The sequence below is a fragment of the Jaculus jaculus genome, chromosome 15 (assembly GCF_020740685.1).
Source record: "Jaculus jaculus isolate mJacJac1 chromosome 15, mJacJac1.mat.Y.cur, whole genome shotgun sequence".
Lineage (NCBI taxonomy): Eukaryota > Metazoa > Chordata > Mammalia > Rodentia > Dipodidae > Jaculus > Jaculus jaculus.
This window is the reverse complement of record NC_059116.1, coordinates 34,236,964-34,371,912: the sequence shown is the minus strand read 5'-3', so window position 1 is coordinate 34,371,912 and position 134,949 is coordinate 34,236,964. Positions and strand designations below refer to the sequence as shown.

Here is a 134,949-nt window from a genome sequence, read left to right as displayed (position 1 = left end):
CCAAGTGCTATCAGGTCAACCTGGGCGAGATGGATACCCTACCTTGAAAAAAAAAAAGCGAGGCGCGGTGGCACATGTCTTTAATCCCAGCACATGGGAGACAGAGGTAGGAGGGTTGCCATGAGATCAAGGCCACCCTGAGACTACATAGTGAATTCCAGGTCAGCCTGAGCTAGAGTGAGACCCCACCTTGAACCACCCCCCCCCCAAAAAAAATTACCCAGGCATGACAGCATATATCTTTTTTGTTTGTTTTTGTTTTCCAAGGTAAGGTCTCACTCTAACTCTGGCTGACCTGAAATTCACTGTGTAGTCTCAGGGTGGCCTCAAACTGACGGTGATCCTCCTATTTACTAAAAATAAAATTTTAGGTTGGGAATGGTGGCTTATGCCAGAGGATCGCCGTCAGTTCGAGGCCACCCTGAGACTACATAGTGATTTCCAGGTCAGCCTTGGCTAGAGTGAGACCCTACCTTGAAAATCCAAAAAAAAATTATACATACATACATACGTACATATATACATATGTATGCATGTGTGTGTGTGTGTATATGTATATATATATGTAGGGAGAGAGAGAAAGAGGGAGGGAGGGAGCAAGGGAGGGAAAAAAGAGAGAGAAAGATATTGGCATACTAGGGCCTCAGCCACTGCAATCCAACACCAGACACTTGCCCCATCTAGTGGGCATGTGAGACCTTCACTTGCCTCACCTTTGTGCAGCTGGCTTGGGTGGGATCTGGAGAGTTAAACATGGGTCCTTGGGCTTTGCAGGCAAGCACCTTAACTGCTAAGCCATCTCTCCAGCCCATGTTATATATATATATTTTTAATTTATCGATTTGAGAGTGACAGACAAAGAGAGAGAGAGAGAGAGAATGGGCACACCAGGGCGTCCAACCATGGCAAACGAACTCCAAACGCATGTGTCACCTTGTGCACCTGGCTTATGTGGGTTCTGGGGGATTGAGCCTTGAACCAGGGCCATCAGGCTTCACAGGTAAGCATTTACCCACTAAGGCATCTCTCCAGCCCTGTTTTTGTTTTTGAAGGTAGGGTCTCACTCTAGGCCAGGCTGACCTGGAATTCACTCTGTAGTCTCAGAGTGGCCTCGAACTCAGGCATGCACCACCACTCCTAGCTAAGAGAAGAGATTTAAGAAGTTGGTTTTTTGAGGGGCTTGAGAGATGGCTTAGCGGTTAAGGCACTTGCCTACAAAGCCAAAGTACCTAGGTTCAACTCCCCAGGCCCTATGTAAGCCAAATGCACAAGATGGCACATGTGTCTAGAATTTGTTTGCAGTGGCTGGGGGCCCTGGTACTCCATTCTCTTTCTCTCTCTCTCTCCTTTCTCCCTCTGTCTGACTCTGTTCCTCTCAAATAAATATATATATATATATATTTTATTTTGAGAGAGGGGAGGGGAAGAGGGAGAGAGGGAGAGAGAATGGGTGTGCCAGGACCTTCAGCTTGTTGTGACAAACTCCAGATACATTCGCCCCCTGTGGTATATGTGTGGCATTGTTCACTTGTGTCACTGTGTGCCTGGCCATGTGGGACCTGGAGATTTGAACATAAGTTCTTAGGCTTCACAGGCAAAAGCCTTAACTGCTAAGCCACCTCTCAAGCCCAAGAAAATAGATTTTTATTTGCAAAGAGAGAGAGCGAGAGAATGGGCATGCCAGGACCTCTAATCACTGCAAATAAACTCCAGGTGTACCACCTTGTGAATCTGGCTTTACATGGGTACTGGGGTTTTGAACCTGGTCCTTATGCATTGTAGAAAAGCATCTTAACTGCTTAGCTATCTCTCCAGTTCCCTGGGAGAAGAGATTTTTTTAAAAATATCTTTGTTTATTTATTTGAAAGTGACAGAGAGAGAAAGAGGCAGATAGAGACAGAGAGTGAATGGGCGTGCCAGGCTCAAGCCAGTGCAAATGAACTCCAGACATGTGCGCCCCCTTGTGCATCTGGCTAAAGTGGGTACTAGGGAATCGAGCCTCAAACTGGGTCCTTAGGCTTCACAGGGAAGAGCTTATCCGCTAAGCCATCTCTCCAGCCTGGAGAAGAGATTTTTGAGGTAGGTTTTCATACTATCCTAGTCTGGCCTTGAACTCATGGTTGTCCTCCTTCCTCCACCTCTGGAATGCTGGAATTATGAGCATGAGGTCCATCCCTGGCTTAGGTTTATTACTGCTCCTCTGTAGAGTTTGTTGGTTACAGAACTTTATCCAGCCGGTCCAATGGTGCACACCTGTGTCTTAGTATGTGCAAAGTTGAAGCAGGAGGATCTGGAGTTCAAGATAATCTCTATGGAGTTTAAGGCTTGACAAGCCTGTACTATATGAAACTTTGTTTCAAAACAGCAATAAAAAGGGCTGGAGATAGCCGGGTGTGGTGGTGCATGCCTTTAATCCCAGCACTCAGGAGGCAGAGATAGGAGGATCACCAGGAGTTAGAGGCCAGCCCAAGACTACATAGTGAATTCCAGGTCAACCTGGGCTAGTTTTTGAAACTCTACGTGAAAAACAAAAACAAACAAACAGGAAGAGGGGAGGGGAAGGGAGGGAGGGAAGGGAGAGAGAAAGAGAGAGAGAGAGAGTGTGTGTGTGTGTGTGTGTGAGGGAGTGTGTGTAGCGTGCCAGACACAGTAGTGCAAGATTGTCATATGCCAGCATTTGGGAGATAGAGAAAGGAGCAGGAAGAGCATAAGTTCAAGGCTAACCTCAGCCACATAGTGAGATTTTTTTTTTTTAGGTTTTTCGAGGTGGGGTCTCACTGTAGGTCAGGCTGATCTGGAATTCACTATATAGACTCAGGGTGGCCTCGAACTCTCGGAGATCCCCCTACCTCTGCCTCCCAAGTGCTGGCATTAAAGGCATACGCCACCACGCCCGGCTCTTTTTGTTTTTCTGGGGTAGGGTTTCACTCTACAGTGAGTTTTTTGAAGCCTGTCCTGGCTACAAGAGACAGTGTGTGAAAAACAAATGAAAAAAATAAATAAATATGACCCTCAATCACTCTCATCTAGTTGGAATGAGGGAAGAAATGAACGAACAAATGAATGAATGACTATTTGGAGCATAGCAGCCTCCAAAGGAGTAGGCCCCTTGCCCAGACAAGACCAGACCTGAGCCACTGACCAAAACTCAGCCTTGGCCCCGCCCCGCCCCGCCCCAGGCCCTTCCCTCTCCCTGACGCAGTCTCTGCTTCGGTTTGACCCTGCCGTTCCCAGGCCGGGTCTCCGCGCCACTTCTCCGTTCCAGCGATGGCCACGCCCCGCCCGGGCCCCGCCCACTGGCCGCCATCTTGGCTTCATTTGGCTCCTCCCTCGCCCCGTCTCCGAGCCCGCCCTCGAATCCTTGCAGCTTCTCAGCCCTCGCTCGCGCACAGCCTCGCGTCACTTCCGGGGCGTCGACAGGAGCGAGGCTCACTTCCGTCCGCGGGGGAGCTGCGGCGGCGGCAGCGGCGGTGTAGCGGGAGGACAGCCCGGGCTCCGAGGGACCGACGGACGCAGGCGCGGTTGTCGGGGAGCCATGGAGCGCGGCCCCGAGGCCGGGGTTCGCGGGCCGCGGCGGTGAGTGAGGCCGGACAGGCGCGGCTCTGAGTGAGTGAGGACCGCGGCCGTTTGCGGAGTTGGGCCGGGTCGGCCCGCGCGGCGTCGGCTCTGAGCCCAGTCCGACGCCGCCGGGGAACCTATGCTCTGCGACCCCCGCTCGGCCCGCGGCTGTCGTCCTCTGGGTCAGGGGCCCCGGCCCAGGAGATGTTGGTGTAGAGCCGCCGACGCTGTCTTGTCTCGAACCTGTCCCCTCCCAGCCCGACACCAGGCCTCCATCTCTTTTCCCCTGCGGACATCCTTCAGCCACCGCTGCCCCTGGTCTGGCGTTTTCCTGCTAGCTGGGACCCTGCAGCAGGCTTCCCAGCCCGTTCTCATGCAACCCTCGCTCAAGAATCCTCCGTGGCGCCCCTTCACCCTCTTGATGAAGTCCTCACTCTGCTCCAGGACTCAAGGCTGCAGCCTGACCTGGCCCTCGCTACCTTTGCGAATCCCTCTCGCTGCTTCCATCTGTCCCAGCCAGGAGTCTGTAGTTCTTGGGACTCCTGTCTCCAGGTTTAAGCCACGTTCTTCCAAGCCTACCTGGTTCTCTACCACGGGGTCGCTCTCTTTGCACCCCTTCAGGCATACAACCTCTCCCCACTCTTAAAACTCGTGTGAGGTGCCAGGGCTCTCAGGCTGAGATAGGTCGCGCCGGATCCCTTACAGCAGTCTAGTTGCCCTGTTTTAACAGCAGCACCTGTTCCACCCTCTGTATGCCTGGGATGGCAGTGGTCGTGCTTTGAGGTGCTGTGGTGGGTGCCCAGTGAGAGAGACATCATGGCACGCTTCACCCAGTCAAACCCATCACATAAGGTCTCATGTCTCTGTGGGTTCTTTCCCCATCCAAGGTTGGCAGACCTGGAGGCTTTTCCTTCTCTGGCCTCACCTTTCCCTCTGGTACCTCACCAAATGGTTATTGAGGGAAAGAACGTATTCCTTTTGACGTACCCTTACCCGCTTTGGGGCTTATAGATGAGTGGCAGGGGTCCAGTTAAGCCAGGAAAACGATGCTGCACAGAAGCTTCAAGAATCATGAGCGTGTGTGTGGAAGGCTTCTGAGCTATATGGAAGCCTGGATAGTGGGTGCCTGGAGATTGGCAAGGGCAAAGTCAGGAGGGGATCTGCGACACCTCTCCCCTCAAGGCAGGAGGAGCCAGGTGTGTGGTTCGTCTGGGAAGACATCTGCAAGATGAGACTCAGGAAGTTGATTGTGTGTGTCAAAGGATGTTATCTTCTGGGAGGCCAGAAGGTTACCCATAACTAACAGGAAGGTAGTGTCACAGGTGTGTCATAGTCACTAGGGGGACACCTGGTGTTAGGTGAGACTGGCTGTGTGCAGTGGGAGAAAGGTGAAGGCAGGGCTAGGTGGGGCTGGTGGGTGGAACCGGCAGTCTAGAGGTGCACAGGGTTGGATTGGAGGGTGGAAGCCTCCAGGTGGCTGTGGTGACATGTTTATGGCTTTGATGGTGGCCTTTTACTGTCCAGCACTGTGGTGGTAACTGATGGGCCAGAATGTCCTTGATTTTCTTAGCCCTGTAGACATTGGGGTCTGATTTTTCTCTGTTGTGGTCATTTTGGGCCCTGTAGGGTGCTGGGCAGCTCTCTGTCCCTGGCTTCACCTCTATCATGCCAGGAGACTGGCAGTTGTCACAGTCACCCCAGATATGACCCTGTGTCCCTTGGGGAAAGGATCACTTGTTTGAGAATGGAGACTCTTTGATACCATTCTGTGTTGGGTTTCCCAGCTCTTCTCCCTGTGTGCTCCTGGACTGCAATGACAATGATGTAGCTCTCCCCAGCTCCTGGCCTTACACCTCAAGTCTGCAGGGACCACTGGTGTTTGTGGCCCCTGAGCTGTCTTTAGGTCCATAGCCGCCTGTGAGCTGTGTGTGCCCCATCTGCCTGCAAATCGGGTCCCATCCCCCACTCCACCGCCACCAGTGGCTTTCACTTTTCTGTGACCTAGAACCTGAGTGTACAGATACCTGCCAAAGCCTGCTCTCTCCTGCCCTCCTTCCAGGTGGAGGGAAAGTGAGGCTAGGGAGGTTTTTCTGCATTGTCCTCTTTATCAGCTGGGCAGCTCTGCATGATGCAAGTGGCTTTGGCCACTTGGCTGTTATCAGCTGGACACAGTTCATAGTATCCTGCAGAAAGGAAAGTGGCAAAGTTCCCTGAAGGTTGGTCCCCTACTTCCCTCCCATCTCTCATTCTTGGTCCCTCTTTGGGCAAATGGTGTACACATGTAATTGTAGGGGACAGAACTAAGGCCCTGGGAGCCCAAGCTCAGAAGACCTAAGGTGGCAGCTGCAGGAGGTCCAGCTTCCTTGGCCCCATTGGACACCCCCCTAGCCAGGCACAGGGAAGAGCTATTGTCCCAGCCAGTGGGGCCCTGGGGTCTGCCAAGCATCCTGCCTTTGTGTGTTGTTTCCTCTGCTGGGTTCTGTCTGTGACTCCCCAACCCCCTGCTGGGAGCCTATGTGCACCTAGCTGATGCCATGACTCCTTGAAGGATGTGTGGATTCACCAGGCAGGGGCCTGGGAGTGCAGGCCGCATGCATTGTGCTGTTGGGGGTTGACGTGACTAGAGCTGGCATCTCAGGCTGAGGGTCCTGTGCAGGGAAGTTCTGGCACAGGGCTGTAATCCCCAAATTCCAGGATGGAAGCCACATCTTGGTGTCCCCTGCAGAGTTTCCCACTGCATGACATGGAGACCTGTGGCTGCAAGGCTCCTGGCTGCACGACTTGGACCGCGATGGGGCCGGGCTGCAGCCTCCTAACGGGGCCGTTCGGAGCATCCCCGGCCGGCCCTGTGTGGGTCCCACGCACGCCATGAACGGCCTGTCGGTGAGCGAACTCTGTTGTCTCTTCTGCTGCCCGCCCTGCCCCGGCCGCATCGCTGCCAAGCTCGCCTTCCTGCCACCTGAGCCCACCTACTCACTGGTCCCCGAGCCTGAGCTGGGGTCCTGTGGGGCTGGGGCTGCCCCCTCGGGTCCCCTGCGGACCTCGGCGGCTGCTACCACCCCAGGGCGCTGGAAGATCCACCTGACAGAGCGAGCTGATTTCCAGTATAGCCAGCGTGAGCTGGACACCATGGAAGTCTTCCCCATCAAGAGTGCGCGTGGCAACCGCATCTCCTGCATGCATGTGCGCTGTGTGCCTAGCGCCAGGTGAGACAAGGGCTCACCCTACTTGGCTTCCCTCTCACACTCCACCTTGCCCCTTCCGCATGCAGCTGTCTGGACTTAGGGCCAGCCAGGCTGTCGTGGTCCACCCTTAAGCAGCTGTATTACCACCTGCTCTGTGGTCCCAATAGTGGGTGAGGTGTAGACCAGTAACTTCCCTGTGGGGGCAGGAGTCCAGAGGGCATGTTAGGCTGGGTTGCTAGTGGGAGTCACCTGGGCAGGGCCAGCTTGCTGCATGCAGACTATGACTACAGTCTTCTTTAACACAGGCCTCCTCTGGTGTTAGACCCCCTGAACAGGATTCATTCCTTTGTTGAGGGCTTGGGTTGGGGTCTAGCCTCCACCTAGGAGTAAAGGGTTCACCTGTAGGGAGGGCCCCCTGGGCCTCCCAACTTGCTTTGGGGCTGTGTCCAGTGGCAAGATGACAGTGTGCCACTGCAAGGCTCACGTGGACAACTAGGGAGAGCTCCTGCTGTGGGGAGATGGTTGCTGGCCTCCTGGGTTGGACTTGGACAGACACCTCAGCCTACTGTGGGTCCACCTGGGTGGTCCAGATGTCCCTCCAGATGGGAAGACAGGAGGCATGTTCCCAGCCTGCACTCTTCCCCTCTATGAGAATCTTGCCTCTTCTCACTGCTGCTGTATAGCAATCAGCCCATGTTTGTGTCCCTGCCTGTGCCTACAGATACACGGTTCTCTTTTCCCATGGCAATGCGGTGGACCTGGGTCAGATGTGCAGTTTCTACGTGGGCCTGGGAACCCGCATAGGCTGCAACATCTTCTCCTATGACTACTCTGGCTATGGCATCAGCTCAGGCCGGCCCTCTGAAAAGAACCTCTATGCGGACATCGACGCTGCCTGGCAGGCCTTGCGCACCAGGTAAGGGTCCTGGCATTCCTCCCAGACAGCGTCGTAGGATCAGAGGACCTAGGTGACTGTGTTCAGTGTGACACCCATCTCCTTGTTTAGTACTCAGACTGGCACAGGATGAGGTGGAACAGCTGTTCTGGGTCTTCGTTGTCCACAGGGAGGTGGGGCCTCCTCCACTTGGCATGAGGGTGGGCAGAGAGCACTGGGCCCAGCAGGTGGCCATTATGGGCCCATAAGTAGATGATGAAGGAACCTTAGGGCCGGGCTCTCTGTGGGGTGGGGGTGAGGTGGCCGTGGGGCTCTGGGTAGCTAGTCATAGTTGCTTTGGGGCTGTGTGAGCAGAGAGGCTTGCAGCTGGGCCTGAGGGTTCTGTCCATAGCTTGATGCTAGAGGTGTGAGGTCAGTGAATCTGGGCCCCAGTTCACACCCAAGGTCTGGGCCAGCCTGGACTCCAAACCTCAACCTCAAGGTCCTCTGCTAGTGACCCTGCCTTTCTTGATGCCGGGGCCACCCAGCTCTAGTCCTCCTGCAGGCAGCCCTGCTGCTCCAGGAGAAGCAAGCAACTCTGGAGGCGGTCCTGGTTGCTCTGGAGATGCCCCAGGTGGCCACAGCCTGGAGCTAGGGCCAAGATACTTTGCTGCCACTAGGGATCAGGCTATCGTCTCCTTCCCTTGTTTCAGGGGCTTCTACCTCATCTGGCCTGCAGGGATCCTCCAGGGGACTGTGCCCTTCTCTGCAGCTGACAGGAAGTTTGGGGGAGGTGGGTGGCAGAGCCCAAGATGAGGCCAGAGACCTGGGAGCCAGGGGAGGAGAAGGGAAGAGCAGCTCTTTAGGCGCTACCATGGCTAGTGATAGTACTCAGCAGGGCTGAGCAGAATTGGCTAGTCAGGCCAGGGCACCCAAGTAGCAGTAATTGGCAGGTGTGGGGGGGGGGGAGGGGACTTGAACCTTGGCAGTGTTGAGTCAGGAGAACCTGCAGGCTCCCAGGACTCCTAGGACCTGTACACCACTACACAGGGTTGGAGCGCAGCTGTGATGTGTTGTTCTGAACTACTAATTGGGCACGAGGGACTCAGGGGGCCCCAAACTGGGCCAAGACTCATGGAGACACGCCTTACTGAATTCCAGACTCAGGGGAATGGGGAATCTGTGCCAAAGGAGGCAACCCTGACTCCCTGTAGGGACACCAGGAGGGCATTTTGATCCAGTCTGAAGCAGACCAGGGGGTGACAGGACAGGAAGGTGGGGTGCCCTGGTCACAGCCAGGCGTACAGGTGGGGGCCATGGGAGGACTCTGGGGATGTTCATAGCCTGCAGCCTCGGGCCTGCTTATTTGCCCTGGCCACTACCAGGTACGGGATCAGCCCGGACAGCATCATCCTGTATGGCCAGAGCATCGGCACAGTGCCCACGGTGGACCTGGCGTCGCGCTACGAGTGTGCCGCGGTGGTTCTGCACTCGCCACTCACCTCGGGCATGCGCGTAGCCTTCCCAGATACCCAGAAGACCTACTGCTTCGATGCCTTCCCCAAGTGAGAGGCGGCCTGGCTGGGGGCGGGGGTGGAATGGTTGGTCTGGGGTGGGCGGGGCGGCCCGGGAGGCCTGACCTTCCGCCACGCCCCCAGCATCGAGAAAGTGTCCAAGATCACGTCGCCCGTGCTCATCATCCACGGCACGGAGGACGAAGTGATCGACTTCTCACACGGGTTGGCGCTGTACGAGCGCTGTCCGAAGGCCGTGGAGCCGCTGTGGGTGGAGGGCGCCGGGCACAACGACATCGAGCTGTACAGCCAGTACCTGGAGCGCCTGCGCCGCTTCATCTCCCAGGAGCTACCCAACCAGCGCACCTAGGGCGCTTGCGCGGACCTCGGCCTCCGCTGCTGCCAGGGCTGCATGTGACCGGGCGCCGGGCCTGTCCGCCCGCTGCTGCCCGCAAGAGAGGGAATCCGAATTAAAGATTGAAGATTTTAGGTTGCTTGCGCTGTTTTCGTGGCTCAGTACACTCTCCAGGGCTTGAGTTCCAGGACCAACCATGGGGTGTCTGTGTGCAGACCTGGGCCAGCTGCGGAGGTTGTGGCCGGAGGGCAGTAGCAGCACCCTGGACTTCCCAGAGAGGGTACGACTTCCTGCTGGAGGCCTGGGTGTCACCCCTCCTGCTGGGGTGTCCTAGAACTGGCAGGGTAGCCTTCCAGCCAGTCCAAGGCAGCAGCGGCCCTTTTCTAAGATGCTGGGTTGGGATCCAGGGGCAGAATTAGTGCCCGTATCTTCCTGCTGTGCGGCTGGGAGCACGGAGCGGCGGGGGTCATCAGGGCCTGGGCTGGGAACCCTCCGTGTCTGGGTCCTCTACTTGCTGCCGATATGGGTCCACATGCCATCGCTGGCCTCTTCAGAGGTCCTGGCTTTCGTAACTGGAGACCATGACGGAAAAAAATGTTTTCAGGGGCATGGTAAGTGACGCGTCCTGGTGCAGGCCTGTCAATCCCAGGAGGATGGCCAGTTTGAGGTGGGCCTGGGCTACAGAATGAGACCCTGGTCCTAAAAATAAAAGTAACTTTAAGAAAATTAGGGAGACTGCGAATTTAGTTCAGACTTAGAGCGTTCTTCTCTCACAAGCTACAAAGTTTGTGGGATTGTCTAGAAGGACCTGTCCCTTCCTCCTTGGTTCCAGCTTGTATTCAAATGGCTTCTTTCTTCCTTTTTTTTTTTTTTTTTTTTTTTTTTGAGACTTCCTAGCCTTTTTGTAGCCCAGGTTGTCTTGGGACTCACCAATAGCCCAGGCAATGCCACCTCACCTCAGCCTCACTTAACCACTCAGCACACTTAACTAAGGCCAACTTATTTTCTCTCTCTTTCAAGGTAGTGTTTTACTGTAGTCCAGGCAAACCTAGAAAATCAGTCCTAGTCTAGTCTTGAACTCAGGAATCTGCCCAAGTACTGGGGTTAAGTTAGGAGTAACCATGGCAATTTTTTTTTTTTTCGAGGTAGCTCTTGCTCTGGCCCAGACTGACCTGGATGGAATTCATTATGTAGTCCTGGTGGCCTCAAACTCAAAGCGATCCTCCTAACTTTGCCTCCGCAGTGCTAGGATTAAAGGCGTGCACCACCATGCCGGGGTCTGGCTAAATTTGTTTTTCTTGCTGCTTTTTTTTTTTTTTTTTTTTTTTTTTAAGGTAGGGTCTCACTCTAGCTCAGGCTGACCTGGAATTCACTCTGTAGTCTCAGGGTGGCCTCTAACTCACAGCGATCCTCCTACCTCTGCTTCCCGAGTGCTGGGATTAAAGGTGTGTGCCACCATGCCCGGCTAAATTTGTTTTTAATAAGATTTTTTAAAGTATTTATTTAACAAAGAAAGGGAGAGAGAATGGGTACATCAGGGGCTCCAGGTACTTCAAAGGAACTCCAGATATGTGCACACTTTGTGCATCTGGCTAATATGGACCTTGGGGAATTGAACTTGGGTCCTTTGGCTTTTCAGGCAAATGCCTTAACTGCTAAGCCATCCCTCCAGCCCTACATTTTTTTTTTTTTTTCCTGAGGTAAGGTCTCTGGCCTAGGCTGACCTGGAGTTCACTGTGCAGTCTCAGGCTGGCCTCGAACTCATGGCAATCCTCCTATCTTTGCTATCGCTTCAGCTCTTCTCTTGTTTTATTTGTAATGAAAAATTTTTAAATTTTTCATGGTAGAGTCTCACTAGTCCAGGCTGACCTGGAATTCACTATGTAATCTTAGGGTGGCCTTGAACTCACAGTGATCTTCCTACTTCTGCCTCCTGAGTGCTGGGACTAAGAGCACCACGCTCTGCCCTTTTTTTTTTTTTTTTCCCAAGGTAGGGTTGCACTCTAGCCCAGGCTGACCTAGAATTCACCATGTAGTCTTAGCGTGGACTCAACCTCACAGCGAACCTCCTGTCTCTGCCTCCTGGGTTCTAGGATTAAAGGTTTACACCACCTTTAATATGGTTAGCAGCACATATATGGGAGCCCTCTTTGTTTCAAGGAGGTCAGAACTGTCCATGGCTCCTCCCAGACATGCTGAAGGAACTGGTGCTCTTAGTGTATATTAAAAAAAAAAAAAAGCGATTCTCTATCTGCCTATTTCTCCTCTCTCTCTCAAATAAATAAATGAAAAAATAATTTTTTATTTTTTAAAATTTTGTTTATTTATTTGAGAGTGACAGACAGAGGGAGAAAGAGGCAGAGAGAGACAGAGAGAGAATGGGTGTGCCAGGGCCTCCAGCCACTGCAAAAGAACTTCAGATGCGTCCACCCCCTTGTGCATCTTGTCCTGGGGAATCGAGCCTCGAACCAGGGTCCTTAGGCTTTACAGGCAAGTGCTTAACCGCTAAACCATCTCTCCAGCCCAAAAACAATTCTTTTTTTTTTTTTTTTTTTTGAGGTAGGGTCTCACTGTGGCCCAGGCTGACCTGGAATTCACTATGTAGTCTCAGGGTGGCCTCGAACTCATGGCGATCCTCCTACCATTGCCTCCCGAGTGCTGGGATTAAGGGCATGTGCCACCACGCCCGGCCCAAAAACAATTCTTGAAAGCCTGGCCTGGTGGCACAGGTTTGTCATCCCAGCACTTGGAAGACTGAGGCAGGAGGATCATGATTTTGATGCCAGTTGGCCAAAAATTATGAAACCCTGTCTCCAAAACAAAAAAACCCCACAAAACTATTATGATTTATTGTAAAATTTGATGAAGCACAGGGCATGGTGGTACGCGCCTTTAATCCCAGATGAGACAGGAGGATTGCTGTGAGTTCAAGGCCAGCCTGAGACTACATAGTGAATTCTAGGTCAGCCTGGGCTAGAGTGAGACCCTACTTTGAAAAACAAAACAAGAAAAAATTGATGAGCTATTTTCAAATTTTACATGGAAATTTTTAGCTTGAATCAAGACAGTCCTAAAAAAATAAAGAACAAGATTGAGGTCTGAAGAAAATAAATACATAATAAAGTTATAGTAATTAGCACAATGTGGGTATTATGTAGGAATAGATGAGATCATTTTAAAATTACTTAATTATTTTGGTTTTCTGAGGTAGGGTCTCACTGTAGCTCAGGCTGACCAGGAATTCACTATGTATTCTCAGGGTATCCTCAAATGCACAGCAATCCTACTTCTGCCTCTCCGAGTGCTGGGATTAAAGGTGTGCACCACCATCTCTGGCTTTTAAATTTTTTTCTCAATTTTTTTAACATTTTCCATGATTATAAAAAGTATCCCATGGTAATACCCTCCTCCCCACTTTCCCCTTTGAAATTCCATTCTCCATCATATCCCCTCCACATCTCAATCAGTCTCTCTTTTATTTTGATGTCATGATCTTTTCCTCTTATGATGGTCTTGTGTAGGTAGTGTCAGGCACTATGAGGTCATGGATATCCAGGCCATTTTATGTCTGGAGGGAGCACATTGTAAGGAGTCCTACTCTTCCTTTGGCTCTTACATTCTTTCCACCACCTCTTCCGCAGTAGACCTTGAGCCTTGGAAGGGGTGATCGAGATGATGCTCAGTACTCCAGTCACTTCTGTCCAGCACTATGATACCTTCTGAGTTATCCCAAAGTCACTGCCATTTGAAAAGAGAAGATTCTCTACTCAAAGTGAGAGTAGCATTAATATAAGGGTATAAATATTAAGAGAAGTGCTTACTGGGCAGTTTGATAAGCATAGTGTATACATTTTTCTAGACATCAGCAGATGTTACACCCCTAGTGCTCATGACTACCCCTGTTTTAAGTTTTCAGTATCAGGGGTGTGTTTCCCCCCATGGAGCAGGCCTCCAGTCCAATTAGAGGGCAGTTTGGTTTCCTCTGTGACAGACGTGCCATTGCACCTGTTGGCTCATTTGGGCTGGGTGGCCAAGTATAAGGCTTGCAGTGTCCACTGTTGGGTATCTTCACTGGTGGTATCTCTTTCTCCCATTGAACTACATGTAGAATGGCTTCTTCCAACTTTCTGTCAGCTGGTCTACATGGAGGAGGTTATCAGCTCAGTTCCAGCAGGATTTCTCAGTGTCCTTACAGCCCAAGTATGTGGAGTCTTCAGCAATAGGGTCTTGCCATCTATTCCTGGTGGGAAACCAAGGGCTTCGGCAATGGCCTGTAATGTTTTGGGGACATCAGGGACCTCCTTGGCCAACAACTCACTGGAGGTATCCCATCCCTGGTACTGAAAATTTTCTAACAGCGATCTATGGCTCCTGAGTGTTCCATTGTCCAAAACTGGAGGATTCCATATGATTTTTTAAAAAATTTTTTTTCGAGGTAGGGTCTCACTCTAGCCTAGGCTGACCTGGAATTCACTATGTAGTCTCAGGGTGGTCTCGAACTCACGATGATCCTCCTACCTCTGTCTCCCGAGTGCTGGGATTAAAGGCATGCACCACCACGCCCAGCGATTTAAAAGTTTTCAAAATTATTTGAGATGGGGGCAGGTATAGGTAGATAGATAGATATAGATAGATCTGCCTCTTCTCAAATAAATAAATGAAAAAAATATTTTTTTTAAAAAAGGGCTGGAGAGATGGCTTAGAGGTTGAGCGCTTGCCTGTGAAGCCTAAGGACCCTGGTTTGAGGTTCAATTCCCTAGGACCCACATTAGCCAGATGCACAAGGGGGCACACGCATCTGGAGTTTGTTTGCAGTGGCTGGAGGCCCTGGTGTGCCCATTCTTTCTCTCTCTCTCTCTGTTGCTCTCAAATAATTTTTTTTAAAAAAGGGCTGAAGAGATGGCTTAGTGGTTAAGGTGTTTGCTGAAAAGCCAAAGGACCCAGATTCAACTCACCAGGACCCGTGTAAGGCAGCTGCACAAGGGGGGTGCATGCGCCTGGAGTTCGTTTGCAATTGCAGTGGCTGGGGGCCCTCACGTGGTCATTTTTTATCTGCCTCTTTCTCTTCTCACTCAAATAAAGGAAAATAAATAGATAAATAAAAGGCGGGGCATGGTGGTGCATGCCTTTAATCCCTGGCACTGGAGAGGCAGAAGTAGGAGGATTGCCTTGAGGGGGGCTCACGTGTCTGGAGTTCAATTGGAGTAGTTGGAGACCCTAGTGCACTTGCACCAATTCTCTCATTTCTTTTTTTTTTTTAAAAAAAAACAGGCAGTCCGTTAGACTTGCCTCAAAAAAAAAGGGGGGGGGGGGCGTGGTGGCGCATGGCTTTAATCCCAGCATTCAGGAGGCAGAGGAAGAAGGATTGTCATAAATTTGAGGCCACCCTGAGACTATCATAAATTCCAGGTCAGTCTGGGCCAGAGTGAGATCCTACCTCAAAAACAACAAAAGAATTGGGTTTGGTGGTGCATATCTTTAATTCCAGAATTTGGGAGGCAAAGTTAGGAGTATCACTATGAATTTGAGGCCAGCCTGGGAGTACAGAGTGAGTTCTTGGTCAGCATGGGCTTGAGTGAGACCATGCCTTAAGACAACATAAAAATAACTTAAAAGTCAGGTGTGGTGGTGCATGCCTTTAATCCCAGCACTCAGGAGACTGAGATAGGAGATTTGCTGTGAGTTTTAGGCCAACCTGAGAGTAATTCCAGGTCAGCCCAGGCTATAGCAAGACCCCACCTCGGGGGGGAAAAAAAAATGGATCTGGGAAGTTAAAGGTACTTGCTTGTAAGGGCTGCAGGATCTGGTTCAATTCCCCAGTATCCATGTAAAGCCTGGTGTATACTTCTGGAGTTCATTTGCAGTGATAGGAGACCCTGTCACACCCATTCATTGTCAAATAAGATTTTTTTTTTTCTTTTTTAAGCACACCACCCATGAGCTGGAGAGAAGATGGCTCAGCCGATAAAGTGCTTGCTCTGCAAGTGTTAGGATTTGAGTTCTAATCCCCAGCACCCATATAACAGCCAAGTGGTGGAGGCCTGTAATTCTAGTGCCAGGGCTGCTGGCTAGAGTCTAGCCTAACTGGTGTGCTCTGGATTTATTGAGACCTTGAGACATCTGATTTTACCTTTGGCTTCCATAAGCACATGTACACCTACCCACACACACATGAGCATGCATACACACAGACATAATCGTGCACACAGATACACGTGACCATTCAGACACCTATGAACATGCATACACACACATGGGAGCACGTACACACAGACACAGGTCTTACCACCTAGGCCTAGGGCTCAGTGGGTACAGCACTTGCCTAGCATGCATGCAGCTCTGGGTTTGGTTCCCAGCACTTGACAAATTGGGGGTGGTGGTGTACATCTGTCATCACAGCACTCAATTGGGAGGTGGTGGCAAGAGGATGAGGAGTTCAAGATCATCATTGGCTAAGTAGCAAGTTCAAGGCCAGTCTGGAGTACGAGACCCTGTCTCACAAATGGGTCTGAAGAGGTGGCTCAGTGGTTGAATGCACTTGCAAAGCCTGCTGCCTCAGGTTCAAGTCCTCAGTATCCATGCAAAACCATGTTCAAAAAGTGGTGCATGTATTTGCTTGTACTGGTAAGAGATACTGGTGCATCCCCACATACATATGCACACATGCAAACATAAAATGTTATATAATTTTCAAGGCAAAGTCTTACTGTAGCCCAGGATGACCTGGAAATCATTCTGTTTGTTTGTTTTTGTTTTTCAAGGTAGGGTCTCACTGTAGCCCAGGCTGACTTGAAATTCACTACTTAGGGTGGCCTGGAACTCATAGTGATCCTCCTACTTCTGCCTCCAGAGTGCTGGGATTAAAGGCGTGCGCCACCATGCCCGGCTGGAAATCATGTAGTCCCAGACTGAACTTGCAGCAGTCCTCCTACCTCTGGAGTGCTGGTATTAAGGTGTTGTACCACCATGCCTGAATAAAATGTAAAAATAGTTTAAAGGGCTGGAGTGATTTAATGGTTAAGGCCCTTGCCTACGAAGCTTAAGAACCCAGGTTCATTTCCCCAGTACCTATGTAAGCCTAATGCACAAGGTGCTGCAGGCATCTGCAGTTTGTAGTTTCTGGAGGCCCTAATGTGTCCATTCTTGCTTTCTCAAATAAATAAAAAACTAAAATATTTAAAAGACCGTTTTTTAATATTTAATAAGAAAAGCAGAGAGAATAGGCATGCCAGAGCCTCTAGCCACTGCAAATGATCTCCAGAGGTATGTGCCACCGTGTGCATTTGGCTTACATGCATATGGGAATGGAACCTGTGTTCTCAGGCTTTGCAGGAAAGCAGCTTAACCACTAAGCCTCGCTCTAGCTCTAAAATATATGAGCCTGGCATGGTCATGCACGCCTTTAATCCCAGGACTTGGAATGCTGAGGTAGGAGAATCACCTTTGAGTTTGAGGCCACCCTGAGACTACATAGTGAATTCCAGGTCAGCCTGGACTAGAGTGAGACCCTACCTCAAAAACTATGAAAACAAAATCCAGCCAGGCATGGTGACTCAGCCTTTAAGATGTAGAAGCAAGAGGATTGAGAGTCTGAGGCCCACCTTGTTTATATGGTGTGACCTTTACGCGCACTGTCCATAGTGTACGCCCAGTGAACCAGTGTTTTTTATATGAAGCTGATGTCTTAGCTTCCGGACTATGGCAAATAATGTTGAAAAGTTCCACAAAAAAAAAAAAAAAAAAAGGCTGTGATTGTTTTCTTGAGTTTGGGCCTCTCTAGTTGGAATTACAGGCCTGGGCTGCCACGATGTCCTGCTGGGCTTTCATTTAAATAAGCACTTTTTACCGAAGGTATGTTCTCCTGAAGATCAAGGTTGAGGTCAAGAGAACTCAAAGGCTAGGATTGCTGGCAAGCCCAGAATTCTGCTTAGGTGCTCTCTGAGTAGACCACCTCTCCACCACCCACGGACCCAACTGCTCTGGGGACCATAGCCACAGAGGCCTGTCTGGAGATGTCCCTGTACAAGTTGGCCAGTCACATGTACACTACCCCAAGAAACAAGTGGAACTGGAGAGTAGCTGGGTACAGCTTGTCTCATGCTGCCCTTCCAAGCCCTGGGAAGACTGAAGTTGCAAGGTCACTGAAGTTCAAAGCCAACCCAAGCTACAGAGTGAGAACTTGTGTCAAAACAAAAGCACAAAGCCAGGTGTGGTAGTGCACACTTTTTTTTTTTTTTTTTTTTTTTTTTTTTTTTTTAAATCTCAGCACTCAGGAGGCAGAGGTAGGAGGATCGCCATAAATTTGAGGCCACCCTGAGACTCCATAGTGAATTCCAGGTCAGCATGGGCTAGAGTGAGACCCTACCTCGAGAAAAAGAAAAAAAAAAAAGCCCGACGTGGTGGCATGTGCCTTTAATCATAGCACTCAGGAGGCAGAGTTAGGAGGATCACCATGAGTTTGAGGCCACCCTGAGACTAGTGAATTCTAGGTCAGCCTGGGCCAGAGTGAGACCCTAACTTCAAATAAACAAACAAAGGTGGCTCAGTAAATAAAGACCTTGCCACACAAGTGTGAGTGACTGAGTTTGGATCTCCAGCACCCAAGTAACGAGCCCAACATGGAATGGAGAGATGGTTCAGTAGTTGAAGGCGCTTGCAAAGCATGACAACCTGAGTTCAATTCCGTGTACCCATGTAAAAGCCAGATGGATGCTCAAAGTGAGGCATGCATCTGGATTTTGTTTGCAGTGGCAAGAGGCCCTGATGCTGTATACTTACTCTCTGGCTGCCTCTTTCCCTCTCTGTCTGAAATAAATATTTAAAAAGAGTGGGAGCTGGGCATGGTAGCTCATGCCTTTAATCCCAGAGTGAGTCCCTACCTCAAAAAATCAAAAAATAAAAATAAAAAGGCCTAGTGCCTCAGCAGGTGTCTGTAACCTCAGCACACCAAGAGAGAGTCTGCAGGAAGCTTGGAGCCTATCCAGCCTGCTGGCAGACACAGTGGTGAATGAGACCCAACTATAAGTGATATAAACACTTGTCCTCTGACCTTTATTCATGCCATGGCACAGATGAGGCCACACTCACCCACATCTATTATAACAGGCATGGTGGCACAGACCTGTTATCCTAGCACTTCATTTGGGGAGTGGACGTCAGAAGATCTGGATTTTAAGGTCATGTTCATCTACAAAGGAGTTTGACGCCAGCCTGGGCTACAGGAGATCTTGATTCAAAAAATGAATAAGGGGCTGGAGAGATGGCTTAGCGGGTAAGGCGCTTGACTGTGAAGCCTAAGGACCCATATTTGACTCTCCAGATCCCATTAAAGCCATATGCACAAAAGGTGAGGCAAGTGTAAAGTCACACATGTCCATTAGGTGGCGCGTTTGGAGTTTGACTGCAGTGGCAGAGGCCCTGGTGCATCAATTTTCTGTCTCTTAAAAAAGGGGGGAGTGGAGCTGGAGAAATGGCTTCCTCGTTAAGCCACTTGCCTTTGAAGCCTAAGGACCCTGGTTTGAGACTTGATTCTCCAGGGCCCACGTTAGCCTCTGGAGTTCCTTTGCAGTGGCTGGAGGCCCTGGCACAAGCTGGGCAGGGCATATTGGTGCACGCCTTTAATCCCAGCACTTGGGAGGCAGAGGTAGGAGGGGATCGCTGTGAGTTCGAGGCCACCCTGAGACTATATAGTGAATTACAGGTCAGCCTGAGCTAAGAGTGAGACCCTACCTGGAAAAAAACAAAAATAAAATAATAATATGAAGAAAAGATAAACGCTAGGTACAGTGGCACACACGTTTATTCCCAGCACTTGGAGACTTGAGTTCAAATCCACCCTGTACTACAAAGTGAGTTCCAGGTTAGCTTAGGCTAGAGTGAGACCCTACCTTTAAAAAAATGTAGAAAAGAAAAACAAAAAAAGAAAGCACTTATATGTATGAATATGTCATAAATACTATCAGAGGTCATCCTTATTTCAGAATGTTTCAAAGGTCTTTTTTCTTTTTTTTTTTTCCTGAGGTACCGTCTTGCTGTAGTCCAGGCTGTCCTGGAATTGACTATGTAGTCTCAGGGTTGCCTCTAATTCACAGCGACCCACGTACCTCTGTTTCCCAAGTGCTGGGATTAAAGGCATGCGCCACCAACCCGGCCCCAGAATGTTTCGAAGTAGTAACTGTAATTGAAGTCCTAGTCTGGCATGCATTTCTTCCTTGAGAGACAATGTGAAAACAAACTGAAGGTTGAAGAGATGGCTAAGTTGGCAAAGTATTTGTCTTGCCAGCATGAGGACCTGAATTCAGATCCTCAAACTCCATGAATATTCTGGGTGTTATGATGCACTTTTTTTTTTTAATTTTTATTAACATTTTCCATGATGATGCACATTTCTTATCTCAGCATTGGGGAGGTAGAGACAGACATCCGTAGGGCTCCTGGGCTAGATGAATTGGTGAGCCCTGGGCTGGGGGTGGGCTGCAGAGATGGCTCAGAGGTTAAGGTGTTTGCCTGCAAAGCCTGGTGATCCGGGCTAATTTCCCCAGAACCCATGTAAGGCCAAATGCAATAGGGCTGGAGAGATGGTTTAGAGATTAAGTGCTTGCCTGTGAAGCCTAAGGACCTTGGTTCAAGGCTCGATTCCCCAGGACCCATGTAGGCCAGATGCACACAAAATGGTGCATGCATCTGGAGTTCATTTGCAGTGGGTGGAGTCCCGCGTGCTCATTCTCTCCCCCTGCCTCTCTCTGTCGCTTTCAAATAAATAAAAATAACAAAAAAGTGATGCATGTATCTGGAGTTCATTTGCAGTGGTTAGAGGCCCTGATGCACCCATCTCTCTCTCTTCTTGCAAATAAAATATTTTTAAAAAATGGTACTGGAGCTAGGCATGGTGACGCACGCCTTTAATCCCAGCACTTGGGAGGCAGAAGTAGGAAGATCTTCGTGAGTTTGAAGGCACTCTGAGAGACTACATAGTGAATTCCAGGTCAGCTGCCTAGGCTATAACAAGACCCTATCTCAAAAACAAAACAAAACAAAACAAAAACCAAAAAAACCCCAAAAACACAAGTGCTCGCTTCGGCAGCACATATACTAAAATTGGAACGATACAGAGAAGATTAGCATGGACCCTGCGCAAGGATGACACGCAAATTCGTGAAGCGTTCCATATTTTTAAAAAAGAAAAATAAACAAAACAACAACAACAAAAAATCTAAAAATAATTTAGTCTCGGGCATGGTGGAGCATGCCTTTCATCCCACCATTTAGGAGGCAGAGGTTCGAGGATCACTGTGATTTGGAGGCCAGCCTGGGACTACAGAGTGAATCAGGTCAGCTTGGGCTAGACTGAGACTTTGGCTTGAAAAAACAAAACAGTAATAATAATCCCCACCGAGCCCCGAGTAACTGGCCAGAGCTGTTCCTGAACCCCACAGGTGCTGACAGGGAAGGGAAAAGGGTCTCAGGCATCACTGAGCTGCTGAGGTTTTGTGGAGACAATCTGGTTATTCTCTGTCCCCTTCCAGTTTCCCAAGTCCCCTGGAAGTGGCTCTCAACCGGGTGCCACCTGCAGTTGTAAGCACCAGCTGAGGCCTTGTCACTGTGGGAACAGTGACAATGCACAGGCATCAGTGTGCTGGGGCGCCTGTAGCTATGGTTACAGAGTTTGCTTGCAGGCATCTGCGGGTGCACAGAGAACCTGGGAAGGTGGCATGGACCTTCTAGTGGGGTCTTTCAACTGCAGAGTGGCAGCCACAGATCTTAGATGGCTGTCACAGGCACGAGCCATCGACTACAAAAGGCCCAAGGATATGTTGGGGCACTCTGATTGGCACAGCTTGGCCACCATGGTTAAGACCCTCCACCACCCGCCGCTGCAGAAGCGCCTTAACTATCTCCCATTTCCCAGGTGGCTGTACCCACACCGCTGCTATGTGTGTGTGTGTGTGTGGGGGGGTTCCTCAAATTTCAAGAGCACTCCATCTACATACCCCAGGTGGGGTCATATGTGAGACCTGGAGAGTATGAAGTCCTCCAGGGCAGGATAGTGATCTCACACCAGATCCAAGCCCTGATGTTTATAATCCCAGCTCTCAGGAGGCTGATTTAGGAGGATCACAGTTCGAGGCCAGACTGGGCTAATGATACCCTGCCTCAAACAGAATTCAGGATTTGCAGGGTGTGGTGGTACACACCTTTAATCCCAGCACTTGGGAGGTTGAGGTAGCTGTACTACAGTGAGACCCAGCTTCAAAAACAAACGGGAGCGGGGCGTGGTGGTGCACACCTTTAATCCCAGCACTTGGGAGGCAGAGGTAGGACTGTCATGAGTTCGAGGCCACCCTGAGACTACATAGCTAATTCCTAGTCAGCCTGGGTCAGAGTGAGACCCTACCTCAAAAAAAAAAAAAAAAAAAAAACAAACGGGACATGTGTGTCCTCCTGCACACAGCTGATCGAGGCTCCTTCCGCAGGACTGGGCCTCATCCTCCTTTGGGTGCCAGGGTGGCACCACCAAGTACTGTGGGAACTAAGGACACGTGGCCATCCTGAGGGCAGAGCCTGGCCAAAACAGCTGGGAAGCCAAAGAAGACATCCATTGTGGAGCCCAGGCCATTATCCACTTTAGGGACAGTGATCATGTCCGCGGGCCCCTGGGCGGCGACCCCTGGATGCCACAAGTTCACCATTGCTGGGATGGGCGAGGAAACCTGGTCAGTCGTTCACTTTGGTGCACCCGAGGGACTGGGGGACCCCGAATGGCCACTATTCACGACTTTGAGTGTCTCATCCCCAGAAGCTAACAGAGGTCCCATTACCCTGGCTTTTTTTTTTTTGGTGTGGGGGGGGGTTCTTGTTCTAGCTCAGGCTGACCTGGAATTCATTATGTAGTTTCAAACTGGCCAGGGCGATCCTCCTACCTCTGCCTTCCCAGTGTTGGGATTAAAGGCGTGCGCCACCACGCTCGCACACCAGGCCTTTCTTTCTTTTCTTTTTTGGAGATGTCTCATTCTAGCTCAGGGTGACCTTAATCTGTAGCCCAGGCAGGCCTCGAACTCGGGACAATCCTGCCTCAGCCTCCCCCCAGTGTAAGGCGTGAGTCCGGGCTCACCGTCCCAGTCTTAAAAGTCTTCACCACAATGCCCTCTAGCAGGCCTGAGGTCCCCAAACCAGGCTTATCCTGCCTACTTCTACCACGGTGTTGCCAAGCCCTCGGCCTGGCTGCGTGGAGCTCCCCACCTTCGCCGGTTTCCCCCCAGGGATATCCTCTTCTAGGCTGGGTATAGCCATTGAGGATCCGAGACATTGGAGGCCGGAGCTCCAGGGCGCCGGGTCAAGGCCGAGGAACGGGAGGGGGGAGGGGAGGGGAGGGGGTGGAAGGGGGGCGGCGGGAGGGAGTGGAAGGCCGGGAAAGGGTCGCGCACGTGGCCTGGGGGCGGGGCCGGCCACTTCCGCACCCTCAACCCGGCCACGTGCGGACCCGAACCCTCCCCAACCCCCACCCTCACCACACATCGTTCTCGGGGACGCGCCCGAAGCCGGCCGAGGTGGAGGAGACCCGGTCGGGGGTGGGGTGGACAGGAAGGCGGGCGCCCGGCGGACGCGCGCCCAGCCGTGGAGTAGGCGCGCCCCAAAGGAGGCGGAGCGCACGCCGAAAGGACGAGGGGGCGTGGCAGCGCCGGGAAGAGGGCGGGGCCTCCGCAGAAGCCGGGGCGCGCGGAGTGCGGGGGCGGGGCCTCTCGGGCCCAGAAGGAGCACGCCGGGTGGGGCGAGGCGTGCTCAAGGAGGAAAGGGCGTGTCTTAGGGCGGTAGGCGGGGCTTCCCAACCTGGCGACTCAGCTTGCGGAGGGCGCGTGCAAGACGGAAAGGGGGCGTGCCCGTGATCGGTGGGCGGGGTTTCCCCAGCCTGGAGACCCAGCGTGGAAGGGGGGCGCGCCCGGACCAGAGCGAGCCATTTCCGCGGGGCGCACATCCTAGCGCGGAGAGTGGTAGCTGAGGAGGCATCGGGGTGCAGGAGTAGGCGCAGCCTGGGAGGAGGTGGAGGAGGCAGCAGCGGCCACGCGCGCCATTTAGAGGGCGCGACGATCCCAGGGGGCGTGGTCGCGGCGCCCCGAGGGGGCGTCCTCCGGGCGGGCGGGGCGGATCGCAGCGCATCGCGGCCACCCCCGCGGGCTCCGGTGCGTCAGGGCGCGTCAGGCGGGGCGGGGCGGACGAGCGCGGGCGGTGGCGGCGGTGGCGCGCGCCGAGCCTTCTCCTCCTCCTCCACCTCCGCGTCCCGCACTCGATCAGCCGCCGCCGGCCGGACAGCCGGTGCTCCCGCCACCTCCGTTCCTCCTGCTGCGCCCTCGCCGCGCGCGCACCGCACCCTCTGGCCCGGCATGTCGGCAGCCGTGGCGTGCGTGGATTACTTCGCCGCCGACGTCCTCATGGCCATTTCCTCCGGGGCCGTGGTGCATCGAGGGCGATCCGGCCCCGAAGGCACGGGCCCTACAGCCGGCATGCGTCGTGAAGCCACCCCACCCGGGACCCCAGGGGCGCCGCCGCCACCACCTCCCGCCGTCCCTGGCCCTGGTCCCGGTGGCGCCACCGCCGCGCCCCACCTGCTGGCCGCCAGCATCCTGGCCGACCTGCGTGGTGGGCCCGGATCCACCCCCACCGCCACGGGGGGCACTTCTCCTGTCTCGCCCTCCTCCGCCGCCTCGTCTCCGTCTTCGAGTCGCGGCCCTGGCGCCGCAGCCAAGAGCCACCGCTGTCCCTTCCCGGGCTGCGCCAAAGCCTATTACAAATCTTCGCACCTAAAGTCGCACCTTCGGACGCACACAGGTGAGTCCTCGCTCGCGACCACTGCGGAGCGTGTGGATGACCTCCGGAGTCCCTTCCCCCCCTTGCGCCGAGACCCCGAAACTGCGTGGCGTGTGGGGGGCGGGGAGGGGGGCGCGCCCGGGCCGCCGCCGCCGCGCCGGCCGGGTGGGCGGAGTCTCGGTGGGTGGGGCGCGCGCGGGGGGCGTGGCGGCCACGCGGTCCGGCGGCGCGCGGAGGGCGGTCGGGGGATTGGGACCTTGAGCCAGTCGAGGTCTCTGGGCTTCGTCAGGGAGCTATCACGCGCGGTCGTGGCTGTAAGGTTCCGCATCCCTTCTCCGAGCTCCCTGTTCCCATCTGTCTTTCTGAGTTTTCAGACTGCCTCTCACTATCCAATGCTGACCTGAAACTTTCTCTAGTACGGCACAGCCCGGCCTCGGCGCCCGAGTGCTGGGATTATTCAAGCAAAGGCCACCACACCTGGCTTCTATTTGCTACTGTCTGAACTGCGTGATGTGCCCTGTAGTCTGAGCTTCGTGTTGTGAGGAGAGTCTAAGGTCGGCCCTTCCTCCTCCCCCAGACTCAGTTTCCTAGTTTGCGAAACGGGCTGGGGTGGGTGAAGCCTCCAGGGTGGCGGCAGGGATTCTCTCCAAAACGCATCAAAGAGCTTGGCCTGAGCCTGGGAGTGAGGAAGGAATTGGGCGTCGCAGGGGGTTCGGGGTCGTGCCTGGCACAATTTTCGTGCCTTTCATTTATTGGAACGAGGTGGAAGACCGCGGACCTGGAACCTTGGTTTAGGGGTCTGAATTATGAATGCGGAGGGATGGGGGTAACATGGGTTCCCCACGACGTAGTCTTCTATGTTCACCCGTCCCACATACCTGTGAGGGGTCCAAGTGTAGAGTAGGCTACTTACATTGACGTTTTTGGCATACTGGCTCCCTGAGGGATTGCATAGGAGATTTCTTGTCACCTGATTAGGCTCTCCTTCCTTGGTTTCCCTTGAGGGCTCCTCCTTATGGTCCCCCAGGCCTGGGTCCACCATTGGGAGTTCAATCCTTAAGAGCATGCAGCCATGAGGCCTTCATGGGATAGGGCCACCCCTCTCAGATCTGTAGATGCAGGCTGCTCCCACTACCCTTAAGGGCATTATGGGGGTAGCTGTGAAGAGAACAGGGCACCCACGGTGTGCTCTGGTCATGGGCACACTGGGAGAGATCTTCCACTGATGGTGCACTGGGAGCCACCATCTCTGCAGCCTCAGGCATATTCAGGACATGGGTGTGTGTGTGTGGAGGGGGTGTGGAGGCTCCATTTGGGGTGGAGAACTAGAGGGTGGTCATGGGGAAGTGACCATTGTGGTTTCCACTTTTCCCACATTGTCCTTGTCCCCTGGGGTTCTAGGGTCCTGGATCCGAGCCACAGAGGGCTGGGGGTGGGTATTATACACTTTTACACACTTCTGCTGGTGGACATTTGGTTGGGCGGGTGTGTGAAGATAGCAAGGCAAGCCAGGCGTGGTGGTGCACGCCTTTAATCCCAGCCCTTGGGGTTGGGAGGCAGAGGTAGGAGGATCGTAAGGATCGTTGAGAGTTCTAGGCCACCCTGCGTCTAGTAGTGAATTCCAAGTCAGCCTGAGCTAGAGTGAGACCCTACCTTAAAACCAAAAAAAAAAAAAAAAAAAATATTAATAAATAATAGCAAGGTAGTTTGCAGGGGTGCTGTCTGCCACAAACAGGTCCAAGGAATGATCAGGCTTACTGTAGGGGTGTTAGCCAGTCCATCAAAATGAGAAAGGAACCCCGACTTTCTCATTCACAGTTGCTCCTCCCTCACCTGACCAGCCCATGCAATTACTAGATTACTGACAGCCTATGATCCCCCTCTCCATCCCAGTGCCCTACCTGTAACTGGCCAACAAGTTTGATTTTTCCCAGACTTTGATTTCCTTGGTTGGTTGAAAGGAGTCTAGCCTCTTCCAAACGTGTGCACCGCAAGGGTCACCTTTTTTTAAAAAAAATTTATTTATTTTGAGAGGGAGGGAGGCAGATAGGGAGAATGGGTTGCCAGGAACTCCAGACAAATGTGCCCCCTTGTGCATCTGGCTTATGTGGGTACTGGGGAATTGAACCTGGTCCTTAAGCCTGGCAAGCAGATGCCTTAACCACTATCCCATCTCTCCTAGGGTCACTTCTGTAACCCCTTGTTGAATGGTTGCAGCCCTAGTGAGACTTTGCTTCGAGCATTCTCCTCCCAAGTACTGAGGAGAAACTGAGCCCTAGAGGTGAAGTCTGATGACTCTCCCTGCACAGCAGTGTGCTGGAGTTTCCTGTCCCCAGACTGTCTGGATGTGGGCACCTTTGGTACTATTTCTGGAATGTTTAGGGACCAGCAGCCTCGAACTCACTGAGACCCTCCTACCTCTGCCTCCGGAGTGCTGGGATTAAACGCATGCACCATCACGCCCGGTTGGGTTAGGTTTTTTTTTTTTTAACTTTTTTTTAAAATTTATTTATTTATTTATTTGAGAGCGACAGACACAGAGAGAAAGACAGATAGAGGGAGAGAGAGAGAATGGGCGCGCCAGGGCTTCCAGCCTCTGCAAACGAACTCCAGAAGCGTGCGCCCCCTTGTGCATCTGGCTAACGTGGGACCTGGGGAACCAAGCCTCGAACCGGGGTCCTTAGGCTTCACAGGCAAGTGCTTAACCGCTAAGCTATCTCTCCAGCCCAGGGTTAGGTTTTTGATTTTGAGCTCAGGCTGAATTCACATCATTCTTGATTCCCCCTCCCCACCCAGTGGTGGGATTAAAGGTGTGATCCACCACATCCAGTTTTTCGGGCAGCTTTATTTATTTATTCTGAGACATGATGTCTAGTCCGGGATGGCCTTGAACTCCAGGCAGTCCTGCTTCATGAAGTCTGGTATTGGGGGGAGGGAGGTGGTAGGTGGCTCACATGCTAGCCTTGAAGACAATGCATGGTCACAGTTGTCCTAAGGGGTCCGCTTTGGGCACGTACAGGTGCCTGCAGATCCTGGCCCTAAGGCAATGAAGAGAGTCCTTTACCCACCCACTCATGCTCCATGCCTGGGGGACTCTCAGTGTTAAGGGAACAGTGATCACTGTTGCTGCCTTTGACTGATGAGAAACTGAGGCACAGAGCCAGAAACCAGGCCCCACTGGCTTTGAGCGTGTGTAGTGAGCCAGGAAGGATTTTGGGACCCCCCCCCCAAAATACTCACCCATAGCCCTGTGTACAGTGGGCAATACCTGGCTCCACTGAGTCTCTGTGTTGCTGGTGCACGGGGTGGGGGAGGGTGTGGGAGGGACTTTGGAGGGCTGTGGGGGATGTTGACGCCGTTACCATGGATACCGGGAAAGAGCCAGCCATGGGGCGGGGGCGGGAGAGGATGGCTGCTGGCTCTGCTCTCCCAACCTCCTCCATCCCCAGCAGTCTCTGGCAGCCTCTACTCTGGAGTGGGGGGGCTTAGTGTGTCACGCAGTCAGCGTGCCCTCCTGGGCGGGTCTCCTCTTTGGGCTGAGTGGGCATCCTCTGCCCTGGAGTGTTGAGTTGTGTCGCTAGACTCTACCGACTCCATGCTAGGAGCTCCCCCAGATGTGACTGTCACACATGTCCCCAGATAATGCCTGGTGCCCTCTTGAGATGGAGAAAAGCTTTCTGGGGCTGAGCTCTCTCAGCCAGACCTTGAGGGCGGGGCACGGGACTGCATGCTACCCCGGAGGCTTGGATTTTTAAGGTGGGGCAGGGCAGAACTGGCCTTGCAGGGCTAGGTTTTAATCCCAGGGTGGAGGAGACAGGTTCAGTTTTGCTTTGGGGGAAAAAAAAATCTCTTTATGGAGATGGGATTATGGTGTGGGAGGGAGGTGTTCCAGGCTAGCAAATTGAGTGCACTGGGATGCAGAGAAAGCTAGGACCACCCCAGTTTCAAATCGTAGAGGCTGAGGAGGTAGTTATGACTGCTGAAGAGGAAGAGAGAAATAGGGAAACTAAGCCCTGGGAGTACCCCAGACAGAGCCAACAGCTCCCTCTCCAAGAGTACAGCAGCAGGGGTGGGTTACAGACTCCCCGTCTGGTAGTAGGGCCCCCCAACATTGCCAGTGGTGATAAACCATCCCCCACCCACCCAGCCTCCCTGATAAAAGTGGCCCAGATGGGCTGGGAGTTGGTAGATGATACTAGTCAGGGAACTGGGTGCCCAGGGGAGGGTGGGATATGGGTGGCACCTGGCCTGGGAGGGTTGTTCAGTACTACAGGGGAGCCCCGTGGAGTGTCCTTCATCTCATCCTCAATAGCTCCTGAGAGGAGGAGTGGCCAGGCACTGGGATGGAGGAGGGATTGGGTCTTACTTGTTCCATTCCCTCCTATAAGTGGGGAGCTAGTGGCTCAGATTCAAAGATGCCAGCCAACTTTGAGTTACCCAGCCTTGTTCCTGGTGGAAGGACGGATTCTTCCCTCCAGGCTTGTGGATTTTTCTCCCTCTCAGGCAAACATTTAGTACCTACTGCATGCCAGACCCCTGCTGTGTTCTCTTGGGGTTTGGGGAGGGCCAGACATCACATCAGCAGATGGGAACCACCAGCATAGTTAGGCGAGACCACTGTCAGGATTGATAGTGAGCAGAGAAGGGTTGAACAGCCTACAGAAGACCAGTAAGAAGTTGCTACTTGGACCCCCCCCAGACAGCATCAGGAGGTCCTCTGGGGCAGAGTGAGGCCTGGGCTGTGGGAGCTTCTCCTTCCTTTGGTTCGCTGGGTTGAAGTAGGTTTGTGGGACTTTAGTAACCTCCATGTTTCTGAGCCTGCCAGGCACCTAAGCAGCTGTCCCCAACTCACCCGGCCCTGCCTGAGTCACAGGGTCAAGTCCACCGCAGCCACGCCCACAGTGCCCTTCCTGCTGGGGCACCGCCCCCTGCATCCTCCTCCTGCAGCGTGGGAGCTGGGAGCAATCTGGGTGGCTGCACCTGGGGGACCCCTAGGAACTTGAGCCTGGAGCTACCCCTTTTGCCGCACTCCCAAAGCTAACCCGCAGGTGGGTTGTGTGAGTGGCCAGGCAAGACCAGGCATTTGGCAGGTCTGTGCAGACCAAGCTGAAGGGGGCGGGAGGCTGCCACTCGCTCCTTGTTAGGCTCATGCATGTCGTAACCGCCAAGCATGGGGCGGGGGCTGGCAGGCTCCCAGGCCAGCCAGGCGACCCTGGCCCGGGCCCCTCTGCTCCCTGGTGGGAGCCGGCATCACGTGAGCAGAGGCGGCTGGGGCTGCGGATGTCTCTGCTGAGCTACGTGTGGCAGCTGTGTTCCCAGCGGCTGTGTCCTGCCCTGGCGGGTTGGCAAGCCTTCGCCTTCCCTAGCAACCTGCTTTTCCTTTGCAAAGTGGAATAGGAGAGAGGGAAGGCGGGGACCAGCACTGCGGCCCCCCAAAAGGGGAAGTGAGCTGACTGGTATGCAGTTGGATGTCCTCTCCTCCTTCCTGCAAGACAGTGACAGGACTGCTTGGGCTCAGGCCCACCCCCAGATTCAGGCTGTCTTTCCCCCCTCCCTAGACTGAGCCCCTTTGGAGTATTGGGGTGGGAGGTCCCTTTTGAACCTCTTGGTCTCATTGAGAAAATCACTCCTCGGACCCTTTTTTGTACTGAAGGTAGGATCTCCCTCTGTAGGCCCAGGCTGGCCTCAAACAACAATCCTATGTCTGCTGGGATTAAAAGGCTTGTGCCACCATGTGCAGCTCCTAGGACCCTTTCTGCAACTGCTACCTCTTCAGTTGTTTAGGGGACACCAGAAAAGTGGAGATCCAAGTGTTTTGGGGTGCTAGCAATCACAGCTTCGCGAGGCTCACCCCTGGTATGAAAGTGGCCCATAGGCACCTCACAAGCAACCTCCTGGGCCCTGCAGCCCCCATACTGTGGTGGGAAATGGGGTGTGGCTGGAGGGTGATAGAAGGGGAGGTTGGCTTCTGGCTTGTCCTGGGCGTTAATAGGTGGCCCGCCCAGTTCTAGACCTGCCCTCTTCTCCCCAGGGCACCCTTGCGTCTCCTCCTGGTATCCTCCCATGACTTCTGGTCACTTCTGTACTTCCGACTCCCTGACTTCTGTTTGGGGAGAGTCCTTGGCTACTGGCCACAGTTCTTTCTGACATCTATCCTCTATCTGTGGTCATCCCCTCTGTCATTACCCTGGGTCAGTCAGCATGGGGTGACCCACCACCTCGCTTTTGCTATTGTTCCCCAGTGCTAACACCTTGGGCATCCATAAGGCAAGGGCCCAGGAATCACCGGGTGCACAGCTCGGTGCCCACGTGTGCTCCTAAGCACATGCTTAACTTGGATGAAGGTCTTGCCTCTCCCCCAGCCTGGCACGCAAGGCTGGGCAGAGCCAGTCTGAGGTTGGTGGTCCCACACTGCGTGAGTAAACTCCGTTTCATGAGAGGGCGCCAAAGGGTATTGCGACACCACCTAGTTCTAGGGGATAAGTGAAGCCGCCTGGGTGGTGGGAGGGGTCTGCAGAGGAAGTCTCTGGGTGACGCCCTGCTGGTAACGCTTGACCACTCCCCTTCCAGGAGGACACACCCTTAGCCCCATTTGCTCTGCGTGGGGGCGTGTCCCGCTGACAGTGGCTGGGGATCTGGGATACCTGAGGGGTCTTGTGCATGAAGTAGAAGAGGGAAAGATTGCAAGGGCATGCGTCAGCCAGGTAGTGGGGGTGCAGGACTGTCACCAGTTCCAGGCCAGCCTGGGTTAGAGTGAGACCCAGTCTCAAATCAGACAAAGCCAGGCAAGTGGTGCACGCCTTTAATCCCAGCACTGAGGAGGCAGAGATAGGAGGATAACTGTGAGTTCAAGGCCAACCTGAGACTACATAATGAATTTCAGGTCAGCCTGGGCTACAGTAAGACCCTACCTGGAAAAACCAAAAAAGAAAAAGCTGACAAAAATAAAAGGTGGGGACTGAAGAGATGGCTTAGTGATTAAAGTGTTGCCTTGTAATGCCAGATGCACAAGGTGGCACAGGTGTGCAGTTTGCAGTGGCTGGAAGCCCTAGCTGTCCGGTTCTATTTATTCCCCCATTCTCTCTTTATCTGCCTCTTTCTCTCAAATGAATAAATAAATAAAAGGTAGATAGGCATGATTGTACACACCTGTCTTTCCAGTACTGGAGAGGCTGAGTGAGACAGGAGGATTACACTGAATTCAATGCCATCCATGTCTGCATAATTAAGATGCCTCAAAACAAAAGCAAGATGGCTGTGACTTGGCTCAGTGGGCAAAACATTTGTCCAGCCCTGAATTCCATGCCAGTACCACACAAACTGGGCATGGTGGCACACACTAGTCACCGAGTAGGTAGAGGCAGGAGGATTCAAGATCTTCCTCTGCTACATAGCAAGCCATTCTGGGTTACAGTAAAATCTTGCCTCAAAAAATATAACGGGCTAGAGAGATGGCTTAGTGATTAAGGCATTTGCCTATAAAGCCAACAGATCCCCGTTCGATTCTCCAGGACCCACGTAACCCAGATGCACAAAGAGGCACATGCATCTGGAGTTTTCAGTGGCTGGAGGCCCTGGCGTTTCCATTCTCTCCCTCTCTTTCTCTCAAATAAATTAAATATATTTTAAAAATAATACCTTGATAGCCGGCGTGATGGTACATGTCTTTAATCCCAGCACTCGGGAGGCAGAGGTGGGAGGATTGCCATGTGTTTGAGGACACCCTGAGATTACATAGTTAATTACAGGTCATTCTGAGCCAGAGTGAGATCCTACCTCAAAAAAAAAAAAAAAAAAAAAACACCTTGTGACTACATAGTGAATTCCAGGTCAGCCTGGGCTAGAGCAAGACCTTGCCTTGAAAACCCAATAATAATAATAAATGTTTTAAAAATTGAGAAAAATAAAATAAGATTTAAAAAAATAAAAAAATAAAAATAAATAAATAAGTGGGGCTAGAGAGATGGCTCAGCAGTTAAGGTGCTTTCCTGCAAAGCCTAAGGATCCAAGTTCCCCAGATTCCCCAGTTCCCACATAAGCCAGATGTACAAAGTGGATCATGTCTCTGGAGTTTGCAGTGGCTACAGGCCCTGGAGCAAATAAATAAAAATACTTAAATGTATATATGTAATAAAAGTTCCTGGTGGGGGTGCTGGAGAGATGGCTTAGTGGTTAAGTCACTTGCCTGTGAAGCCTAAGGACCTATGTTTGATTCTCCAGTACTAACATAAGCTGCACAAGGTGGCTCGTGGGTTTGGAGTTTGAAAGTCTCTCAACCTTAACAAAAAAGCTACTGGGACATAGGGAAAATCTCTATTCGGGGTTTATGGGTGCCCCTCCCCCCGCCCTTGCCTGCTGACCACTATTTTTCTTCTATTCAGGTGAACGACCCTTTGCCTGCGATTGGCCTGGCTGTGACAAGAAGTTCGCCCGTTCTGATGAGCTGGCCCGTCACCATCGGACCCACACTGGCGAGAAGCGTTTCCCCTGTCCCCTGTGTACCAAGCGTTTCACCCGTAGTGACCACCTGACCAAGCATGCCCGCCGCCACCCTGGTTTCCGCCCGGAACTGCTCCGACGCCCCGGTGCCCGCAGCACCTCACCCCCCGATTCGCTGCCCTGCAGCTTGGCTGGCAGCCCTGCTCCCAGCCCAGTACCCAGCCCAGCTCCTGCCAGCCTGTAGGGCTCTGATGTCTGTCACCATCAACAGGACACATCTGGGGGAACATCCCCCCCCAAGATGCCTCTACTCACTTCAAGGAAGTGAGTTGGGGACTGAGAGTGGAGCTGGGTCCCCCTGTCTGTAAATAGCTGTGATTAACTTAATCCTTCAAATCCCTTCTGCAGGGACCCCAGGTGGACAGCCAGCAGGCCCTCTCTGTCCCCTCTCCACTATCCTCTAGGTGTGGAGCCCAGCCTGGGAGAGTTCACCAGCCCCACTCCTTATCCTCAGTCCCCTGTCCTCATTCCAGGTTGGGACCCTGTATGCACAAAGCCATAAATTGAACCAGGGGTTCCCATGGGCCCCTTGCCTGTCCCCCATGCCTCAACCTTGCCCCACTGAAAGCCATTGGAGATGTTCAGGGAAACGGGGGGGGGGGGGGGCGCAGCCTGCTATACCCCCCCATTTGGGTACTCAAATCTCAGGTGTCTACAAGGTTCTGCCCATGAAAGGGGCCACTTGGTGCCCAAACCTCTGGGCATGTGGGAGGTGCTACAGTTTCCAGAGGGTTCCAGGCCCAGGCCTGGGAGACTTGGTACAGGGTGGGAGTCAGGGTTCTCCAAAAGAGCACCAAGGCTCACTTTGGAGTGGATGGGGAGACAGGGAACAAATTATCCTCTGACGGCTGGTGTAGGGGCTGGCACTCCAGATCCCTTCCTCTGGGCTTGTGTCCCAGACTTCATTGTCAGGACCTCCTCCCTCCCCCTGGTTCGGCTCCCTGAGTTTGGCCTTCATGGCATTGCGTGATAGACAATCTTACAGGACCCTGATGGCCATCAAGGCCAGAAGTGCTGGGCTTCTACCCTGCCCCTTGTGGCCTCTCATTCCTGGGTGCCTGGAAAGGGTGGCCTTGGACCTCAGGACTGGAAGGAGGCTGGGCTACGTGGCCTCCTGGGTAGTTCGTTTTTTCTGGACCGGATAGAATATTTTTTCAGACACCGATTTCCTTTCTTGTTTATGGTCAGGGGGTGAGGGGACCCTCCTGGGTGGCCTGTTCTCAAAGGGGGTATGAATGTCAGGGGTCTCCCATCTGAACTTGGGTGGGGAGGTGTCTCTTTTGGGGTCACATGCTGAGTCCCTCCAGTGTCTTCCTACTGTAGCTTGGATTTTCTTTTAGGTGTGGGCATCAAGGGCCTCACCCTAGAGTGGGAACCCCCAAAAGCCTGATCCCTTCCATGTTGGTTACAGGGGGTTTTGGGTTACCCTCATTTGTTCCAGAACTTACTGTCACCAAATCAGGGGCGTTGGGTCATGCCACCATTTTCTAGGCCCAGGTATAGCATGGAAGGAGGCAGGAGGACATCCTTTTGGAGCTGGGCTCGGAGGATACTTCCTCAGCCAGCCTCCTTCTTGGGTGCCCTGTGAGGGGCCACCCTATCCTCTGTGAGGTGGCGGGTGGCAGGGCCCCTTTTTCCTTGTGTCATTTTAGATGTGTCTTGCTTGGTCCCAGCCCTTGCTGGTTACCTGTCCCTTCTGTAGGGGAAAGGGGGTGGGTTCCTGGGGTAATAGGGCCCAGGAAGGGAGAACTCCCTGCAAAACCCAAGCCTGCTTGTTCCCACCTCCCCAGGAGTTACTGGTCACCTACCTGGCTCCAGCCACTGAGGGGAGAGCTTCAAAAGAGATGTGTGCTTTCCGTGGGTGGCGCCTCTCCCCTGCTCCACCTGGCCTATCACCCTTGTATTTAATTAAAGAAGTCCTTTTATAAACCTTGTCCCCAGTGTCTGTGTGATTTGTTGCTCCCAGGAATAGCACCCAGGTCGCAGTCATTCAGTGACCCTCTCTGTCCCGCCATTGTGATTCTAAGGTCCTCGTCTACCTCCTGGTGAAACAGGCTGGCTGTCAGTGTACCCAGGGCACTTGGCCAAGCCCCTCTCAGCATAGACCCTGGGAGGAGGCTCCCCTGCTGCAGCAGTAAGTTCACCCACACTGTCACCCACACCCGGCACAGCTGTGGCCCCCCCCACCCGCCTGCCATCCTTGTTACCCAGCAACCAAGGAGCTATGACTTGGCGCCCGGGGGCGTCCGCTGCCTGCCCCCTTCCGGAGCCAGCAGGGGCTGTCGGGGGTGGGACTCGTCTCTAGAGCTGGGCATGGGCTGGGCAGAGCACTCCAACCAGGAAGATTCTTGGGAGCACCCATGTGCTGTTATCCCATTGCACACAAATCCAGCGCCTACTATATACCAATTTCCATTTAGCAAGGGGGATGGTCAAGGAGGGACAGCGCCCTTTGATGGGCGAGGAGCTTCGGCTCCCCAGGAGTTTTCAATGGCTCTGTGGGAGCTCTAGGACCCGGCACCAGGGTGGGAGCAGGGCCAAGCCAACCTCTGCACCAGCTGCCCCTGGCGAGGAGGCGCTGCCGTGCCACCTGGTGGCCGCCCTGGTACTTGTAGACCAGCTCCGAATTGGCGTTGGAGGGCTCATTTCCAGAATTAAAGGGTCTGCAGTCACTTTTTTTTTTTTTTTTGGTTTTTCGAGGTAGGGTCTCACTCTGGTCCAGGCTGACCTGGAATTAACTCTGTAGTCTCAGGGTGGCCTTGAACTCACAGAGATCCTCCTACCTCTGCCTCCCGAGTGCTGGGATTAAAGGCGTGCGCCACCACGCCTGGCTTCTGCAGTCACTTTTGAGTAAACTCCCTCTGGGCTTTTGATTTTCACCGGGCCAGGAAAACAGCACATACTGTGGCCTCTGAGACGTCTAAACCTCCAGGCTGGACTCAGTCTGTGCTCCATCCCAGGCCCCACTGGCCCTGAGCATCCTCATTCTCGTTCACTATTTGACCGTAAGTACAGCCCCTTCCCGCCTGCCCACAATGCCCCATTTCCAACCCCAGTCCGGTGACTTTCCTCAACTCCAAACCCTGATGTTACTACATGGGGCTATCTGGGTCACCATCCGTTCCAGTCCCTACAACACGCCAGTCAAAATCCCTGAGTTCTCCTGCTGGGCGCTTGCCTAGCAGGTGCGAAGCTCTGGGTTCCATCACACACAGCACAATCCTTCGCCTTGCCCTCCCCCCCTTTTTTAGGTAGGGTTTCACTCTAGCCCAGGCTGATATGGAAGTCACAATGTACTCTCAGGATGGCCTCAAACTCAGGACAATCCTATCTCAGCCTCCCAAATGTTGGGATTAAAGGCATCAGTGCCATGGCCGACTCACCACTTCTTGTTTTTAAAAAATATTTGAGAGAGAGAGGGGAAGAAAGAGGCAGATAGAGAGAATGGCCATGCCAGGGTCTCTAACCACTGCAAATGAACTCCAGGCACATGTGCCACCTGGTGTATCTGGCTTACATGGGTACTGGGGAGTCGAACCTGGGTCCTTAGGCTTTGCAGTCAACACTAATAATCGCTAATCCAACTCCCAAGCCCTTACTATTTCATTTCCTTCTTTTTCTTTCCTTGATTTTCTTATGTTTTGGTCACTGAAAATTTAACTACAGGGCTCCTGCAGGCTACATAAATGTCCACTGCTGGCTATGCTCCCAGCCCCCACTGTGGGTTCTAGGCTGTCCTACCACTGACCACGCCGCTGGATTCTAGGCAGGAGCTCTACTGCTACCTACATAGCAAGCTCAAGGACAGCCTGGGTTACATGACAGTCTCAGGAAAGGAGTGACAGTGTGAGAGAGAAGCAGAGCAAGAAGAGAGGGAGATATCCAGTGTGGGCACACACCTGTGATGCCACTCATTGGCAAGCTGAGGCATGAGGATAGAAATATTTCAGGATGCCCAGTGCGACCCTGCCTCAAAAAAATAAAAATAAAGAAAACCAGACATGATGGCTCACACCTGTAACCTCAGCAATCAGAAAACCAAGGTAGCACAGATGTATTCATCAACTATTACTTTCAGAGCAGTCGTGGGTGCAACATTATGTAGCCCAAAATGCACCGTACAGCTGCAATGTGACCAACATGCAACATGCTGTGAAAACTCAATGCAGTTTAAATAAACACATATTAAAAACAATAAGAGGGCTGGAGAGATGGCTTAGTGATTAAGACACAAAGCCAAAGGACCCAGGTTCGATTCCCCAAGACTCACGTAAGCCAGCTGCACAAGGTGGCCCACGCATCTTGAGTTCATTTGCAGTGGCTGCATGCATTGGTGCGCCCATTCTCTCTCTCTTTAATAAATAAAAATAGAATTAAAAAAAAAAAGAAAGCTGAGGCAGAATTCCTGCAAGATCAAGACTAGGCTGGGCTACAGCAGAGTAGACTAAAAACAAACAAACAAACAAAAACAGCTGGGCATGGTGACACACGCCTTTAATCCCGGCACTCGGGGAGGCAGAGGTAGGAGGATTGCTGTGAGTTCCAGGCCACCTTGAGACTATATAGTGAATTCCAGGTCAGCCTAGACTAGAGTGAGACTCTACCTTGAACAACCAAAAATAAATAAATAGAGCCGGAGAGATGGCTTAGCGGTTAAGGCGTTTGCCTGCTAAGCCAAAGGACCCAGGTTCCATTCCCCACTGCCCAAGTAAGCCAGATGCACAAGGTGGTGCATGCATATGGAGTTTGTTTATAGCGGATGAAGGCTCAGCAGCGCTCATTCTCCCTCAAATAAATAATTTAAAATAAAAAAAATAAGCCGGGCGTGGTGGCGCACGCCTTTAATCCCAGCCAGCCACTCTCGGGAGGCAGAGGTCGGAGGATCACTGAGGATCTCGAGACCAGCCTGAGACTACATAGTGTATTCCCTGGGATAGAGCAAGACTGCACCTCGAAAAGTCAAACAATAATAATAAATATTACCACGCGCGGCATAGGTGCATATCTGAGTTCACTGTGACACGCGTGGATCTCGGGTGGTCACAGTCCGCTTGTCTCGCGCGCATGATTTCCGCATCCTCCAGGGGGCGCGTTCAGGCGCTGTCTAGAACACCGGGCTCAGAGAGCTTTTTTTAGTCAGGCACGCTGTGGACGCCCCAGCTCCTCGGGGATATGCGGTTCAAGATGGCAAGGCTATAGTAGGAGTCATCCGGTGAGGAGAGGTTCCCAGAGGCCACAAGCAGCGCATCCGCTCCCACTACGCCTCCTCATGGTGGAGACTTTGGGCTCAAAGTCTCCCAAATTCTCATGGGAGTTAGTATTTCTGAGCAGGCGCGCCGCAAGTAGCCCGTCCCGAAATCCCTTGCGGCGGCGTCTCGGGGGCCTCAGGGGGCCTCGTAGCAAGATGGCGGCGGCTGTGGTGGGGTCCGTGAGGCGCGGGCGGAGGCGATTGCGGCGTCTGTGAGGGGTCCCGGGGTCCCGGGTGTTTCCGGGCCGGGGCCCCGCTGTGGGACGCACCATGCTACGCTCGACCGGTTTCTTCCGAGCTATTGACTGCCCGTACTGGACTGGGGAGGACGGGGGCCCCTGCCGGCGGCCCTATTGCCACTTCCGGCATCGCGGGTCCCGGGTCCCCGGGGCGTCCAGCAGCGGTGGAGCGGCGTCGTCCGCAGCAGGTAAAACCCGTCGCATGGCCCATGTCTGTGCTCGGTTCCCCGTTGCCTCTTCTCCGCCCCTCCCTCAAAGGGACAGTTCCCCGGACCCCGAATTGAAATGCTGTGCAACTGCCCAGGCCTCTCGGATCCTCCCCGCCGTCCGCGAGTGCATACCGTACACAACCACTGGATGGCCCGGCCTGGACCCCTGCCGGGGGAGGGGACTTGGGCGACCGGCGTGACTGCGGGGGTGGCGCAGGCACGGGTCCTCCCTCGCGTCCCCGTTGCTGTGTAAGGAAGCTAACCCATCATATCGCAGTTCATCCATGACTCCAGATGTTTGTGGCAGCGTTTGTTTATTGTCACCACACTCGCCCACCCCGGGCATGATAGGCGTAGGCTTTTGTGTTTGCAGCGGGTCCCAGCAGCATCCTGATTGTGATGGTCGGTGCCATGGCACCCTGTGGTTGGAGAACCGAGGGGTCTGACTGAACTTATTGTAGGAGTTAGGAGACTTGTTACTTTGATTTTTTAAAGATTTATTTATATTTATTATTTATTTACTGGAGAGAGAGGGAATAGGCCTAGGACCCATTGTTTTGCAAACAAACTCCAGATGCATTCGCCACCATGTGGCACATTTGGCTTACATGGGACCTAGAGAGACGAACCTGGGAACCTAGGCCTCGTGCCTTAATCACTAAGCCGTTTCTCCAGTCCGTAGTTTGATTTTTGAGAGAGATGGTCATTAGTTCTACCGGGCTGGCCTAGAACTGAAGGATCCTCCTGCTTCAGCTTATACAATACTCGAAAACAGATGAGCGCCCCCACAGCTGCCAACCCCAAGGATTTGGGTTGCATTAAAAGCAAGGAGGGGGCTGGAGGGATGGCTTAGCGGTTAAGGCATTTGCCTGCAAAGTCAAAGGACCTAGCCAGGTTCGATTCCCCAGCACACATGTCAGCCAGATGCACAAGGGGTTGCACGCATCTGGAGTTCGTTTGCAGTGGTTGGAGGCCCTGGTGCGCCCACTCATTCTCTCCCCTCTCCCTCTTTCTCTGTCAAATAAATAAATTAAAAAAAGAAAAAAGGAGGGATGGAGGAGTCTGGGGAAATAGCCCAAAGGTTAAAGGAGCTTGCTTATACAGTCTTCTGGCCAGAACCCACAAGGACAGAAGCATTTTCAGCATTAAGACACATTGATATGCCCATGCATACTAGCATATAAATAGAAAGGGATAGCTGGAAGAAAGGCTGTGCTGTGTGGAGCACCAAGTAGGAACTCCCAACCCAATGGTAACATGTGCCTCTTAGGTGTGGCTCTCTTCTCCCATCAGGCTAAGATGTTGTATATCCCAGGTTTCCTCATCTATTCTTTTCAACCTCACCCCCAGTGCTTGAAGTGGAACCCAGAGGTCCACCACTGACCAGCCTGCAGCCCTCACTGTGAGATCTAGGCTGTCACACTACTGCTGACCACACCCCCCCAGCCCTCACTGAGTGTTTTGGGCTGTCACTCTATTGCTGACCACGCCCCTAACCTTCAGTGTGAGTTCTAGGCTGTCACTCTACTGACCACGCCCCCAATCCTCACTGTGAGTTCTAGGCTGTCACTCTACTGACCACGCCCCCAACCTTCACTGTGGGTTGTAGGCTGTCACTGTACCGCTGACTGTGGACTTTAAAAATTTGTTCCTTTTTATTTCTGTTTATTTGAGAGTGACAGACATGACACAGATAGAGAAAGTGGCACAGAGAGAGAGAAAATGGGTGCACCAGGTTCTCCAGCCACTGCAAACGAACTCCAGATGCATTCACCACCTTGTGCATCTGGCTTACATGGGTACTGGGGAATCGAGCATCGAACCGGGGTCCTTAGGCTTCACAGGCAAGTGCTTAACTGCTAAGCCATCTCTCCAGCCCCTTCACTGTGGACTCTTAAGGCAGGAGCTCTATAGCTAACCATGCTCCTAGCACCTCACTAGAAGATTCTAAGTATGTGGTGTATTGAACTACCACTCCAAACCTAATGTTAGTTATAATTTTTTGTTTGTTTGCTTTCCAAGGTAGGGCCTTGCTGTAGCCCAGGCTGACCTGGAATTTACTCTAGTCCCAGGCTGGTCTCAAACTCATGGTAGTCCTCCTACCTCTGCTCCCCAAGTGTTAGGATTAAAGGTGTGTGCCACCACCCCCAGTCTCTTTTTTTAAGAAAATTTTGCATGTTTGTGTTTATAGGCACACCAGGGTCTCTTGCCACTGCAAACAAATGCGGGTTGTAGAAGATGGCGTAGTGGTTAAGGTGTTTGCCTGCAAAGCCAAAGGTGCCCAGGTTCTATTCCCCATGTAATTCAGATGTGCAAAAGGGCCACGTGCATCTGGAGTATGTTTGCAGTGGCTAGAGGCCCTGGTGCACCCATTCTCTCTCTCAAATTAATAAATAAAATATATTTTTTAAAAATGCCTGATAAGCTTTACATGGGCAACTGGGGAATTGAACCTGCTGAGCCATCTCCACAGCTCCAAGCCCAGCTTTAAAAAAAAAAAAAAGTTACTTATTTGAGAGAGAGAGAAAAGAGGCAGATAGAGAATGGGCATGCCAGGGCCTTAGCCACCTTGTGCATGTAGTTTACATGGGTCCTGGGGAATCGAACCTGGGTCCTTTGGCTTTCCAGGCAAGCTCCTTAACTGCTAAGCCATCTCTCCAGTCCAATGCCCAGCTTTTTTTGTGTGTGAGTATGGACATGCCACAGCACATGTGGAGGTCCTGTCAGAGTCAGCTGTCTTGTTGTCTGCATTGTCTTTTCTTTTTTAAAAAAATTATTTGTTTATTTATTTATTTGAGAAAGAGAATGGGTGCACCAGGGCCTCTAGTCACTGCAAGCTCCAGATGAATGTGCCACCTTGTGCAGCTGGCTTACATGGGTCCTGGGGAATCAAACTGAGGTCCTTTGGCTTTGCAGGAAACTCTTTAACCACTAAGCCATCTCTCCATTCCCCCCCCCCCCTTTTTTTGGTTCTTTTGAGGTAGGGTTTTGCTGTGGCCCAGGCTGACCTGGAATTAACTTGGTAGTCTCAGAGTGTCCTCGAACTCACAGAGATCCTCCTACCTCTGCCTCCCAAGTGCTGGGATTAAAGGCATGCGTCACCATGCCCGGCATTACATTGTCTTTTCTAGAGCAGCTGGCTCACAAACGTGTGTGCTATTATTTCATAGCTGCATGCTTGCCTTCCTTTTCCCCCTACCTGCCTTTCTTTCTCCTTTCTTCCTTCCCTCCCTGCCTCCCTCCCTTCTCCCCCCCATGTTGGTGCATGGGGATGAAAGGCTACAGTGTCTGGCTTTCTGTTGGTTCAGAGGATCTGAACTTAGGTCCTCAATTTATGTGGCTAGGACTTTATCCACTTAGCCATATCCTCTTTGTTTTTCTTTTTCTCTCCCCTCCCCTCCCCTAGTAGGTTCTCACTTTAGTCCAGGCTGACCAGAAATGCAGCAGCCTAAGGAACAATGCCTGGCAAGCTGGAGGCTAGGGCCTGGTTGGTTGGAGCATGCAGTTGAGGCTGGAGGCTACCCAAAGAAGCAATGTACAGCACGCAGTGCTCGCCCTCTCTGACCATCTGCAGTGACTTCCAGTTGCTCACATGCCCATCCTCCAGGGACATCTGGCATTTTCTTCTTAAGATAAGGTTTCATGTATCTCAAGCTGGACTTCAACTTGCTGTGTAGCTGAGGTGACCTTGAACTCCTGATCCTCCTGCTTCCATCTTGCCAGTGGTGGAATGATAGCATGTGCTTCCATGTCCCGTTCATGCCATGCTAGGGATGAACCCAGAGCCTCATGCATCCTACCCCCTGAGCTGCAGCCCATCTGCTCTTTGATTTGTTTATTCTCATGAGACCTAGCTCTGATGCCCACTGATGGTGTCCAGCACTAGCTTTCCTCTGAACACAGGTGTTGGCTCAATGACTCCCTTCCTGCCACACCAAACCTGTCATGTGCTGGCCTATGCTATAACTGGCCAGTTGGTTTCCCAGAGCTTTGTTTTGGGATTGATATTGTGATGCACTGGTGCCCCATGATCCCTTGGGGGAAATGCACCTGCTTCTCCCTTGTTAGAATAAACTGTTCTGCCCCTGTCTCTGGTGGGTCAGGTGTCACCAGCTGTCCCCTCCTCAGGCAGAACCCGCTGTGGGATCTTTTTTGCCTTCCTTTTTCCCCCCTCGGTGCCAGAGAGACCAGGGAGTTGTGTCCTCTGCTCTAGGTGTGAACAAGGCTGGAGCAACCCTGCCTTGGCTGTGTCCTTTGGGCTCTGTGGAGTGGCCCTCCACTGCCTTTGCTTTCCTCCAGCAGGTGGCGCTCAGGCCCCACTCCTGGGCCCGTGCTTCTTCAGCTGTGACCACCTTTGTTCCAAGGCAGATGGCCTGTCACTGTGAGCCTCAAGTCTGGCTGAGTGGGGAAGGGAGTTTGCCCACAACAGCAAGGTGGGTCAAGAGTGTCCATAGCAGAGGAGGCTTGGAGACAACAGGGGTCAACCCAGTGGACAGACAGTGTTTGTGATGTTTGCAGCAGGTGGCCTGATGCTTCTGGGTCAGAGGGCAGGGGTTGCTTCGTGTGGCAGGCCTGGGGGCCTTAAGTTTCACTCTGGGCTCTTTTTTTTTTTTTTTTTTCTTCACTCTGGGCTCTTGTGGCTGACCCATTGGTCATTTGGAGCTTCCTGGGCCTGGCCAGGTGGTTATGGAGGGATGTGCCTGGCAGCTCTTACAAACTAGGGCCTTCCTTGCTGTGCTCCTGGGCCACTGTCCCAGACCAGTTTCTGGCCAAGGTAGGTCAGCTGAGAAGTAGTGATGAGCAGGCAGTCCTAGCTTCATGACTTCTTCCTGCCATACCAAACCTGTCATGTGCTGGCCTATGCCACATCTGGCCAGTTGGTTTTGGGTTGATCTTTGTTTTGGGGTTAACCGTGTGCCCCACAGTCCCCTGGGGGAAATGTAGCTGCCTCCCCTTGTGCCCTTTGCTGATTTGGACAAAGTAACCAGCAAAGGTTGTTAGGGGTTGTTAGGGTCCCTAGAGTGAGTGTCTCTCTTGGTCTTCTTGGCAACTAGGAGTCTCATTGGTCATCAGCAGAGTCCTGTTCAGTGCAAAGGCCATGGGTGACAGCAGAAGCCAGGTACAGGCTTGGCTTGGGGTATCAGGCATGGACATGACCCAGTATGAATGGCTCCTGAATTATTTTGGTCTGTGGACTGTGATACCAAAGGCAAGTCCAGGGCAGCCTGTAGGTGGATTCTAGAAGGAATAGGGTTTGGTCAAGGCAGGAGGGAGAGTGTCCTGGGGAAGAGAAAAGGATGAGGAAGGGAAGTAGGCCAGGTCAGGGTCCAGGTAAGCTCCCTGTGTAGTCACAAGAGCCCCTGACTGTGGGCACATCCCTTCTGAGTCTCAGCCCTCTGTGACTTCCAGATCCCAGTCCTATCCCATCATGTACATTGGGCAGGTTTTCTAGACCAAGATGAGCATGGGCACAGGCCCTTGAGCACCTGGTGTCCAGCTGAGGCCAGTCTGTGCATTCTCCCAGGAGATATGTTGCCGTGCCTTCCTCACCATGGAAACTGCACCCTTTAACTGTGAGCTGAAGGCATCCTTCCTTAAGTTGCTTTTTGTCAGGTGCCTGTCACAGCAGGTGAGGGCCTAGGGAGCTGGCCAGCCACTTCCTGGGTCCCAGGCCAAGGAAGAGTCAGCTCGGGAATGTTGGGTTCCACCCTTGCATCAGAGGGTGTGGTGCAAGGTCCTTGGTTTTTGCCTACTTAGTGATGTTAGCATCCATCTCACCCCTGGCTATGAGGAACACACTGCATGTCTGATGGTGGTCACCCTGCTGGAGAGCCCTAGTCACTTGTCAGCCTTTCACTTCCAGGACTGGCTTCCAGCTTCTGTTGTGTTCTGGCAGGGAAAGGGAAGAGACCTCTCCCTCCTACCCTGCTGGTCTTTGCGTCATGCTCTCCCTCCCCCTCCCCGTGTTCTGGAGCAGTTCCTTCCTTTCACTCTAGACTTTGGAGAGCACAGAAGCCTCCTAGGTGTGTCCTGGGTCCGCACCACTGTCCTGCATCTGCCCCTGCCCACCAATCCTCTTTTTATTTTTAAAAGTTATTTTTATTTACTTATTTGAGAGAAAGAGGGGGAGAGAGAGAGAGAAAGTGGGTGCACCAGGGCCTTTGGCAACTACAAACTCCAGAAGCATGTACCACCTTGGGCATCTTGCTTATGTGGGTCCTGGGAATAGAACTGAGGTCCTTTGGCTTTGCAGGCCAGTGCCTTAACTGCTAAGCCATCTCTCCAGCTCTTTTTATTTTTTTTATTTATTTAATTATTTGAGAGAGAGAAGGAGGCAGAGAGAGAGTGTGTAATCGCTATTGTTTTCTGCGGTGGTTCCCTCACCTGGTCTTCTGGACCTGGCCTGATGACCTGTGTCCTGGTGCCATTAAGTATGACCTTTGTGCAGAGTGGCTAGGGATTTCAGGAGTCTGCCAGTGCGACTGCTAGAGAGTGGATCTTGTGACCCCCTGTGGCATGTCTGGGGACATAGGTGATTGTCCTAAGTGAGGAATTTTCTGGCATAGTGGGTGGAGGCCATGGACATGGCTCAGCACCTGCAGGGTCCATTATACATGGTGCCCAGGTTCAGGGGGTCGCTCTGGTCCTTGTTTCAGATGAGTTGTGAAGCTGGACATGGTTCAGAGGGACAATCACTGTCCCTCCACCCAGCCTGGGTGCTCAGGTAGAGCTTATTGGAACTCATGGGAGAGCAGCAGGGAGGAGCTTGGGATCCACCTGCTGCGCCAGGGACTTGCTGCGGGCACTGGTGCCCCTTTTGCAGAGAGGAGCTCCAGGTGCAGGCATGTTGACTTTGGGGCTGTGGTGAGCACCCTCTCCAAGGTGGAGGGATCCACTCAGTACTGCCCCCTCCATGGTCCAGATATGCTAGGCAAAGTGGAGGTGGGAGGGCTGTACCCTGTCTCTGCTCCACTGTCTAAGTACTGATCAAGATGGCTTTGGAGGGCTGGAGAGATGGCGTAGTGGTTAAGGCACTTGCTGGCAAAGCCAAAGGACCCAGGTTTGACTCCTTAGAACCCATGTAAGCCAGATGCACATGGTGGCATGTGTGTCTGGAATTCGTTTGCAGTGGCTGGAGGCACTAGCATGTCCATTTTCTCTATTTGCCCATCCCACTTTCAAAAAAAAAAAAAAAAAGATGGCGTTGGATCCTGTCTTCTGTGTCACTGCTCCTGTGTCAAGTAATAAAACTGCCATGTTGTGCCAGGTGTGGTGGTGCAAACTTTTAATCCCAGCACTTGGGAGGCAGAGGTAGGAAGGTCAGCATGAATTCAAGGCCAGCCTGAGACTACTTAGTGAATTCCAGGTCAGTCTGGGCTAGAGGGAGACCTTACCTCAAACCCCACCCCCCCAAAAAAAAAAGAGCCGGGCATGGTGGCGCATGCCTTTAATCCCAGCACTCAGGAGGCATAGGTAGGAGGATTGCTGTGAGTTGGAGGCCACCCTGAGACTCCATAGTGAATTCCAAGTCAGCCTGGGCTAGTGTGAGACCCTACCTCGAACCCTCCCCCCCCAAAAAAAACAACCCTGCAGTGTCACCTGACCCTGGCATGTGCTTTCTGTGAGGACGCAGGGGTCCCAGTACCAGGGTGGGTATGGATCCCACCCAGCTTTCTGGTGGGTACTCAGAAGGCACTGCCAGCCCCTAGTAGTGCTTTAAGAATTGGAAACACCCTGGGTGAGAAAGGGCAGGTGAGGAGCCAGGAGCCTTGCTCTTCAAATTTATTTTGGCCTTGGAGGAGAGCCACCTCAACCCTGCCTAGGGCTGCTGGCAGCATGGCAGCCTCCACCCTGCCTGGTCCTTCAGAGTCAGCCTTGGAAAGCCTGTCCTGGCTGCCCCCCTGCCACCCATCTGGCATTCTGCTAAGAGATTTCAGTGCCTTTTCCAAGTCTGAGCACCCTGGAGGGGGGAGTCAGGGTGGCATACAGGGGCATGAACAGGTGTCTACAATGAAGTCAGCCCCTGCCTGAGAGTGCCCAGCTAGCCAGCTTCTGAGGTTAGCCAGGGGAGCTTGTCTCCCTGGATCACACTATATGGCTCTAGCTGCCAGGAAGCCCCAGCATCGCACCATGGGGGAAGCCTTTGGGATCCAGGGGAAGGCCCCGAAGGAGGACCTGAGGCTCGTTACAGTCTCTAAAGCCTGGCCCCCACCACATGTGTGTAAATGTCTATGTCTATGGCCATCTCCCTTGGTGTACTTGTAGGACTTGATCCAGTGTGGCTGACCTCATCTGTCCAGTGGGTGAATTCAGAGGGCCCTAGGCACTTGGGTATCCTGGAGGAGGCCTGAAGGATTCCCAGAGCATAGCTGAAGGGAATGCCCCAGGATCAGACTTAGGATTGGAAGGAAGCGTGAAGGTCCACTTTGGGAACTCAGGCCATGCAATTGTAGACCTTCATGAGACAGAACCACTTCCTGAGCAAGCCCAGAGAGGCTGGTGCTCAGTGCTTAGAGGCCATGAACCAGCCTTCCCACCTCACATCTTCCCCTTTATCTGCCTTCCAGCCCTCATGGCACCCAAGCAGCGTCCCTGGGCCTGGGCTTGTCTGCTTGTTCCTGGTATTTCCAGCCATCCTGCGGGGTCAGTGTGCTGTGACCTGGGCTGGGGAGTTATGTCAGCCCAATCCAGGCAGGCCATTGCTGTTATCAGTCTTTTGGCCTCAGACAAGGCTGTGAAGGGGGGAGGCAGCTTGTGGGGTGGACTGACAGCTGGGCTGGATGGTGGAGGTGCAGTGGGGCAGGCAGAGCTGAGGGCACTGCCCTGGTAGGTTAGAAGAGCCTCAGTCCTCACTCTCATTCCTCCCACCTGTGGCAGGCCTTGCGCTCTGCCCTGGAGACCCTGAGTCCCAGTCTAGCAGGGCGTCGGGAGGGTGGGGTAGAGAACAATAGCTGAGGGCTGGAGGGTGTGCAGGTTCAACGTCAAGACCCTTGGGGGTCCTTCTGTGTGAGAAAGAATGGTTGCTCAGAGCAGAGCTTTTGGAAGCCTTCAGTCACCCAGGTCCTTCTGTTATCCAGCCCTGGTCTAAATCCCCCCCCCCCAAAGGAGTGCCTTCTGTGGCCACCCACATCAGCTCAGCCAAGCAGAAGGCCCTATGCTTTACCTATCACAAGGCCCTCCTTTGTTATTTGCTGGTTTTTGTTTTGTTGGTGTTGTTTGATTCTAAGAAGGGAACTTAGTCATGTACCATGCAGCCTCTATCCAGAGTCTCCCATCCTACTGCCTCTGGTTCTGCACTTCGGTGCTGTAGCAAGTTTGCAGGTGGCTCTGGGCTGTGCTTTACCCCCTGTTTGATGTTTTTAGTTTCCTTCCCTTCCTCTCCTTTCATTTTCCTTCTTTTTAAAATATTTTATTTATTTGGGAGAAAGGAGGAGGCAAATGGAATATGGGTGTGCCAGGGTCTCCAGCCACTGCAAACAAACTCCAGGCACATGAGCCTCCTTCTGCATCTGGCTTATGTGGGCCCTGGGGAATTTAACCTGGATCCTTAGACTTCATAGGCAAGCACCTAAACCCCTAAGCCATCTCCCCAGCCCCCCACTCTGTTTTGTTTTTTTTTTTCTTTTTAACTTATGTATTTACTTTTTTGGTATTTCGAGGTATGGTCTTGCTGTAGCCCTGGCTGACCTGGAATTCACTCTAGCGTTAGGGTGGCCTCGGAACTATTTTTTTGTGTGTGTGTGCCACTACACCTGGCCTTTTTTGTTGTTGTTCAGTTATATTAGAAATAGAACTCAGGGCCATGAATATGCTAGGCAGGTACTGGGTCACTATCCCCTCACAGTGGGTTCTAGCCAGGAGTCCTATTGCTGACCACGCCCCCAGCCCTCACTGTAGACTCCAGGCTGTCACTCTACTGATGACTACACTCCTAGCCCTCGCTATGGATCCTAAATAGGAGCTCTATCCTTGAGCCCCTCTGACAGCACTTTTTTTTTTTTTTTGAGAGAGAGAGAGAGAAAGAATGGGCATACCAGGGCCTCTAGTCACTGCAAACGAATTCCAGGTGCTTGCACCCCCTTGTGCCTCTGGCTTATGTGGGTCCTGGGGAATTGAACCTGGGTTCTTTGCCTTTGTAGGCAAGTGCCTTAACCACTAAGCCATTTTCCAGCCCTTTTTTTTTTTTCTGTTTTGAAACAAATTCTTATTAAGTTACACTGGGTAACCTTGAACTTTCAGTCCTGCCTCAGCCTGCTGAGTGGCAAGGATGGTGGGACTGGATCAATACTAACTTTTTTTTTCCAGGCAGGGTTTCACTCAAGCCCATGCTGATCTGGAACACACTCTGTAGCCCCAGGCTGTCCTCACAGCTATCTTCCTACCTTAGCCTCCCCAGTGCTGGGATTAAAAGCATATGCCATCACACCCGCCTCTGGACCACTACTTTCAAAAAGCCTGGTCGGGTGTGGTGGTTTTGGCCTGTCATCTCAGCACTTGAGAGAGAGGCAAGAGGGTCAGGAATTCAAGGCTACTTGAGACTGTTATATCAGTCCACTTGCAGGAGTCAATCGTAGCACTAAGATTGGAGTCTGAGGTTGGAGGTTGGAACATTGCTGTAAGTTCAAGGTCAGCCTGGTCTACATAGTTCAACACTAGCCAGGGCTACCTAGTGAGACTCTGTCTTAGAAAAAAAACAAGAAAGACCTAAAGAGCACATCCTGGTGTTTTCCAGCCGTAGCTACAGGCGAGCCTGTGTGTTCCGAATGCTTTGGAGGGTTTGCACTGTCTGATGTCTGTGTCCTTGGGGCTTTGGGAGCTCTGGGAGTAAACAAACAATGGCATGGCATTGCCCATGAGACGTCTTGTCCTCTTTTGGGATAGAGCTTGAAGTCTGGGGCTTGCCTACCTTGGAAGTTCTGTCTGTAACATCTCTACCTCATTTGTTCCCAAGCCATGCCAGGGTGTTCCAAGGACCCTTCCCTTCCATTGAGATAGCCGCATGTCCACCTAGTGCCTGTCTGTCACTGTCTCCCAAGAGCCTGGCAGGCAATGGGTGACTAGACACTTGGGGGCTTAGGTGAGGGCCTGGCATAACGTTAGGTTCCAGAAGGCCAGTTGCCTCTGCTTGCCCACCAAGGCCAAGACCCACAGTGGCTCCTTCTCCAGCAGACCTGCTCATGAGCTGTTCTGTGCTCTTCTCCTTCCAGGGCTCGGTTATGACCCATATAACCCTGAGCTGCCCCCATCTGTGGCGCAGAGGGAGAATGGCACGCTGGGCCGGGGCGATGAACCCAGCTCTGACATGCTGGAGCTGGAGCTGGTCAACCAGGCCATCGAAGCGGTTCGCAGTGAGGTGGAGCTGGAACAGCGGCGCTACCAGGAGCTCCTGGAGACTGCTGGGGGGGCCTCCGCCCTGGCACCTCGTAGCCCTGCTGCAGGCCTGGATGAGGACACCTTCCCCCTGGCCTTCAGCTACACACCTGGCAGCCATGGCCTGCTGAGCCTTGATGACGGCTACCAGCCCACCCCACTGGCTGCTCCTGCCGAGCCAAGCAGCAAGTACTTGCTAGGCTCTGTGGAGAGGGGCCAGGGCAAAGTGGGAGGTGGCAGTGCCCTGGAGTATGTCCCCAAGGCTGTGAGCCAGCCACGGCGTTATGGCCGCCCTGTACCTAGCAGCAAGTACGTCGTGGACAACTCCAAGCCATCCACAGACCTAGAGTATGACCCGCTCTCCAACTACTCAGCCCGGCACCTCAGCAGAGCCAGTTCCAGGGATGAGAGGGCCACCAAACGGCCACGTGGCTCCCGTGGCAGCGAACCCTACACACCTGCTCTCAAGAAGTCCTGTGACCCCTATGGCAGCTGTGAGGCTAGGTTCTCAGACTCAGAAGATGACATAGCAAGTACCCCCAAGGCCGATGTCAGCCCCTCCAAGGCCAAGGCCCAAGTCAGTCCCTCCAAGTCTGATGTCAGTTCTCCAAAGGCAGAGCCCAGCTCCAAGAACAAGGCCACTGGGAAGCTGCCCCCCAAGAAGGGCTTGGAGCCTGAAGAAGGTGGCCTGCGTGAGACCAAGGAGATGGCTGTTCAATATGATGTGGGGGACCTTGGGCAGTCTCCCAAGGGTGCAGATGAAGTGTCCCCTGCTAAGCCTGTCTCCCTAGCCCCATCCTCCCAGTATCCTGGAGGCCCCAAGGAGGGCAAGCACAAGAAGAGGAGACATGGGGCCCCAGCCAGCCTCAGCCACAAGGACGGCGCCCGGAAGAAAGATAAGAAGAAAGACAAGGACAGGGCCAGGCCTGCAGAGAAGCCCTGCACTGACAAGAAGACCCTGCCGGCTAGCAGCCCGCGGCACAAGAGCCAGCGCCCTGAAGGGACCAAGAAGAAGCCATCTTTGGCCACCTTGGTGGCCAGCTCAGGGAAAGGGGGACCCAGCCACCCTGCTAGTGGGGGTCCCCGACTCCAGGACTCTGGTCCCAGTGCTCACTCACTGCCTAACAGAAAGGGCAGCGGTAAGACTCCCTCAGGAAAGCTTGTGGAGCGCAAGGCCCACTCCTTGGATGAGGGTGCCCCCCAGGATGCCCCCAAGCTGAAGAAGCGGGCTCTGAGCCACGCTGACCTCTTTGGAGACGAGAGTGAGGAGGAGGACAACGTGGGGTCCGGGGCACCTCAAGTCTGGCCCCCTGCCCTGCCGGGTCTCAGCTCAGACTCGGACTCAGACTCAGACTCCAGCCTGGGCTTGAGTGAAACACAGGTGGCCAAACGCCTCAAGGGCTCCCCACCCACAGCCCCCACACCTCCCTCGCCGTCGTCCTCCTCCTCCTCCTCCTCCTCAGGGGCTGGGGAGGACTCGGAGGAGGACGTGGATTACTCGGCTCTGGAGAAGGAGGTAGACTTTGACTCAGATCCCATGGAGGAGTGTCTGCGGATCTTCAATGAGTCCACCAGTGTGAAGACGGAGGACAAGGGCCGGCTGGCCCGGCAGGTGAGGGCACCGGCCATGGCAAGGGGACACTCCATCCTGCAGCTGACTCTGGATGACCCACGCCTCTACCACCTGGTGGCAGCTGTTCCCTCAGCACTGGCCTCTTAACTCGTTTAAAATTCAGGAACCCGTGGTGGCCGCCCGCTGCCCCTCTGCGCCCCATCCAGAAAGAGGACGCTGGCTTTCTACCCACCCAGCCAGCTTCCCATCGCAGCATCCGACTGACCGTTCAGACTGACCGGCAAAGGGGTACCGGGCCCTCCCGCCCCGCCTGCTGTGCTGCTCTGGCCGCCCCCAGCCCTTCTGCCCTCGCTTTCTCTCCCTCACTCCCCTCACCCCTTTTCTTTCTCCTCCCTTCTTGGCTCTCAGTCTTCCTTGACCTGTCTGGGTGTCCTCATCCAGAAATCCCCCTAAGCTACCACCATAGGGCCCTCACTCTAAAAAGGCAAAACCAAGTATTGCTGGTTCCCTCCAGCTACTGGAGGGGACGCCAGGGCTTCCAGTCTTGTGCAGTGTGCAGCTGCTAACCTGGACAGGCAAAGACAGCAGCAGTGGGGCCATGCCAGCTGCTTGCAGACTTGCTGCTCTGGCCTGGGAGGTGGGGGCCAGTTGCTGATTCCAGATCTGGCCCTCACCTGCGAGACCACCTGAGATCTTGAAGCTGGGTGGAAAGATAGATGAGGCCCAGGGAAGCCCTATAGTGAGGTGCCCATGTGTGTTTCAGCCCCCCAAGGAGAAGGATGAGAAGGAGTACACGGGCCTGACTACCTTGTTCCTGGGGCAGAAGAGGAGGGTCTCCCACCTCTGCAAACAAGGCAGGGAGGTAAGACCCAGTTTGGGGATGCAGGAGGGAGAGGGGCTGCTGGGTTGCAATGTGCTGGCCTGCCTTTAAGACCAGGTCCCCGTGTGCTCTGCTGCTGTTTTCCTTGGCAAATTTGTATCTGGTGCTGCCTTGTCCTGGAGAGAAATGCATCCCAGCCATGTCCTTTCCTCCCACTGTCTCCAGGGCTGGGGACAGGCACAGAGCAGGGCAGTGAGGCGAGTCCAGGTTGGGGGTGTGGTCAGAACAAGTTGCCTAGCACGAAGTGGCCCAGGGCAGGGATCACAGATACAAACTTAAGCTGTTCAGGATGGGTCACCAGACCCTTCCTTACAGGGAGGTAGAGCAGGGATTCCAGCCCTCTTGTCACAAGGCCTGAGGATTCCTACCTCACCCATTGACTTGGCCATCTTGGGCCCCTAGGGTCCCTAAGGACAGAGCAAGGACTCACAAATGCCTCTGGTGCATTGGGCAGCTAGAGTTAGGTGACTGGAACTTCTAGAAGCTGGGGGAAGCTGGTGTTGGAGTGGCACTCCTCAGCCTAGAGCCCTTTCCACCAGACCACTAGCCTGTTCTTCTGGCCACCTGCTGTGGGTAGTCCAGTCTTATAGCCAGAACCCAGGACCTGTGATCTTCCAGGCAGAGCCCCCCAGAAGGGCCTCTGTGGCACCCCTGGCCCGGCCCCCAACTGCACAGGAGGTGTGCTACCGTCGGGCCCAGCAGGCACAGAGAGGGTCAGCTGGCTGGCTGCAAGCTGCTGTGCGGCCACCTGAGAGGCCCTCTTCCGTACACATCTCGGCCCCAGGGGAGAAGAGGAGGATCGCCCACGTCCCTAACCCCCGCCTCGCCACTGGTAAGTCCCAGCACCAGGAACCTCTAGAAGCACTTGATGACCTTAGCACACATCTGGAGCCTCATTTTGAGCTCTGTGAAATGGGAGTAAGTCTTGCTCATGACTAGTAGGAGAACCAGAAGGCCTGGACCCAACCTTGTTGCCTTCTTCCTGACCCAGGCCTCAGGGATGCTGGAGGTCATTACCCAGCATAGCTTTGCCCCTGGCAAGATATGAACCAGGGAGAGGCCTCATTGGGATCTGAGAATGAGCTTTTCTGGTGTGGGGCCCATCCAGGTTGTCAAGATGGGCAGGGCAGGGCAGGGCATGCAGAGGGCCAGTACTGTCTGCTGTGAAATTTCCTGGGCCAGAGGCAGGTGACAGTAACCTGGCCAGCTGCTGATTGTGTACATTCTTCCAAGGGACTGGGGACTGTAGGTCCCACTGGACCTCAAGGGGCTCACACTCTTAGAAAGAACTCTCCGGTCTCACTGAGCCCACCCTCCCCTTCTCCAGGCCCTGCTGCCCAGGCCAGCTTCACAGCTCTTCCTGGCTCAGCTTGAATCAGGTCTTGCCAGCAAGGGCAAACTATCATAGCACAGCTCAGGGGATGGCTGCTCTTCCCAGGCTTGGCTGCAGCAGGGATTTTTGTGCATGGAAGGGGTGACCCCAGGCCATGTTGCTCCCAGGTGTGACAGCAGAAGCAGCCTGGTCCCATGTCGGAGCTCCTCAGTGTCCCCAGCCATGGGCTCCTCTCTAGTCTATGTCACCGGATCCCAGAGTGGTTATATGCCCTAAGCCCCTGTACAGACTACTACTTTTCTCTAGAGCAGAGTGTGAGGTTTGTGACCTCACCACAGGGATAGGCAAGCTGCTTGTCACAATGATAGGCTGGGTATCCCAGACCCTTTGGCCCTTTGCCCAGGAGCCAGCCAGGTTCCCCCCCCCACAGTTGTCAATGCCTTGGAATAGGGGGCTGGAGCATGTGGCAGAGTTCTCTCTCACGCCCTGCCACTCGCCAGACCACCCAAACTGTGGCATCCTTTGAGCTGGCCTCTGCCGCTTTGCCTCTCCTGGCCTCCATGGACTTGCCCCAGAGCAGCTAGAGTCCCATGTCATTCTACCGCCCAAGCCCAGCGCCCTCACCCCCATTGCGCTGTGGGATGCGAGTTCTGCTCACCCTCAGTGACCGCAGCTTCCTGGTGCTCAGGAGCTCCGTGATGGGCCTTCTGTCTTCCTGCAGTCACGTCCCCTGTCCCCTGCCAGCCCCCACAGGTGCCAAGAGGACACTAGCGGCCAGCAGCAGCCAAGCTCTCCACGTCCCTGAGCCTGGCAGCCAGCCGCTGAAGACACGCACTCTGTCGGGGATGGCGTCCAAAACGACCACCACCATCACACCCAAGCGCATCGCCCACAGCCCATCGCTCCAGGTACCTGTGCCTGGTCCTGGCACAGCCCTTCCTTTGTCTGCTCGCCAGAGTGACAGCAATAGCCTTCCTCTTCTCCCATTCTGATTTCAACCACGGGGTCCTGTGGGATCTGTTTAGCTTAGATGTTCTTCTGTGCTTCTTGGTGCTGGGGTGAACTTGTGAGCTTGTGTATGTTGGCCACTGAGCTGCAAGCAGCTCTAGTGGGCAACTTTGTGTTTATTTATGTATTTATTTTGCTAGGGGTGAATCCAGGGTCTTATGCATGCTAGGTGTGCATTCACAACTGGATTTCTAGGATTCTAGTCAGCGTTGCTACCTCTTACCATGCCCCCAGCCCTCACTGTGGGCTCTAGACAGGAGCTCAACAACTGAGCCTCAGCTTCATCCTCCACCTCTGCCTCCAGAATCCACTGCAGTTTCCTGCTGTGTCCATACAGTCTGGGATGTACCAGGTCCACATATTTCACCCATACCATTTTGCTTCCTCAGAGTCTAAAGAAACCCATTATCCCAAAAGAGTTTGGGGGCAAGGTCCCCACTGTGATCCGCCAGCGCTATCTAAACCTGTTTATCGAAGAATGTCTCAAGTTCTGTTCATCTAACCAGGAGGCCATTGAGAAGGTGAGCCCTTGGTTTTGAGCTTCCCCCTTGGCAGGTAGGGTTGGGGGCTCACTGACCACTGTGGCCACTGTTTGGAAGCAAGTAGGTCTTTAATGCCTCCTTGGCTCTCTGCCAGGCATGTCATTCTAACTCAGCCACCCACACAGCTTCCCCATGGGTGGCAGGCTCTTTTCCAGCCAGTGCTACTCCAAAGGCACATGTCTTTCTCTCTGTTTGGCATGGCCTGGCTCTGGGCCCCTCTTAGTGGTACCCAGAACTGCCTGGACCATGTAGCTCCTTTGTCCCATGTCCTGCCCAGGCACTGAATGAGGAGAAAGTGGCCTATGACCGCAGCCCCAGCAAGAACATCTACTTGAATGTGGCTGTTAACACCCTCAAGAAGCTGAGGGGCCTGGTCCCCTCCACAGGACCCAGCCTCAGCAGTGAGTACAGCTAGCTGCATGTGGGAGGGGCTGGGCTTGCTCCATCTACCAGGCAAGTTTCCCCTCTGTTGGAGGCAGTCCTGAGCTGAAGGAAGTCCCCCCCCCCCATCCCCCGTGGCCTGAAGGATGGGCTTTTACAGAAAAGGTGCCAAAAAGTACAAGGACCGTGCCCAGATAGATCCCCAAGGCAGGTGGCACCTGTGGAGGAGTTGGCCCATGCTTCAGAACAGCCTCTTCTCACTTGGAAGCTCCCCGCTTCACGAGCGGGCTTCAGCTAATGGAGCCACTTGTGGCCTCTTCAAGTGCCTCTGTGCATTAAGCCAGAGAGAGGGAGGAAGAGGGGTGAAGACATTTCATTACTAGGTCGGGTCTTGAAAGGCCACATTAAACCATCACCTTAGCGATCACACTCCCCCTCTCCTGTCTCATCTCCATTAACTACCCACCAGAGGCCCAGGTGGCCTGTGCAGACCTGGGGCCCAAGATGACAGGCACAAGGCTTGTTCAGTGAGTGCTCCTGCATACCTTCTCTCAGGGAGATCCAGTCTCACCTGTGTGGCTCCTCCTAGAGATTGGGGGGGGGTGTCACTCAGTCCTTGGGTGATGACCCCGGAGTCCCAAGGTCCCACATAGCACAGTTAGGCCTTTTGGCTCTGGCCAGGATCCTGTGGACTGTGGGCTGGGGATGACTCCACAAAAGGGGTGCCAAGCAGCGTGGCTTGCTGCAGGGGCAGCAGTGGGATACCATCATGTCCTACACCGCCATTAGCTGACCCCTCCTGGCTTTTCCCCCTTCCTTCCAGAAACCAGCAACCGTAGAGTTGTGTCCCATGAGGTTGTGCTAGGGGGCAAATTGGCCACCAAGACCAGCTTCTCACTGAGCCGCCCCAGCAGTCCACGCGTAGAGGATCTGAAAGGTGAGCATGTTCCCGGCCTGCCATGTGGGCTCACCCCACACCTCTTCACTTGTGTGGGCCTACCCCACCTGCTGCTTGGCACCCAGCTGTGCTGTGGCAGCAGGTAACACCCAGCACACCCACAGGGACCACCTTGTACAGCCGCCTCAGGGAGTACCTGCTCACCCAAGAGCAGCTGAAAGAGAATGGCTACCCCTTCCCCCACCCTGAGCGCCCAGGGGGTGCCGTCATCTTCACAGCTGAGGAGAAGAAGCCCAAGGACTGTGAGTCATCTGCATCCCGCCTGGGCCCTCGGTGGGGAGCACTGGGCGGGGAGCCACCTGGGTGAGCTGGGGCAGAGGGGCCGGGGACAGGTACCTCCTGGAGCCCCGGGGCTGCTGGGCACTGGCTACTCATTGTCTGTCTTCACCCACAGCCTCGTGTAGGATCTGTTGCCGCTGTGGCACTGAATACCTTGTGTCTTCTTCGGGTCGCTGTGTGCGCAACGAGGAGTGTTACTACCACTGGGGGCGACTCAGGCGGAACCGAGGTAAGGCCTGAGGGATGACACTGGTCTGGACCTCTTGCTTTCTTTCCCCTCATTCTTTGTTACAAAAGTGACCCTGTTCTGTGACTGTTCCTAAGCTGACCACTAAAGATCCCCAGCTGCCCCTACTCTGTAAGAGTCCTAGAAACTGGTTGTGGGCACAGCAGGAATAGAGTGTTCATTCTGGCCTTGCGAGTTCCCTGTAATCTAGATGTTCTTCCCTGTTGGCAGAGCTCAGGGCCCTCTGCTTGGCATCATGCCACCCAGTCTGTGCTCCTGTGGGTGGCAAGCCCTCCCCAGGCCAGTATCATCCTGACCTCTGGCCTGGCCTGGCACGTCCTGACCCCAAAGTCATTAAGGAGGGAGACTTAGTTCCCTATGTGGAATCCCAGTTCCTGCTCCAGGGCGAGGGGTTGCTGACTCATGAGTGCTGTCCCTTCCTCTTTCCCTCAGTGGCTGGGGGTTGGGAGACACAATATCTATGCTGCTCAGCGGCTGTCGGCTCTGTGGGCTGTCAGGTTGCCAAGGTAAGTCCCAGCGACCTGCCCCTCCTTTTTATAGGCTTCAGCCTCCTCCACTGTGTCCTGGGCTCATACCTGGCAAGCTCCCTTCCCCCCCCACACACACCTTGGCTGCCTTTCTGTCTGGTGCCTGATCACAGGTCCTAGCTGGGGCCGAGGTCTGGTTTGCTATGTGGTAGGACTTAGCAGCTGGGGGGCCAGGTCCCTGAGCCCATTGTGAACTGGCCTGGAGTTCACTGGGAGGAGCAGGCTCGGGCAAGCTGCCTGCACCCCTGAGCCACCCTGTCCCCAGCAACACGTGCAGGATGGCCGGAAGGAGAACCTCGAGGGCTTCGTGAGGACCTTTGAGAAGGAGCTTCCTGAGGACACCCATGCAGGGGTCTTCGCCCTTGACTGTGAGATGGTGAGTGCCCTCCTTGCAGAGTGGGGCAGTGTCTCCCCAAGAGTGAGGAGCAGAACCGGTACGAGAGTGGCTGGCTGTCATCACACCTGCTTAGATAAGGCATCTGCTGGCAGTGGCATCTTGTGATGGCTGGCCAGCCAGACATCCAGATGGACTCTGGGGTCTCAGCATGTGGGTGGGAAGGCTCCTGAGCAGTGCCCATTTGGGAAGGGGTCCCTAGAGTTCTCTGTCCAGGTGCCCTGAAGGTCCCTTTGTCCCATTGTCCCTGTCAGGGGCAACAGCAGTAGCACTACAGGAAGTGAAGGTGGACTGGGGAGGCCGGGCTGTGCTGACTCCACCCCGTGCCCACAGTCCTACACCACTTACGGTCTGGAGCTGACCCGCGTCACGGTGGTGGACACGGACATGCAGGTCGTGTATGACACCTTCGTCAAGCCCGACAACGAGGTGGTTGACTATAACACCAGGTGCGCCCAGCCTGCCACGGGCCCCGGCCGCCCTCCTGGCCTGCACTTGGCCCAACACTCCACTCTGCCATCCTCATAGGTTCTCGGGGGTGACGGAGGCCGATCTCACAGACACGAGCATCACACTTCGGGACGTTCAGGCCGTCCTGCTTAGCATGTTCAGTGCTGACACCATTCTTATTGGGCACAGTCTGGAGAGTGATCTACTGGCCTTGAAGGTCATCCATAGCACTGTGGTGGACACATCCGTGCTGTTCCCACACCGCCTGGGCCTGCCCTACAAGCGCTCCCTGCGGAACCTCATGGCCGACTACCTCAGACAGATCATCCAGGACAATGGTGAGTAGCTGTAACTGTGGCCCGGGACTGGGGTAGGTGGGGACCATGGCTTAGCAGCTGCATCTGCCTTGCAGTGGATGGACACAGCTCCAGTGAGGATGCCAGCGCCTGCATGCACCTGGTCATATGGAAGATCCGTGAAGATGCCAAGACCAAGCGGTGACTCCCGCCGCCCCTGCCATCATCCCTGCAGCCCCTTCCTGCCACCCAGTTGCCCTGAGCCCCAGGCCTCTTCTGAATCAGTGCAATAAATGTCAGAGCTAACTGCACCGCCACCGCAGGCACACCTGGAGCCCAGCCCCATGCCGTCCTGGCTGCCACCCCAGGCCTGCCCACCCCAGGACAGGGACTGACCAAGCTTAGATCTACACCCCTACCAGGTTCCCAGTGGCTGGGTTTGGCTCCTGCCCCTGATCTGCCCTCTCTGGCAGTCGCGGGCTTCTGTGATACAGGAGCTGTCTTTTTTTTTTTTATTTTGTACTGTTATTTTTATTGATTTTTAATTTAAATCCATTGGCTGGCACAGAGGTGCCCTGGCACCACCTCCTGTGGGGGACAAGGGTGGACAAAGCCAAAACCCCAGCTATAGGTAGGCCCATCCAGCCTGGTGGACCTGGATGGCCACCCTGCCTTGGGGTGCTGGCTTCCAGAAGTTAGCCCAGACCACCTGGATATCCTGACCATCCATGACCTGGTCATAGCCCCCCCAAACCTCGGGGTTTCTGGACTGTCTTCCTGGGAGTCCTCTTCCCTCTAGCAGGCCTGGGATAGAATAAATGTCTGGATTTTAGACTCTGGGTTGTGCTGCTCTTGGGGCCAGGCAAGACCTGTATACCCTGTAGGGCCCCTGCCCCCTCCCCCCACCCAGGCTGAGAGAGGGAAATGCTCACTGGGACTAAAGCTGGTGCTGCTCTAGGATGTCACAGGCCTGTGCCACCTGCTCTGGGAACCCTGTCCTAGAGGGTGGCCTGCGTTCCTCCTAGCCCCATCCTGCTGGGGTCTTAGGGAATGGCCTCGCTATCCATGCCATGTGACTGGCTGGATCAACCCCATGTGTTGATTATGCCGCCTTGTGGGATGGACAGGTGAGAGGTCCTCTGACCCTTTCCCCCTGCGCGCCCCAACACCACTGATTAGGAAGTAGGAAGCCAGGCTGAAGAACCCTGCAAACAGGAGATGCAGGTTCTAGCAGTCAGTGAGGGAGCAGCCTGCAGAGGGCGCTCTGCCACCTCACTTCCCTTTCAGGTCTGGGTCTGGAGTCAGCGGAGCGAGCCCTGAGAATCCATCTTGGGGTTGTATAGACAGCCCTCTAGGATCCTTGGTTAAGTCAGGGCCACTCTCACCCTCAGGGGCTCTTCTTGTGACCAAGTGAACTACCCCCACCTTCTGTAAACACATTTTCTAATAAATGGTGCCGATGTATTCACAGAAGCCTAGTGCTGTGTGTTCCTTTGAGGTCTGCCTCAGCCTGCCCAGAATACCACAGTCTCCTGTCCCCAGGAGCTTGTGGGTAGTGGGGAGTTCAGGAAGTATGTGTGCATGGAGCAGGAGACAGGCAGCTGTCCTTTAGCCCCAGGGAACTCTGTGGGTTAAACCCACATCCATCTCTGCTTGGGAAATCCCTGTCCCTCTGGAGATTACCTGCTGTGGAAGTCATCAGGGGACTCTGGTCCCACCCATCTTTCTCATAACCACAGTGGCTTTGGACAGATGGGTATGGAAGTGACTAAATGAGCATTTTGGGCTACAGGAGTCCAGCAGGTGTGTATTGTAGGCGTCCAGGTCATGTTCACTAAGAGCTGACGGGATGCGGAGGTTGGGTGTTGTGTGCTTGGCCATTATTCACTCTCTCACCCATAGGTGAGATGGCTCTGGAAAGTGCTTGCCACCTGAGCATGAGAACCTAAGTTCAGACCCCCAGGACCCATGTCAAAAATCAGGTGTGGGCTCTTCTATCTCTGTAAATAAGTAAATAAATATATATATATTTTTTAATTAATTAATTTATTTATTTGAGAGCGACAGACACAGGGAGAAAGACAGATAGAGGGAGAGAGAGAGAATGGGCGCGCCAGGGCTTCCAGCCTCTGCAAACGAACTCCAGACGCGTGCGCCCCCTTGTGCATCTGGCTAACGTGGGACCTGGGGAACCGAGCCTCGAACTGGGGTCCTTAGGCTTCACAGGCGGGCGCTTTACCGCTAAGCCATCTCTCCAGCCTGTAAATAAATATTTTATTTATTAACTGGGGAAAGAGGCAGAGAGAAAATGGGTGTTCCAGGGCCTATAGCGACTGCAAAGGAACTCCAGATGCATACGCCACCTTGTGCTCATGTGCGACCTGGAGAACCGAACCTGGGTCTGTTGGCTTTGCCAGCAAGCACCATAACCACTAAGCTATCCCTCCAGTTATAAATAAATCCATTATTTAATTTTTTTTTTAATTTGGGCTGCAGAGATGGCTCAGCAGTTAAGGCACTTGCCTGTAAAACTTAATGACCCAGGTTTGATTTCCCAGTGCCCATATAAAGCCAGATGCACAAAGTGGTGCATGCATCTGGAGTTCATTTACAGTGACTAGAGGCCATGGCATGCCCATTCTTTCTCATCTAGCTTCTTCTCTCTCTCTTTGCAAATAAATAAATACATAGTTTTAACTTTAAAAATCAGTTGTGGGCTGAGTATGTTGTTGCATGCCTTTAATCCCAGTACTTGGGAGGCAGAGGTAGGAGGATCACAATGAGTTTGAGAGGCCTCCCTGAGACTACACAGTGAATTCCAGCTCAGCCGGAACTAGAGTGAGACCCTACCTCAAGGAAAAAAAAAAAAAAAATCAGTTGTGCAGTTGGAGAGATGGCTGAGTGATTAAGGCCCTTGCCTGTAAAGCCTAAGGACCCAGGTTCAATTCTCTAGTACCGACATACCAGATAAACAAGATGGCACATGCACCAGAGTTTGTGTGCAGTGGCTGGATGTCCTGGCATGCCCATTCTCTTCTCTCCTCTCTCTGCCTCTTTCCCTAAAAAAAAAAAAAAAATCAAAGCCGGCCATGGTAATCCCAGCACTCAGGAAGCAGAGGTAGGAGGATGACTGTGAGTTCAAGGCCACCCTGAAACTGCATAGTGAATTTCAGGTTAGCCTGGGCTAGAGTGAAAGACTACCTTGACCTCCCTCCCCCCCACCAAAAAAAACCACCAAAACCCAAAAACAGGTGTGGTATGTGCCTATAATCCCAGCACTCAGGAGGTGGTGACAGAATCCCTGGGGTTTGGTGGTCAGCTAGTCTAGCCTAATGGACACTCTAGGCCCATTAAAGGTAGACAACTAAAAAAAAAAAAAAAAAAAGGTAGACAACTTTCTCTGTCACTCTATGTCTTTGCTTGCAAATAAATTTTTCCTTAAAAAAAAAATAAAAAGGTGGAGGTGGTTAGGCTTTGCAGGCAAGCACCTTAACTGCTAAGCCATTTCTGTAGCTAGAGTTTTTTTGCTTGGTTGGATTTTCAAGGTAGGATCTCATCCTAGTCCAAGCTGACCTGGAATTCATTGTGTAGTTAGTCTCAGGCTCGCCTCAAATTCACGGCAATCCTCCTCCTGCTGCCTCCCAAGTGCTGGGATTAAAGGCATGTGCCACCACACCTGGCTGGATTACATACATTTGAGGCCAACCTGGTCTACTTAATAGTTGGGCTACAGAGTGGAACCCTGATGAGACCCTGCCTCATAAAACAAATAATATGGGCTAGAAAGATGGCTTAGTGTTTAAGGCACTTCCTTGCAAAGCCTAATGACCTTGGTTTGATTCCCCTGTACCCACGTAAAGCCAGATACACAAGGTGGTGCATGTATCTGGGGTTCATTGGCAGTGGCTAGAGATCATGGTGCACCCAGTCTCTCTGAAATAAAAATATTAAAAAAATTTAAAATCCCAGGGCTGGAGAGATGGCTTAGTGGTTAAGTGCTTGCCTATGAAGCCTAAGGACCCTGGTTCGAGGCTCAATTCCCCAGAACCCACATTAGCCAGATGTACAAGGGGCGCACGCGTCTGGAGTTTGCAGTGGCTGGAAGCCCTGGTGCGTCCATTCTCTCTCTCTCTCTCTCTGCCTCTTTCTCTCTCTGTTGCTCTCAAATAAGTAAGAATAAACAAACAAAAAAAATTAAAATTCCAACCAGGTGTGGTGTGCCTTTAATCCCAGCACTTGGGAGGCAAAGGTAGGAGGATTGCTGTGAGTTCAAGGCTACTCTGAGACTACATAGTGAATTCCTGGTTAGTCTGGGCTAGAGGGAAACTTACCTCAAAAAAAGTTAAACATTTAAAAAATAACAAAGGTGGATATTCCCAAGGACACGGGAGGTTGTCCTCCAGCCCCCACAAATCTGCACATGGTTGCGCCTGCACACACACATGCAGACATGCACACCGCACACAAAAGTTGGACACAGCCAGTCATGGTGGTGCATACCTTTCATCCCAGCACTAGGGAGGCAGGGGCAGGAGGATCACTCTGAGTTCAATGCCAACCTGGGCTACAGAGTGGAGTTACAGGTCAGCCTGACTAGAGTGAGAGTCTACCTTGAAAAACAAAAAACAAACAAACAAACAAACAAAAAAAAGAGCTGGAGAGATGGCTTAGCCATTAAGGGGCTCACCTGCAAAGCCTTAGGACCTAGGTTCAATTCTGCAGAACCCACATAAGCCAGATGTACAAGTGGTGCATGTGTCTGGAGTTCGTTTGCAGTGGCTAGAGGTCCTGGAGCTCCTATTCTCCCCCCCTCCTCTCTCTCTCTCTCTATATATATATGTATTGAAATATTAAAATTATTTTAAAAAAGATGCTGGAGAAATAGTATGACGGAAGGCACTTGCCTGTGAAACCTAAAGACCTATGTTTGACTCTACAGGTCCCATGTAAGGCAGATGCATAAGGAGACGCAAACAGGAAAGATCGCACATGCGCACAAGGTGGCACATGCATGCGTCTGGAGTTTGACTTCAATGGCTGGAGGCCCTGGTGTGCCAATTCTCTTTAGCTCCCTCGCTAGCTCGCTCCACTATAAGGGAGGATCCAGCAGAATTGTGTTAAGGATCGTGATCCAAGTGTGGCGCACGCCTTTAATCCCAGCAATCGGCAGGCAGAGGTAGGAAGATCGCCGTGAGTTCAAGGCCACCCTGAGACTACATAGTGAATTCCAGGTCAGCCTGGGCTAGAGCGAGACCCTATCTCAAAAATAAAACAACAAAAAATAAATAAAACAAGAAGAAAAAAAAAAGTTGGCCACAGGCACCCTAGGTGGGGCTGAGCTAGTAGGAAGGAACCCAAGGCTGGGAATGGGGAAAAGGAGGCGAGAGCGAGCTCATCTCCAGAAAGGACCCTAGGCCCAGCCTCTGGTAGGTAGGACCCTGGACAGAACCCCACCTAGGGCTCCTAACTAGGTGCTCAGCGTTTTCCCGAGCTCAGGCCTGGTCCAATAGGGATGAACCCAGGCGCCCTGATCAGATACGCCCACCCGCGAGCAAGCACTCCCGCAGGGGAGCCTCTGGCCTTTTTGGCTCTAGCCAGGGCTGACCTGGAGCTCGCTGTCGTCCGGGACTGGCCTCAAACTCAGTGATCCTATCTCTGCTCCCCCCCCCCCCCCCCCCAGTGCAGGGATTAAAGGCGTGCGCCGCACTTGGATCACGATCCTTAACACAATTCTGCTAGATCCTCCCTTATAGTGGACCCGCCCCCTGAGAACAGGTAATGCCCCCAGATCTCAGCTGCCAGACCTAGTCCCCAGGCCATGCTTCACTGTCAGGCCTTGGCCTGTGACCTCACCTGGACCGCCGAGCTGCTCCTCCGGCGAGCCCTGGCTCTGCCGGAGCCCCGTCCCCGCCCACGAGCATTGCCCAGCTCCCTTTTCAGGGCCCGGCTTCCCCGCCGCGGGCTGGGAGCCCCGCGCTTTGCCCCTCTGCAAGGCTCCGATAGGCCCCTCCTTCCGAATGGCCCCACCCTCTCCTCGAGGCCCCGCCCCCAAGCCCGCGCCGCCAGTTTCAGACCCGTTGGCTTTGGGCTAACAGCTTCGCAACATCCGCGGCCCTGGACGCCACCTAGGCTCTCGCAGGTGAGCCGCGGGCGATCCCAGCACCTCTGGGCGCCCTTGCAACCTCTCTCAGATCTCTGAGAGCGCAGTGGGAGAAAGGATGTCCCCTGGAGGTCATGAAGTCCAGGATGGCCCCTGGACCAAACCTTCCAGGACAGAGAAACGCCCAGGCTGCACATGACTTCTACTGGGAGACGCGACTTAGGGGGATGTCTGAGTGGACATCACAGTGTTCTGACACCCACATAAAGGTTGGGGCGTTCTGGTTACAGTTATTTCCTCCAATCCCAGTTCTCCCCTCTTGGTTCCCATTCCAGCCTCACTTTTCCTTATCTGATAAACGTATATGGCCTGGTTCAGCCTCCCTGGAAAGCCCAGAACTGGCCAGGAGCCACGAGGCCCTGCCCCACCAGGCCCTGGGGACACAGATGAGTCACACAACAGCAGTCCCTGCCCCAGGGAGAGGCTGGGGGTTCAGCAGCCTCAGAGGCAGGAGAACAGTAGAAAAGAGTGGTGATCAAGCCAGGATGGGGGACGCCTCAGCTGCAGAAGGAGCCCCCAGGAGACGCAGGACCAGGGCTGGGCCACCTGGAAAGTACAAAGTGAGAGCCCCCGGGTGAGAATCAGCCACCTGAGTGGCACGCAGTCCCAGGCCACACAGGGTGCTTGTGTAGTGTTGATGGGGTGGGTGAAATGGGGGAGCTGTTTTCCTTGAAATGGTTTATACAGATGTAAATGGGGGGGGGACTCAGGGTCTCTGGGTGCAAATGCACACTGTAATCCGGCTCCTCTGGGAGGCTGAGGCACTAGAGATCATGAGCGAGACCCTGTCTTTAAAACGAATATTCCTGGGCTCTTGAGTGGGAAAGAGATGTCTGAGTGGGTGCTGGGCACTGTACCGGGTGAGGACAAGAGGCACACAGGGGACCCCAGAAGGTAGGAGGTGTGGCCACAGGGAGGGAGGTGAGGCAGGAGATCAGCCCATCTGAGTGGTGGGGGTCCCTCGTGAAGGATGTCTGGCTGTGACAGTGAGGCAGTTTCAGAAGTGACAGGTTTGGGGCTCCTGGGTCTGAAGCATCCTTGGGGAGGACACACCCAGGAGCTGGACCAAGAGCACCTAAGGAGAAGGTTTCAGGTGGACGTGGGAGGTGACGTTTTGTTTATTCTTTGACAGTGCTGGTGATGAACTCCAAACATTTGCCCAAGCTAGGCAAGCACTCTGCCACCTACTCCCCAGCCTTTGCTTTTTATTTTTATTTTTTGTTTTTTTGAGGTAGGGTCTCCCTCTAGCCCAGGCTGACCTGGAATTCACTACGTAGTCTCAGGGTGGCCTCAAACTCACCTTCTACCTCTGCCTCCCGAGTGCTGGGATTAAAGGCGTGCGCCACCATGTTTGGCTGCTTTTGTTTTTTATTGTTTTTATTTATTTATTTATTTTTTTACTTACTGGAGTCCAACCTTTACTTAGACTGAAAGGAGCAAGACCAAGAAATTCTTTCCATTTCTTATGCCATGCTCCTTGTTTTCAATAACAGAATGTCTTATAGCAGTGAAATCTTCTTTTATTTTATGCCTCAAATGCTTCAGAACTGACAATCTTTCCTTCTGAAAACTGGTTTCTTTTTCAAGGTAGTGAAGGTCTATTGTCAGTCTTGCTTGATCAGCTTTACAACATTCATACTTCATTATTTTCAAGACTTCATTTAACAACTGAATAACTGTGAAGAGGTTCAATTATCCAGCCTCATAAACATTTCCAATCTGCAACTGGCACATTGGTTTCTAAATGTGGTCTAGTAGGAGCCTTGGAATATTAATAACAATGTCAGTTTCATCTAAAGCATATTGGTTAACAAGACTAAGGATTGAACTAACAACTTCTCTCTCCTTTTCCAAAAATGTGAGTGTTTCATTCACTAAAGTCCACAAAGACCGAACCTTGTGAATTTCCTCTTGTATTTTTCTTTGGTCATCACAGGATTCCATTTTTTTAATTTGATTTTGCAGTCCCACACATTCTGATCTCAAATTTTATTATTTATTTATTTGAGAGACAGCGGAAGAGGAGAAAGAGAGAGAAAGAATAGGTGCACCAGGGTCTCCCCAGCCACTGCAAACTCCAGATACCTATACCGTCTTAAGCATTTGGTTTACATGGGTCCTGGGGAAATGAACCTGAATCCTTTGGCTTTGCAGGCAAGTGCCTTAACCACTTAGCTGTCTCTCCAGCCCTGATTTTTTTTTTAATTTTTTTTTAAATTTATTTATTTGAGAGCAACAGACACAGAGAGAAAGACAGATAGAGGGAGAGAGAGAGAATGGGTGCGCCAGGGCTTCCAGCCTCTGCAAACGAACTCCAGACGCGTGCGCCCCCTTGCGCATCTGGCTAACGTGGGACCTGGGGAACCGAGCCTCGAACCGGGGTCCTTAGGCTTCACAGGCAAGCGCTTAACTACTAAGCCATCTCTCCAGCCCCCTGATTTTTTTAATTAATTCATTTACTTGAGAGAGTGAGAGAGAGAAAGAGGCAGACACACAGAGAGAGAATGGCATGCCAGAGCCTGCGGGCACTGCAAATGAACTCCAGATGCATGCGCCATCTTGTACATCTGGCTTACATGGGTCCTGGGGAGTTGAATCGAGGTTCTTTGGCTTTGCAGGCAAACACCTTAATGGCTAAGCCATCTCTCCAGTCTCTGTTTTTTGAAAACAGGATATCGTTATGCAGCCTAGGCTGGTCTAGACCTCGAAGAGATGGTACTGCCTCAGCCTCCCGAGTGCTGGGGTGACCTGCCTGGCTCACAAGATGACGTTTTACAAAGTGGGCTTTGAGCTGCTTGAGGACAGACACCATCCAGCAAGGACTAGGCATCTTGACCTTGGTGTGTGTGTGTGTCTCCCACTCCTACAGCCCCACCAGCATGGACACTATCCCATCAGAGGAAGAGCAAGATGATACAAACACAGGTGGAGTCCGGGACGATGGGCAGGACAGGGGCATGAAGGAGGACAAGGGAGAGGGTGCCCCCTAGCCACACTACAGGTCTCACATGGGCTGTGGTTGGGCTCCAAACCCTGTTCCCCACAGCAGACTCAGGACCTGATGTGGCCTCCAAGCTCCAAGCCTGTTTACAGTGTCTGAACCTCAAGTTAGGATAGTGAGGTCCCTTGACTCCAAGTGCCACGAAGAAAGGGAGGGACATATTATGCCTGGCATGACCCAGTTGGGTTCCCAACAGCACCCTCGCCCCAGCCAGACTGCTTTACCCACCCACCTATTGGAGCTGGGCATCCCTTGCACTTGGGTCCCTCTGGGGCCCATTAGCTCTCCTCAGGGGCATTGTTGGGACGTTGGGGCGGAGTCCCAGTGGCACCTGGGTGCCCTGTTGTCCTTGCAGCGTTCACTTGGGAGGTGAGAGCCAACAACCGCGCCTACCACAAGCAGTTCAAGCAGGGCTTCCTGTGCTGGCAGCAGAAGAGGTACAAGGTATGGCGTCGGCTCCCCAGCTCCCACCCACCAGTGCTTGATTCCCCCCCCACACCCTTGGTTTTTCAAGGTAGTGTCTTGCTGTAGTACAGGCTGACCTGGAATTCACTCTGTAGTCTCAGGTGGCCTCGAACTCATGTCAATCCTCCTACCTCCCCAGTGCTAGGATTAAAGGTGTGTGCCACCACTCCTGGCTATTTAAAATTTTTTTTGTTTATTTTTATTTATTTATTTGAGAGAGACAGGCAGAGAGAGAAAAAGGCAGAGAGAGAGAGGGAGAGAATGGGCACACCAGGGCCTCCAGCCACTGCAAATGAACTCCAGATGCATGCGCGCTACCTTGTGCATCTGGCTTACATGGGTCTTGGGGAATGGAGCCTGGAGCGTCGAACCGGGGTCCTTAGGCTTCATAGGCAAGCACTTAGCCGCCAAGCCATCTCTCCAGCCCTGTTTGGCTATTTTTAAGACAAGGTCTAAGGTATTCCTGGCTAGCCTTGAAATCATGATGCTCATGTCTCAGGCTACAAAGTTCAGGGATAACAGTTCTGTATCTGCACCACCATGCAGTTTTATGTATTTTTGGCTAGAGTGAGAATAAAACCCAAGGACTCCCAGAGGATCAACGGGCACTACCATCCTAGCCCTCCCTGTGGGTTCTAGGCTGTCACTCTACCCCTGACCACACCCCTAGCCCTCACTGTGGGTTCTAGGCTGCCACTGTGCCTCTGACCACACTCATAGCCCTCACTGTGGGCTCTAGGCTGTCACTCTACCTCTGACCATGCCCCCAGCCCTCTTTCTGTTTTTCTTTTTCTTTTTTCTTTTGAGACAAGGTCTCTCTCACAAGGTCTCAGACTGACTGAACCTCAAAATCTTGCCACAGCACCTACAGTCCTCCATGTCTGCACTACCAGGCCTGGCTGGCACTTTATTTATTTATTTTTAAATTTATTTTATTTAGTTGAGATAGAGAGAAAGAGGGGGAGAGAGAGAGTGGGCATGCCAAGGCCTTCAGCCACTGCAAATTAACGCTAGGTACATGCGCCACCACCTAGTACATATGGCTTACATGGGTCCATGGGAATAAAACCTGGGTCTTTTGGCTGCTCAGGCAAGTGCCTTAACCACTAAAACATCTCTCTAGCCCCTAGCTGACATTTTAATCACAAGGACAGAGGTACTGTTTTCACCAAATCCCTGATTTGATCTCCTTACCCTGCCCAGTGGGCATTAAATAAATTAATACAAAACATAGGCCTGGGGCTGGAAAGATGGTTTGGCAATTAAGGTGCTTGCCTGCAAAGCCTAAGGATCCAGGTCACTTCCCCAGTACCCATGTAAAGCCAGATGCACAAAGTGGTCTGCATTTGGAGTTCATTTGCAGCAGCTGGAGGCCCTGGTGCACCATTCTCTCTGTCTCGGTCTCTTCTATCTCTCTCTACATATAAGTAAATAAAAATATTTTTTAATTCTGTTTTTTTTTTTTTTTTTCGAGGTAGGGTCTCACTCTGGCCCAGGCTGACCTGGAATTCACTATGTAGTCTCAGGGTGGCCTTGAACTCACGGCGATCCTCCTACCTCTGCCTCTCGAGTGTTGGGATTAAAGGCGTGCGCCACCACGCCCGGCTTAATTCTGTTTTTATATTTATTTGTAAGCAAAGAGAGATAGAAGAGAGAGAGAGAGAGAGAGAGAATGAGAATTGGTGCATCAGGGCCTCCAGCCACTACAGACAAACTCCAGTCACATGTGCCACCTTGTGCATCTGGCTTTATGTGGGTACTAGGGAATTAAACCTTAGGTCCTTAGGCTTCGCAGCAAGCACGTTAACCTCTAAGCCATCTCTCCTGCCCATATATAAAAATATTAACAAAAAAAACAAGGCTGGCATGGTGGCATACGCCTTTAATCAGAGCCCTCGAGAGGCAGAGGTAGGTGGATCACTGTGAGTTAGAGGCCTGCCTGGGTTTACATAGTGAATCCCAGTCAGCCTGGGCTCAAAAACAATAACAACAAAAGAACCTCTAAGGCCCTATGTATTCAGTAGGCACTTACTACTGCCTCTGAGGCCTTGCATTCAGCAGGCATTCAGATAGTGCTGGCTCAGTGGATACTTCATCAATGCCAGTGGGGCCTCTAGGAGTCTCTAGGATAGGACAGGACCACAGCTAGGGGGTGTGGTGGGCTGGCACAGGCCATGCAGGGGCTGGTGGCTCTTATTCCAGACCAACGCCATCCACACGGCCAAGTATAACGTCTTCTCCTTCCTGCCACTGAACCTGTATGAGCAGTTCTCCCGAGTGTCCAACATGTACTTCCTCCTCATTATCGTCTTACAGGTGGGTGAGGTGACCAGGGGCTGCCTCCTCTGTGGAGCCCTCCCCAGCACCTGGAGCTTGGCTCTGCAGACCCAGGGTGACCAACTTCGGTGCTTGTCCCTGGGACGAGGACACTAATGTCCCACCTGCTTTTTGCTGTTGGGTCCCTTCGATTGATCCCTGGCATGCAGCAGGGGCTCAATATATGCAGAATGATGGAAGGTGTTTGGATGAGGGTGGCCTTGCATTCAATGCAGGTGCTCAGTAAATGCCAGCTGGAGGGTCAGAGGGCCACAGTCCTTCCTAGGGCAGGAGAATTTTGGCCACATGACTCCCTTGGAGGACATGGGGGCTCCCAACAGGGTCATTTCTACTCTGCTTTTATCCATTGAGTTATTAAGCACGGATTAAGCACCTACTGTTTGTAAGGGGCCAATCTGAGACCCTGATCTCTAGGGACCCATGAGAGCCTGAGCCTGGTCTGGGCCCACTTGTAGGAGGGGAGACCAGATGGAACTCAGACCTGAAGAAGGGCTGGGAGAGTTTCCAGGAGGGACCGACGGGGTGGAGGGAGCTAGAAGAGACTGGCAGAGGCTGGTGGGATGCTTGGCCCCCTTGTCTCCACAGAGCATCCCTGAGATCTCCACGCTGCCCTGGTTCACACTATTTGTTCCCCTGTGCTGCCTCTTCGTGATCCGAGCCACCCGTGACTTGGTGGATGACATTGTAAGTAGAGCCTGCCCCGGAGTCCTAGGTGGGGATGGGCACCATGGGCCTTGATGGCAGTGTTGGCCCATGACCCTCATTTGGGAGCCACAGCAAGTAGGTACCCTCTGGCCCTTGCAGCCTCATAGGCTTGGTGGCCCTCAAGCTCGGTGGCCAGTGTGAAGACAGACAGTGGCCTGGCCAGACAGACTCTTTACCATAGAGAGCTCTCAGCTGGCCAGGTCCCTGGGCAGAATGGGGACATCATGGAGGACAGGGGACAGGCCACCTCTAGGACTCTCCCTCTGTTGACCCAGGGACGACATAGGAGTGACAATGCCATCAACAACAGGCCCTGTCAGATTCTGATGGGGAAGAGGTGAGTCCAGGGGCTGCCATGGAAAGACCACAGGGAGCCGAGCCGGGCTTGGTGGTGCACGCCTTTAATCCCAGCACTTGGGAGGCAGAGGTAGGAGGATCGCCATGAGTTCAAGGCTACAAGAGTGAATTCCAGGTCAGCCTGAGCTAGAGTGAGACCCTACCTCAAAAGAGAGAGAGAGAGAGACCACAGGGATGGAGGGTCACTGTGGGTGGGTGCTAGCCAGATGACCAGTACCTTCCATGCTAAGGACATCCTAGTTGAGTCTGCCCAGAACCCAGGCCAGGCTGGCTCTAGGTTGGGGACACAGAGGGTGGGGACCTGAGGGTGCACACAGAGCATAGTTTTGTCCACAAGGGAGAACCTCAAGAGAAGGCTGAAAGGATTTGGATGGGGGACCCTGGAGGACACCAGATGGAGACACAGGCACTGCGTGGGGTTGTTGAGGGGAAACTTCCTGGGGAAGATGGTCACTGAGCTGAGCTGATCTGAGCTGAGCTGAGCTGAGCCTTGGGGGTCTCCAGGGAAGCAGAGGCCTAGAGGAGGGGAACTCTGGGCCCTGAGCCGCCAGTCCAGTGGGGTTTAGACAGGAGCAGCCAGGGTGCTCTCACGCCTCCCACCCTCCTCACAGTTTGCTGTGGAAGAAATGGAAGAACATTTGTGTGGGAGACTTGGTGTGTCTCAGGAAGGACAGCACTGTCCCGGTGAGCCAGTGTCCCACCCATTAGCGCACCCACCCCTTCCTCCCTCCTCTCCTCCCTCCCTCTGATCATGTCCTCTTCCTGTCCCACCTCAGGCTGACATGCTCTTGTTGGCCAGCACGGAGCCCAGCAGCCTGTGCTATGTGGAGACGGCTGACATCGATGGGTGAGAAGCTACGGTGTCCTCTGGGGTCTGGGGGACTTGGGTGTGAGTCCCAGAGGAGTCCCCTTTTCCCAGCTGTTACAAGAGACAGCCAAACACCCATACTCTCTTTGATTTTGGAGGTGGGAAGACATGCCACAGAGTGGGCCGTTCCAACCATCAAAAAGAAATAAGGACAGACCAGAGGAGAGGGCCCACCTTTAGGGAACCAGCAAGTCTGAGCCCTTGAACAAGAGTGCTGTGTGGCCTCAGGCGGGGCGCGCTCCCTCTCTGGCCCTCAGCCTTCTACTGTTTTTTTTTTTTTCAAGTTAGGATCTAGTTGTAGCTCAGGCTGACCTGGAATTCACTATGTCATCTCATGCTGGCCTCAAACTCAAGGCCATCCACCTACCTCTGCCTTCTGGGTGCTGGGATTAAAGGCGTGCACCACCACACCTGGCTAGCCTTCCAACTTCTTTAAATATTTTATTTTATTTATTTAATTATGAGAATATGAAAATAGGTGCACCAGGGACTCTAGCCAGTGCAAATGAACTCCAAATGCATGTGCCACCTTGTGCATCTGGCTTTACATGGAGTTCTGGGGAATAGTACCTGTGCCCTAAGGCTTAGCAGGCAAGTGCCTAACCACTAAGCCATCTCTCCAGCCCCTTAGCCTTCTGATTTCCTGCTGGTGAATAGAAGGTGCTCAGCAAAAATATTCAAGGCTCTGGAGGCTGTCATTACTGGCCACCTTTTCTTTTCTTTTTTCTTTTTTTTTTTTTTTTTTTGGCTTTTCGAGGTAGGGTTTCACTCTAGCCCAGGCTGACCTGGAATTCACTATGTAATCTCAGGGTGGCCTCGAACTCATGGCGATCCTCCTACCTCTGCCTCCCAAGTGCTGGGATTAAAGGCGTGCGCCACCACGCCCAGCTCAACTGGCCACCTTTTCATGACCCCTTGGGTCTCCGTTTGTCAACAGGGAGACCAACTTGAAGTTCAGACAAGCCCTGACGGTCACTCACAATGAACTTACCAGTATAAAGAAGATGGCTGCCTTCCATGGTGAGCAGGGGAGGAGGGCCCCTGTGTCCACTTGGACTCTGCTTGCCTTTCGTGATGGCAGGTGTCACCAGGTCCCCTTACTGGTCTTGGAAAGGTTCCACACTGTGTGGTGGAGGTACGTGTCACATGGAGTCCAGCACTAGGTCAGCCCGTCAGCATCGTACCCCATCCTTCACCAGCCTTTGGGGTGTAAGTAATTTGCAACAGGTTGTCACCTGTAGCAACGGCTCACCATGCCCACCTCGAACTCTGAAGGGCTGTGTCTGCCTGTGGTGCCGCAAGCAGGTACATTTATTTTCTGTCTGCAAAGGCAAGTTGCTTGCAGTGATCATGCACAGACATTTCCTCTCAAACCACAGTGGTGGACACTCAAGCCCTGGCCCTCCTGTGTGTCCATTACATTCAGGATAAGACTGGGCGTGTTAGCACACTCCTGTAATCTCAGCACTCAAGAGGCTGAAGTAGGAGGATCACAAACTTGAGGGTTATGTACTGAGACCTTGTTTCAAAAAATCCAAGCTGGAGCCGGGCGTGGTGGCGCACGCCTTTAATCCCAGCACTCGGGAGGCAGAAGTAGGAGGATCGCTGAGAGTTCGAGGCCACCCAGAGACTACATAGTGAATTCCAGGTCAGCCTGAGCCAGAATGAGACCCTACCTCGAAAAACCAAAAAAAAAAAAAAAAAAAAAAGAAAGAAAAGAGAAACCCAAGCTGGAGCCAGGTGTAGTGGTGCATGCCTTTAATCCCTGCAGTCAGGGGCAGAGGTAGGAGGACTGCTATGAGTTCGAGGCCAGCCTGGAACTACAGAGTGAGTTCCAGATCAGCCTGGACAAGATGCAGACCCTACCTCTTAAGAAGACCAATAAAATGAGGAACAAAAAAGTGTACAGAAGCTGGGTGTGGTGGTGCACACCTTAAATCCTAGCACTCGGGAGGCAGAAGTATGGGGATCGTTGAGAGTTTGAGGTCACCCTGAGACTACATCGGAAATTCCAGGTTAGCCTAGACCAGAATAAGACCCTACCTTGAACCTCCCCACAAAAATAACTCTACAGAAATTGTCAGCTGTGGTGATGTGGTGAAAGATGGTGACACTCACCTGCTCCTTTACTGTCCTCACAGCCCAGACCCAGCCAATTGTGCGATTTGGCTCCACAGGGAGAGAGGTTAACAGCAAGCAGGGACTTCCAGCCCAGCACTTCCCCAAAGTCCCAGAGCCCCCAGCATGCTTGACACAGAGGATGTCCTGTGACCCGTCCTGTCAGCTGCCCAGCATTCCGGTGGGGCACGGGACCACTTTTCAAAGGAGCCTGAGGTTCACAGAGCTGGCAAGAAGCAAGGGCTGGCACCCTGGCTCCTGTGTCCCCCTCAACGCACACATTCCACCTGAAATGTCTTCTTTCCTCCTCATCAATTTCTTTTACTTTATTTATGAGAGAGAAAGAGAGAGAGAGAGAGAGAGATAAAGAGACAGAGAATGGGCCCGCCAGGGCCTCTAGCCTCTGCAAACCACCTCCAGACACATGCACCATCCTGTTGAACCTGGATCCTTAGGCTTCGAAGGCAAGCGCCTTAGCCACTAAGCCATCTGTCTCTTCAGCCCTCTTCTCATGCATTTAATGAGCACTCTGGGGTGCCAGCATGATAGAGAGGGTACTCATAGACATCCCAGGCATAGACATGAGGCAATACTCAGGAGCCCATTGGAGGGACAGTGGCTGGGCTGATTGGGCTGGAGAGTCAGTGTGTGCCAAGACCCAGAGGCCACAAGGGCAGCTTTGGAGTGCTCGAGGGAAGGCTGAGTGGCGTGGGGGGGGGGGGCAGAAGGGTGCCAGCAGGGCAAAATGGGCTCTGCTTGCCTACCATGCGGAGGGAGGCTCAGTGGGTGAGCCTGGGCAGGAAGGAGGTAGGAATGTCTCCATACTCCAGCTGGGAAGAGGAGTGAGTCAGGGGCCATTGGGTCCCCGCAGGTACGGTGATGTGTGAGGAACCCAACAGCAGGATGCACCAGTTTGTGGGGAGCCTGGAGTGGAAAAACCAGAAGTATCCGCTGAGCACCGGGAACATTCTCCTGCGTGGCTGCAAGATCCGCAACACCAGCACCTGCTATGGGCTGGTCATCTATGCTGGTGCGCACCCAGCTGAGCCAGGACAGTGTGGGAGGACCTGCCAGTGGCGGGTTCCTGAGGCTGGGCTTGCCTGGGACCCAGTTCTGTTAAAATGAGTGGCGGTCAGCACGCTGGCTTAGGCTGAAAACAATAGGCTCTGATGTGCAGATGGATGAGTGGATGGATGGATAGGTGGATGGATGGGTGGGTGGATGGATGGATGGTAGGTGGATGGATGGATGAATGGGTGAGTAGATGGATAGATGGATGGGTGGATGGCTGGGTGGATGGCTGGGTAGATGGGTGAGTGAATGGATGGGTGGGTGGGTGAGTGGCTGGGTGGGTGGGTAGGTAGATGGGTGGGGTGGTGGGTGATGGATGGATGCTCTTCCAACAGGTCTTGACACAAAGATCATGAAGAACTGTGGGATGATCCACCTGAAGAGGACGAAGCTGGACCTGCTCATGAACAAGCTGGTGGTCTTGGTGAGCTGTGGCATCCCGACCTGGGGACATTGAGGAAGGCTCCCTGTTGGGGACACAGGAGGTCTGGGCTACCTCTGACTAAGCCCTAGCTAGCCTGTTGTCATCTTCATTCATTAACTTATTTTTTTTTAATTTTTTGATTTATTTATTTGAGAGTGACAGACACAGAGAGAAAGAGGCAGAGAGAGAGAGAGAGAGAGGGAGAATGGGCACGCCAGGGCTTCCAGCCACCACAAATGAACTCCAAATACATGGGCCCCCTTGTGCTAATGTGGGTCTTGGGGAATCAAGCCTCGAACAGGGGTCCTTAGGTTTCACAGGCAAGCGCTTAACTGCTAAGTCATCTCTCCTGCCCAACTTATTTTTTTGCACCAACATGTCATGTAGCCCATGCTGGCCTTGAGCTCCTGATCCTCCTGCTTTTCCCTCCTGGGAGCTGGGTTGACTGGCTTGCCTCTCCACAGCTGGCTGGCTCATGTTAAAATAACTTTTTTTTTTTTTTTTTTTTTTTTTAAGGTAGGGTCTCATTCTGGTCCAGGCTGACCTGTAATTAACTATGTAGTCTCAGGGTGGCCTCGAACTCAAGGCGATCCTCCTACCTCTGCCTCCTGAGTGCTGGGATTGAAGGTGTGCACCATCATGCCTGGCTTAAAATAACTTTTTAAAAAATAATTTATCTTATTTATCTGATAGGGAGAAAGGCAGAGAGAGAGAGGAGAAAGAGACAAGGGAAGGGAAGAAAATGGGCATACCAGGGCCTACAGCCACTGCAAATGAACTCCAAACACATGTACACCTTGTGCAGCTGGCTCATGGGGTGCTGGGGAATTGAACCTGGGTCCTTAGGCTTCACAGACAGACACCTTAACTGTTAAGTCATCTCTCTAACCCATTAAAATCACTTTTGGTTGAAGTTTTTTAAAAAATTTATTATTATGATTGTTTTTTATTTATTAGAGAGAGAGAGGCATGCCAGGGCCTCCAGCCCTGCAAAAGAACTCCAGATGCATGCACCCTCTAGATTGTACATTTGGCTTTACATGGGTCCTGGGGAATTGAACCTGGGTCCTTAGGCTTTGCAGGCAAATGCCTTAGCCACTAAGCCATCTCTCCAGCCTATTAAAATTACTTTTATTTCTTTTTAATATATTTATTTATTTGAGAGAGAGAAAGAGGCAGAGAGAAAAGGAGAGAGAGAGAGAGAAAATGGGTGTTCCAGGGCCTCCAGCCAATGCAAACAAACTCCAGATGCATGCGTCCCCTTGTGCATCTGTCTTACATGGATCCTGGAGAGTTGAACCAGGATCCTTTGGCTTTGCAGGCAGACGCCTTAACCACTAAGCTATCTCTCCAGATCCCCCCTTTTTTTTGAGGTAGGCTCTCACTCTAGCCAAGGCTGACCTGGAATTCACTATGCAGTCTCAGGCTGGCCTTGAACTTGCGGCAATGCTCCTACCTCTGTCTTCCAGAGAGTGCTGGGATTAAAGGCATGTGCCACCATGCCCAGCTTGAAATTACTTTTGATGAAGGTGGCACATGCATCTGTAGTTCATTTGCAGTGGCTGGAGGCCCTAGTGTGCCCATTTCTCTTGCTATCTGCCTATTCCACTCTCTCTCTTTCTGTCAACTAACAAACAACTAACTAACTAACTAAAATATTTAAACAAATAAAAATAAAATAAACCAGGCATGGTAGTGCACGCTTTTAATCCCAACACTGGGGGTAGAGGGCAGAGGTAGGAGGATCGCCGTGAGTTCAAGACCACACTGAGACTACGTAGTAAATTTCAGGTCAGCCAGGTCTACAGGAGATCCTACCTCAAAAAAAAAAAAGATAAAGAAAAAGAAAGAAAAAGTAAATTAAATAACTTTTGATGAGAGACTCAGGCAGGAGGATCAAAACTTCAAGGCAAGCCTGGGCTACAGCATGAAACCCAATGTCTATGAAACCCTACTAAGCCCACGACAGACAATCCTTGTTCCTCTTCTTACCTGGGTGGTCCTGTGGGTGAGCACTGCATTCTCCTGGGGCCCTGCCCATCCATCTCCACCTGCCTCTTTGGCCTGCAGATCTTCCTGTCTCTGGTGATCCTGTCCATAGCCTTGGCGGTGAGCTTCTATTTCATGGTAAAGGAGTTCAAAGACAAGCACCACTACGTGTCCATCCTGTACTCCAGGTCGGTGGTCATGGAATCTTTCCTCATGTTCTGGGGTTACCTCATTCTGCTCAGCGTCATGGTACCCATGGCCATGTTCATCATGTAAGTGTTGTTGGCAGCAGAGTGTGGCTCCCCTCTCCCCCAGGGGGTGGCTGAACCATGACAGATGTGGCCTTGACCTTGGCAGAGCGGAATTCATCTACCTGGGTAACAGTTTCTTCATCAACTTGGACATGCATATGTACTATGAGCCATTGGATATGGCCGCCAAGGCCCGCAGCACCAGTCTCAATGACCAGCTGGGTCAGGTGCAGTTCATCTTCTCGGACAAGACAGGCACGCTGACACAGAACGTGATGACCTTCAAGAAATGCTGTATCAAAGGCAGAGTCTACGGTGGGGTCCGCTCACCTGCCACCTGGCTCCTTCTGGGGGGGGGCGGTCTGTGGTGGTGGGGGGAGGAGTCTGTGAATGAACACCTCCACTCCTGAGTCCTCTATCTGGCTCCTTCTTTGGGGAATCTGGGGGGGTGGTGGCGTGTCTGTGAACAAGCACCTCCACTCTTGACTCAAACAAGTGCCAGCTGCTCAAGGGGCCCAGGCACACTCTTCCCAGTCCAACTCCTACCCAACCGGAAAAGATAGATCACGGCCTGTGTTGCACTAGACCTGGCTTGTTGGGTGATAGATACCTGGTACTCCAGGGCTCTGGGGCTGTGGCACCATGCGTGGCCTCTTGGGGTACCAGATCCTGAAGCAGTCTTTCCGCCAGGTTCGGAAGCTGAATATGCGACCTCCCAAAAGGTGACTGCACAGACCTGGCCCTGGACATTGGTGGGTGGGTGATGCATTGCCCAGAGCCTCACCTGTTCTGTAACCCCTGGCCCCACCCTGCCTTCAAGGGGAACCCGTATGAGTGGAACCCCTACGCCGATAGGAAGTTCCCTTTCTACAACAAGGAGCTCACAGACATCGTGCGGTGCAAGCAGGATAGGATGGTGCAGGAGTTTTGTCGCCTGCTGGCCATCTGCCACACAGTGATGGTCCATGAGGACAGGGAAGGTGAGGGCTCCCTCCTGTTAGTAAGCCCTGGGCGCTCAGGTCACATCTTCTGTGTGTGTGCTTGTGGACGCACATGTGTGTGACTGTGTGGAGGCCAGAGGTTGACATAGGTTTGTCTTCCTTGATTGCTCTCTATTTACTGAGGCAGGGTCTCTCACTTGAATCCAGAGCTCATAGTCCTCCTGAGCCAGGGATTACAGGCAGGCCACCATGTCCACCTAGCATTTACACAGGTTCTGGGATTCCAAACTGAGGTCCACTGAATCATCTCTCAAGTCCCTCAGGTCATGTCCTAAAGGGACCCTAGTGACTCCCAAAAGTAGAGATGAGATTCCCTCAGCCTACGGCAAGCTGGGGTTGACAAGTGCTTACCACCTCTCTTATCACAACATCTCCTTCCTGGCCAGGCCAGCTGCTATACCAGGCTGCTTCCCCAGACGAGGAGGCGCTGGTCACAGCTGCCCGGAACTTCGGCTACGTGTTCCTGTCACGCACACAGGACACCATCACACTGCTGGAGCTGGGAGAGGAGCGGGTCTACCAGGTCCTCGCCATGATGGATTTCAACAGTGTGCGCAAGCGGATGTCCGTGCTGGGTGAGCTCTGGGCCCTTCCCCATGTCCTGAGGCTGAGGACACGCAGGGGTAGAGTGCCAGGGGACAGCGAGGCCCTCTCCTTCCACCACCTGCAGTCCGAAATCCGGAGGGTTCCATCTGCCTCTACACCAAAGGTGCAGACACTGTCATCTTGGAGCGCCTGTCCAAGAAGGGCCCCATAGAGCAGACCACAAAGGACATCTTGTCTGTGAGTCCCTGCTGGGGTGGAGCCCGCGTGTGTGTGTGTGTGTGTGTGTGTGTGTGTGTGTGTGTGTGTAGGAAAGAGAAAGACAGTATACAATACAAAGGAGTGGTGACTTCAGCACCCCCCCCCAGACAGCCAGGCACCATCAGGCAAGTTGTGTATTGTGCGAACATCTTCCTCTTCCTACCTTCCATAGAGACTGAGGGCCCCAAACTCCCATACCTACCTGTCAAGAGAGGATGTCTTTCTCCATACAAGGATGCCTTGTGGATGGGGTGGACTTTGGCCATGGGTGATGGGTCCACTCACTCACCCCTGCCCAGCCAGGCCTGGGTTCTAGGAACTGCTCATCCTTGTCTCCTTGCCCCTCCCCCATGGGTCCCCAGTTTCTTGCTTGTCATTTTCTTATGGCTCCCTGCACAGCTTTGGGCCTTTGCCTGAGCTCTGCCACTAATTCTTTTGGACCTCAAAGTTCAACGGCAAGGCCTCCACCTGAATCAGGGGCCTCCCTAACACAGCATTACCTCACCAGACCTGTCGCCTCGTGTCTCTCCCTGACCTTTCAGGGTTTGAAAGGCTGTGTAGCTGAGTGGGGGAAGGTTCCATCAAGGGCTTGGCTGGGGTCCCCAGGGTGCCCTGCTCTGCAAGGCAGGGGAGGGAGGGAACTGGACAAGCCAGGTGCCTGGTCTCTCAGATTAAAGACGTAGAGCTCGGGGACTCAGCAACTTAGATCAATCATTCACAGAGCAGGTGAGTAAACTGAGGCCTCCCAAAAGGTACAGGCCCGTGGATGCTTCTAATACCCACAGAGACCCATAGTGCTGATGAAGCCCCACTCCCTCCCCTACCCTCTCTTCAACAGCTGGGGTGCAAGGCCCTGGGGCATGTGTGGGGGTGCAGAGGAGCCAGTGGATACACTTATGAGGACCACCACCCGCTCCAGTCAGTCTCCTAGCTCTCCTCTGGTGGGCCTGCTTGAGAGTGTCTGGGAGAAAGAGTGCTCCAAAGGGACCTATATGTTCTTAGCAACCAGGACAGATGGAGAGGCTGGGGTTGGGGTTCCTGAGCAGGGAGGGGTCCGGGTGGACTAAACCAGGAGGTAGCTAGAGGAGATGAGAACCTGCTGAGCAGGCCTGCAGTGGTGGCCTGTGACCATCATCCCAGCACTGGGGAGGGTGAGGCAGGAGGACAAGGCCAGCCAAGGCTGCAGTCCCCCAAACAAAGGCCATACTGAGCTGCGGGCAGAGAGGGAGGGTGTTCTCAGCCAGACGGTGGCCTGCGCAAAGGTCCTGGGGCCCAGAGACCCACTTCCGTGGGCCCGCCCCGCCCCAGGACTTCGCGGAGGAGACGCTTCGGACGCTGTGCCTGGCCTACCGGGAGGTGGCGGAGGACTTCTACGAGCTCTGGAAGCCACGGCACCACGAGGCCAGCCTGCTGCTGAAGAACCGCGGGCAGGCGCTGCAGCGCCTCTATGGCCACATGGAGCAGGGCCTGGAGGTGGGTGCGCGCGGCGGGACTGACCCACGGACCGCGCGGCGGTCCTGGCGCCTCGGCCCGGCCCCGCCTCACTCTGCGTCCTCCGCAGCTGCTGGGAGTCACGGCCATCGAGGACAAGCTGCAGGACGGGGTCCCTGAGACCATCCAGTGTTTGAAGAAGGGGGGCATCAAAATATGGGTGCTCACGGGGGACAAGCCAGGTGGGTCCCTGGCCGACCCCCGCCCCAGCACAACCGCCCTGCCTGGCCTTCCGAGGAGTCCCAGGGGAAGGCTGGTGTGGCTGTCTGCGGGGTCCTAGACATCCCCTAGAGACACCTCTATCTCGTGGTTTCTGGGTCGTTTAAGAGACGCCCACAGTGCTGCAGCGCGTCCCCCGGTGACTCACACAGCCTCCAGGATAGGGTGGGTGCCCCAGGCCCCGAGCCGTCTGCCTGGGGAATAGTTGGATTTGAATTCGGGGTTTTGTTTTTGCTTCTGATTTATTTTTATTTATTTGAGAGTGACAGAGAAAGAGGCAGAGAGACAGGGAGAATGGACCCACCAGGGCCTCCAGCCGCTGCACAGGAACTCCAGACGCATGTGCCCCTTTGTACATCTGGCTTATGTGGGTCCTGGGGAATCCAGCCTAGAATTGGGGTCCTTAGGCTTCATAGGCAAGCGCTTAACCACTAAGCCATCTCTCCAGCCCAGGCTGACCTGGAATTCACTCTGTAGTCTCAGGGTGGCCTTGAACTCACAGCGATCCTTCTACCTCTGCCTCCCGAGTGCTGGGATTAAAAGCGTGCGCCACCACGCCCGGCGCTTCTAATTTTTTAAAAATAAATTTGATGCTCTGGTTGGTCAAAGCGTGGTGGGCCTCAGGCACGACCCACTGGATTCGAACCCTCAATCCAGGGAGCCTCCAGCAGCCCCCCATCCCAGTCCGCGTCTAAAGTTGCAGAGTCGGTTCTCATTGGTCAGCCTGGATGCAGTGTTCGCAGCGAGCCACCGTGATTGGTCGAGCTCAGGCTGGGCGGGCGTGGCCCGCGGGGGCCGGCGCGCAGGTGCTGAGCATGAGGCTGGTTTTTTTTTTTTTTGCAGAGACAGCTGTGAACATCGGCTTCTCGTGTCAGCTGCTGTCGGAGAACACGCTGATCCTGGAGGAGAAGGACATCAGGTGGGCACGGGGCGGGACGGGAAACTGAGTCCTACGGGTGGGGGAGGCGGCGACGGGAGCTGTGTGTACTGTGCACAAGCGCCCTGACTCCGGCTGACCCCGCAGCCGCCTCCTGGAAACCTATTGGGTGAGCAACAATAACCTGAGGATGGCCAAAGTCTTGGCTCACCACAGCGTGGCCTTGGTCATCAACGGGGACTTTCTGGTCAGTATCCCCTCTGGTGGGTACGGTGATCCTGATGAAGGAGGGAGGCTGTGATGATGGGTGGAAGCTGGGATCTTACCTGGAAACATCCGATGGCAGGAGGCTGCAGGGTTCCAGCTAAGGGGTGGAGGGAGGCCGACACAGGACAGATGGTGACATGTCCAGTCCCTGCTGCCCTCTAGGACCAGCTGCTCCTGTCCCTGCGCAAGGAGCACCGGGTCCTGGTGCAGAACGCAGTGGTGGACGAGGTGTATCGGGAAGCCTTCCATTCCAAGGTGAACTTCCGCCAAAGCAGGCGCTTCTCCCAGGTGTTGCGGAACTTTGGCCCCTCTCAAGGCGCATCATCCTCTGACACCCCCGAGACCGAAGAGAGCCCTGAGGAGCAACAAGAGCGGGCCTTCGTGGACCTAGCCTCCAAGTGCCAGGCAGTCATCTGCTGTAGGGTCACACCCAAGCAGAAAGCCCTGGTGGTGGCCTTGGTGAAGAAATACCAGCAGGTTGTGACACTGGCCATTGGGGACGGAGCCAACGACGTGAACATGATCAAGAGTGGGTGGCCGGATAGGATGTGAGGTGGGACAAGGCAGAGGACCCTCACGGGTGGCTGGGGTGACTAACCGTGTCCCCTGCAGCTGCTGACGTCGGTGTGGGGCTGACGGGACAAGAGGGTATGCAGGCGGCTCAGAATAGTGACTACACTCTGGCGCAGTTCTGCCACTTGCAGAGGCTGCTCCTGGTGCATGGCCGCTGGTCCTACGTGCGTATCTGCAAGTTCCTGCGTTACTTCTTCTACAAGACCACGGCCAGCATGATGGTCCAGATCTGGTTCTCTATCTACAATGGCTTCACTGCCCAGGTGCGTCTGGGTGGGGACAGCCCTGGGTGGCACTGGGTCCTACCCTCTGTAGCTCTCAGCAGTGGGCACAGCAAAGAGGCCCCAGGTGAAGCTGGATGTGATGGCACATGTCTGTCACCCCAAACCTCAGGAGGCTGAGGAAGGAGGATCAAGACTTTGAGGCCCATGTGTCATCTGTGGGCACACCTGTATTAGTTAGACTCTATCTCTGGACACTTACACTCTCTGACTGTTCGTATTGGGACCTCTGAGTTGAGTGTCCCCTAGCCCCCAGCCCTCAACCCCCAGCCCACATTTGTCTTTTTTTTTTTTTTTTTTTTTTTTGAGGTAGGGTCTAACCAAGGCTGACCTGTAATTCCCTGTGTAGTCTCAAGGTGGCCTCAAACTCACAGTGATCCTCCCACCTCTGCCTCCCAAGTGCTGGGATTAAAGGTGTACGCCACCATGCCTAGTTTCGCTTTCTTTTCTTTTCTCTTCTCTTCTCCTCTCCTCTTTTTTTTCTTTCTCTTTCTTTTTTTTTCTTTTCTCTCTCTCTCTTTCTTTTTGATTTTTCGAGGCAGGGTTTCACTCTCGCCCAGGCTGACCTGGAATTCACTATCTAGTCTTAGGGTGGCCTCAAACTTATGGTGATCCTCCCGAGTGCTGGGATTAAAGGCATGTGCCCCCATACCCGGCCTTATTTTTATTATTATTATTATTATTATTTTGAAGCTCAAACTCACTGTCACTATAGCAAAAATCACCTTGAAATCCTGATCCTCCTGCCCCAGCCTCCTGAGAGCTGCGGCATAGGTGTGTGCCATCCTGCCTAGCTCCTTCCTACATTCTTTTGGGATTGGATTTCCACAGTGGGAAGGGAGGTGGACGAGGTGCTCCTGAGTCTCTCTGGGCTCTTTATCACTCCCATACTCTAAACAAAGCTGATGTGGTTCTAGAACAATCTTGCACATTTTTATCATGTAGCTTCTACCCATAGCTATTTATGGAGCCCCAAATCTCACACTCCAAGGTGTCACTTCACCTCTGACCCCTGTTTTTCTGCCTCTGCCTGGAAGGACAAGTGTCCAGTGAGCACCCCTAGGATCTGCGGGAGGCTTTGTGGTCCTCTTGGGTAAAGACCCCATTCCTGCTTCTGAGGCTGTGTCCTTGTCCTTCTGCACAGCCCCTGTATGAAGGCTGGTTCCTGGCCCTTTACAACCTGCTCTACAGCACGCTCCCGGTCCTCTACATAGGGCTCTTCGAACAGGTGAGCCGCCTGCCTTCCCCTGGCCCATGGTGGGGCAGCTGCTCCAGCCAAAGCTTGTTTTTGAAGAGGTGCCTCAGAGGAGTCCTCTCAACAGCTCCTCCTTATGCGAGCCCTGAACCTCATCACCCACATCCTCTCTCCAGTGGTCTGTGTAACAGGGAGAGAGGATAGTTCTGTCTGATGTGTCCTAGCCCAGACCCCAAGGAACCCTGCCTAAGAAGTCTAGAGTGGGTGAGGGTCACATAGAACATTCTGGGTCAGTGGGACAGAAGAACAGGGCTTGTATTTCAGTTTGAATTTTTGTGATAGTGGGGGTGGAAATATGCATTGCACTAGGGAAGTGTGTATCTCTGACCACGCCCCCAGCCCTCACTGTGGGTCCTAGGCTGTCACTCTACCACTGAGCCAATGTCCTTAGTCTTTTTGCTTTTTAATTTGAGATTGGGTCTCAGTCTGGTCTTAAACTCACAGTCCTCTTGTCTTAGTCCCCTAAGTGCTAAGACTACTGAAATGCACCATGTCCAGCTACATGTTCCTTTTGTTAGTTTGTTTTTTCAAGGTAGGCTCTTGCTTTATCCCAGGCTGACCTGGAATTCACTCTGTAGTCTCAGGGTGGCCTCAAACTCATGGCGATCCTCCCATCTCTGTCTCCTAAATGCTGAGATTAAAGGCATGAACCACCACACCTAGCTACCTTAAAATTTTTATTTTTTTGAAATCCAAACACAGCTGTCCCATAGCATTTCCTGGCAATAGTTCCAGCAGCCCCAGGAATACCCCAGTCTGTGGATGCTCCCATTCCCATTCTCTCTTTACAATGAAGGGTGTGCACTGAACCTGCTCAATTCTCCTGTAGACTTTATGTGTGTACACATGCATGTGCATGTTGAGGCTGGAGGACAGTCTTAGGTATTGTCCCAAGGAATGCCAGGAGCTCACCAAAGGTACTATACAGGGTGGCCAGCAAGCCCTGGGAGCTCTGGGATCCTCCTGTGTTCACTCCCCAGCACCAGCACTGGAATCACAAGCATGTGCAACCACGGCCAACTGGCATTTTACATAGCTTCTGGGGATCCAAACTCAGGTCCTTATACTTGCAAGGCAAGCACTTCTTCCCAGCCTCTTTTACTTGTCTATTAAAAAAATATTTTTGGGCTGGAGAGATGGCTTAGTGGTTAAGCGCTTGCCTGTGAAGCCTAAGGACCCCGGTTCGAGGCTCGATTCCCCAGGACCCACGTTAGCCAGATGCACAAGGGGGCGCACGCATCTGGAGTTCGTTTGCAGTGGCTGGAAGCCCTGGCGCACCCATTCTCTCTCTCTCTCTCTCTGCCTCTTTCTCTCTCTGTCTGTTGTGCTCAAATAAATAAATAAAATTTTAAAAATTTTAAAAAAAGAAAATAGTTTTTTAAAAAATATTTTTATTCATTTATTTTCAAGAAGAGAGAGGGAGAGAGAGAGAGAGAGGGAGAGGGAGGGAGGGAGGGAGAGAGAGAGAATGAATGAGCACATCAGGGCCTCAAATTGCTGCAAACGAACTTCAGATGCATGTACCAGTTTGTGCATCTAGATTTATGTGGGTACTGGGGAATCCAACTCTAATGGTTAGGCTTTGCAAGCAAGTACCTTAACCGCTAAGCCATCTCTCCAAACCTCTTCTTTCTCTCTTTTCTTTTAAAAAATATTTTATTTTTATTTATTTATGAGAAATAGGCTGGGAGAGAGAGAGAGAGAGAAAGAGAGAGAATGGAAATTGGCATGCCAGGGCCTCCAGCCACTGCAAACAAACTTCACATACATGTGCCCCCTTGTGCATCTAGCTCATGTGGGACCTGGGGAATCAAACCTGGGTCCTTTGGGTCCTGCAGAATTGAACCTGGGTCTTTTGGCTTTGCAGGCAAGTTCCTTAACCGCTGAGCCATCTCCCCAGCCCTCTTCTCTTCTGTTTATTTGAGGCAGACAGACAGAGAGAGAATGAATGGGCGCACCAGGGCCTCTAGCCACTGCAAATGAACTCCAGATGCATGCACCACCATGTGCATCTGGCTTATGTGGAACCTGGAAAATCGAACCTGTCTTCCTTAGGCTTCACAGGCATGCACCTTAACTATTAAGCCATCTCTCCAGCCTCTCTTCTTTTTGATACAGTCTAAGTTGCCTAGGCTGGTCTTGAAATCACTTGAATTCAAATTGCCTCAGTTGTGAGCAGCCAAGGCATCCATGCCCCCGCCTTTTTTTCAAGGTAGAGTCTCACTCTAGCCCAGGCTGACCTGGAATTCACTATATGGTCTTAGGGCGGCCTCAAGTTCACGGCAATCCTCCTACCTCTGCCTCCTGAGTGCTGGGATTAAAGGCATGCACCACCACACCTGGCTCATCCATGCCCTGTTTAGGGCACGTACGCTATGGCAAGCACCTCCTGTCCCCTCTCCCAGGACGTGAGCGCTGACCAGAGCTTGCAGATGCCCGAATTGTATGTGGCAGGCCAGAACAACGAGCTGTTTAACTACTGGGTCTTCCTCCAGGCCATCAGTCATGGCATCATCACCTCCATGATCAACTTCTTCATGACCTTGCTGGTCATCCACAACACAGAGGGGCCTGCCAGCCATGGCGATTATCAGACATTTGCTGTGGTCATGGCCCTGTCAAGTCTGCTGTCCATCACCACTGAGGTAGGCAAGGCCACTGCTATGTCCCCCCCACCCCTACACTTAACTTCTGGACCCTGACCTGCCTGAGCCCCTGCCCCCACCTAGGTCATCCTCATCATCAGATACTGGACTGTCCTCTGCGTTTTCACCATTGTCTTCAGCCTCGGTGCGTACTTCATCATGACGTCCCTTACCCAGAGCTTGTGGCTCTACAGACTTGCGCCACACACCTTTCCATTTCTGTGTGAGTGTCCATGGGCTTCACCACGTGGGAGGTGGTGGTCCAAGGATGGCTGGGCAGGAGGCAGATGAGGCTTAGCAGTCACCCCACAAAATGTCCTGAAGAGGGCCACGAGATGGCTCAGTGGGTAAAGCGCTTGCCACACAAGCACCATGTGAAATGTGGGCCGTGGCAGCTCACGCCTGTCATCCCAGCATTAGGGAGGTGGAGGCAGGGGGTGTCCCTGGAGCTCACTGGCCAGCTAGTTTAGCCAATGAAAGACCCTGTCTCAAAGAATAAGGTGGGGGAGCTGGGGTGTGGTGGTGCACGCCTTTTGATCCCAGCACTTGGGAGGCAGAGATAGGAGGATCGCTGTGAGTTCAAGGCCACCCTGAGGCTACAGAGTGAATTCCAGATAAGCCTGGACTAGAGCGAAACAGAGAGGGAGAGAGAGCGAGAATAACTGAGGAAGATACCTCATGTCCATCTCTGGTCTCTACACACATACCAACATGTATATACACATGAAAGGTGGATGGGATGGTACCTGAAGGCCAACCCCCGAGGTTTTCCTGAGTCCTTCATATGTGGGTACACACACACACACACACACACACGCACACACGTGTGCATGCATTAAAACAAACCAAATTCTGAGGACAGGAATTGGCTCAAGGATGGTCTGTGGTGTGGGGATAAGTAGGTTGAGGGAAGGGACAGGTGACAGGAGATGTCACCCTCCTTGTAACCAGATGCTGACCGCAATGTCTTGAGCCAGCCATCTAACCTGTTGGTGATCTTACTGAACGTTGTCATGAGCACAGTGCCTATCTTGGCCTTACGTTTGGTCTACACGAAGCTCAAGAAAGAAGGCCCTAAGGTGAGGCAGGGTTGGAGTCCCTCCCCCCTCCCACACCATCCTGGGCCCTGCCAGCCCCTCCCAGCCAAGCCAAACATTGTTCCCTAGGAAGAGTAGACACAGAGTACCAGTGTCTCCCAGTGCTCTTGGGACCCAAATCCTCAAGTTGGGATACACAGCCTCATATCCTTTCACAAATGAGCAGACACACACCCAGAATGATCACCCCCACTCTGGAGACTGATGGTCTGCTGTCTCTGCTGTTCCTGGCTCTGTCTTAGGCTCCAAAAGAAGAAGTCTTTGTGGAGCCACCAATGCCCCAGATCCTCCGAGGTGCCCCATCCCGGCGCTCAAGCTACGCCTTCTCCCACCGTGAGGGCTATGCCGACCTCATCACCCAGGGCACCATCCTACAGAGACCCACCCTGGATGATACTGACACCGTCCACGATTCTGACTCTTCTGAGGAGGAACAGCCAACACACCTCAAGGGAAGTTCCCCATGGCGCCTCCGGAAGATCTCCTTTATTGTCAAGAGGAAGCGACCGTCCCAGAAGGCATCCTGTGAGCAGTTGCCTCACACTGCCACTGTCACTAAGAGGCCACCTACCTTGATGCACAGGCCATCTGTGCCACTTCAGGAAGGCTACCAGTCTTCTGTTGACGAGGCTTTCTTCAGTACCAGCTCGGGTCATGCTTTGGAAACCCAGTTAGAAGCCCTTGACAGGCCGTCGTCCAGGCCTGTGTTAGGGAACATCTGGCCAGACACATGGCAGGAGTTCCAATCCCCTCAGGGAGACACGGATTCATCCGTCACTGTGACCAACCCGTCCCTGGCCAAGTCCCAGCCTTCAAGCATAGCGGGGCAGTTATCTGTTGACAAACAGGCTGTGGAGGCTGATCTCTGGCCCACAGAGAGGCAGCCATCCTCCATGGAGGGTTTGCCAGTGTCCTTCCAAAACCAGGCTACACCCAACTCCACCAGTCAGCTACCAGAGACCTCAGGGGAGCAGTCATCACCCTATGAAAGCCACCCAGGGACCAAGAGATCTCTCTCCAGTGACTAGAAGTGTACATCCTAGACTTTTTGTAATAAACCAGATCTATCGAACCCTGGGCTTCTCAGTGAATTCTTTCCCCACATTTCTTTTATTTTAACTATTTTATTATTTATTTATTTACTTGAGAAAGAGAGAGAGGATAGAGAATGGGCATGCCAGCTGCTGCATATGAACTCTAGACACATGTGCCATCATGTGCACTTGGCTTATGTGGGTCCTGGGGAATTGAACCTAGGTCCTTTGGCTTTGCAGGCAAACATCTTAACTGCTAAGCCATCTCTCCAGCACCCCCTTCTCTTCTTTTCTTCTCTTGTTTTTTTTTTTTTTTTTTTTTTTTTTGAGGTAAGGTCTCTCTCTAGCCAGGAATTCACTATGTAGTCTCAGGATGGCCTCAAACTCTTGGCTATCCTCCTACTTCTGCCTCCCAAGTGCTGGGATTAACGGCGTGTGCCACCATGCCTGACTTTTTTATTTATTATTTGAGACAGAGAGAAGGACAGGGAGAGAAAAAGTGAGAGAGAGACAGAGATAGAGAGAGAGAGGGAGGGAGGGAGAGAGAGAGGGAGAGAGAGAATGGGGCCTCCAGGGCCTCCAGCCACTGCAAACTCAAGACACATACGCCACCTTGTGCATCTGACTCTATGTGGGTATGGGGGAATCAAACCAAGGTCATTAAGCTTTGCAAGCAAGTGTCTTAATGGGCTACATCATCTCTCCAACCCCCCACCCCACCCCTGCTTCTTTTGGTAAAAGCAGAGCCTATTTCTTCCTTTTTTTTTTAAATGGGGGTTGGGAGCTGGGCATGGTGGCGCACACCTTTAATCCCAGCACTTGGGAGGCAGAGGTAGGTGGATCGCCGTGAATTCGAGGCCACCCTGAGGCTATATAGTAAACTCCAGGTCAGCCTGGGCTAGAGTGAGACCCTACCTTGATAAACCAACGCCCCCCAAAAAAGGGGGGTTGGGAAGATGGCCCAGATTGCAATCATGAAGGCCTGCGAGGGCCTGAATCACCCTGAGTTCACTTCCCAGCGCCGCTGTAAAAAGCTGAGCATGGCCATGCAGGCCTGTCACCTAAGTCCTGTGGGAAGCAGAGACCAGAGAGTCAACCTTTCTGATCAGCCAGTTGCCCAAATATGGCAGCTCTAGGTCCTGAGAGAGACTCCATCTCGAGGAGATAAAGTAAATGGAAAAACGGTAGAGGAACCTGGCATTCTCCTGTGGCCTCTGCACACAGGGCACACGCTTCTGCACCCATGCATACGTTACACACATATCAGACACATGAAGTTGCAAAGCTAACCCCCTAGTGGTCATGTGAGGAATTGAAGTCAATGTGTACCTTTGTCCTTAGTACCCCTCCCAAGGAAGTGCATTTTCCCAACACCGCCACTTTCGGGCCCCTCCCTCTGTAAGCTGCCTTCTTTGCTGTCCTTCCTCAAGACCTTCAGGGCTGCCTCTCAGAGGTTGATTCTGGAAGGTTCCCTGTGGAAGGTGGAGTGGGATGTACCACTATCTTCCTGGTGGGGGGCTGCATTCCCCCTCCCACCCCCATTCTCAGTCACCCAACGCACATTGAATTGAGTGGATGAAAATAATTTATTGAGAAAACCCCCAAACAACAAACCCAGCACAGTAATGATTAACAGTGGTGGTGATTAAAAAAACAAAACAAAACCCTCATGAGGTCTGATGGACCCCCAGGAGTCACTTTGGGACCCAGAGTATCACTGACGGGAACCCTCTGTCCTGTGCGTGTGAACAGCTCCTCCGTCTATCCACTGGAATCCTGCTACACTGGGCCTGTCCTGGGGGGGGCAGCAATGAGTCACCCCGAATCCTTGAGGCCTCCAGGGAGGTGGTGGGGGAAGCCAGTCTGTCTGCTTCCTACACTTCCACCGGGCGCTGTGGGTGGCTTAGAAACTTGGCCCAATAGCACAAGTGGAGGGACAGTGCTATGTTGGGGAGTCCTCCCCCAGCCCAGGGCTGGAGTGGCTGAGGGTGTTTGGGTGGAAGTGGGTGGGCCACAAGAGGGTCACTGGGGTCTGGAGAAGTTAGGGTGCACCCCAGCCCCGCCACCTGCCCCCATCACCCTGGGTGACCAGAGATTCAAACCGCTTTGATTGTCTGTTCTGGACGCTTAGGAACCTGGTGGTGGCAGGTTGGGAGGTCCACCCGTGGGCACCTAAGATCCAGGGATGGGGGTCAGGTGGTCCCCTGCTGGGCTGCGGCAAGTAGATGGCACTCTTCGGGAGAGGCGAAGGGTATTGAGGTCCAGGAGCCCTTTTTCCTCTCCGGGGCCTCGTCCCTGTCCCTGTCCCTGTCCCCGTTAGACACGCTTCCTTAGAAACGGGGAGAGTTGGCAGCACAGAGGAACAGTGCTAACTGGGGGACGGAATGTAAAGATGCGACACAGAATCCCCCCACCCCCCACCCCCACTTAGTATCGTTTCGTTTCCAGAGGCCTACGAACACACGAGCCATGCAGCAAATCAAATCCCATCGCCTCAGGGTTTTTGGTGTGTTTTTTTTTTTCTTTCACTTTTCTTCCTTTTTTTTTTTTCTTTACATTTGAACACAGAAACACAGAGAATCATAAATACTCTCATAAGACATGACTCCCAAAAGACAAAGAACAGAACAGGCCAGGGAAAGGTACACCTGTCTCGCGCCCTCTCTCGTGGAGATGGACCGGTAAAGGCCGCTGTCCCGCCGCTCGCTGCCCTGACATTCAACGCGTCTCCCACGGAACCGGTCAAAGGATCAACATGCCATCGTTTGCAAAATTATAATTTAACAGTATAAAGCTTCAAGTCACCTATTCCAAAAACTAGCTAAGGTTGTTTTTTTTTTCCTTTTATCACATAAACTATACATTAAATATTTTGAGGTATTTCAGAGAGAATTGTCAAAGGCTAGAAGGAATTGTGCTGGACATTGGTTTCCCTGCACAGGGAAGATCTTTGGTAGGTGTCACCCACGTGGGACATGGTGTGGGGGGAGGCTGGGGTCCATCCGGGCCTGGAGAGGGGCTTGGGCTAGCTTGGGTAGGGGACAGAACCTGTGTGTGTGTGTGTGTGTGTGTGTGTTTGTGTGTGCGTGCACGCGCGTGTTTAAGGATGTATTGGGGGCTAGAGTGGATCCACCAGTGAGGCAGGTGTGTAATCAACGCCTTCCTAGAATCCACCAGGGAGGGACAGGGGCGCGTGGTCAACAGTAGAACTCTTGCCTAGAATCCACCAATGAGGGGAAGGGATGTAGTCAACAGTGAAATGTGGTCTGGCATGGGTGGGTATCTCAGTGTTCACCACAAAGCCAAAAACAAATAAATAAAAATAAATTAAAAGGCCCCGCCTGATGGTATAGGCCTGTGATCCCAGCTCTCAGGAGGCTGAGATATTGCCACAGTTCCAATCCAGCCTGAGGTATAGTGTGAGATCCTGTGTCAATCAAATAAAAATATGAACGTTTCAGTATTTATTTGCGTGTGTATGTGTATGAGCGCACAGGATCTCTTGCCACTACATACAAATGTCTGTCTGGCTTTATGTGAATATTTGGCAATGGAACCTGGGCCAATCAGTATCTGCAAGCAAGTGCCTCTAACCGCTGAGCCGTCTCCCTGGTTCTGGAATGCTATGCTGTAGGATTGTTTGATTTAGCAGTTCATAATTTTCCTTCTCATTTCCAAAGAAGTTGAGTTTTCTGGGCTCTGGGCCTGCTATTTCCAGACAGGTCACCCACCAATGCTGGACAGGGGTATCCATTAGGAACTTGGGGTGTTGCAGAACCCAGGTACTAGTGGATAGAGGAACGATTTGAGTTCCCAGAATGACACAGGGGTGCCCAGGAACCACACAGAAAGGAGCCTAGGTGGTATGCTGCGTCTGTGCACAGCTGCATGGGTGTGCAGAGGCTGTGCAAAGTATGTGCGTGTACACGTGTGCGCATGTGTGTGTGCGTGTGTGTGTCCAGTGGGAAGTTGCTTGGCGAGTACGAACAGGGACTCATTTCACTCTGAGGGTTCTGCCTCGCACCTGAAGATTCTAGAAGGTACTAGAAGCATCCGGTTGCTTTAGCTGGGAGAGCAGCGAGCTGGTAAGGACAGAGGACACTCCATAGACATCTTTGGTTCAAGAAAAAGGCACTCACCACTCACCAACCTCGCTGTCCTCGTCCCTCTCTCGGTCACTCTCTCTGGGGGAACAGCAGCGGGGTGATGAGGGGATGGTGGGGGCACCCTAAGATCCAGCACAAATCCTTGGGGGAGGGGAATCTTTGGTATCAGGCGTGATTTTTCCAATCACAGACATGAACGCTGAGTGAGGTAGCCTGGACACGGGTGAGGGGTTTTCACTAGAAAGTTTTCAAGGGAGGTGGCCCCCCTCGGGAGGCAGCCACAGGGTGGGGGTTTGGGGGAGAGGGGTGCAGGTTCCTTCTGGTGGGTCCTCCCAGGATCTTGAACCCTGGCAGAGAGGCAACCTATTGGGTATCCAGTCTTGAAGGTCACCCCCAGAGGAAGGAAAAGTCAGGGAGCAGGGGTAGGGGAGGGGCTCTCCTCTTCATGTCTGACCCCTCCCCTCCTTGTAATTTTCTTTCTTTTGGCAAAAAAAAAAAAAAAAAAAAATGGAGCAAGCAGATTCTGACTTCATCTTCTCTGTCTTTGGCGAGAGGTGTAGCCCACACAAAGTTCACCCCTGAACGAACGTGGTTTACGGGGTGGGAGTGCTTGTGTGTTCACCCCATGAAGACCCCCGTGATGGGGTGGCAAATTCCAGAAGTTTCGGCGCTGTGTACTCCAGTTACTGGCGCCTCTGTGGGTCCCCAGCCGGTAGACGCTGATGGTGTCAGGACGTCGTCTTCGGGTTGCTGGGTGATCGCTATTTCCCCACGTGGCATTCTTCATACCAAGGTGCGTAAAGTGAGTTTAAACCAGCGGTGCTGGGAGGGTGGCCGACGGGGTTATCGGCTCCGGCTCCACGGGGATGGGGACGCCCCCCCAGACCCCTCCCCGGCTTTAAGGCAGGCAATTCTTGGCACAAGCGATCCAGACCGCTGGGGTGCAGGGAGGCGGCTGGGGTCTTGGCTGTGGGGGGCCGTCCTGCCAGTGAAAAGGGGGTTGGTTTGGGGGGTGAGGTGGATCCGGGGCACTTTGAGGATCCAGCTTGACTAGGGTTTTGGAGACCTGGGAAAGGGTGCGAGAGGAAAGTTGAAGGGGTGTGGGGAGGGACAGGCCAGTATCTGTCCACCTTGTTTTTTTCTTGGGGTGGGGTCTGGCAAAGAAGGGGCTAGTTATTCCTACAATTCATTTTTTTTAAAATACCCGGTTTCTATCTGTAATGTGTGCTTTTTGACCCGCTTTTCCTAGAGGTCCCTTGGGTGTCCTGAACTGAAGGGGGGCTGGGGATCCACTGGGTGCCTGCCCCTGGGGCTGGTCTGAGGACCCCATGGATGTCTGGGGACCCCGGTGCGTGCCCGTCCCCTGGGCTGGGAGGGACCCTCGCCCCGGGGCTGGGGTGTGCGGTCCCCCGGGGCGCTCGGGGGTGGGGGGACCTCAGGCCTTGGAGAAGGTGGCGGAGGCGGCCGCGGGGCCGGGGGTGGCGCCGGGATCCTCGGCCCAGCGGTTCATGCAGCGGCGCCGCGCGTTCATGAAGAAGTTGCTGACGGTGTTGAGCTCCAGGCCGAGCTGCTGCGAGATGGTCGCCTGCATCTCCTTGGACGGCCGCTTGTTCTCCTTGAAGATGGCGATGAGCGTGCGGCGCTGCAGGTCCGTGAACACCAGGCGCTGCTTCTTGGGCTGCAGGGCGCGCTCTTTCTGTTGCTCCTGCTCTTTGCGCTTGCAGGCTGGACCCGGGACAGACGGGGGGACACGGGCGGCACAGAGACAGGAGGACACACAAGGACGTGGGAGACACAGGCGACGGGACAAGACCAGGGACGGAAGGGCAGGGAGGGGAGGGGAGGGGGGCCAGGGACCGGGAGGGAAGAACGGGGACCGGGCAGGAGGGGAGGGACAAGGACGCGCAGAGCAGCCGCCAGCAAGGGAACAGCAGCACGTGGGAAAGTCCAGAGGGAAGGAAGTGAAGAAGTTAAATGTCCAGAGAAGCATTATCACAAAGTGAAGTCGGTCCACGAGGGGACCCGAGGGGACAGGAAGAAGGTAGAGACATCCAGAAATGGCAGGCGGATGGACGGACAGACAGACAGGAGTGCCACAGATCCGTGGGAAGTCAGATAGTGTGGGGAGAGAGATGAGGAAAGGAAGGCTTAGTTAGCACAAGTCCCCCGCCATCCCCACCGCAGCCCCCTTTCCCCAAACCCTCTGCCTCCCTCCAGCAAAGTTGCCACCTCACCCCAGACACCCACTATGGACCCGAGACCCCCTATGGCCCCCAGACCCTAAGGCTGCAAGGAATAAAAGGACTTTATCATTGGCTTCTTGCTGCAACCTTCACCTGTGGGACGTGGGGACGTTAAGGGTGCGTGGTTACCCCAATGGGGCCAAACAAGCTTGGGGTCCCTGGGTCAGGCTGACATTTACAGCACAGTCCCTTGCTGCCAGCCCTGGTGGCACCCCAGTGGGACCCCGCAGCACTGAAAGCGAGTTTGTTTTAAGTTCTGGAAAAGTAGGGACTAGATGGTCCATAGACTGATGTTGCCACTTGTCCACAAGAAACATACATGAATGGGATTCATGCTATGTGGTTTCCTGTCTCGGAAGAAGGGGTTCACCCCTGAATGTGTGAACTGGCCTGCTGCCTGCCTCCACGACCTCTCTGGAGATGTCAAAGATTCTACCTGGCTGCAGTGGGTTATGTAATCTAATCAAATGGATGTAGATTATTGGATCTGGAGGGAGTGAGCAAAAGTGAAAGGGGAGGAGGAGGGAGGGGGAGAGAGAGAAGAAAGAGAGCAGCTGATTTCAGAAAAAATATACCCATGAACAAGAACAGAGTGCCATGAAAAGGGGTAGTTAAACAGAATCACAATAGAAGCATCTGAAAGGAACTGGGCAGTGGCTCACTGGTGAGCATCTGCCTCGTATGTGTGGAAGCCCTGAGTTCCATCCCCAGAACTGAAAAAAATTTTTAAAAAATTAAAAAGACTCTTAGAATTTAAGTATTTGATAGGTGGGACAAAATATTTCTATGTAAGAATGAAAAGAGAGAGAGAGAGAAAAAAAAAAAAAAAGAACGGATCTATCCCAAGCTGTGTGTGGTGGCTCACACCTATAAGCTCTGCACTCAGGAAGGCAGAGGCAGGGGAGCTCTGTGAGTTCAGAGCCAGCATGGTGACAGAGTGTGTTTAGGCCAGCCAGGGCTACAGAGCCAGGCCCTGTCTCTAAACAACCACTACCATCAACAAAAAAAATTCCAGAAAAAGGAGGATCACTGTATGTTTGAGGCTGGCCTGGGGCTACAGAGTTTCATGTCAGCCTGGGCTGGAGTGAGACCCTGCCTTGAAAATACAGACAGACAATAAATAAATAGGTGCTGGAGAAATGGCTCAGCAGTTACTTGCTTGCAAAGCCTGATGGCCCCGGGCTTGATTCCTCAGTGCCCATGTAAAGCCAGATGCATGAGAGGTGCATGCATCTGGAGTTTGTTGCAGTGGCAGGAGGCCTTGGCATGTCCATAACTCTTTCTGCCTGCCTTTTTCTCTGTCAAATAAATACTTTTTTTTTTAATCCCAGAAAAGAGTTGGAGAGATGTCTTAGAGGTTAAGACACTTGCCAGCAAAGCCAAAGGACCCAGGTTCGATTCCCCAGTACTCATGTAAAGTCAGATGCACTGGGTGGTGCATAGATCTGGGGTTCATTTGCAGTGGCTTAGAGGCCCTGGCATGCCCATGCTCTATTTCTCTATCTGCCTCTTTATCTCTTGTCTCTTAATAAATGAATATTTTTTTGAAAACCCAGAGAATAAAAGAAAACAAGCTGGGCGTGGTGGTATACGCCTGTAATCTCAGCACTCAGCAAAGGTAGGAAGATCGCCGTGAGTTTGAGGCCACCCTGAGACTACATAGTGAAAGAAAACCCCCAAAGCCCCCAGAGAGGAAAGACAAATGTGCCATAGGAAGGATCTAGAGCTGGACTGGCTTTGCGTTTCTCAGGAACAAGGAGACTTCGGACACCCAAAGGAAAAGGCATGTTCTGTCAGAAAGGCCAAATACCCAAACTTCAGGCAAGAAGGCAGGATGGGGACCCCCCCCCCACGCAGTATTCCACACATGCTTTTTCAGAAAGCGGCTGCAGGGTGTGCTCGGTGCAGATGAGAAACGAGACAAAAAGTACCCCCAAACCTAGGAGAAAGAAAGGTGGTCCCCAAATGATAAGTCCCCAACATGGAGATGTGGAGGGCAAGACCACCCAGACTGAAGCAGGGACTCCAGGGGAAGCACTAAGCACAGATGACCTCCGAACTTCCGAAAGCCCCATGGAGCTGGCTTTGCATTCTGCCAGGGAGTGCGGCCAGAAGGTGAGTGGACGTGGTCGGCACTCGGATCATCACGGGACAGGAAACATAACCCAGTGTTGGCGCTGCAAATGTGTGCGAGATGGAGGGGCAGCTGGGGGTTTGGAGGTGAACAGGCCGCAGGGCTTGGGCTGCAGCTCGGTGCGTTAGCAGGTGCGTGGAGCACCAGGAGTGGGTTCCATCCCAAGCACCAGTTTGCCAAGGCCTGGCAGGGGGAGCAAGTGTGTCTGTTATGTTTTACCTGCATCAAGAACAATACCATCAGCTTCCACCTCTTGGGGATTTGGCCATTGTGAAAGCCACAAGGAACTAGGTGCTCCATTGTTTGAAAGAAACAAAGGCTGGGCGGGCGTGGTGGTGCACGCCTTTGATCCTAGCGCTTGGGATGCTGAGGTTGGAGGATCGCAGTGCTTTAAGGCCTCCTGAGACTAGTGAATTCCAGGTCAGCTTGCGCTAGAGCAGGACCTTACCTCGGAAAAACCAGAGGGACAGAGGAGGAGGAGGGGAGGGAGAGGAGGAGAAGAAGAAAGAAGAGAGGAGGAGGAAGAAAGGAAGAGGAAGAGGGACAGGCTGAGGCAGCAAGACCAGGGCACCAGGGAGATGGCTCAGCAGGTAAAGGTGCTTGCTAGCAAAGCCTGCCAGCCCAGGTGCAATTCCCCAGCACCTATGTAACACTGGATGCAAAAAGTGGCGCAAGTGTCTGAAGTTCATTTGCGGTGGCAAGGGGCCCTGGCTCATCCATGCACATGCACACGTGCAAATAATTATCTGTAAAAGAAAGAAGGAAAAAAAAAAAAACAGCCCAGGATTTTAAAATTAAAATGAGGACCTTTCTTGTACATCTCTTGTAAACTTCAGTGAATTAATTCATCATTCACCACCTAGCCACTTACTCCCAATTCATTGGTCGGGGCAGAAATAATGAATTCTCACTGGGCATGGTGGCACTCTGGAGGCTGAGGTAGGAGGATTGCAGTGAGTTAAAGGGCAGCCTGACACTACAGACTGAATTCTAGATCTGCCTGGGCTAGAGTGAGATTCTACCTTGAAAAGCAAAACAAGAAAAAGCTTTTACATGAGAGGCTGGGGATCGTGCCTTGGGTGAGTGCTTTGGTGGTGCACACCTGTTATTTTAGCTGGGGAGGCGGAGAGAGGAGAATCCCTGGGGTCCACTGGATGGCTAGCTGAATGGGAGCGCTCCAGATTCAGTGTGAGACCCTGTCTCAAAGAAGAAGGTGGAGAGACAGGAAGACACCTGATGTCTCCATCCAGCCTCAGTCTGTGGGCGCGCGCACACACACACACACACACACACACGGAGGAAGACCTCACACAGAGCTCATTCACCATTTTAGGATGATTCTGTACAGTGGGGATTTTACTTATCCAGAGAGGGTGAGCCACTGGCCTAGGGTTGCCCAGCCAGGGACAGAGCAGGATGTGGTGATGGCTCAGGGAAGGACAGGTCCTCCTGGATTGCCAAAGCAGAGGCTGGGGGAGTCACGTGCAGCAGAGTCGTGAAAAAACTTCCCTTTTGTCGATGGCAGCAGAAAGAGCTGGCCGCCCCCCTTGCCTGTGTTCAATCTAATTACTGCTGCGCCCAGCACCATCGATCCGGCTGGGAGCTGTTTACCTCAGGCAGCTTGACTCAGGGCCCATCCCCCACAGCTAGGAGGCCAAAGAAGGGACTGTCAATGCTCCTCCCTCCATACTGTCCCCAGAGCCACCATCTGCACTGTCCCCCAGGACCACTGAAGCCTCTGAGCCAACCCAGAGTCCCTGGCATTAGCCTCTCTCACCAGAGTGGAAACTGAGGCTGGGAGTGAAAGGGCGAGTTGCTGAATAGGAGGAGAGGTGAGGAGGAGTCTAGTACTTTCCAACTGGCTCTGTGACCACCTTCTCTTCCACAGGTACCTCCAGCAGTCACCACTGATGCTCACCCTGTCACCTCCACCTCACCGTCAGCACTGCCTCAGGATCCTCAACTCCCACTCCTGGACATTCTCTTCCTTCAATCTACCACCATCACCTCCCCCTTCTCCATAACCTCCTCCTCCATCACCTCTTTCTTCTTCAATCCACCACCACCACCTCCTCTTCCATCACCTTCTCCTCCATCACCTCCTCCTCCATCACATTCTCCTTCATCACCTCCTTCTCCCTATCACCTCCTCCTCATCATCACTTCCTCCTCCTTCAATCATCTTCCATCACCTCCTCCTTATCCATAACCTTCTCCTCCATCACTTCTTCCTCCTTCAATCCATCACCATCACTACCTCCTTCTCCATCACCTCCTCCATCACTTTCTCCTTCATCACCTCCTCCTCCTCATCACCTTATCATCACTTCCTCCTCCTGCAATCCTCCTCCATCACCTCCTCCTCCATAACCTTCTCCTTCATCAACTCTTCCTCCTTCAATCCACCACCATCACCTCCTCCTCCATCACCTTCTCATTACTTCCTCCTTCAATCCTTCATCACCTCCTTCTCCATCTCCTCCCCCTCACCGCCTCTCTCTTCATCACCTCCTCCATCACCTCCTCCATGTGTCCCCTGCCTCCACTACCTGTGCTAATTCCACACCATCTCCTCCACCATCCTTCTCCCTCAACCCCAGAGCCTCCTCCACCTGCACCCCACCACCTCCCTCCATTGGCAGAACAACTGCATCATTTCTCTACCATCTGCCCCTCCATCCCCTGCCTTCCCATCTCCACATTGTCACCACCTCCCCACTACCCCCAATCCCTATGCTCTATTCATCCCCACCACAGAGTCCTCTGCCCTTCACGCTGTCACCCACACCACTGAGCCCAGCCCTTAGTCTGCTTCCCACACGTCTAACACAGTGTGATGTGCAGACAAGCTCTCCACGCCCAGCAAGATGGAGAGTGGCCCCAGACACAGACCTTGATCACCACCCCAGGTGATGGCTGCTGGGGCTCGGGACTGTCAGACCCTGGGAGACCAAGGAGTCACTCCTCCTAGCCTCAGTCCTCCCATGTGAAAACCAGCCTTCCCAGCCCTCCTGCAGTTCCTTGTCTCTTTCACAGGGTCACCCTCTGTCCTGACGTCCCCTTACCCGCTGCTCTTCCTCTGCCCCACACTTGTCTTCTCGGTGTGCATGCCTATGCGGCATGGAGCTCAAGATCCACCTCTGTAATCTTCCTCAGTTGCTCTCCTATTTTTCATCCTGCCTGGGATAACCTCCTCTCTCTATCTCCCCAGCACTGGGACAACACTCGTGCACCCTGCTTGGCTTGTGCATGGGTGCAGGGGATTTGAACTCAGGTCCTCACTCTGCATGGTACGAGCTATCCCCACACACCACACATCTCCTCAGCCCTTCCTTTCTTTCCTTCAGTACCTGTTTTTTGTGGTTGGTTATTTATTTGAGAGCTACAGTCAGACAGAAAAAGAGGGGGAGAGAGAGGTGGGGGAGAGAGGGAGAGGGGAAGGGAGGGAGAATGGGCGCACCAGGGCCTGCAGCCACTGCAAATGAACTCCAAATGCATGCACCACCTTGTGCATCTGGCTTATGTGGGTTCTGGGGAAGTGAGCCTCGAACTGGGGTCCTTAGGCTTCACAGGCAAGTGCTTAGCTGCTAAACCATCTCTCCAACCTTTTTTTTTTTTAATTGGTTTTTCGAGGTAGGGTTTTGCTCTAGCCTGGGCTGACCTGGAATTCACTGTTTATCCCAGGCTGGCCTCAAACTCATGGCGATCCTCCTCCTTCTGCCTCCCAAGCACTGGGACTAAAGTCGTATGCTACTACACCTGATGCTTCCTTCCTTCCTTCCTTTTTTGTCTTTCCACAAGTTATGCTGACAAGCCCATTCTGTCCATAGTCCCATGGAGGGCAATGCCCGCTCCATCTTGTCCCCCCATGGACCCTAGGGTAACCCAACACTAAAACCAAGAGCTTGGAGGAGCTCTGGTTCCAAAGCGCCAGTCCCTGCCCCTTGGCCCCTCCCCTGGGCTGCAGGGCTGCAACTTTCACTGGGCCTCCACCCCATCCTGAGACAACGGTCACTGTTTTCGGAGCCCATGCGCCACCTTCCATGATGGGTCTTTCATCTCATTGTGCCCTCAGTGATCCACACCAAACAGGATGGGTGACCCTCTGGGTATGCGTGGTCACCTGCCTAAAAACTCTACCAACTCACAAGTCTTGTTGGAACCAGCAGAGGGCAGCCGCCCCACTCAAGCCCAGTGCGCACAACGATGGAGGTGCCCTTGAGTTCAGGAGGGGGCCCTTTCTGCTTAGACCTCCTGATACGCACATCCAGCTCCCGCACATCCAGCTCCCGCACCCAATGCTTCTGGCTTTTCCAAAAGTTACTGTGGTTCACAGACCCCCCCCCCCCGCAAGGCCCAGCAGGTGGGTCAGGAAGACCAGCTGTCTTCAAGATTCCTACCCTGGGGGGGGGGGGACCCTCGGTTTCCTCCACACTGAGATGGTGCTAGTATGAGGAAGAGAACTCCTACACATCCCTCAAGGCCTAGCTACAATGGCCCTTCTTCCAGAAAGTCACTCCCTTCATATCCTGCAGAGCCCAGCTCTTTTCTCTGGGACCTTTGGCTAGTGCCTCTCCTCCTGGCTATGCCCTGACCCTGTGAGGTCTCAGACACACTTCTTATGCACAGCATGAAACAGGACTACAAGTGGCTGAATGTATCTGCCCAGCAACACCCTGGGCACCTGGCTGTGTGGCTGGAGTGGCACCTAGGGACCTTCACCTGGATTCAGCCCCCTGATGAGGTGGGCCCTGTTCAGAATGGCCAGGCAGGACATTGGAAGGCCCCAGAGGCAACTTCAAACATGAGTGTAATTCCTTGGGGTCATTGATGTGGGTGCCCCACTGTCATCAACAGAATCTGGGGATCCACCTGTTAATTCTGCTGAGGGATCTGGGAAGGTCAAGGGTGCCTTCCTGCACACCCCACTTTCCCCTAATTTAGCGTGCTCCTCCCATGTCTTTGTGTGCAATGAGCCTCAGGAACACCATGCACCTCACCCGCTCACCCATTCAGTTAGATCAGGTGCCCAGTGAGCCCCAGAACCCTCCCTCCCGCCTGCTCCTCCCCAGCGCCTGGATGACAGGTACGTGTGAGCATCCGGGTCCTAGGGCTTGTGTACCCACCACTCTACCTCTGAGCCCCCCCACCCCTCCCCGTCTCTCTTCTGCTTTCCTCCCTCCATCCCTTCTCTCCCACCTTCACTGCTGGGAGGGAGGCGCAGAGGTTGGCTACCCCGAGACTACAGCTACAGCCAACTCAGTGACCCTCAGGAAAGTGTGGGTGGCTGAAAGGAACCTCAATAGCCATGACCTCATCTTGACATCTGCGGGTGGCCTTCACACTTCTGTCCCCCTGGCCCCCAAGGTGAGTCTTCTCTATTTGCCTCATCATTTCGCTGTGTGGGGGGGGCACACTGTGGACTCAGGCAGATGGCCCCGTGAGGCACACATGTGTGATCGGGAGTGTGGAACTGGAGAGCAAGCCCAGGCACTGGGGACACTGGGGGAGTGTCAGTGAAGCCCACAAGAGGACAACAGCCTGGCAATGCAAGGCTCATGGGGGACTGAGACTCAGGCTCAGTGGGTGTGGTGGTTTGATTCAGGTGTCCCCATAAACTTAGGTGTTCTGAATGCTAGGTTCCCAGCTAATGGAGATTTGGGAATTAACACCTGCTGGAGAGAGTGGGTTTATGGGTGTTATAGCCAGTGTCCCCTTGCCAGTGTCTGGCACACTCTCCTGTTGCTATTGTCCACCTTATGTTGGCCAGAGGGTGATGTCCACTCTGCTCATGCCATCATTTTTCCCTGCCATTATGGAGCTTCCCCTCACAGCTGTAAGCCAAAATAAACCTCTTTTTTTTTTTTTTTTCCCCACAAGCTGCTCTTGGTTGGGTGACTTCTGCCAGCAATGCGAACCTCACTGCAACAGTAGGTAACGCTCTCCTAGCAGGGCCTCAAATCCAACACCAAACACAGGCCTTGATGGGAGGTGGAGGCAGGAGGGTCAGGAGTTCAAGATCATCCTCTACTGCATAGTGAGTACCAGGTCCTGACTTGAAAAGAAAAGAAAAGAAAAAAAGAAAAGAAAAGAAAAGAAAAGGAAGGTTGATGGAGAAGAGGAGGGAGAGAGGGAAGAAAGGGAGGGAGGGAGGGGAAGGAAGGAAGTTTGGTTGGGAGAGAGGGAGGGAAGAAGAAAGGGAAGGGAAAGAAGGAGAGAGGGAAGGGAGAGAGGGAAGGAAAGAGGGAAGGAAGGGAAAGAGGGAGGGAAGAAGGAAGGGAAGGAGGGAGGGAAGGAGGAAGAAAGGTTGCAAGGGAGGATAGAAGAAAGGAAGGAAGGTTGGTTGTGACAGAGGGAGGGAAAGGCAAGGCAAGCAGGCAGTGACTGTCAACCCTCATCTGTCCACTGGGCACAAGGAGGGTGTGGGTGTGGGTGTGACACTCTGTTGCCCCAGAGCAGACAATTCACTGTGTGACCTGGTCTCTGGCTGGAAGATGACAGGTTTCCTTGGTGATGCTGCTGCCCAGACTTCTAGCCATGGGGGACATTGGTGTGCAGATGTCCCTCTACCCAGCTAACTCACTGCCTGCTGAACTGACCCTGGGACTCTACACCATGGGGGCGACTCTAGGTAAGTGACTTGGCCAAGATCACATGTCTCCTGTCCTGGGGTAAATATTCTCACTTTTTGCTTACATTCTGCGGCTTTGGGACAGCCAGAAACAGTTTTCCTGGGGACCAAGCTGCATGCAGAGACAGAAAGATTGGGGGCCAGTCTGGTGTTCCAAATGAGGACCCTCCAAAGGTCCTTTCAGACCTTTATCAGTCCACCAGATGGTCCCCTCTTCTTCCTGCTGCTGGCCCTGCCCACAGCTTCCCTAGGGCCTCTGAAACCAATTTGGGCAGCCCCCACCTCCAGATCAGCCCCTCTCCCTCCCTCCACAGTGCCTCCTGGTTCCTCCCTGATCACCAGAGATTCTAATGGCCCTCTGTGAATCAGTTCTGAAACTTTCAAAGACATCTCTGGGTAAACCACATCCAGAAGGCCTTGCCTTTCTTGGGGCCCACGTGAGGACTGGTGGTCACATGGGGTGCTTAGGGCTGGACCTCACCCCAGCAGTCAGCCCGAAGACTCCACTCAGGCAAACCTGCACCCCAGGCACCTCCGATTTCCGATTTCCATCTCTTCCTCTACTTTTTCTTCCTTCTTGTTTTTTGTTTGATTTTGAAGCAAGGGCTCACTCTAACCCAGGCTGGCCTCAAACTTGTGGTGATCCTCCTGCCTCTGAGTGATAGGATTAAAGGCATGCGCCAACAGATCTGGTCTGGTTCTTTCCTCCTCTTCCTCCCCCCACCCCAACTACAGTCTCACTCTAGCTCAGGCTGACCTGGAATTCACTATGTAGTCTCAGGTGGCCTGGAACTCATGGCCATGTTCCTACCTCTGTGATGGGATTAAAGGGGTGTGCCACCACGCCCAGCTCTCCTTCTTTCTTCTTTTTCTTCCTGTTGATAAGCTCTCACTCTGTAGCCCAAGCTTCCCTGGCACTCAAAGCAATCCTCCTGTCGCAACCGTCCTGCTCCACTCCCCAGTGCTGAGGTGACAGCCCCAGCTGAGCTTGGATGTTTAAAAAGCCATTTGCCAGATGCAGCCGCCAGCAGTTGGAAATGAATGAGAAAAAGATGACCAGAAAGGACAGTGACAAGAAAGAGGAGAGCGAAGGCCAACCCAGCGAAGGCAGCAGGTGACCACTGTTGGGAAATGAATCCGCAGATAAAGACACCTGCCCACGGAGAGCTGTGCCAGGAAGTGTACCCACTAGCTCGGCGGGGCACAATGGGTTCAAGTGGTCTAAATGTGGGCCAGGCGGCACAAAGGTCAATAATGAGATGAATGAGTGAAATGTTAGGCAGCTGCCACTCTGATGGCCATGAAGCCCCCCGGGTGTGCTGGAGGGGAGGGGAGTCAAACACAATCAAAGGTGATCCGTTGTAGTTTTCAAAGAGGAAAGGAAGCTGTCATCCTGGCACTCAGAAGGATCCAGAGTTCAAAGTCATCCTCAGCTACTTAATGAATTCAAGGCCAGCCTAGGGTATATGAGAATCCTGTATCAAAAGGAAAAGGAAAAGAAGCTGGGCGTGGTGGCACACACCTTTAATCTCAGCACTTGAGAGGCAGAGGTAGGAGGATCACCATGAGTTCGAGGCCACCCTGAGACTACACATTGAATTTCAGGTCAGCCTGGGCTAGAATGAAACCCTATCTCAAAAACCACAAGAGAGAGAGAGAGAGAGAGAGAGAGAGAGAGGAGAAAAGAAAGGAAAAAGAAAGAAGAGGAGAAAAGGAAAAAAAAAAAAAAAGAATTTGTGCCCGAACCACTTTTAACCATTCTGAGTAAAAAAGCCAGGGCTTAACAGAAGGTTGGGATAGAAGTCTTTTTCCTGTTGCATCAAAGGACACCGGAAATTGCTTTAAATATTTAAACACACTTTAGGACACTGAGGTGTGGATGTACTTATCTGTCACCCCAGCACTCCCAGAGGCTGGGGCAGGGAGATGGCAAGTTCCAAGCTAGTCTGGGTTATAGAGGGGACCCTGTCTGAAAAATTCTGCCTACAGGACACAATTACTTTGAAGATCATGAGAAAAGACAGATAGGAGGTGTTGGAAGGGTCAGGATCAGCTGGAGCCCCGAGGCTGTCCCCCAGGGAGGCAGATCTCTGGGCACAGATGTGACTCTCTATCAACCCCCCATCCAGAGATAAGGTGTGGGATGGGGACAACCATAGGCTCAGGTGTAGGGCCAGCTGTCACCAAAAGGTCCCACAGTCCCCAACCTCTGTACCCTGGCCATATCAGAATCCTTGTAAAGGTTCCCAGGCCTCTGTGGTGCCTGAGGGCACCAGAGCCAGCAAGGGCTACCGGGATCCCATCCCAATCAGATTCTGTGCACAGGTCCTTCCTAGGTGTCACCAAATCTCCGGACCCCTGGGAGGTCTCCAGCCACCCTATAAGAATACATTTCCCGATTCTGGTTTTTCCTCCCATGAATCTGTGGCTGGATATGTGTGAGTGCAGGGGGCGGGGGAGAGGGAAGCCGGAGAGAAAGTCTTATGTATCCCAGGCTGGCCTTAAACATCCTACGTAGCCCAGGATGACCTTGAACCACAGAGCCTCAGCCTCCAGCTGAGTGCCACCATGCCCAGTTTATGCGGTACTGGGGAGGAGCCCAGGGCTTTGCACTTGTCAGGCAGGCACTCCACCAACTGAGCCCTGCTCCACCCTCAATCTGTGGCACTGAAGACCACTCTACAAGCTTGGGGGTCAACTAACCACTCCCCACTGCTGCTCCCTCCCTCCGTAAGACCCTCAGTGACCCAGCACCTGCTCCCAATCGACACGGGGGAAACTGAGTCTGCAGGCATCCAGGAACTGCCTCAGGTCACATGGGTCCCCTAGCCCTCTGCTGGTGCTGTGCCTGGCCCCTCCCCCTCCAGCACTGGTTGCGGATTGAGCACCGTCGGTCTATATTTAATTAAAAACTCGATTCAAACCAGCCTGAAGTCTTCTGGTCAAAGCCAGGGGTTCACTGGCTAATACAAAGAGACCACCAAGGGCCAGCTTAGCTCCCTGCAGTAACTTCTTCCCTCCAAGCCTTTGTACTGTCTGCCAGCAGTTAGTCAGTCCTGTCCCCTGTCCTCTCAGGAGGATGGAGAAATACAGACTTCAGTGTCTGAGGCTGTAACAGGAAGTTGCTTCTACGGAAAGGAATGAGGTAGGGGAGTGACAAGTCCATCTGAGGCCATAAAAGCCTCCTTAGTTTGAAGGTGACAGGGGAGAGCTAAGAGAACAGCAAGGAAGAAATGTCAGCGGCTGGCAGCTTGTGTTTCAGACTAGTGTGGTAATGGCTGATAGGGAAATGCTAGAATAGAATGAGTTTTGAGGAGGAGACTGGGTGAGCCTAAGGTGGTTCCAGGATTTTAGTCTTCTGCCCACAGGACACAATTATTTTGAAGATCGTGAGAAAAGACAGAAAGGAGGTGTTGGAAGGAGACATGGCTGTGTCCCCAGGGTCTAGGATGGTGACCCGCTGCCCTGTCTGCCAGGCTCTGATGTAGTTGCAGGAAGTGACTATGGGGTACTGGGTGGGGAACCCTGGACCTCTAGGTCATCCTGGGGTGTTGCCATCAGGTAGGGGTGGTTTTCCAGGAAGATCAGACTCACAGGGACCTTGGTGGCTCCAAGTTGGAGGGGAAGAAGCCTGAACTTTGCCCAACTCCTTCCCTGAGGGGAGCTCAGAGCTGAGCCTGGGGACTCTGGAATACCCACCCCTGGAAACTGCAAAGTCCAGGACAGAGCCACCCTCCCGCTGACCTTTGTGTCCCAGCAAAGCCACCCAGGAATGTCATTTACATGCTTTCAGGAGATCAGGAGCAGGGGAGCCCTACCTGGCCAGGTATCATAGAGGGTGTGTGGCCTTGGCAGGTGACCTGCCTTCTCTCAGCTCAGCTTGCTCACAAGTGGGCATAAATCTCATTGAAAACTCCCAGCTAGGCGTGGGGGCTTGGTCTGGGTCTGTCACCTCAATAGTCCAGAGCTGTGGCAGGAGGATTGAGAATTTTGAGACCAGCCTGAGCTAGGTGAGAGAGGTGAAGGCTAGGCTGGGTGACATAGACCCTGACTCAAAATAAAAATAAAAGGAGGGCTAGGGGCGTGGTCATCAGTAGAGTGACAGCCTAGAATCCACAGTTGAGAGGCTGACTTGGTGATAAAGAGCCATCTCTAGAACTGGAAAGAAATTATAATCATTCTTGGGCTAGAAAGATGGCTTAGAGGTTAAGGAACTTGCCTGCAAAGCCAAAGGACCCAGGTTTCCCAGGACACACATAAGCCAGAAGCACAAGGTGGCACATGAGTCTGGAGTTCATTTACAGAGACTGGAGGCCCTGGTGCATCCATTCATTCTCTCTCTGTCTGCCTCTTTCTCTTCCCAACAAATAAAAATAAAAGAAATTACAATCATTCTAGAAGGTTCTATGCCTTTGTGAATGAGCAGGCCTTGGGGTACCTGATCCTGACCAAGTCCTATGCTCAAGGGGGAGGGGGACACCCAGGGTATCCTGGGCATCTTGTTTTGAAATTCCTCCCTCCTCACCTTGGTGCTGGGGCTCAGTACAAGGTCTCCTTAGGCTGTGCACCCCTGTAGCCACAAGCAGTCTCCTCTGGGACCCCATCTCCTCCAGAGCCCCCTGCCCACTCCCTTCAGGGCTCATATAACTGCATCCACTTCTCAGATGAGGGGGCTGAGGCCGGGACATGTGCAGGGGAACTGTCTAGGACAGAGCTTAGGCGAGCTCTTAGCCTCCTGGTGTTCTTTCCGCCACCTGGGGGCTGTGGCTTCTGTAAGAGGCTTGCATCAAGTGATCAGGGGTCTTTAAGAGTCCCCACAGCTGGAGCCTCCCCACTCCCTTGGGTTCTGGATGGAAGCCACTGAGTGGGTAGGCAGGGCCGGAGGAGCTTGGGGTCCCAACGCTCCTCCTCTTTCCTTCCCATCCCTAGCACCTGGCTGATCTGGAAGTCACTCTGTAACCCAGGCCAGCCTTGAACTCATGCTGATCCTCTTGCCTCAGCTCCAGTGCTGGGATTAAAGGTGTGCGACACCACACCTGGCTTGGTTTCCAAGGTTTTTTTTTTTTGGGGGGTGCGGGTTCGAGGTAGAATCTCACTCTAGCCCAGGCTGACCTGAAATTCACTACGTATTCTCAGGGTGGCCTTGAACTCATGGCAATCCTCCTACCTCTGCCTCCCTAGTGCTGGGATTGAACTACCATGTCCCGCATGGTTTCCAATTTTTGTCCTTACAACATTTTACCCTCTTCAGGCGCCAAGCATCCCATGGCTCCTACATCCTTCCATGCCTTAGTTTCCCCCACATTGGTGTCCATCCCTCCAGGACTCCGGAGGAAGAAACTGGGAAAGAGAGGTGTTTTATTTCAATTTCCCTCCCTCTGATATTTTACTATGTATGTATTTTTTTTTTCTGATCAGTTACTAAAAAGATTTTTTTTTTCTTGCAATTTCAACAATATCTGAAGCTGACTATTGACCAGCCTTGGTGATGAATTAGAGGTGGTAATTCGAATTCATCGACCGCCCCTCCCCCACTCTCTCCCAGAATCACAGTTTGAGATCTTGCCTGAGAGGGGTTGACAGTTTCCAAGACGGGAAAGTGGGGAGGTTGGGTGTAACAGGAAACCCCAGCATAGTGGAAAGGGGCTTGGGAGGGCTCACACCTGAAGTAGTGGGGCCCAGAATCATAGATTCTGGCTCCCACCACCCACCAGGATGCGTATTTCACAGATGGGTAAACTGAGGCACACAGAGGACAAATTGCAGCTCAAATTCTGGGATTTCTTGGGTGCAATGAAGAAATAAATAGTCCTCTGGGGCCCTCTCTCTCCCCATCTTTGATGGCGAAGGAGGGAGCAGACCATGTTTTCCTAGGGGACAAGATTGGAGGCAGGGAGATCCTTGGGTCTGGGAGCATTGCGTCCCCTCAGTCCTCAGCTCTGTGCTGCCCCTCCTCCTTCCTGCCTCTCCTCTGTCTTTGTCTCATTTTCTTTCCTCCCTCCCTCCCTCCCTCCCCCCCTCCCTCCCTCCCTCCCTCCCTCCCTCCCTTCCTTCCTTCCTTCCTTCCTTCCTTCCTTCCTTCCTTCCTTCCTTCCTTCTTTCTTTCCTTCCTTCTTTCCCTTTCTGTTTGGTTCCTCCTCCCTCCATTGCTCTTGCGTCTCTCCCAGACTCTCCTGCAGCAAGGACCTTCCTGGGCTGGGAGGCCTGGGGAGTCTATCCCCTGAGGGATGCTGCTTGTGGGTGGAGGACCACAGGGGGACACCGAGTCTTCCCTTGCCAGGTGGGCATTGTGGCCAGCGTGGTAATGTCCCCAGCTCTGGATGGCTCCCGTGAAGAGGGAACTCGCCAGGCCGCTTCCTCCTAAGTGCCACAATTTGCCGCCACTTAACCTCTTTCCATTTGTGTAGCCACCGGAACTAACGGCCTGATGACCCCAGGGTTCCCCTCCAGCTGTCCCAGGCTCCCAGGACAGACCTGGCCACACTTGGCAATCACGGGTCAGACAGTCCCAGTGAGACAACCCTGCTCACTACAGCTGCAGAGCTTGGGGAGCAAACATGGCCTCGGTGTCCTGTGTGTGAGTACATGGGGATGCTGAGCTCTGTCTCATTCATAGGACATCCTGCGGCCTCAAGCCGGTCTCCATGGTGGTCTGGTGGTCTTTTGTGTGGTGCCCCCCAAGTACACCTATAAACCTCACTCCAGGGATCATCGCACACCTCAGGAGTCGTATCAGACAAAAGGTGATGGTAGGGTAGACTGGGGACTACCCGTGGAGAACACAATGTATCCCCCCCCAAATATGTATATGTGTGTGTGTGTGTGTGTGTGTGTTTGTATATGTATGCATTGAAGAGGAGGATGGGGCTGTGGAGTCTCACAAACCACTCCCTCAGGTGACATCCACACAGTCCTCAGTCCTCAGCTCCTGGACAGAGCTACACACATGTCCCCAGAGCTTGTCCCCGAGACCACTGGCACACAGGCTGCGACCAGTGCTAAACGGGGGCGAAGCTCCAGGGGAGAACATCGCGCCCTAGCCAGTGTCACAGCCGCCAGATGCAGCCTTGGCTCCTTCCTGCCAGTACTTGGGGGGCACTTCCAACAGCACCTGCCCCCTGTCTCCCTAACAGGACACATTCCAAAGACAGCGTATCTCCCTTCTCACAGCCCCAAGTCGAGACTAAGGACACTCCGTAAGAAGGCTGCGACGGAGGGAGAAACTGAGGTTCACTGCGTTGTGGGCTCAGGTGGCTTGCCAGGGGGAGGAAGCTGTTTACGGAGATAACAGCCCAGGAACATCTTGGTCCCCCCCCACACACACCTGTTGTCCCACATCCCCAGTCCCCTGCCTGGTGGGGAGGTCTGGGGTACAGTCCACACAACGTCCACTCCCTGTCTCCGCTAGAGCCCCGCCGCCCCCGCCCTTCCCGCCCTTGTGTGGAGAGCCGCGGATCGATGGGGCTTCTAGAAGCCGCCGTGTCTATTGTCCCTACAGCAGGGTGCCCGGTCCCCTCCCCAACATAGCCGGGGAGAGACCCTCTTCCCAGGCCAAGGGCTCTCCGCTCCCCCAAACACACAGGATAAATATGTGGGGGTTCTTACTGGGTTGAGGGGGTGAACAGGTGTAAGTTTAGATGCTGTCAACTGGGAGGGAAGAGACAGGATGCCAGAGAGAGCCCCAGATTGCGAAAGAGGAAAAAAAAATGCAAAGAAAAAGATCCCAGTTTCTCCCAACACAGTGGAGCAGGAGACGGGGGGGGGGGGGGGGGGGGAGGAGAGAAAGAGAAACCTCCGAAATCAGAGCTGGCTGGGGCACACATCTGAGCACCCCAGAGAGCCGCCGGGGAGCCACGGCGGCTGTGACGGCCTTCGCAGCCACCAGCCGAGGGTCCCTGGGCCGTCCCTCCCCCATGCAATCTCGGGTGACCTTTGTCAGCGCGGGGAGGGCGGAGGGACGGGTCTGTGGATCGATCTCAGGCAGGGGCTTGGCTACAAAGAAGGAAGGAGGGCGCCGGAGCTGGGGGCTGAGCGGAGGCAGCCGGGGTCTGGGCCGTGGTGATGGGCCGTGGGGTACAGGCGGGGCCGGGAGGGTGGGGGGAGAGGTTGTCTTCCATCCACGGTGGTTAAAGAGGAGGGAATGGCTCCCCCAAAACGACTGGCAGGGGGACTGTTGGGGGCTCAGCATCAGCACCCCCAAGTCATGTGCAACACACACGCTCCGTAGTAGACACTCACACCTAGGCGCAGCTCCTCCCTCCCGGTAGGCGACGGCGCCCGCCTGTGGGGTTGGGCTAGCCCGGGGTTGGGGCGCCTGGGGAGGGTTCCCCTACTCCCGGGCGGCGCGTCCCGGCTCCTACCTGCCAGGCGCAGCGCCGACATCCGCTGGAACTCGGGCTCCTGGAGCCACTTCCACATCCTCCGAAAGGTCTCGCGGCCGGATTTGAGCTTGCCCCAAGGCTTGGGGTTACGCAGCAGGTCGGAGAGGGTCCCCTGCGAGCGGCACAGGATGCGCTGCGCGAAGATGGCCTGCGGGATGCTGTACCGCTTCAGCTCGGCCGTGATGCGCTGCGCCACCTCCTTGGTGTTGATCTCTTCGGACACGCCGCCGGCTCCCGGGCCGCCACCGCCGCCGCCGCCGGTGTGTGGCCCGTGCGCTGTCGAGGTCGCCAGCCCTCCCAGCGGTGCCAGCAACCCCGCCGCTCCGCCGCCGCCCGCTCCTCCTCCTCCTCCTCCACCGCCGCCGCCGCCTCCGGGAAGCCCCCGGGCCAGCGCGTCCTCCGCGCGCCCCAGCAGCGCCGCCGCGTGCGGCTCGAAGGCTGCGGCGGCGGCGGCGGCGGCGACGGGTGGCAGCAGCTTGTCCCCGGCCAGGTGAGCGGGGCCCCCGTAAGCGGCCAGCGGCGGCGGCGGCGGCGGGGGCGGCGGCTGCGGGGCGCCGTGCAGGGCCGGTGGCAACGCGTTGGGCAGCGGCGAGAGCGCCGACCCCATGGCCGGCAGCTCCTTGGCGCCGTAGGGACCGTAGAGGTGGCCCACGGAGGCCAGCGCGGCGCGCTCGTCGCGCATGAGGGTGAAGCTGCCGCTCACGCCGGCCGCCAGGCGCTGGGGCGGCGGCGGCGGCGGCGGGGGCGGCGGCCCCGCGTGCGCGTGCGCGTGGGGGTGTCCCGCGTGGGCTCCGGCCACGGCGTGCGGGTGGAACTTGTCGGCCACGGCGGCGGCCAGCGGCGGCAGGTGCTGCAGGGGCGTGAGCGTGGCGTAGGTGGCACCCAGCCCCGGCCCGTCGCAGCCCATGGCCATGGCGGGGTGCAGCGGACCCGCCAGCTCCCCGCGGAAGTCAGCCGGGCTCCCGGGGCCCCCGCCGCCGCCGCCCCCGGCCCCGCCGCCTCCGCCGCCGCCTCCACCGCCGCCGCCGTCCAGCAACCCCGCCATGCCCGCCGCCAGCCCCGCGCGCCCCGGGGCCACCAGGCTGCGGTGCGGGCCGTGAGCGGGGCTCAGGAGCTCGCCGGCCGGCGCGTGGGCCACGCCGTGCAGACCCCCGAGGCTCTCCAGGCTCAGCTCCATCCTCCGCCCGCCCGCCCGCGCTCAAGGCCGCCGCATGGTCACCCCGGGCCCCGGCCGGCCACTGCCACGCGACCACGCGGCCAGGACGCGGCGCCCCAGTGACCGGTCCCCGAGCTGCTGCTGCCGCCCGGACGAGGCCGGGGAGCAGTCAGCCCGGACACGGGGCTGACGTCACGCGCCCCGCCCACCTCGCTGTCACTGCGCCCCGCCCACCGGACACCCCCTCCCCCTGCCTCTCGGCCAGGCCTAGCTCAGGCCCTGGGTACCCCGCGGAGGACGACCGAGTGGGGGTGACATGCCCCAGGTGCAGCAGGGACAGAGCCTCCTGTCTCTGTCTCTCTGTCTCCGTCTCTCTCTTTCTTTAGTTTTTCGAGGTAGGGTCTCCCTCTAGCCCAAGCTGACCTGGAATTCACTATGTCGTTTCAGGCTGGCCGCGAACTCACAGCAATTCTCCTGCCTCTGGGGAGTGCTGGGTGGGGAGTCTCATTTCTGCCGTCTGTGACTCATATGCCACCCTGGTCCTGCTAAATGTGACTTTCCTGTCGGGTTGGGAGCCTTGTATCCTCCCTCCCCACAACACAGTCCTTTAATCCCCCTCTCCAGAAAGGAGTGTTTTGTAAGCTCAACCCCCACGTGCACGCACACAGGGGGTCACATCCTCATTGGGAAAAGAAGAGGTGCCTTTGGCCTGTCACACCTTCACTTCCACTCAGGTGCCAGGTGTAGGCCGGCACCCCAGGCCTCATTTACTCAGCTGTGCAACGCAGCGACCTGGCCTCCTGCACCCCTCAATCTGGGGTGCTTCTGTTGCCATCCAGTCCCACCGAAGAGCCCTCCTCAGGAGAACCGTCCATGTCTCTTGGGCTTCTTCCCCATCCCCCGCCCCCAACACCGCCCTAGTCCTGTCCCCTGTCCTTGTTCCCTACCTGCAGTGGGGGGGGGGCAGGGTTAAATGAAAGCCTGGGGGTGTCCAGTGATGAGCCCCTGGGACAAATTCCCTATGGTGGAGTAAGAGGCAGGGCAGATCCTAAGGTCAGGAGGGGACCCCTAACCTAGCCCCAACCCCTCCTTTCTCCTTCCCAAGATCACCCCTGCCCAGTGGAGGAACAGGGAGGGTACCATCTTTCTTCTGGAAGCACACCCCTCCACCCTTCCTCAGCAGGACAAGTTGACAAGGCTCCAATCAGAGGTTGATGCAGTCCCCCTGCTTCCACAGCTGTGGTGTGCCTTCAACACCGCGACCATCCCAGGCTCTGCCAGAGCCCTCCAGTGCCTCAGTTTCCCTTTGCCTCCCAGCCTGCCCCGGAAGAAAATCTATGCTTGGTACAAGGGAGGGGGACCCTCTGTAACTCCCAGGGGGCAGATGCAGGGGGCTCTGATCCAAGTCCCCAGGCGGGAAGGGCCTAAAGGAGTCAGTCTCCTGTTAGTACTTGATGCTTAGTATTTAGTAAGAGTCTACTGTTTAACATTACTCCCTTCTCCCCTAGCTCCCAGAGAGGACCTCCCCCCTGCCGTTAGCCCTAAGTCTCTGGTCCCCAGGCAACAGGTGGTGGCTGCAGGATTGTTCATCTCTTTTCCTATGATTTTTTTTTTAATTCCAGCCACCATGTCTCCAGCACACGTATACCGTTTGCGGGTGCACTGATCTTCCAGGTGGGAAGACAGAGGTGGGGAGAGGGGTGAATAGGGGGCGGGGATGTCGGGAGATGTTTGGTGGTTTAGGGCACTTGCTTACAAAGCCTGAGGCACCCAACAAGTGCTGCAAGCCTCTGGTGTTCTGTGATGAGGGGTGTGTAGTTGTGCAAATAAATAAATAAAACTTTAAACAATTATCGAGAGGCGTGGAAATCAATCCGTTGCTATGAAGGGTTCAAGGAAGGGAAACTGCCGTACCTGCTAGTCTTTCTTCACCAGAAGAGAAAAGCTAAGCTGCGAATGTCAGTTTTGGGGTGGGGTCTCCTGGGAAGGGAGTTGGAATGGTGTAAACCCCCCTGTCACTATTTTCTCTTATATTTCTGAAAGGAGCAGGGAGGTTCTTCTGATGACGAAAAATCCATTTTGAAGAGAAAGAGGAAAATAGAGGGGTCTCCTTCCTGAAGCCCTTAGACACCCTCAGTCCGCCTTGTGGGTGAGGTCACTCTCTGATGGGGACTTGGTTTCACTGGAAGATGGAGCAAGAAAGAAAGCCTCCCCCCAGAGGGAAAGTGACCCCCTACCGCAGCCCAGGCCAGGGTAATCAGAGAAACTGTACTGCGCTGTCTGTGTGGGCTAGATCGATTTTGGGGTCATTACATGGATTGAGGGTGGAGGAGAGGAGGAGCCAGGACAGAGTCCAGACACCCCCATCCCAGTCCTCATGGGGGCTTTGGCCTCAGTGTCCCTGCTGGGAGAATAGGAGGTGGGCTTCTGGAGAGATGTGCTGGGCCACTCTGGGCCAGCAGTCACCCTCTCTGTGAGGGGACAGCAGCCTGTGGTGTGAAGGCCACTAGGAGTCCCCACACTGGGGTCCCCAGGTAGGTAATGTGTGTTCTTCTGCACAGGGTTCTGGCTGTAGGGACTTCTAGCTGGTGGCTGTCCCATTGAGGCGGGAATTTGGGGTGTGAGGATTTAAGACCCCCTCCAATGTCTTCCCATTCTGGGTCTGGGTAGATTCTTTCTGGTCTCAGAGAACCATAAGCCACAGCGACCAGTGTCTGCCCCCTGCCCCCAGCCCGGATCCTGGCTTCCTCCACAGGGACAGGGCTGGGTACACAGCTCCGATGGGGAGGGACTCAGGTGACTCCAGCTTGGGGTCCCCAAAGCTTCTCTGTTGGGCTGGAGAAGACTCCTGGTGTCCTGAGCTGTCACATTGGTTTCATCTCTGTGGGTTACTGCTCCCGGCTCTCCTACATGACAGTGGTGTCCCATCCAGCCTGCCCCGCTCCAGCAAAACCCAGCATCAGGGACTGGACTGGGGACCCATCTGAGCATCCGGCTAACCTGCCCAGCCTCAGTTTCCTGAAAAGTGGTACCAGATGAGACAGGAAGGGCCAGTTGATGCCAGAAGTCTACGGCTCTCCTTAGTCCCCCCCCCCCCCCGTCTGCTTTATTTTCCTTCCTCCCCCTCCCTCCCTTCTTCCCTCTCTCCCTCCCTCCCTCCTGGCCTCCCTTTCCCTCTCTCCTTGTTTCTTTTTCTTTTTCTCTTTCTTTCTTTCTTTTTTTGAGGTAGGGTCTCCCTCTAGCCAAGGCTGACTGGCCTCGAACTCACAGTGATCCTCCTGCCTCTGCCGCTGTCTCCGGAGTGCTGGGATTAAAGTTGTGCACCACCACACCTGGCTCCTTCTTTCTTCCTTTTTCTTTGTTTCCTCTCCTCTCTTCTGCCTTTCTTTCTTCTCTGGCTTTTCCCTTCCCTTCTTCCTGTCTGTTAGAAGCCCAGGCTGCCCTCTAGCTCGCTAGTCCCCGCCTCTCCTGGGAGTGCAGGTGACAGCCAGGGTGGCGGGAACAGCAGGGCGACAGAGTTCTGTCCAGCCTCTCTCTGGTTCCCTCCATCACTCACTCTAGAGAAAGTTTATTTTGCACCTGGCAGTGGGGGAAACTGAGGCCCAGGGTGGCTCCCAGACTGTAGGGCAGGGGACAGGAGGTGTGCGCCAAAGCCTACACTTTGCTGGTCGCCTTCAGCTCGGCCAGCCCGGAAGGCCCAGAGCTCTGTCCCCAGGGTCCCGCTGTCCTCTGGAGTATCTTCAAAACCACAGCCAGGGTCCTCGGGAGGACAGGCCTGGGGTTGTCTCAGTCTCAGGGACGACCCTGTTGTGCAGGGCCAGGTGCACCTGCGTCACCTGGGTGGCATCCGGTCCAGAGTGTCGCCAACCTGGCCTGTGGCAACAGGGTGAGGCCCGGCTGGTCCCCCATTAACTCACCACTTATCAGAACACACCCGAGCCGCTTCCGCTGGGCCTGAGAGGAGGAGGGAGGGAGAGAGGGGGAGGCACCCACGTCCCCTCGAGCTCCGGCGTGGGGCGGACATGTTGGGATTGGTGCAAGCAGGGAGAAGCTTCGTGGCGGAATCTGCAAAGGGGGAGCACAGTTGGACTGACCCCTCAGAGGCTCAACAAGTTCCCACTTTTGGGGTGCAGCCTCAGTGTCTCTCCCTCTCCCTCTCCCCTCCCCTCTCTCTCTCTCTTACTCTCTCTCTCTCTCTCTCTCTCTTACTTGCTCTTTCTTGCTCTCTCGCTGCTCTGCTGGGCATTGGGAAATAAGCACCTTACAGCTAATCTCTTGACCCTGAGGAGGTGACAAGTGATCTCTCCTTTCTTGGAAGAGGAGGCTTGCTGGAGGCTGGGTTTTGTAGGATGTGTAGGAGTTTGGGTCAGATAAGGACGTCTTTGGAAGAAGGGAGTGCAGTGGAGGCAGAGTCTGACGCGGCCTCACAAGCCTTCTCCAGGAAGTGTTTGCTCAGTGAGTCAATTTGATAAAGCCAGGGTCCCAGGAGAGGGTGGCCTCAGGTGGAGGTGGAGACTCCCAGACTCCTGACAGCCAGTGGAGGGATTCTGAGCCTTGGATGTAGTGGCTGGAAGCTGGAAAAGGGGCAGAAGGGACCATGACCATCCAGTGGTGTGAGCGGGTGGGTGCCTGGGATGGCAGGGACTAGGTCCTGGGCCGGCTCTCATTGTTCCCGATCATACCCTCACACTGCTCCTTCCCTTCTGTCATCTCCTGGCAAGCCTTCTCTGGCTCCTCCTGGCTTTAACCAAAAGAAGCCTGTCTAGAACAGGGGCAAGGGTCAACCTTTTACCTGTGGGGAAACTGAGGCAGGTGCCAGGCTCAGGTACAAGGAGTGGGTGGAATGATGGGGTGCATTGGTGGGGATATGTGTCCACCCTAGCTGGGCACTGTGAACGTCCCTCACGACTCCCTTTTTCAGTTGGGGAGATTGAGGTCCATGCTGAGCTGTGCTGGTTCCTTGGGTTCCACCCACAGTGCATGCCAGGGCTTTGATTCCAGAAGATTCAGGGCAGGTTCTGAATTTCTGCCCAGTTCCCACCCTCTACTGTTTGTAAAAGACTCAGTTTCCCTATCTGATCAGCGGGACTTCCGTCCTCATTGGTGAACCATCAGCCCAGGAGGATGCTGGTTAGAGCCCAAGGGACACAGCAGGTGGACGGCTGCAACTTGGGTCTACAGGCTTCAGTTTTGTGGGTTTCCTCCAAAGCACCCCACTGTTGCTTCTGCACATTACCTTGATTTTCTGTTCTCTTTTTAATTTTTTAAAATTTATTTGGAGGGGGCAGATAGAGGGAGCAAGAATAGTCACCAGGGTCCTCAGATGCATGTGCCACTTTGTGCATCTGGTTTTATGTGGGTACTGGAGACTCAAACTCAAGTCCTTAGGCTTTAAAGCAAGCGCCTTAACCACTGACCCATCTCTCCAGCCCCTATCTTTTTTTTTTTTTTGAGGTAGGGTCTCACTCTGGCCCAGGCTGACCTGGAATTCACTATATATTATCAGGCTGGCCTTGAACTCCCGGCAATCCTCCTACCTCTACCTCCCTAGTGCTGGAATTGAAGGCATGCATCATCATGCCCGACTCCCTTTCTTGGATTTTTTTACTCTGTCAGCCTGCAAGAGCCAAAAAGACCAGAGGTGAAAGGGTCTCGAAGAAGCAAGGCAGCCAGGTCAAATGGATTCAAGGTGGACAGCTGCAGCTCAGAGGGACATTCAGGACATCGGTCTACAGAAGCCACTGCTCCGCGGGCCCAGGTTTTGGGTCTGAGCTGCCCAGCAGGAATGCCAGAAGAAAAAGTTAGTGGCTCCACGATCTCAGGCCTTGGCCTCCCACGTCAGAGGCCCCTTCTCTCTGGTGCATATGGGTTTTGTGACTCACAGGACCAGGACATGGCACAAGTACTTTGTGTCACTCCAACTTGAGATCAGTCAGACCTCCGTATGTGTGGATTTAACCAGCCACAGATCCAAGATAATTGTTAAAGAAGACGACGTTTTTTCTGAACAATACTATTGTAAATTGACTGGGATGCCCAGGTAGGCTCATCTTCTCATTTGGTCCACAATTGGTGGCACTAGAGTCACACCCACCGCTCCAGTTTCCAGTGGCTCTCTGCTTCCTCTGGTCCACTGTGACGTGAACAGTGTCCAGCCACCATGATGGGCTGAAACCCTCTGCAAGGTCATCCTCCGTTACTCAGCGAGTTCGAGGCTAGCCTGGGCTACACGAGACCCTGCCTCAAAAAAGAACAACAAGAAAAGATCTCACACTTCCAATTCCCTTACAGGGGCTTGAAACAATTTGTCCTGATGCATTTTTCCCCCTTGGATTTTTTTTTCCACCTATTTTGATCTTCCCCTTCTCTGTCCCCAGACATTGGCACACACTAGGCGCTTACTAATTGTCTGCTAGGAGGGGACAGATGAATTGAGTGCACAGAGGCCCCTACCTTCCTGTCTCCAAGGCCACAAGAGAAAGAAAGAAAATTTCCAACAGTTCCGAGCGCCGGCTCAGCCCCGAGCGAGCCCGGCGGCCCAGGCGGCCCAGGGAGCATCGACTGAGAGGCGGCGTCTGGCTTTGTGCGCGGGGAGGTGGGGGCATCCCCCTCCCCGCAGCCAGGAGCGCAGGGGCCGCCTCGCAGCCCGCTCTCTCCCACACACAAAAGCAGGAAACTCACATTAAGTCCATTATCAATATTTTGCCTGGAAAAAATATAAAAAGCATTTTCTTCTCTGAAAAATTAATAACCTGCAAGGAGGGGGGACGCCACGCTTGAGAGGAAGAGGGTCAGAATGGACTCCACACACGCTGGGGCACCTCTGAGAGGGCTTCCCCCCGCCCTCTTATCCTGCCTCTGGTCGGATCCCCCCAACACCTGAGTGCGTCCCCAGCTGAGCCGTCCATCCTGGACCATTCCCATCCTCATCTCTGAAGAGCAAGCTTCCTCCAAGTTCCAGCTTCCCCAGTGTACCCCAAAAGCCTCGCTTCTCCCAGATCTCCCAAGGAAACTCCTACTCTACCAGCAAAACCCACCTCCTTTGCCCTGCCCCATTTGGGTGTCCTCCCTCTGCCCCCACAGCCAGGAGGGATTCCTGAGCTCCATCCCCTTCCAGGGAATCTTGCCCAGCTCAGCTGGTCATTATTATTCAGACAATAAATAAGGCTCTTTCCGGCCCCTCCCCCTCAAGCCCCTCCTCCCGCCTGCCCACCAGCCCAACTAGAGTCTCCCCCGCTTAGCCTAGGCTGACCTGGGATTCGCTATATAGTCTCAGGCTGCCCTAGAACTCACAGTGATCCTCCTGCCTCAGCCTCCTGCATGCTGGGATCAAAGGTGTGCTCAGTCATACCAGGTGTTGCATTTTCACAAGGTGACAGTCTTCCTGGGAGGTGCCACTATGATCCTCCCTGTGTCCACTCACCTTTTAGTTGTGGAGAGAACATTCTAGAATATGTCTGGCCGGAGGGAGGTAAGGTAAAAGTCACATCCTTCCAGGGTCTAACTTTTCTTCTTTGGAGTCAGGGTCTTACTACATGGTCCAGGCTGATCTTGAACTCACAATTCTGCCTCAGCCTCTCGCGTGCCAGATGATAGGCGTGCAGCACTGTACCTGGCCTCAGTTTACCCTCTGTGAGGATGTGAACTAGATACTGAGAGGAATCATCCAAACACTCAGAGATTACCAAGTACAGTGATGCTCAGGTGTCCTCCTAGCACTAGGGAGGTGGAGATAGGAAGATCAGAAGTTAAGCATCACTACCTAGGGGATTTGAGGCCAGCCTGGGCTACATGAGACTCAAGACAAAGTAAGAACCAGCAGGGGCTATCCCTGTGCCTCCCCTCACCACCCGGATGATGTCTGGGTGTGGTTCCTCACGATGGAGAATACTGAGGTTCCAGCCACAGCAAAGGTGGCTAGCCCTGGAGATGCCTTCTGTGGGGTCCTGGGCTCTGACACCTTGACCCACAAGGTGGGGACCCTGGAGGATCGGGGGAGCTGGGAACTATTCTGGAGGTTGTAGCCTGGACTGGGGGGCACATGCTCTGGGTCTGCACCTGAGCCCAGACCAGCAGTGGGGTCCAGGACAACCAATCCTCTCCCAGCACTTCTCCACCAAAGCCACCTTCTTCTTCTTTTAATATTTTATTTATTTATTTGAGAGAGACAGATAGACAGACAGACAGACAGATGAAGAGGTAGAGAGAAAAAGAGAATGGGCACTCCAGGGCCTTCAGCCACTGCAAAGGAACTCCAGACGGATGCACCACCCTGGGCACCTGGCTTATATGGGTCCCGGGGATTTGAAACTGGGTCCTTAGACTTCGCAGACAAATGCCTTAACCACTAAGCCATTTCCCCAGCTCCCTACCCCCCCCTTTTTTTTTGGATTTTCAAGGTAGGGTCTCACTCTAGCTCAGGCTGACCTGGAATCTCAAGGTGGCCTCAAACTCACAGCAATCCTCCTACCTCTGCCTCCCAAGGGTTGGGATTAAAGGCAGGTGTGTACCACCACACCGGGCTCTCCACCAAAGCCTTCTGATGTCACCTCCCTGTCCCCTGTCTCTTTCCAACCCTCCTGGGACCATCCAACTAGCTGCTGGCTTGGGCTCATCCTAGCCACTGTCACCAGCTCACTGACAGGCAGAAGGGGATGACCTGCATAATTGCTGGCTCCTCTCTATTCCTGACCCCCACCCCCCAGGTGCTTAGGACCATCTAGATGCAGACAACCTCCTCCTCCATTTGTTTATTTGTGTGTGGTGCACAGGTATGTTCACACATGTGGGGGTGCATGTGTGTGCCTGTGTGGAGGTTGCCATTGGGGGTCTTCTGCAGTCATTCTTCACCTAATTTTTTTAAGCTTTTTTTTCAAATTTTTATTAACAACTTCCATGATTATAAAAAATATCCCATGGTAATACTCTCTCTCCCCCACTTTCCCCTTTGAAACTCCATTCTCCATCATATCCCCTCCCCTTCTCAATCAGTCTCTCTTTTATTTTGATGTCATCATCTTTTCCTCCTCTTATGATGGTCTTGTGTAGGTAGCGTCAGGCACTGTGAGGTCTTGGATATCCAGGACATTTTGTATCTGGAGGAGCACACTGTAAGGAGTCCTACCCTGCCTTTGGATCTTACAGTCTTTCCACCACCTCTTCCGCATTAGACCCTGAGCCTTGGAAGGACTTCACCTAATTTTTAAAGACAGGGTCTCACTGAACCTGAAACTAAGTGATAAATGATTAGGATGGACAGACAGGCCAACCCCACGGGAGCCCCTGTCCCCCCTCCCCAGCACTAGGATTACATGTGTGCACCCATCATTCTTTTTTGTTTGTTTGGGGTTTTTTGTTTTGTTTTGTTTTGTTTTTTTCGAGGTAGGATCACACTCTAGCTCAGGCTTACCTGAATTCACTATGTAGTCTCAGGTTGGCCTTGAACTCATGGTGATCCTCCTACTTCTGCCTCCCAAGTGCTGGGATTAAAGGCATATGCCTACACCTGGCTCATTCTTGTGTTTTTTTTTAATATATTTTATGTATGCATTTGCAAGCAGAGAGAGAGTGAGAGAGAGAGAGAGAGAGAGACAGACAGACAGACAGACAGACAGAGACAGAGAGAATTGGTGCATCAGGGTCTCCAGCCTCTGCAAACAGACTCCAGACACATGCTCCACCTGGTGCATTTGGCTTTACATGGGTACTGGGGAATTTAACCCCGGTCTTCAGGATTTGCAGGCAAGTGCCTTTAACCACTGTGCTCCCCTGTGCTCCTTTGTTTAAGGACATTTTTTTGGGGGGGGTTCTGAGATATGGTCTCACTCTAGCTCAGGCTGACCTGGAATTCCACTATATAATCTCAGGCTGGCCTCGAACTCATGGTAATCCTCCTACCTTTGCCTCCCAAATGCTGGGATTAAAAGCATGCGCCACCATGCCCGGCTTGTTTAAGAGCAGTTAAAAACATTTTATTTGGGCTGGAGGGATGGCTTAGCAATTAAGGCATTTGCCTGCAAAGGACATAGGTTCGATTCCCCAGGACCCACGTTAGCCAGATGCACAAGGGGGCGCAAACATCTGGAGTTTGCAGTGGCTAGAAGCCCTGGGGTGCTCATTCTCTCTCTCCCTCTCTCTTCTGTCTCTCCCTCTTTCTCTGTCAAATAAATAAATAAGAAACTGCCTTTATAAAAATATTTTATTTATTTTTTTGAGAGAGAAAATGGGTGCACTAGGGCCCCTAGCCACTGCAAACAAAGTCCAGACACATGCGCCCCCTTGTTCATCTGGCTTTATGTGGGTACTGGTGAATCAAACCTGGGTCTTTTGGCCTTGCAAGCAAGTGCCTTAATCACTAAGCAATCTCTCCAGCCTTAAAAAAATTATTTTGTGAAAGATAAAATAAATAAATAAATAAAATAAAAATTTATTATTTTTATTTATTTATTTGAAAGCGACAGACAGAGAGTGAAAGAGGAGATACAGATAGAGAGAATGGGTGCCCCAGGGCCTCCAGCCACTGCAAAGGAACTCCAGATGCATGCGCCCCCTTGTGCATCTGGCTTACATGGGTCCTGGGGAATCGAGCTTCTAACCAGGATCCTTAGGCTTCACAGGCAGGCCGTTAATGGCTAAGTTATCTCTGCAGCCTTGTTTGTTTTTTTTTTTTCCAAGGCAGAATCCCATTCTAGCTCAGACTGGCCAGGAACTCACAGCAATTCTCCTATCTCAGGCTCCCAAGGGCTGTGATTAAAGGTGTATGCCACCATGGCTGGCCTTCCTTCCTTCCTTCTTTCCTTCTTCCCTCCCTTCTTCCATCCCTCCCTCCCTTCCTTCCTTCTATTTCCTTCATTCTTTCATTTCTTTCTTTTTTTTGAGACAAGGTCTCGTGTAGCTCAGGCTTTCCTCAAACTCACTATGTAGCCCAGGATGACCTTGAACTCCAGATCTTGCTTCATTTCCCTAGTGCTGGGATGACAGGAGTGCACCACCATCCCTGGTTTATGCGATGCTGGGATTCGAACCTAGGGCCTCTTCCATGCTAGGTAAGTGCCCTACCCACCGAGCCACAAACCCAGGCCTTGGTACATAGACTTCCAAGTCCGAGGGTGAGTGCCTGGAAGGGTTTCCTGGGGCGATGACCACCTGAACTTGGCAGCAGCTCACCCCCTCCTTGGCTCCCAGCCCAGCTGAAGTGGGAGGTGGGCTGGGGTGGGCCTGGGGCCTGGAGGGGGGAGGGCCAGGCAATGACAAGAGGGAATGTTTTTTTGCGAGGCGGCTGCGGCGGCGGCGTCTCCTCCAAGGCCAGCGCCTCTGCAGATATCGAACCTTCTCGTCGATGCCGCGAGCTGTAAGTGGAAGGAAAAAAAAATCGCTTAATGGGCTGCGCGAGGCAGGCGCAGGTGGGTGGGCGCCCGGGCCACGGAAGAAGGTGCCGCTGGGCCTTAAGAGGCCCTCCACCGCCTCCCCTGCTTTGGAGGGGCTGAGCGCATCTGCTAATGACCCTCCCGGCTGTCACCCCATGTGCAGGGTCCTCATGGCACACGTGTCTGAGAAACCTGCACTCTCCTGGTCCCAGCCAGTCTGCTATTAGGGACGGACTCCAGAGAGCATGCGCGACACCTGCGGTGGCCCGGCCAGGAGCTGGGTGTGAGGTGACCAGCGACCAGAGCTCCCAAATTGAGAGTGACAGAGGATGGCGGGAGGGCTGTTCTGTGCCCATGGGGGATGCCTAGGTCCCAGGAACTGTGAGTAGTCCCAGGAGTCCAAGAAAGAAGTGGGCACAGCATCCACCTGCTGCGACAGCCCAGGCCCATTCAGGAGACACTGGGATCAGGAGTGGACAGGAGACACTGGGGTTAGTTGGGACTGGATGAGGCAGAACCCTTGAGGGAGGGACTTAGAAAGTGAATGAATACAGATGTGTCAAGGCCTGTTGCTGCTGCAAAGGAACTCCAGACATATATACCACTTTGTGAGTCTGGTTTTATGTGAGTCCTGGGGGATGGAACTCTGGAGGAGGCTTTGCAAGCAAGCACCCTTAACTGCTGAGCCATCTCCCCAGACCATTGTTTTGGTATCTCTATTTCCCTCTCCCTCCCTCCCTTCCTCCCTCTCTATTTAAATATTTTATTTATTTGAGAGAGAAAAAAGGCACATATATACATATGGAGAGAGAGAGAGAGAAAAAAAAAAAGGTCAAGGGCTGGAGGGATGGCTTAGCAGTTAAGGCATTTGCCTACAAAGCCAAAGGACCCAGGTTCAATTCCCCAGGACTCACATAGGCCAGATGCACAACATGTTGCGTGCATCTTGAGTATGTTTGCAGTGGCTGAAAGCCCTGGCATACACATTCTCTCCCTCTGTCTCTTCACCATTCTCTCAAATAAATAAAATAATAAATTTGAAGGGGGGGGCGAAGTCGGGCGTGGTGGCGCATGCCTTTAATCCCAGCACTTGGGAGGCAGAGGTAGGGTGTTGAGGTACACACCTGAAAGTCCACCACTCGGGAAGCTGGGGCAGGAGAATCAGGAGTTCAAGTTCATCCTCACCCTAGAGGTCAGCCCAGGCTACATGAGACCCTGTGTCAAAAAAGCATGAGTTGGGCCGGGCGTGGTGGCACACGCCTTTAATCCCAGCACTCGGGAGGCAGAGGTAGGAGGATCGCTGTGAGTTCGAGGCCACCCTGAGACTCTATAGTGAATTCCAGGTCAGCCTGGACTAGAGTGCAACCCTAACTCCAAAATAAAAAAAAAGCCTGAGTTGGGACTAGAGAAATGGCTTAGCAGTTAATGCACTTGCCTGAAAAGCCCAAGGATCCAGGTTAGGTTCCCCAGGACCCATGTAAGCCAGATGCACAAGGTGGTGCAAGCGTCTGGAGTTCCTTTGCAGTGGCTGGAGGCCTTAGCACACCCATTCTCTCTCTCTCCTTCTCTCCCTCTCTCCCTCTCTCCCTCTCTCCCTCTCTCTCAAATAAATTTTAAAATAGCATGAGTTGGGGAGATGGCTCAATGCATGAGAATCTGAGTTGATCCCCAGCACCCATGTAAAAGCCAGGTGTGGCAACCCACATCTGCAGTCCCAGCACTGGGGAGGTGGAGTCAGGAGGATCCCTGGGGCTTATTGGTCTTGCCAAATTTGGTGAACTCTGGGTTCAGTGAGAGACTCTGTCTCAAAAAAGAAGGTGGAGGGGCTGGAAGGATGGCTTAGCAGATAAGGCACTTGCCTGCAAAGCCAAAGGACCCATGTCCAGTTCCCTAGGACCCATGTAAGCCAGATACACAAGGTGGCACATGCTTCTGGAATTAATTTTCAGTGGTCAAATGCCCTCCCTCTCTCTCTCTCTCTCTCGCTCATAAATAAATAAAATAAAAATAAAAACAAATTTTAAAAAAAGTAAAAGAAGAAGGTGGAGGGCTGAAGAGGTGGATTATTGGTTAAGCCATTTGCCTGTGAAGCCTAAGGACTCAGGTCTGATTCCCTAGTACTCACGTAAGCCAGATGCACAAGGCGGCGCATGTGTCTGGAGCTTGTTTGCAGTGGCTAGAGGCCCTGGTGATCCCATTCTCTCTTTCCCCCCTCTCTCTTTCAAATAAATAAATACAAAAATTAGCCTGGTGTGGTGGTGCCACTTGCACTCAGGAGGCAGAGGCAGGAGGATCACTGAGTTTGAGGCCACCCTGAGACTCCATAGTGAATTCCAGGTCAGCCTGGGCTACAGGGAGACCCTAACTTGAAAAACCAAAAATAAATAAGTAAATAAATAAAGATAAATGTTTAAAAATATAAAAAACAGGCGTGGTGACACACACCTTTAGTTCCAGCACTCGGGAAGCAGAGGTAGGAGGATCGCCATGATTTAAAGGTCACCCTGAGACTACATAGTGAATTCCAGGTCAGCTTGGGCTACAGTAAACCCTACCTTGAAAAAACAAACAAACAACAACAACAAAAAGATTAAAATTTAAAGAATGCTTAAAAAGAAAAACCAAGGTGGAGGGCTAGAGTTTGCCTGAGAAACCTAAGGACACAACTTCGATACCCCAGTACCCATGTGAGCCAGATGCGCAAGGTGGCACATGTGTCTGCAGTTTGCTTGCAGTGGCTAGAGACCCTGGAGTGCTTAGATAAAATATTTAAAAAGAAAACAAAGCCAGGCGTGGTGGTGCACGCCTTAAATCCCCACATTTGGGAGGCAGAGGTAGGAGGATCACCATGAGTTCAAGGCCACCCTGACTCTACTGAGTGAATTCCAGGCCAGCCTAGGCTAGAGTGAGACCCTGCCTCAAAAAACAAAACAAAAAAATAAGAGAAAGCAAGCAAACTTGGGACTGAGGAAATGGCTTAGCAGTTAGGTGCTTGCCTGTGAAGCCTAAGTACCTACGTTCGAGTCACCAGGACTCACATAAGGCACATGCACAAGTTAGCGCATGCTTCTGGAGTTTGCAGTGGCTGGAGGCCTTGGCATACCCATTCTTTCTCTGTGTCTCCCCCTTTCTCTTTCTCTTAAATAAATAAATAAAATATTTTTTAAAAGCTGGGTGTGCTGTTCCACTCTTTTTTTTAAATTTTTTATTTAAATTTTTATTTATTTATTTATTTGAGAGCGACAGACACAGATAGAAAGACAGAGAGAGGGAGAGAGAGAGAATGGGCGCGCCAGGGCTTCCAGCCTCTGCAAACGAACTCCAGACGCGAGCGCCCCCTTGTGCATCTGGCTAACGTGGGTCCTGGGGAATCAAGGAGCCTTGAACCGGGGTCCTTAGGCTTCACAGGCAAGCGCTTAACCGCTAAGCCATCTCTCCAGCCCTGTTCCACTCTTTTAATCCCAGCACTCAAGAGGCAGAGGTAGGAGGATCACTATGGGCTTGAAGCCAGCTTAGGCCTACGTAGTGAATTACAGGCAGCCTGGACTACTGTGAGACCCCTACTTCAAACCCCACTCACCACCCAAAAATCTAAGGTGGAGAGTGATTGACACCCAGTGTCAACCTTGGCCTTCACACACACATGCACCCACATACATATAAACGCACATATACCCATGAACACATCATACTCACATGCATACCACACACATACACATGCAAAAAAAATTATTGCTAATTAAAAATATTTTTATTAGTCGGGCATGGTGGCGCATGCCTTTAATCCCAGCACTTGGGAAGCAGAGGTAGGTGGGTCACTGAGTTCAAGGCCACCCTGAGGCTGCATAGTTAATTCCAGGTCAGTCTGGACCAGAGTGAGACCCTATCTCGGAAAACAAAAACAAAACAAAACAAAAATTTATTTATTTGCAAGGAGAGAGAGAATGGGTATGCTAGGGCCTCCAGGCACCCCAAACAAACTCCAGATGTATGTATGTGCCCACTTTGTGCATCTGACTTTACGTGGCTGCTAGGGAATTGAACCCAGACTTTCTAATCAAGTGTCTTGAACTGCTGAGCCATCTCTTCACACACACACACACACACACACACACACACATACACACACACATATATATAAAATCTTTTTTAGTGATGAGGACTGAACCCAGGACCTTGTGCTTGCTAAGTGTGTGCTCTTCCACTAAACTCAGTCCCCAACTCCCATATATAGCTATATTTATTATTATTATATCATATATATTATTTGTTTGCACATGCACATGTGTGTATGAACACATCAGGGCTTCTTGCCACCACAAACTAATGCCAGACACTTGTGCAACATTTATTTATTTATTTATTTGAGGTAGAGTTTCTCTTTAGCCCAGGCTGACCTGGAATTCACTATGTAGTCTCAGGTGGTCTCAAACTCATGGTGATCCTCCTATGTCCGCCTCCAGAATGCTGGGATTAAAGACATGTACCACCACTCCCAGCGTGTATCACTTTTTCTGTGCTTATAACTGAGAAATTGAACTCCGGGCCAGCAGGCTTTGCAAGCAAGTACCTTAAATCGCTGAACCATCTTCCTGAGCCCGGAGACAAGGTACACTCTGTAGCCCAGAGCTGCCTGGAACTCAGTGTAATCCTCCTGCCTCGAGCCTCCTAAGCCTGGGCATAACTCTGTCATGCACACACAACATGCCCATCCCCTCACTCAGGCACCATCTTGCACACACTGGCTTCGCAGCCTCCCCCCCTGCACATTCACACTCACACGTGCACCGCCCCAGCTGTGTGTCCATTAGTGAGCCACGCAGCCATCGTTTGATGAAATCTAGCTTTTCATCTTCCACACAGAGCGCCAACCCTGGGCCCGCCTCCCGACTCAATAACTAGGTTAAAATAAAAATTGGATTCCAGCATCTACTTTCAAATAAATAACCCCTACCCAGCCGGTCAATGCCAACCGCGTTGGCCATTAGGACTCAGACGCACAAAGGGAGAGAAAGGAGAGTGCGGAGTCAGGTAAAGACCAGCAAAAAAATATATTTATAATAAACAAGCCCTGCGTGGTGTTCCCACCTTCGATTCCATCACTCAGAATTGAGGCAGGAGGATCGCTGTCAGTTCAAGGCCAAAAAAAAAAAAAAAAAAAAAACTTAAAACAAAAATAGGCCAGGCATGGTGGCTCTCACATCTATAATCCCAACACTCAGGGAGACTGAGGCCCAGGGTTGCCATGAGTGAGACCATACCTTAAATTCTAAAAATAATAAGAGAAAGTAAAATAAAATACACAGAAAAGAACGCAAATGTTGGTAAAGGTGGCAGAAGTCTGATGCTACGTACAGTCTGTGTGTGAGCATGCATGTGCTACATAAACCAGGAATCACTGCCTTAGCTGGATTTTGACACTGGGGATGAAAGTTAGGACCCTGAGTGCCACACAAGCCATGAGCCCAGTCCTCTTTTGCTACTTAATTAATTAATTTAATTAATTAATTTAGATAGATAGATAGGTAGGTAAGTACGTAGGTAGGTAGATAGATAGTATTTTTGGTTTTGTTTTGCTTTTATGAAGTAGTCTAGCTCTAGCCCGGGCTGACCTGAAACTCACTTTGTAATCCCAGGCTGGCTTCTCACAGGGATCCTCTTACCTCAGCCTCCCCCTGCTGAGATTAAAGGCGTGCACCACCATGTCTAGCTGGCTTTGACTTTTCATATGTATATTTTCTATATATTTTCATTTATTTTCTTTTTTCAAGGTAGGGTTTCATGCTACCTCAGGCTGACCTGAAATTCATTCTGTAGTCTTAGGGTGGCCCCAAACTCACAGCGATCCTCCTACCTCTGCCTCCTGAGTGCTGGGATTAAAGGTGTGTGACTCCCGCCCAGCTCATTTCCTTTATTTTTTTTTTTTGTTTTGTTTTGTTTTTCGAGGTAGGGTCTCACTCTGGCTCAGGCTGACCTGGAATTCACTATGTAGTCTCAGGGTGGCCTCGAACTCATGGCGATCCTCCTACCTCTGCCTCCCGAGTGCTGGGATTAAAGGCGTGCGCCACCACGCCCGGCTTCCTTTATTTTTTGTTTTGTTTTGTTTTGTTTTTCGAGGTGGAGTCTAACTCTAACCCAGGCTGACCTGGAATTCATCATGTAGTCTCAGGCTGGCCTCAAACTTTCTGTGATCCTCCTACCTCTTCCTTCCAAGTGCTGGGATTAAAGGTGTGCACCACCACTCCAGGCTCCTTTATTTATTTTTGAGAGAGAGAATGCGGGTGTGCCAATGACTCTAGCTACTGCAAACAAACCCCAGACATGTGCACCATTTAGGGCATCTGGCTTTATGCAGCTTCTGCGGAATCAAACTCCGGTTCTTAGGTTTTTCGGGAAAGTGCCTTAACTGCTGAGCCATCTCTCCAGCCCAAAAATCTTTATTATTATTTTTTAATTTTTATCTATTTATTTGAGAGCAACAAACAGAGTGAAAGAGGCAGATAGAGAGAGAGAGAGAGAGAAAATGGGCAAGCCAGGGCCTCCAGCCACTGCAAACGAACTCCAGATGCGTGCGCCCCCTTGTGCATCTGGCTAACGTGGGTCCTGGGAAATCAAGCCTTGAACCGGGGTCCTTAGGCTTCACAGGCAAGCGCTTAGCCACTAAGCTGTCTCTCCAGCCCAAAAATCTTTATTATTTATTTGAGAGCGAAAAAGGCAGAAAACAGATGGATCTGGAAAGGATTATACTAAGTGAGAAAATCCAGGCCCAAAAAGCTAAACGTTGCATGGTCTCTCTCATATATGGATCCAAGCTACAAATGATTGGACTTCTGTGTGAATAGGAAGAAAACTCAGAAGCAGAGGCCAGTAAGCTAGAAAGGAGATATAAGGGAATAGAAAGGGAGGGACGGGGGTACTTAATAGGATGGTATTGTATATATGTAAGTAGAAGAACAGATTAATGGGGGTGAAAAGGCCTAAGTGAGGTCAGGGGAAGAGATTGAGTAAAGAAAAGGTGGAGGGAGGGCTAATCAAAATCTAAGAGGATATAAATAAATCATATGGGAACTTATTTTTTTGGACAATGGAACATGCAGGAGCCGTAGATTGTTGCTAGAAAATTTTCAGTACCAGGGATGGGATATCTTCCAGTGAGTTGTTGGCCAGGGAGGTCCCTGATGCCCCCAAAACATTATAGGCCATTGCCAAGGCCCTTGGTTTCCCACCAGGAATAGATGGTAAGACCCTATTGCTGAAGACTCCACATACTTGGGCTGCAAGGCCACTGAGAAATCCTGCTGGAACTGAGCTGATAACCTCCTCCATGTAGACCAGCTGACATAAAGCTGAAAAAAAAAGCCATTCTGCATGCAGTTCAATGGGAGAGAGAGAAATCACCAGTGAAGATACTTAACAGTGGACACTGCAAGCCTTATATTTTGCCAGCCAGGCCAAATGAGCCAATGGGTGCAATAGTGGCACATCTGTCATGGTGGAGACCAACTGCCCTGTAATTTGACTGGAGGCCTGCTCCATGGAAGGGAATACATCCCTGATACTGAAAACCTACAACAGGGGTAGTCATGAGCCCTAGGGGTGTAACATCTCCTGATGTCTGGATAAATGTATATACTCTGCTCATCAAACTGCCCAGTATGCACTTCTCTTAATATTCATACCCATATATTAATGCTACTCTTACTTTTGGTGGAGAACCTTCTTTTTTCAGGTGCCAGTGACTTTAGGATGACTCAGAAGGCATCATGGTGCTGAGAAGAAGTAACAGGAGTGCTCAGTACTGCAATATCTCTATCACACCTTCCAAGGTTTAGGGTCCATTGTGGAAGAGGTGGCAGAAAGAATGTAAGAGCCAAAGGAAGAGTAGGACTCCTTACAATGTGCTCACCCCAGACACAAAATGGCCTGGATATCCACGACCTCACAATGCCTGACCTACCTACACAAGACCATCATAATAGGAGGAAAAGATCATGACACAAAATAAAAGACAGACTAATTGATATGGGGAGGGGATATGATGGAGAGTGGAGTTTCAAAGGGGAAAGCTGGGGGAGGGAAGGAATTACCATGGAATATTGTTTATAACCACGGAAGTTGTCAATTAGAAAAAATTTAAAAACCCAGAAATTTTTTAAAAAAGAAGAAAAAGGCAGAAAGAGAGAATGAATGGGCGTATCAGGGCCTCTAGCCACTTCAAATGAACTCAACACATGTGCCACGTTGTGTATCTGGCTTAGGTGGGTCCTGGGAAATCGAACCTGGGCCTTTGACTTTGCAGGCAAGCTCCTTCACCGCTAAGCCATCTCTCCAACCCAACATTTTTTTTTTTTCTTTTCAAGGTTGGGTCTTGCTCTAGCCCAGCCTGACCCAGAATTCACTATGTAGTCTCAGGGTGGCTTCGAACTCACGGTGATCCTGACACTAAAGGCGTGCTCCACTCACCCTGCCCTGGCCCAACATTGTTATTTTCATTTTACAAGTACTTTTAGTCTCCCCACCCTACCGACTCTCATAGTGCAATAGTCCACGTTAAAGTACTGGGCTAGCTGGGCGTAGGAGAATTGCTGTGAGGTCGAGGCCAGCCTGGCCTCACATTCCATAGTGAGTTCTAAGTCAGCCTGGGCTAGAGCGAGACCCTACCAAGAAAAACAACAATAATAAATAAATTAAATTAAAAACTGAAATACTGCTCCTCCTTCAGGTGGCGCGTGTGGGTCTTGTAGCTTTCTTTGGGGAAGCAGCTAGAGTGATGAGGCTCTGGTCGCTCTGGAGTAACTACCCTGAGTCCCGCCCCCCCCCCCACATCCCCCATGCCTCTGCTCCTGGTTTTCTAGATTTTTTTTCCCTATCCCAGCCCGAAGGCTGCCTCGCTCGCTCCTCCCGAGATAAGGCCCGGGTCG

General features: G+C 53.1%; 5 protein-coding genes and 1 non-coding gene across 8 annotated transcripts; 5 read left to right on the top strand and 1 right to left on the bottom strand.

Moving 5' to 3' along the window:
- The first annotated feature begins 3,440 nt into the window (after positions 1 to 3,440).
- Abhd17a (abhydrolase domain containing 17A, depalmitoylase) lies at positions 3,441 to 9,620 on the top strand. The gene is made up of 5 exons (XM_004654902.2): positions 3,441 to 3,576; positions 6,284 to 6,764; positions 7,465 to 7,659; positions 9,003 to 9,182; positions 9,276 to 9,620. Exons 2-5 carry the CDS (start codon positions 6,427 to 6,429, stop codon positions 9,499 to 9,501), a joined length of 939 nt encoding a protein of 312 aa, XP_004654959.1. The 5' UTR covers positions 3,441 to 3,576; positions 6,284 to 6,426; the 3' UTR covers positions 9,502 to 9,620.
- Positions 9,621 to 20,553: 10,933 nt separating this feature from the next.
- On the top strand, positions 20,554 to 20,660 carry LOC123455254. The gene has a single exon (XR_006633791.1). It is a non-coding gene; the product is annotated as a U6 spliceosomal RNA (small nuclear RNA).
- A 3,113-nt stretch (positions 20,661 to 23,773) lies between these two features.
- Klf16 (Kruppel like factor 16) lies at positions 23,774 to 34,721 on the top strand. The gene is made up of 2 exons (XM_004654701.2): positions 23,774 to 24,309; positions 32,670 to 34,721. The coding sequence occupies exons 1-2, from the start codon at positions 23,865 to 23,867 to the stop codon at positions 32,969 to 32,971; spliced, it is 747 nt and encodes a 248-aa protein (XP_004654758.1). The 5' UTR covers positions 23,774 to 23,864; the 3' UTR covers positions 32,972 to 34,721.
- A 3,471-nt stretch (positions 34,722 to 38,192) lies between these two features.
- Rexo1 (RNA exonuclease 1 homolog) lies at positions 38,193 to 60,194 on the top strand. 3 transcript variants are annotated; one of them, XM_004654900.2, is made up of 15 exons: positions 38,193 to 38,462; positions 49,691 to 51,465; positions 52,190 to 52,288; positions 52,925 to 53,138; positions 54,384 to 54,547; positions 55,037 to 55,168; positions 55,467 to 55,590; positions 56,394 to 56,507; positions 56,633 to 56,770; positions 56,923 to 57,036; positions 57,487 to 57,560; positions 57,847 to 57,957; positions 58,309 to 58,424; positions 58,504 to 58,763; positions 58,838 to 60,194. In XM_004654900.2, exons 1-15 carry the CDS (start codon positions 38,306 to 38,308, stop codon positions 58,924 to 58,926), a joined length of 3,681 nt encoding a protein of 1,226 aa, XP_004654957.2. In that variant the 5' UTR covers positions 38,193 to 38,305; the 3' UTR covers positions 58,927 to 60,194. The 3 variants fall into 3 exon arrangements, with proteins under 3 accessions (XP_004654957.2, XP_044990902.1, XP_044990901.1); XM_045134966.1 differs by lacking the exon at positions 38,193 to 38,462 and adding an exon at positions 42,824 to 42,916; XM_045134967.1 differs by lacking the exons at positions 58,504 to 58,763; positions 58,838 to 60,194 and having other exon boundaries at positions 58,230 to 58,361.
- A 7,566-nt stretch (positions 60,195 to 67,760) lies between these two features.
- On the top strand, positions 67,761 to 90,005 carry Atp8b3 (ATPase phospholipid transporting 8B3). The gene is made up of 27 exons (XM_045134717.1): positions 67,761 to 67,860; positions 68,238 to 68,326; positions 70,550 to 70,663; positions 71,270 to 71,368; positions 71,665 to 71,726; positions 72,358 to 72,430; positions 72,523 to 72,593; positions 73,552 to 73,634; positions 75,604 to 75,762; positions 76,139 to 76,227; positions 78,298 to 78,488; positions 78,574 to 78,782; positions 79,158 to 79,189; positions 79,288 to 79,447; positions 79,855 to 80,043; positions 80,139 to 80,251; positions 81,581 to 81,745; positions 81,834 to 81,945; positions 82,826 to 82,901; positions 83,007 to 83,106; positions 83,289 to 83,655; positions 83,739 to 83,962; positions 85,125 to 85,208; positions 87,641 to 87,880; positions 87,965 to 88,103; positions 88,832 to 88,959; positions 89,220 to 90,005. Exons 1-27 carry the CDS (start codon positions 67,761 to 67,763, stop codon positions 90,003 to 90,005), a joined length of 4,254 nt encoding a protein of 1,417 aa, XP_044990652.1.
- A 5,547-nt stretch (positions 90,006 to 95,552) lies between these two features.
- Positions 95,553 to 114,683, bottom strand: Onecut3 (one cut homeobox 3). Its single transcript, XM_045135434.1, has 2 exons — positions 113,486 to 114,683; positions 95,553 to 95,842 (listed from the first exon to the last, which is right to left on the bottom strand). Exons 1-2 carry the CDS (start codon positions 114,681 to 114,683, stop codon positions 95,553 to 95,555), a joined length of 1,488 nt encoding a protein of 495 aa, XP_044991369.1.
- Positions 114,684 to 134,949: the final 20,266 nt, after the last annotated feature.

What these genes read in the sequence shown, in the direction of transcription:
- Onecut3 (XM_045135434.1), bottom strand. Translation starts at nt 114,683, where the DNA reads ATGGAGCTGAGCCTGGAGAGCCTCGGGGGTCTGCACGGCGTGGCCCAC. An exon ending in GTCGGCGCTGCGCCTGGCAG is followed by an intron (nt 95,843 to 113,485) that starts GTAGGAGCCGGG and finishes TCCCGGGTCCAG; the next exon opens with CCTGCAAGCGCAAAGAGCAG.
- Klf16 (XM_004654701.2), top strand. Translation starts at nt 23,865, where the DNA reads ATGTCGGCAGCCGTGGCGTGCGTGGATTACTTCGCCGCCGACGTCCTC. An exon ending in GCACCTTCGGACGCACACAG is followed by an intron (nt 24,310 to 32,669) that starts GTGAGTCCTCGC and finishes TCTTCTATTCAG; the next exon opens with GTGAACGACCCTTTGCCTGC.
- Abhd17a (XM_004654902.2), top strand. Translation starts at nt 6,427, where the DNA reads ATGAACGGCCTGTCGGTGAGCGAACTCTGTTGTCTCTTCTGCTGCCCG. An exon ending in CGCTGTGTGCCTAGCGCCAG is followed by an intron (nt 6,765 to 7,464) that starts GTGAGACAAGGG and finishes CTGTGCCTACAG; the next exon opens with ATACACGGTTCTCTTTTCCC. An exon ending in TGCTTCGATGCCTTCCCCAA is followed by an intron (nt 9,183 to 9,275) that starts GTGAGAGGCGGC and finishes CCACGCCCCCAG; the next exon opens with CATCGAGAAAGTGTCCAAGA.
- Rexo1 (XM_004654900.2), top strand. Translation starts at nt 38,306, where the DNA reads ATGCTACGCTCGACCGGTTTCTTCCGAGCTATTGACTGCCCGTACTGG. An exon ending in AGCGGCGTCGTCCGCAGCAG is followed by an intron (nt 38,463 to 49,690) that starts GTAAAACCCGTC and finishes TTCTCCTTCCAG; the next exon opens with GGCTCGGTTATGACCCATAT. An exon ending in GGAGAAGAAGCCCAAGGACT is followed by an intron (nt 56,771 to 56,922) that starts GTGAGTCATCTG and finishes CTTCACCCACAG; the next exon opens with CCTCGTGTAGGATCTGTTGC.
- Atp8b3 (XM_045134717.1), top strand. Translation starts at nt 67,761, where the DNA reads ATGGACACTATCCCATCAGAGGAAGAGCAAGATGATACAAACACAGGT. An exon ending in GGCAGCAGAAGAGGTACAAG is followed by an intron (nt 68,327 to 70,549) that starts GTATGGCGTCGG and finishes CTCTTATTCCAG; the next exon opens with ACCAACGCCATCCACACGGC. An exon ending in GTGACTTGGTGGATGACATT is followed by an intron (nt 71,369 to 71,664) that starts GTAAGTAGAGCC and finishes CTGTTGACCCAG; the next exon opens with GGACGACATAGGAGTGACAA.